The 141,832-nt window shown below is 49.4% G+C and overlaps 3 protein-coding genes, 1 long non-coding RNA gene and 2 other non-coding genes across 9 annotated transcripts; 4 read left to right on the top strand and 2 right to left on the bottom strand.

Moving 5' to 3' along the window:
* The first annotated feature begins 10,106 nt into the window (after window positions 1-10,106).
* Window positions 10,107-10,216, top strand: LOC122232228. Its single transcript, XR_006209572.1, has one exon. It is a non-coding gene; the product is annotated as a U6 spliceosomal RNA (small nuclear RNA).
* A 36,156-nt stretch (window positions 10,217-46,372) lies between these two features.
* Window positions 46,373-72,199, top strand: TMEM72 (transmembrane protein 72). Its single transcript, XM_007080088.3, has 5 exons — window positions 46,373-46,442; window positions 64,320-64,386; window positions 68,571-68,642; window positions 70,203-70,342; window positions 71,721-72,199. The coding sequence occupies exons 1-5, from the start codon at window positions 46,373-46,375 to the stop codon at window positions 72,197-72,199; spliced, it is 828 nt and encodes a 275-aa protein (XP_007080150.2).
* A 20,245-nt stretch (window positions 72,200-92,444) lies between these two features.
* Window positions 92,445-124,787, top strand: RASSF4 (Ras association domain family member 4). Of its 3 annotated transcripts, XM_042960288.1 has the most exons (11): window positions 92,445-92,520; window positions 102,132-102,227; window positions 104,658-104,733; window positions 113,992-114,134; window positions 115,439-115,530; window positions 116,213-116,370; window positions 119,909-120,010; window positions 120,296-120,347; window positions 120,863-120,984; window positions 121,833-121,930; window positions 123,203-124,787. In XM_042960288.1, the coding sequence occupies exons 2-11, from the start codon at window positions 102,166-102,168 to the stop codon at window positions 123,261-123,263; spliced, it is 966 nt and encodes a 321-aa protein (XP_042816222.1). In that variant the 5' UTR covers window positions 92,445-92,520; window positions 102,132-102,165; the 3' UTR covers window positions 123,264-124,787. The 3 variants fall into 3 exon arrangements, with proteins under 3 accessions (XP_042816222.1, XP_042816220.1, XP_042816221.1); XM_042960287.1 differs by lacking the exons at window positions 120,296-120,347; window positions 120,863-120,984; window positions 121,833-121,930; window positions 123,203-124,787 and adding exons at window positions 97,995-98,160; window positions 120,372-120,853 and having other exon boundaries at window positions 92,458-92,520; XM_042960286.1 differs by lacking the exons at window positions 120,296-120,347; window positions 120,863-120,984; window positions 121,833-121,930; window positions 123,203-124,787 and adding an exon at window positions 120,372-120,853.
* LOC122231796 lies at window positions 102,901-106,564 on the bottom strand. 2 transcript variants are annotated; one of them, XR_006209041.1, is made up of 3 exons: window positions 105,018-106,564; window positions 104,650-104,937; window positions 102,901-103,085 (listed from the first exon to the last, which is right to left on the bottom strand). It is a non-coding gene; the product is annotated as an uncharacterized LOC122231796 (long non-coding RNA). The 2 variants fall into 2 exon arrangements; XR_006209042.1 differs by having other exon boundaries at window positions 105,273-106,564.
* On the bottom strand, window positions 109,801-111,570 carry DEPP1 (DEPP1 autophagy regulator). Its single transcript, XM_007080052.3, is given in 3 exon segments — window positions 109,801-110,698; window positions 110,701-110,796; window positions 111,363-111,570. Coding segments are annotated over 2 exon segments (624 nt in total). The 5' UTR covers window positions 110,771-110,796; window positions 111,363-111,570; the 3' UTR covers window positions 109,801-110,144.
* Window positions 124,788-128,400: 3,613 nt separating the features above from the next.
* LOC102962135 lies at window positions 128,401-132,995 on the top strand. The gene is made up of 2 exons (XR_006209320.1): window positions 128,401-128,522; window positions 131,011-132,995. It is a non-coding gene; the product is annotated as an uncharacterized LOC102962135 (transcript).
* Window positions 132,996-141,832: the final 8,837 nt, after the last annotated feature.

Here is a 141,832-nt window from a genome sequence, read left to right as displayed (position 1 = left end):
CCAGCTCGTAGGAGGCTCCAGGAAAACCTCCTGCAGGAAGGAACACGTGACACCTACCATCAAGAATCTGTTGGAGCTAAGGGTTGAACCGTGAGAGCAAAGAGAAGAGGAAGATAAAAATCTAGACAAAAGACCAGTCCTAAACAAGGCTCAGTGATAAGAAACACTGTAACTAAATCAGGGAAGACTCCGCTTCCTCACTGGGCGGGAAGAGGACCACACTGTCATGTTGCCCCACACAGCGGGCTGGGGTAGATCGTCGGGGCCCGGAGAAGAGGCCATCCAGAGCAGGGAGAATGAAGCTGGGCCCCGCCTGATACACACACAAGGCAAGGGTGGGAATGTTAGTCCATGTCCCTCAGGAGGGCACCCTTGAGCACCAGGTCCCCAGGCAGAGACGGCAACAGGGGGGAAGTTCTGGGAGAGCATTGCCCTGGGCCAACCCTGCTTCCCACCTATGCTGTGAGGGCCACGGTTTACAGTGCAGGACACCCTGCTTCTCCGTGTCCACACACGATTATCAAGCACATGTTCAACCTCATTGCCCCAACCCTGCACCCTGTGTCATTACCTTCCCCAGAGCCAGGGGCTGGGATGGGTCTGGAACCTCCCGCAGCCGACCACTGCTCCTCATGACTGCTTACCATGCATGAGTGCTTGGCACGTGGGCCTCAGCCACCCAGCCCTTTCACTGGAGCTCATAAAGAGTGCGGACAGAGGGGCGGGAAGGCCTCCCAGTGGATTCTCCTTTGGTAGCGCAAAAGTCTAAAGGACTCCTGTCAGAGGATGGACTGGGATGAGGTCCTTTCCTCAGATGGGGTTTCCAATTCACAGGACTGAGCGGGCTCACTGACTCCAGTAGGACCCTGAAACCAGAAACACTGGGGATCAGTATGGTCTCTGAGAATTAGGTTTTCTTCACAGGGAGCAGAGACTACCCCCAACCACAGAGAGTGAGGGTACCACCTGGTTCTCCAGGGGGCAAGCATCCCTAATGCCTCCGGGTAATAATTAAATCAAGGTGGTGCCTTCCCAGGGAGGTATATCTCTCGTAAGAAAGCGCACAGTAACGAAATGGTGACGGGTGGCCTCATGGAATGGGGCAGTGCAAGAGCCGGACTTGGCCAACACAGGCTCCCACTCTAGGCCTCTCCAAGAGCTCATCTCCATGCCCAATGGGAGGAGCCTTGGGGGAGCCCAACCTTCTTCAGGTGTGTGCTGTGGCCTGGGGCTCTAAACTCCCCAGCGAGGCTCCCAGCCTTCCTCTACATGCACACTGGCTCCAGGAGTTTGCTGGCAGCTTAGAGCACGGGACAAAAAGCAAACTCTCTTTCCAGCATGTTGAACTTTGCACTGGTTTAGCCTACTTGGGTGGCCAGCTGGTTGGCCATACATGGCTGCCATGACTTGAGGCAACCTCCCTCATCCCAGCTCAAAGGCCCAGTTCTTCATGAATCTTCACTTTGTTTTAAAAAAAGGGTGGGAGGGCACCTGGGTGGCTCAGTCGGTTAAGCGTCCGACTTCAGCTCAGGTCACGATCTCGCAGTTTGTGAGTTTGAGCCCTGCATCAAGCTCTGTGCTGACAGCTCGGAGCCTGGAGCCTGCTTTGGATTCTGTGTCTCCTTCTCTCTCTGCCCCTCCCCAACTTGTGCTCTGTCTCTCTATGTGTCTCAAAAAATAAATAAATGTAAAAAATTTGGGGGCGCCTGGGTGGCTCAGTCGGTTAAGCGTCCGACTTCGGCTCAGGTCATGATCTCACGGTTTATGAGTTCAAGCACCGTGTCAAGCTCTGTGCTGACGGCTCAGAGCCTGGAGCCTCCTCCGGATTCTGTGTCTCCCTCTCCCTCTGTCCCTCCCCCACTCATGCTCTTTCTCTCTCTCAAAAATAAATAAACATTAAAAAAAATATTAAAAAAAAAAACATTTAAAAAAACAATCCTGCTTTATCCCTTATCACATGAATTTAAACTTAATGACACTGTAATGAAAGGCATGGAGTGTGGGGTGGAGAGGCCTGAATTGAGTATCTCCTGCATGTCCTCAGTCATTCATTTGGGCATTTGCTCCCTGATCTCCTGGAATTCCACCACCCGCAGAAATGTTAGAGGTATGAGACCCTGTTAACAGAGAAGAAAATCAAGGCCAGAGAAGAGAGGAATTTGTATGAGTCTCACACCGAAGTGAATGACTTCTCCATTCAAACCATATGACTCCAAAGTTCTATTTTATCAGGATTAGTGTCGCCCACCTGGACAATAAAAGAATAAAGAGAGAAATTCTCTCTCTCTCTTTCTCTCTTTCCATCTCTGTCTTTGATTAGAAAACCTGTAACCAAAACCACAGCACTGTTTTTCAGGTTCCACCATCTTCCCTCCAATGTGGATCCCACAAGAAAGGATCTGTACGGGCCAGAAGCTTCTGTGGAGGGTAGAAGCTGGATCCTGGTGGCTTTGAGTGTCCACCTGCTGGGGAAGCAGCTTTCCTGCCTGGCTCCCAGCTTCCACTCAGAAAAAGTGGGAGAGGGAACAGGCCACAGGTAGCTACAGGCCCAGAATGGAGATCATAGATAAGCTGGAAACCATGCAGTCAGGGTTTGGGGGTCCAGACCACAGGAAGAAGACTCTCTCCACAGGGAGGGCCCAGCTCTCCACTCACGGGGCCCAGCTTCCAAGGGGCCTGCGGGAACAGAGGAAGAGGGAGACGGAGTGAGTCAGAGCTTCAAGTGCCACAGCTGTTGCCACAATGGAGGCATTGAAGCTGGTGTGGGCAGAAGCAGGCAGGGGCAGGGGAGAAGAGCGTGGAGGGATGGGGCCACCAGGAGAGCCCCACATGAGAGGGCCCGACGTCTAAGGAGCCACAGGGAAGGAACTGCACTTTGAGGGAAGGGGCCTCCTGACCTTTAAGTCTGCCCTCGGTGCCACAAGGGGGGCAGGCCGGACCTCAAACAGCCCCCCTGGGCTCATGCCTGCATCTCATTATCTGCCCTGCCCCCAGATGCATCAAATGCCCGTTGTTCTCAGCTTCCCCACCCTGCCGCCACTCAAGTCCTTGGCCAAAGAATGCGTTGTGGGCACAGGGACAGTAGAAGAGGAAGAGACTGAGTGCGGCCTGTGCCCTCCTCTGCTCTTCCCCACCCGCCCTCAGTGCCCCAGGTCTTCAGTGCCTCTGGAGGCTGGGGACAGGCCCCCCCCCCCACAGCCTGCCCCTGAGGAGGTGCCTGGCCCACGGACGGGTATCGTCTCCAGGCCCCAGTGCGGCTCCCGTGAGTTGGCATCAGCCTCTGCATCTAATCCGCTGCAAATCTGGGTTCTCACACAAGTGCCCTCACCCTCAGACCTGCGGGTCTAGCCTTGTCCACTGAGGGCTGGCATTCGCTCCTTTTCGGTGATTATCAACAGTTGAACGGATCCTCTGGCAGGGGGAGGTTTGTGTTTTTAACCTCCCAACATCCTTCAAATGTTTCCTTCAATCCTTTCCTCTCCACCATCAGTACCTTACTCCCAGCTGCCCTCCTCCCTTGGACACCCTGGAATATTCTCCAGGCCTCTTGTCCTGACTCTCCAATTCATTCACTTGAAAAAAAAAAAAAAAAAAAAGTAAACCTGATTGTATCACTCACACCCTAAAATTCCTTCAAAATTTCCCCATTGCTTTTGACCTAGAGACCCAACTCCTTCCTGTGGCCCAGAAGGCCTGGCGTGTTCTAGCACGTCCTCCCAGCTTCTATTATTTTCTTCACTTCCCTATTCTCCCATCAGACAATAAAGCTCCCAAGGTCAGGGACCACGTCTGGTTTGCCCTTTAGACTATTTCCAGTTTGTGACTTCATCCTGGGCTCAAGCAGTAGTAACAGGTGAACAAATGAATGAATGAATGGATGAATGAGTGAATGAATGAATGATCAAAGGAGGCAGCTGTCTCTCTGGAAGGTAAAGAGGACTGCCCCCCTTGCCCAAAGCATATCCCATTAGTCTGATGTCCGAAGTGCTGTGGAAGTTGGATTAGATCCCTCCCAGGTGTCTTTCAATTCTGCAGAGGGGCACAGTTTGCTCTCTTCAGACAGAACCGTTGGACTAGAGCTATGTCCGGGCCCTTTTATTTTGCTGCTTTATGTGTCTGTGAGAAAGACCCTGGGTCGGGCCAGGACCACGTGTGAAGAGGGAGCCTGACTCTGGGCCACATGGGCACAGAAGAGCCTTTATTCTGGCGGACTCTTGATCCCTCACTCTGACTAAGCCCATTGGTGCACTGCGGGGGGAGGGGGATAAAAAGAAAAGTCTTGAGGAATGCCGGGGAAGGAAGAGAAGCCGAGTGTCTGGATGGTATGACCCCAGGCTACAACGCTACAGTGACTCTCAAAACATTCTCCCGTATCAGGAAGATACGCGCGCTCCCCCAGCGGGAGTGGGACTACAAATTGTTCAACAAATTGGGCTGCATTCTGAACTCAGCCTTAGTCCAGAGCAGGCCTCCTGCACAGGGATCCCCCAGGACAGACCTGTGGGGACTCTTGCCCCCTGTGGTCAGGAGAGTGAGCTGCTGGGCTGGGGCAGGTGCCAAGGTGAGGAAGGGGAGCTCCCAGTCACCAGCGGGGGGCTAGGAGATGATGAATAAAAGGACAACTGGTTCGGCATTGCTCAGTTCACAAAGAATTTACCATCTACAATGGTTAGATCCTTAAGCAAGATTGCCTTCTCATTGCTTTGCATGTAAAGACAATTAAGCTGAAACAGTGCCTGCGATGTTCATGGTTGCAGAGTGTGGGGCGAAGGGGGAGAGCGGAGTCAGACGGGCAGCGTCCCAGGGGGGTGATGTGATATCCCGCTACATGACACTGCTCTCTGGGGACTTATGAACTCCGCAGTAGAGGTTATGGGTAGATTGTGGGAATTCTTCATGAGGCTCTTAAAAAGCTATCATTGGTGTAAGTTGCTTTTACAGACATCCCTGGAAACCATGGGGAGAGTTGGCTAAGTCGTGGGGTAGTGGTAATTGCACTGAGTTCACACCAAAGGCCAAAGAGGAGCCAGAGAGATTAAGAGACAGAAGACAGGATCCTCAGACCTCTCAACCTACTGCCTGGGCCTCTGTGGGTTGCTGGGCAGCGACTATAAACCCACGTCCCTCAAGGCATTGGCCAGCCCAGCTAACAAACACGGACATCTTTGGTCTAAAAGGAAAAATAAGGTGACAGACAGAAATGCTATTTTTGTTGGGGCGCCTGGGTGGCTCAGTTGGTTAAGCAGCCGCCTCGGGCTCGGGTCATGATCTCGCAGTCTGTGAGTTCGAGCCCCGCATCGGGCTCTGTGCTGACAGCTCAGATCCTGGATCCTGCTTCAGATTCTGTGTCTCCCTCTGTCTGCCCCTGCCCCGCTCACGCTCTGTCCCTCTCTGTCTCTCAAAAGTGAATAAACATTAAAACGTCTTTTAAAAACAACAAGAGCCCTGCTGATATGAGATAGGGGAAGGTGTGAACCAGTCTTAACTAGTGGAAAAACATCAAGGTGCCTGTACATACACTGGACTGGGTTATCCATGGGGAAGGACACCTGGAAAGAAGTACTGGAATCTGGGAGTCCAGGGCAAGAGATGCTGAGGGAGGAAAGGGATAGCGAGCCCTGCCTGCCACACCTTGGCAGCCTCTGAATAGACACTCATCACCCCAATCTGTTCTTCCCTTCCCATCGGTGGAACCCTGGCCATGTCAGGATGGGAGACCAGGCTGGAGTCTGGGATAGAAGGGAAAGAAGGAAGAGAACCAATAATTGTCCTGATGACTGGGCATCCACCATAACCCCTTCTGAGCAGACAGGGCCAGCACAGAGATGGCGAGGGGACCGGGAAAAGGATGTTGAAAGGAAGAGCCTGGTGGTCACGCTGGGTCTCTCTCCTAAAGCCTCGGGGCACCTGTCACCTCTGTAAGAAGAGTAACACCCTGTGTTTGTCGGGCTTCTTGTAGGGTCCTGGAGAGTAACAGGCACACCGTCTGGAGCTGGGATGCGGAACCGAGGACGGTGAAGTGAGCTGACATCTGTGGCCTGCCAAGGACACGCACCCCTGACTGATGCCCTCCACGTATGCTCCTTCGCTAAACCCTCAGATGCCCTCAGAAGGACTAGGTTTCCACATGAGGAAAGAAAGCCGTCGAGTCAGGAGCCAGGAGGACAATTCAGGAAGGCACATCCGAGCTCCTTAAGATGCAAGGTCATCCGGGTCCTTTACAAGTTTGAGATTCCTTGATTCTATTGGTCTGTTGTTGTGAGTCCAAGAGCGAGGTGTGCCTGCCTGGGGACGTAGATGCGAACAGTAGTTTCCTTCAGGCTAGTAAAATCACAAAACACAGAGGCTTAATTTCTAAAAGTTCCCTCAGAGGTAGCATTGCCTTTATGAAAATGGTAAAGGATACATGAATAGACAGAAAGAACTAGTTTTGTCAGAAGGGATTCCGTAGTTTGTTTGCACGTCTAGCCTCTAGGGTTTGACATAATTAAGGAGCTTGCCTTTTCCTTGAGTGTGCACACAATGCGCACACGCGCAACATACATGTGTACACACACAACACTCTGGGTACTGTGCTAAGCTACCTCTGGCCCCGCATTAGTCACATTCTTTCCTACAGCACAATGCCCTCCTCTCTCTGGGCTGATTGTCTTTTATGATTAATGAACATTTTAAATACCCACAAATTCTGCCGACTGGCTTTGAAAAGCACTAAACAATCTCCCAGCTGTCGTCAGGACGGGCTTTGGAGTCCGCGATGAGAAAGTACCCAGGGGCATCTGTGGAGGAGGGGCCCGGTGTTGGACACAGGCTACTGAGGTCCAAGCCGTCCAACTTGCTAGCTGTGGGACCCGAAGCAGGTGCCTTAATCTCTCTGAACCGCCGTTTCTCCATTTGTAGCCGGAAATACGATAGCATCTGCTTCTGAGAGTTGGTGTGGGGATTAAATAGTTAGCCCAGAACACTGTTTAGAATAGCACCTTTGGTGTCATAAGGCAGGAACTTCAGATCCTCCTTCTGTGGGCTCAGACACCCAGGATCTGCAAACTGTCAGGAGGTTTGGAGCTTCGTGCCCACAGAAGCCACACACCAGATTGAGTCTGGGGACTCTAGTGGTCTGAGCCTTTAGTTTCTGGGCCCCTGGGTGCTGGTTCCTTTTTCAATTTCTCCAGTGAAAGTAACCTGTTGGGCCTGTGAACCTTGCTCTTGGACCCTGGCTTGTCTGGCTCAGCATTGACTCCATATCGGCCCAGTTCAAGGGTCTGTCTCATTCCCACCCTTGTTCGGGAGCTGTTTCCACAATACAGATCCTTCCAGAATTGCATTGCTACCATCTCCCAGACTAAGAGCGCTCCTGCGGCCCCAAGATGAGAAGCAGGAAGTCAGAGGAATGGTTCAAAGACTAAGCAAAGTACACCATTTGAACTCCACTGGACAGAGTTTCAGAAACAGTGGCCCCTGGAGAATGGCAAATTCTCACTGGGCCGAACGCAGGGAAATGATCCCGCCCGCCCCACAGGCATCCTGCATGTGGCCCATTTGAATGTGTTGAGATGCACAGTAACCTTGACAAAGATGCGGGAGCGTATTGGCCCAGGGGGATGTGCTCTGACTAGCGTTGCCACCCGCAGTCACTGGTGATGACTGCCCTTTGATTGCTGCCCTGGAAGTCCTGAGGGAATCTTCCTGACCTCCACTCCCCAGGCTCTCCCATGGTGGAAAAAGCCCCCAGATCCCCTATATTAAATCTCTCTGCTTCCCTACATAACCCTGAGCAAAGCCCCTCAGTGACAGCTCTCAGGGTCCAAGGCACCACCAGCTGGAAAGACCATCCACACTCCTTCCCACACACCCTCTGCAGGAGAATTCTTGCTCACACCAGGTCTCTCCCTGATGCCAAGCCCTTTCTATCTGCAGGCTGGGAGCTCATTTCTCCAGGAAGTCTTTCTTGACCCAAGGACCCAGTTAGGTCTCCTTTCTTCATGCTTGCTACACCGTATGCATCGAACATCCTGCTCGATGTCAAGATCCGTGAACAAGCAATTATGTCTGTTTTGCACCCCATTGTACCAGCACAGGGCCTATATACATAGACTTTGTATTCATGAATAAAATAGATGAAAAATGTCGGAAGGCTTTGAGATCATGATGCCTGGGATAGGGAAAGAGAATATATGCAGCTCAAATCCCCGAAGTCTGATAAGGAATGCATATTGGCACAGACTCTGAGCTGGGTGGGCCCCACGAGGTACAAAGGTGAGCCCACTAGGAGACCACATCCAGGAGGTGTGAACATGTATAAGCGTCTGGTGGTCTCTGTGCAGCTGCATTCTGTTAAGGTTTCTGGTGACTTCTGCCTCCCTTTGTCCCTCTAGGAGCCATATTTGTGCCTGGAGGAAAAGCAGTGCCAGGAAGGAGACCATTCCCAGATGTCAGGAAAGCCACCTCTGCACTCCGTGGATGGCTTATTTTAGTTCCTGAACTTTCTTTTTCTTTTTCTTTTTTTTTCTTTTTTTTAATGTTTATTTCTGAGACAGAGAGAGACAGAGCATGAGTGGGGGAGGGGCAGAGAAAGAGGGAGGCACAGAATCCGAAGCAGGCTCCAGGCTCTGAGCTGTCAGCACAGAGCCTGATGCAGGGCTTGAACTCATGAACCGCGAGATTGTGACCTGAGCAGAAGTCGGACACTTAACCGACTGAGCCACCCAGGCGCCCCAATGTTTATTTATTTTTGAGAGAGATAGAGACAGACTGAGTGCAAGCAAGGGAGGGGCAGAGAGAGAGGGAGACACAGAATCTGAAGCAGGCTCCAGGCTCCGAGCTGTCAGCACAGAGCCCGACAAGGGGCTCGAACTCACAGACTGTGAGATCATGACCTGAGCCAAAGTCAGTCGTTCAACCGACCGAGCCATCCAGGCGCCCCTAGTTCCAGAACTTTCAACAAGAGGAACCAGTTGGTATCAGTTCCTTGAACAGCGTACTTAAAGGATGAGTTTACCTCATTTAACCATTTTTATATATTTCATTAAGGTCTAGGAAAGAAATTTTTTTTTTTTTTTTTTTTTTTTAACTAAACAGAGTAACAGTCCTACCTGTTGTCACCATGAGTGGGGAGAGGGGGAGCTGGAACACCACTGGACGGCCAAGCCCTGTTGAAGCTGTGACCAGGTTTTAGCTTGTGAAAGTTCTGCAAACGTGCTTTTAAAACCCTACACGATTTTGTATAGACTGCACTGGAGAGCAGCAGAGTCCAGCTTTTCCACACCATGTGTCATCTGCGTCTGGCTTACTACCGCTGCCCCTCGGCCCCCCTGGCCCAGGGCTCCTCACCCTCTGCCCCCAGGGTACGTCTGGGGCTACATCTCACCCACCTTCCGAGAAGCAGAGCTGTGGGCAACAAAGCTTAAAGCGGAGACATCACCAGGAGTATACACACAAAAGCAGGAGACAGGAGAGGAGCCAAGAACAAGGATCAAGTGGAAGAAGCCACAGGGAGGAAAAAAAAAAAAAAAAAAAAAAAAAAGCCACCAGGTCTATCAGAACAATACTGGACCTCTGCCGCCCTCTAGCAGACGCTGGCCGCACCACCTCCTCTGCCGTGGGAGCCCAGGAACAGACAGCAGGCTCAGAAGCTGGGTTCCACCTCAGACACCGCCACTTTCTAGCAGGTGACGTGGGGAAGTTATTGAAAACAGCTGGGCAGTTATCTCATTTGTAAGGAGGGGGTAATACTAGTCTTCACCTCCTGTAAGACTGTTAGGAGGTTTAAATGGCCAAGATGGGGAAACAGGGACCAGATTTAACCTCCCCCAGCAAGAACCCCTGGGAGGTGGGGGGCAGGTCTGACCAAATAGCTGAAATAACAGCTTTCAACACACAGCAGATCAGACACGAAGTACGGGGAGCCCTGAGAGAGAGGAAACAAATGATCTCTCTCCTTGCCCATCTCACTGACCAGTTTCCACGGCCCAGGGAGGGGGCCCGGGCATGGCTTGCCGACTCCATGAGTTGAGGAGACAAAGCTGAGAGTCTGAAGCAACCAAGGCAGATACTGAGGAACTGGAACAAGAGAAAGCTGCAAAGAGACACAACCCTAGAGCACTCCAGTGCTCGCTCGGGCAGCACAGATACTCACACTGGAACGACACAGAGAAGTAACATTAGCATGGCCCCTGCACAAGGAGACGCGCAAATTCGTGAAACTCCGGAGAACTCCAGAGAAAGGGTCCCCTTTAAGTATGTAGCAGAGTACCGATCGGCACACGCGTGTGCAGAAACTACCCGAGCCCAGGAGAGGACCACCTGACTCACCGCAGGGCAGGGTACCCAGCACTCACACAGGACCGGAATAGCATCTCTTCCCTCAAGGCAGACCGAAAACTTCACAAACCACGAGGCATTTACCTGGAGTCTTGCTTGAGGACTAGGGAATGATTACCCCCAGAGTAAACACAGTTTCAGCCCCCCTAAGAAACTTAAAGGCATGACCCGAAAGGGTCAAACTCTTTCTAAGTAACTTAACGGTACCCCAGGACTGAGCTCCAAGAAACATGCAGTAAAACAAAAATATCCAGCACACAACATAAAAAGTAACAATGTTCAGCATTCCATAAAAAAATAAAATAAAATGGCCACACATGCAAAGGGGCAGGGAACATAACCCATAATGAGAAGAAAACTCCATCAATGGACTGAGTGCCAAAACAGGGCACCTCAAAACTGGTGGGAGAGGGATCAAGCAACACGTTAAGGGGAATTCACAGCACCAAACCAGGTTTGGAAGCAAGAAAACTTTCAAATCCCTGTTTATCAGCTTCCATCTTTAAAAAAAAAAAAATAGAAAAGAAGAGCAAGTTATACTGAATGTAAGCGGGAGAAAGGAAATAATAAAGCTCAGGGCATACACAATGGAACAGAAAATAGAAGAACAACAGAGAAAAATCAGTGACATTAAAAGCTAGAAGGTTGTTTTTTTTTTTTTAAGAAGACCAATAAAATTGATAAACCCCTGGTCAGATTGATCACAAAATAAGAGAAAAGATTCAAACTACTAATGTCAGGAATGGTAGTTGTGATATAATTATAGGTTCTACAGCTGTTATAAATAAATAAAGGAGAATATTGTGAAAAACTTGAGGCCAACATATTCAAGAAATAAAATGAAACAGACAAATTCCCAGAGAGCCGTTATCAATGCTCGCTAAACAGTAACAGATAACCAGACAGTGCCCTGTATCTATTTTTAAAAGTCAATGTATACCTTAAAAATCTTCTCACAAAGAAAAATTCCAGGCTTCATTACCTAACATTAAGGAAGAACTAATACTAATTCTACATAACTCTTCCAGAAAATTGTATAGGAGGAAGTATTTCTCAAGCCATTCTAGGAGGCAAGTATTGCCCTGATACCAAAACCAGACAGACTTTATAAGAAAACTACCGACCAATATCCTTAAGAAAATGAATACCAAAACAAAAAACAAAAAAAAAGCTAAATTTTAGCAAATTAAATCCAATGATATAAAAAGATAATACATCATGACCAAGTGAGATATATTCCCGGAATGCAAGGTCAATTTATGATTTGAAAATCAATCAGTGTAATTCACCGTATTTATCAATTAAAAAAGAAAAACCATATAGGCATCTCAACACAGTAAAAACATTTTCAAAAACTCCAACCTTCAGGGCACCTGCGTGACTCAGTCTTTAAGTGTGTGACTTCAGCTCAGGTCATGATCTTATGGTTCGTGGGTTTGAGCCCCATGTCAGGCTCTGTGCTGACAGCTCAGAGCCTGGAGCCTGCTTTGGATTCTGTGTCACTCTCTCTCTGCCCCTCCCCTGCTCATGCTCTCTCTGGAATCCAACCCCTTCTCACGATACTGCTGCTAGCCTGGCCCCAACATCTGATCTCCTAGCTTCCACCCTACCCTTCAATGAACTGTCCCCAGAGCAACCAGAATATCCATTCCACGTCAAATCTCACATCTCTCTTTTCTTTCCTCGCAGCATTGGCCAGAACCCCAAACACCACATCAAACAAACAGTGATAGCAGGCATCCTGATCTGGTTCCTTAAATTGGAAGAATAGGAGTCTAATGTTTCTCCATTAAATATTAGGTTTCTGGGGGATTTTTGAATATAACTTTGGCCAAGTTAAGAAAAATTTCTCCCATTCCTAGTTTGATATTTTTTAATCATAAAAGTTGAACTTTGTAAAATACTTTCCTACGTTAATTTAAATTGTTCTGTGATTTTTTTTCTCTAGAATGTTAATACAGTTAACATTTTTTTACCAAAAGTTTTAAGATAACTTCAGATGATGAGCTACCTTTGTAGGTTACACCCTATGTGAGCATGATATATTTTTTAACATGTTATTTCATTCACTTAGCTAAGATTTGAGATTTTCCTTCTACCGTAATAAGTGAAATTGGAGTACTATTTTCTTTACCTTTATTGTTCTTATCTGAATTTTGAATTAAACATTACATTAGACTCACAAAACAAGCCAGAAAGCTTTCTCTTTTTCTATTGATGGAATCACTTATAAAAATTAGGGATTAATGAATCCTTGAACGTATTCTAAAACTCGCTTAAAACTCATCTGGACCTGGGGCTTTGAAGATAGGAAATCTTTAAATACCACTTTAATTTCCTTAATAACTATTGGTTTAGGTAACTTTTATAATTTCTTCATGAACTAATTTTGGCCCTTATTCTTCTTAAACTGCATTCTTTGCATTTGTTTTTTTTTAACTTATTAGCACAATTACACATAATTTAATGTTCAGGCTATGCTGAGTTCACTTACCAACCTGTAATTATATGTACAGGCCAGTCTTCTTCCCAGTTGGAAAGAGAGAATGGGGGCCCTGGGTAGCTCAGTCGGTTAAGCATCTGACTTCTGCTCAGGTCATGATGTCGCGGTTAATGGTTTCGAGCCCTGCGTCAGGCTCTGTGCTGACAGCTCGGATCCTGGAGCCTGCTTCTGATTCTGTGTCTCCCTCTCTCTCTGCCCCTAGTCTGCTGATGCTCTCTCTCTCTGTCTCTCAAAAATAAATAAACATTTAAAAAATTAAGTATAAAAAAAACAGAGATCATTTTCTTTGATAATGTTCATACATATCTCTAGAACTGTGCACAACTGATAATGTCTCCATGAGATTGTGCGCCCGATGTCCTCCTCGGAGAGCCTGTGAAATAGCCATTTCAAGAAGCTCTGTCCTGCCTGGGTTCTTTCTTTTTTTTTTTTTTTTTTTTTTTTTCAACGTGTTTTATTTATTTTTGGGACAGAGAGAGACAGACAGAGCATGAACGGGGGAGGGGCAGAGAGAGGGAGACACAGAATCGGAAACAGGCTCCAGGCTCTGAGCCATCAGCCCAGAGCCCGACGCGGGGCTCGAACTCACGGACCGCGAGATCGTGACCTGGCTGAAGTCGGACGCTTAACCGACTGCGCCACCCAGGCGCCCCATGCCTGGGTTCTTTCTACAATAAAATATAGATGGATCCTTCACACTCTTCTTCCTTGCCTTGCAGTTTCATGCCACCAGGGACTGCTACTGTGTCTTCCACATTCTTAAGATTTATCTCTTCCCATTCAGTGCCCAGTGCATTGCCCAAACAACCATGTCGATGGACTGATTACAATTGGAAGTGTTCTCTCTGCTGCATTACAATAAATCCAGGATTAACCAGAGAATCGTTATCTACAACTTCCAGTTGTTGGAAATATCTCTCTAGTATACCTTCACTTTTAGAAGTAACCAGCTAAGGAGAGCCTGGGTGGCTCAGCCAGCTAAGCCTCTCACTTTGGCTCAGGTCATGCGTTCATGAGTTCGAGCTCCGCATCATTGGGCTCTGTGCTGACAGCTCAGAGCCTAGAGCCTTCTTTGGATTCTGTGTCTCCTTCTTTCTCTGCCCCTCCCCTGCACGCTCACTCTCTCTCTCAAAAACTGAATACATATTTTTTAAAAACTTTTTAAGTAACCAGCTAAAATAATAACTACCATTCATTCAATGCCTACTATAAACCTGACATAAATCAGCACTTTGGGTATGCTAGAAGCTTTATTAAAGCCACAGAAGGAAAAAAATCTTAGTAACTTTCTTCCACTGATTGGGAAAACATGCCTTACTTGTGTTAAGTGACTTGCCTGAAGTCATTTAGTGAGTAAATAACAATGGGGACTCAAATTGAGATCCATCTGGTTTTAAACTGCTAACTGAAAGCTGGAATTTTTCTCAATAAAGAAGCTTCCAAGGAATGACCCAAATCAAATGGTTTCTGCCAAATCAGGTATACCTACAAAATTTTAAGCTCCTGGCTAATATTTTAATTCTTGGATAGCTATTAAGTTTCATGCTTGTACTAACTCCTGCCTACTGGAAGTTAACTGTCTGCAGTCTTATACTGAGGAAGACTGTGCAACTGAGTTTGCGCTAAGAGACGAAGATTGCAAAGAGTGAATCTAATGTTTGTATCAGTCAAGACTGTCCAGAGAAATAGAGCCAGTGGGATGGATAGATTAAGAGAGAAGAGGAGAAAGAAAGAGAGAGAGAGAGGCAGGCTGGGGGTGGCTGGCTGGCAGACAGGAAATTCTAGCAGGAGTTGATGTTGGGGTCTTGAGTGCAAGGCAATTTAAAGGCAGAATTTCTTCCTCCCCAGTGGACCTCAGTCTTTTCTCTTAAGCCCTTCAACTGATTGGATGAGGACCACCCATATTATGAAGGGTACTCTCTTTACCCAAAGTCTACTGATTTAAATCTAAAAAATACCTTCACAACAACATCTAAACACGTGTTTGACCAATCAACTCAGTACCATGGCCTAGGATAGTTGACACATAAAATTAACCATCACACAGTCACAGACCAGGAAGAGCATATTCTGGACAATAATGGATCTCAAATTTTAGCATGTATGGGAATCCCCTGGAAGGCTTACGAAAACACAGGTGTGGAGCCCCAACCTCTGACTTTCCGATTCAGTAGAGGGGGGCTGTCTTATAACGAGTGCCTTGATGCTGATGATGCTGGCCCAGGGACCACACTGCGAACCCCTGCTGCATAGTTGCGACTTTGCTCTAAGTGATGACATTGAACCATCATGAGCCATCATCACAGAAATGTATGCTTCTGATCTGTATTGTATAACAACAATTTTGAGTTTTTCCAACACTTAAAGTTCTCAACAAGAAGGACTTCCTTAACCCCCAGAAAAATGTCCATCCAGCCCTGAGCCCCCCCTCATACGATTATATAAAGAAAGTTATGTGACTACTCACGTACCAGTAATCAGTTAATTCATAATTTAATTAACTTAAATTTAATTTGTTGCGAAGCTATAGAGACACGACCCTGCGGGTCAGCCTGGACGTGGCTGAAGTGCGATGGAAGGGTACCACGAGTCAGGACACCTGGGTTGGGCGAGATCACGAGGCTCACAGTTCGTACCACTGCTCAAAGCCAGAACTCCCAGTTCCTAGTGCTTCCCTCCCTCAGGCCTCGGTTTTCACATCCATGAAATGAGTGGGTTGGCTCAGGTCTCTCCAGACCTAATTAGTCTTCCACCCAGGTCTTAACACATCTTGATTCAGTTCAATACAGACACTCAGAGAGTTCGTGCTGGCCAAGGGGGATGGGCTGCTCTGTAAGGTAGGAGGTTCCTGTCAGTGGAGGAATCCAAGAGGGAGGACACTTGGTGGGAACTTCATAGAGAGAATTCAGAGGGCAGACTGGACACGTCTGTCTCCTCTCACACTGTAAAGTTCTCCGAATCCCTGAATTCCAGCCCAAATTCCTGGGATGGAGCTTAAAAGGAAGAAACAAACCTTAAAGCAATACAGGAAGGTGCCATTGTTGCTAGAATCATGACGGATGCCCATTATAAAAATATTCACGGTACTCATGCGTCTTATGTGCAGAAATCCAAAATCATGTTGTTAAAGCAGTTTCGGGGTTTCAGAAAATAAATAAGTAAATAAATAAGTGTCGGGTCTCTACACCTCCGGGAAAACTGTTCCCACTTGGATTAATCTGGAACTGAATGTCACATTTAATCCTTCCAAGGCTTGGCAGGGCCTCAGGCAGGGAATGGTTTGCATTCCATCCGGAAAAGCGGCTTGGGTGCTGAGGAACCGGTAGTCTGAGCAGGGCCCCATCTGGGTGGCCAGACCACAGTGTTCCTCTGGGAGGACTCATGCAGCACAAGTAAACTGAGGGTCACCCAGCCTGAATCCCGAAGGCAGTTCCCCACCCCCACTCTCAACCTGGCCCCGCTCATCCCTCTGCCAGTGTTACTGCTGGAAACACCACCGTGCGGTAAAAAAGCTACATTTATTCACAGCCGTGAATTCCCACCGAACCACACACAATGCTAAGACTCAGCGCCTGCGTTCTAAGACTCAATGGACACAGCTTCAAACTCGGAGCCCGAAGACCTCCAGAACACCAGGCTCCACCCTTCAAGGACCATGTGATTTAGGCAAGTCAAATCACCCCTCTGAACTTTGGTTTCCTCGTCGGTAACCAGGGGTTATTAAGACGTTTGACCAGGGGCACCTAGGTGGCTCAGTTGGTTAAGCATGTGACTTCGGCTCATAATCTCATGGTTCGAGGTTTCGAACCCCACGACAGGCTCTGTGCTGAGCTGAGAGCCTGGAGCCTGCTTCAGATTCTGTGTCTCCCTCTCTGTCTGCCCCTCCCCCACTTGCGCGCGCTCTCTCTCTTTCTCTCTCTCTCTCAAAAATAAATAAACATTAAAAAAATGAAAAATAAAATTAAAAAAGGTGTTTGACCAATAAACTCAATACCATGGCTTAAAGTTGACACATAATGCTGGATCTTCCCACCTACATGAGAAAAAGATAAAGTCTGACATCAGAGCCTGTGCTGTGGTCATGTTTGCATGGCGACATGGTCCCATATGGACATCAATGTACGTTTATCTTTGCACATAGATATACACACGCATACATTTCAATTAAGTAGATACAGCCCCATCTTGCTAGAGAGAGTGATTTTTGTCTCTGATAAGCTCTACTCTCCCAGTATGCAGGAACGATCGGTAAATGTCAATCAATGCATAGAATGGCACCGAGAAGAATGGTGGGCTTCTCCTGTGTTCCTAGAATGTGAGATGAGGGGCTCCTGGATGGCTCAGTCGGTGAAACGGCGGACTTCGGCTCAGGTCATGATCTCACGCTTTGTGAGTTCCAACCCCGCTTCGGGCTCTGTGCTGACAGCTCAGAGCCTGGAGCCTGCTTCAGATTCTGCATCTCCCTCTCTCTCTGTCCCTTCCCTGCTCTCACTCTGTCTCTCTCTCTCTCTCTCTCTCTCTCAAAAGTAAATAAAGATTAAAGAAAAAAAATTTAGACTGTGAGATGAAACCAAAAGCCAGCATCAGATTAGCTGTTATCTTCACAATGAGGTGGATGAGTTGGGGGAGGGACAGGGACCAGTGTTGCAGAAAACCAGACCTTTTATCCAGCTTTGCAGACAACACCTGATCCCACCCCGGTCCTCCGGGTCTGGACCTCGATGACTGGACTCTGGCCACACCTGCCTCCCCACTCCCCAGGGAATGAAGGTCCTCTCATTACTTGAAGGCCCTATTTTCCATCCCCCAACACACGTACTGATGATGTTCCCACATTCCAGCCCCACGCCAACCCAATTTGTCTAGAAATTGCCCTTTGGTTTCTTCATGTGACTTGAGGAAGCACAACAGCAGGAACCAGTGTTCACAAAGACAGTATATCATTACAGTAAGGGGAGGGAGGGAAAGATCTAGGGTGTGAGGGGTTGGAATCCAGCAACACAACTACAGGATGTGAGCGCTTAGAATGCAGAGGAACTCACGGTCCTGAGGACGGGCCAGGTAGGGGGAGACAGAAGCAGTGGCTGACCCACCAGGGCCCTGGCCTGGAAATGGAACCTAAAACTGCACCTGTGGGAAAAGTGACCCAGCCTTCCCTCCAGGATGGTGCCTGAAAAACATCCATTGTTTGTGGCCAGTCCTTGTCACTCCCTTAAAGTACGGGGATTGTGAAACCAAAGCAGCAGAATCAATTGGGCAGATCTTCGTGCACACATTGGGTTGAACCGTGTACAAAATGTGGATGAGTGTAAAATACAAACAACCCCCGCTGTGTCTAGGGAGATGCTGCCCCACCGTGGGCCGCGGGAACAAGCAATACTGCGAGGTCATGGCAACCCCCAGCTCCCCACGGGGGCAGAGTGCTGTTTCCTGCTGCTCCCCTCCGTGTCCTGTAACTACCCCCCACGTTGGGGCACAGTGTCCAAGGGCCCAGTCCCAGCTCTTTGCACTGCAGCTCACAGCCATCTGCCAAGTGCAAAGACTTCCGCTCCAAACTGCCACCCCCAGGGAGCCTATGACTATGAGGACCACTGCTCCTCACTCTCGTCCCTGGAGCTGCAGTACTCCTGCATGGCCGAGGGGCCCACAGGACAAGAGTCTCTGGCCAGCAGTGGGAGTGACTGTGCCGTGTGTCACAGGCATATAGAAAGTTGGCACTTCCCAGGATCCCCCCAAAAGGAAGGAAAAGCTAGCAACCATCTCATTAACCATGGCAAGAGGCAAATCAGAGGAATTGGCCAAAACGGCCAATGAAACAAAGTATCATTTGTGAGAGACCGTGTTCTATCTGACTAGAGCAAAGCAACTGCATCATTTTCAAGTGTTTATGTGCAGAGCTGGGCCAAGATCTAGAAAATATCTAAATGAAAACAAACCCGTGAACTTGGCAGTTTCCGTTGATCCGATGGCTCATTTGCCTTTGATCCACTGACTCCTATTCAGGGAGATGAACAGAGAATTCCAAGTAACAAGGTCTCTTGTCCTTCAGCGTGGTTATAGGATTTCCAGATGGCATATTGGAAGGTATGACAAATGGAAGCAGGCCTGGAAATGAGATAAAACAAGGGGGCTTGAAGGCCAAAATTAGACGCCGCACAGCACGGTCTGACTTAATAGCAGTGGCGAAAACAAAACAACCCCTTGTGACCGAGCTGGGTTGAGAAAACAGCCAGGTCACAGGACCCATTCCTGCAGGCCCTGGAGCAATGCACAGCTGGGAATGTACTAGAAACCTGGGAGGGAGCAGCCCGGTGACATTGAAAGTCCAGCTCGGAGGAGGCGGGGAGGCCCCCCCCTCCCCATACCCCGGTCCCCTCGGTGCCCCGTGCTGCCCAGCCAGCTGCAGGGATGGGACGTCCGAAGCGGAGCACCCCCGGGCCTGGCGGAAAGGTCGCCTGGACGCAGCAGCACCACTGTCCGCTGCAAATGTCCCCTTGCCCCAGAAACCCAAGCCCTCAGCCTTTCCCAGAGGCTCCCTGAGCCTAAGGTCCTGGATCCGTAAGCAGAGAGGCCACAGGCAGTGTGGAGGAGGGCACACGTGCCTTTCAAGCAGAGAGCTCTGTGCTCAGATCCAAGGGCCCCACTTTCCAGCTGTGACATCGATGAAGGCTCCCAATTCCTCTGAGTCTGACGTCCTCATCTGTGGGGGGAGACAGTGACATCCGCCTTACAGAGGACCCAGAACAACCCAGCGCTCAATAGGCTTGCCTACTTTGTCTCCTCTCCTGTCTGGTTGCCTTCAAATCTCCTCTCCTGTCTCAGGGCCCCTGCTCCCCCAGGGGCACTGAGGACAGGTCTGGGGCTCATTCCCTCTGGCTTCCCTTGTGCCCAGCATGGCTGAGATGAGTGTCCTGAGAGAATTTCTTCCTGCCCACACTGAGGCCTCAAATCCCCCACACAAAGCTCCAGAGGCCATTCCCTGCAGCTCAAGAATGTTCCTCCGGAACCACCTCCTACTCTCTGTTTCAAACCCCTGACGTCCGTCTGGGTTTCCTACATCCTAGACCCATGTCAAATCTCATGTGGCCTCCTTCCTCCCCCCGACCCATCTTTCTTTCTTTATTTCTTTTTTAAATATAATTTATTGTCAAATTGGCTAATACGCTGTGTGTAAAGTGTGCTCTTGGTTTGCAGAGTAGATTCCTGTGGTTCATCGCTTACATACGACACCCAGCATTCATCCCAACAAGTGCCCTCCTCAATGCCCATCACCCATTTTCCTCTCTCCCCCATCCCCCTACCCACCCTCAGTTTGTTTATTGAAGAGTCTCTTATGGTTTGTCTCCCTCCCTCTCTGTAACTATTTTTTCCCCTTCCCTTCCCCCATGGTCTTCTGGGATATGTGGATCCTTCTTTCCTCCTTGTGCATTTATCTTCTTTCCTTCCTTCTTTTCTCCTTTCCCAGTCTCCACCCCCTTCTCTTTCTCCCTCTTCCTTCCTGCTTCCCTATCTCCCCTTGCCTTGCTTCTCCATTGATGACTGCCTTCCTGGCCTTCCAAGCTTTGATTTCATTTTACTCCCAAAGACACGGCCTCTTGTCTCACTCCGTTTCTCCCAAATCCTTCACTCAGGGCCCTGGGAAGTCATGCCCTCAGCTAGGCTCTGCTCCCTTACCTCCCAAACACTATCACACAGTTGACAACTGTAGTGAGCATTCAATTTACAAAAGTAAAGTGTGGGGAGGTGGGTTTATTCTCTCCAATGAGACTCTCAACACCTGTCTGTTCCAGGCCTGGCTTGCCAGCCCTCTCCTCAATCCTGTGGGCAAACTCACATCCCTCCAACACATTTTCTTCTAAGTTACTAGCACAGGTCCCTGTTGCTTCCAACCAAAGAACTCTCACTGTGTGAGTGAGAGAGGACGAGGTGTTCAGGACACCAGCTGCAGGGGAACCTTGTCTGAGTCTATTCCAATTGTAGCAGTGAGAATGATTAGTGCCCAAGCTGAGCCAGGAGCAGTGTGTGTGCAGAGAAGGGGGCGGATTAAAGAGCTATTAAGAAGACGAAGACACTGGAATCTGATGTGGAGGATAAGCCCACCTCCAGTCTCCTGGTCAGGGTTTTGGATAGAAGGTAGTGCCCTTGCAAAGGGAGAAGGTAAGGGGTGGGGCGGGGGGTGACATGACCTGCTTCAGACACAGAAGGACTGATCTATCTATAGAGAACCCAAGCGGCAATGGATTGTATGGTTCTGAAAATCATCCCAAGAACAGATTATTTGCCAAGGATGTTGAGGAGATGTTCCTGCCTGGGGTCCCAGTGCCAAGCAGGTACCCAGTGGGGAACTTTGGTGCTAAGGTTGGACAAGGAGCCAGAGTGAGATGGCAGAAATCCTGGAGGAGAAGGGTGAGGGCCCAGCCCCAAGTCAGGCTCTCCACCACTCTGTGGCCTCAAAGGCAAGCCACTTACTGCTTCTGAGCATCAGTCTGCCCATCTGTAGAGTGGGGAGAAAACAGCACCCTTGCCCTCCCAGCAAGGGGAATGATGAGTGTGGGAGGGCCTCTGGGCTACAGGAATAGAAATGGTCCTGTAGGCAAGTCAGGTCATGGACAAGGACCAACAACTTTAGATCAGGGCTGGGGCTGCAGGGAGGAAGAGGAAGAAGCTGAGGGCCCTTAAACACAGAGTGCCATCACACCAATTTATTGAGTGTGGCCTACCTTGAGCAACCCAGCACAGACCACTTCTTCCTCGTCTCAACCAAATGTGAAAGCTCATCAAATTCTTGCCCTGGCCTCCAAGTCCTGGTGGATACACTGTTTTTCTCTCTAGATTTTTAGACTTGAATCCAAGCTGAGGAAAGTCTGGTTAAAGACAGGTTTTCTCTGATTCCTGAGACTGGGGACCAGAAGGGCTCCAGACAGTAGTAAAGTTTCACTGACAGCCGGGGATGTTCCCTTCTGAGACTGGCTGCCTGGGGCTGAAAGACTTCTCTGTGCTGGGGGACCGCGCAGTCCCCGGGCCCACGTGTGGCACAAGACACTCTGTGAAAGACACGGAACAACACCCGTTCTTCAGCCACTGGAAAACAGAGCCACTGAGCAGACCAAGGGGAAGCTGTGGACACTGCAGGTGAATGAAAGGCATGACTGAATGCTGTCACCTAGAACAGTAGTGTTCCACGTATGGCCTCTGCTTTTCAGAGCTACAGTAAAGACCGAAGGAAATGGAGGCACATAATTGAGGACCAGCCTGAGTATCCCCCACAGGGACGAGGGGGAGCATTCCTTGGGTGATTGGGGACCAGCCTTAGAAAGAGCAGCTGATGTGTTCTAGAATACTGAGTCTGGAAAGGCCCCAAATCGTGTCATCGCTTGGACAATGATTAGTGAGAGAGCCCTAACCAGGGGGAGGGCAGCATTTACTACACTGGGCTCCTGCATACTCGGAGCCTGTTCACATGGCAGAGGCCCACTCACTTGACCGTTGACCTTAGAGAACTCACTTCACCTTTCCCAGGCTCAGTGTCCTCTCCTTAAGCCTTGGTATCCATAAAGCATTAACAGAGCGTTGACACATGATAAGTGCTCAAAAGACTGTAGCTTTCATTTTCTTTGTTTTCTAATGTTTATTTATTTTTGAGAGAGAGAGAGAGAGACAGACAGAGCACCAGTGGGGGAGGAGCAGAGAGAGAGGGAGACACCGAATCTGAAGCAGGCTCCAGGCACTGAGTTGTCAGCACAGAGCCTGACACGGGGCTCGAACCCACTTACCATGACATCATGACCCGAGCTCAAGTCAGACGCCCAACTGACTGAGCCACCCAGGTGCCCCAATAGCTTTCATTTCCTTAAGACATTACTCTTCTCTCCTTTGTCTTTCTCTCTAGCAGCCAAAGCCCAGGGAGAGCGGGCTCTTCCCCCGCCGGTGACAAGCTAGACTTTCGTTAGTACTTTACCTCTCCAGGTCTAGCTTCTTGTCTGCCAATGAGTGGTGAAAACAGATGATGGATAGGGCCATTTGCTGCAAAAAAATGTACAGAACTGTGAGTCCAACATTGTGTGGTTCTCTGGACTACATGCTTATGTACCTGGGGAGTCTCCACCTACTAGGAGTTCCCCTCGTACTTCCGTGGGCAGGGAACAGGAGGGGTTGCATTAGCAGCTCGGGCTCATTACCTACATATCCTGGTGATAAAGTCGGCTTCAGAGTCTAAACGGCTACAGACTCCAGGCTCCACAACTCAGTCTGAGAGACAAAGTTCTAGACACTCTGGGAAAACATCATTTGTGAAAAAAAAAAAAAAAAAAAAAACTAGCAAATAGTCCAAATAACATTAATGGATATTTTTAATGAGACAAAAGTTATGAGCGTCTCTCCTTTCCTGTTATTAGTACTTTAAAATATGCAAAATATAAAAAAAAAGCTTGCAAAAACATCCCTAAGTACCACCCCATTGCTACTTAGTCTCGCTCATTGATGACATTTCCATTTCCATTAGAATATTCTTACAAGACTTCTGGACATCATCTTCCTCAACTCCTGCTGCCTGCTTCTCCTCCTTGGCTCTGTGACACATTCTGGAATTCAGCCCTTCTAAGAATCAGCCCTGAGAAGCCTGATAAATAGTATCTGGCAAATCCATGGAGATGTCCGCTTTCATCACGAGAATGGTTTTAACACAAGCATGAGTGCCTTTCACACGGCTCAAGGAGGGCTCTCTCATCACTCTTCAGTCCTAACATTGGCGGGTCCCACCCTTTAAAGGGCATCTTAGCATTACGTGCCCACAGAAAACAGAGGAACAGTCAGAGGAGTAGCTAAGGGTCAGCCTGTGGGGTCCTTACTCACGTAACGTACGTTTCAACACCACGTCTCAGACCCTCCACCCTTAGCTGGGGATCCAACAATTCAGTTCAGTTCTGACACGAACTACCCAGAGGCTAGTGCAGACCCCGCAAGTTAAGAGATCGGTCCCACAACATTATCCTTGCCTCAGATGCCAGTGGCAAACGGAGTCCCCAGGCCACCTGCACTTCTGCCCTGCCATCTATAAATTCAGGGTTTCCACAACGCCTCTTCAGCCTTGGTAATTCGCTAGAATGATTCACAAAACTCAGGAAGACTCTACTTAGAGTTACGGTTTTATTATAAAGGATACAAAGCAACAGCAAAGGAAAGAGACGCACAGGGCAAGATATGTAGATGAGGTGCACGGAGCTCACCTGCCTTCCTCAGATGTACCACCTTCCCTGCACTTGCTGTGTTCACAGACACAGAAGCTCTGTTAGCCTCATTGTTCCAGAGTTTTTAATCCAAGTTGTTTTTTTTTTTTAATGTAGGCATGATTTGATTACATCGTGGCCATTGATGATTAAAATCAGTCTGCAGCTCCTCTCTCCTCTCTGGAGGTCAGCGTGGTGGGGCTGAAAATTCTAATCCTCCTGAAAATTCACCTGGTTGGTTCGTCTGGCAAACAGCCCCCATCCTGAGGCTTTCTAGAGAACTGCCAAGAGTCACCTCATTTAGCTAAACTCAGGTAAGCTCAAAAGCAGGGACTCATTATGAATAATAAAAGACACTCCTACCACTCAGGAAACTCCAAGGATTTTAGGAGTTCCTTGCCAGGAACCAGGGACAAAGATCAAGAATCTAGTTTTTATTGTACCACACAGCTGTGGCTGGGCTGGAATGTCACCTGGCTGACTGGGCAAAGCATCAGGTTCCTGAGTGGTAAATATCCCAAGACATCCTCAAACCTTTCTAACAAGTAGGCCATGTGCATCCAGAAGGACTGTGTGAAAGGGGCCGAACCAATGCAACAAACAAGTTGAAACTCTCCACAATGAGATGCTACCTCACCACGACTAGTGTTGCTAGAATCAGAACCATCCGGAGCTTGCCTGCACATGGATGGGCACACCCACTAAAGAGACGCGTTTGTTAGTTTCTATAAAGTTAACACACATCTATGCTATGATTCAGCAATTCCACTCATTGGCATTTACCACAAGGAATAAAAACCTATGTCTACAAAGAGAACTGAACTTGAATGGTCATTATAGCTTTTTTCATAATAGTTGAAAAAACCTAGAAACAGCAGGTGAATGGATAAATGAAAAGTGGTATAACAGAAAGGAATGAACTACTGATAGAAAAGCCCAAATGGATGAATCTTAAAATGTTAAGAAGCTAAGGGTGTCTGGGTGGGGGCGGGGGGGCTCAGTCGGTTAAGCATCCAACTCTTGATTTCAGTTCAGGTCATGATCTCACATTTGTGAGATCAAGCCCTGCATGAGGCTCTGCACTGACAGCATGGAGCCTGCTTGGAATTCTCGCTCTCTCCTCTCCCCCTTCCCCGCTCATTCTCTCTCTCTCTCTCTCTCTCTCTCAAAGTAAACATTTTTTTAAAAATTAAGAATCTAGACATAAAAGGGTACGTACTTCATGATCTGATTTATATTAAATCTAGAATACTGAAAACTAATCTAGAGAAACCAAGGTAAGGACATAGCCATTGGCAGTTGATTGGAAAGGGGTATGAGCTCTCCCTCAATGGAGATTGAAAGCATTCTATATTTTGTTTTGAGTGGTAGTTACACAGGTATACATGATTATCAAAATCCTCTATACTGAAAGCTTAAATTCTTCCACTTTACTGTTAGTTTGTACCTCAGTTAAAAAAGTAAAAAAGTTTAAAGCCCTCTCAGTGAAGATCATGGTCCGAAGAACTGTATGGAGGTCTGTCTCTACATGGGAAGAAAGGACCCCGGGCTATACAGGAAAACTCCTGTCTAGCCCTACAATCCCAACCCTGAATTCCAGAATTGCATTAGTTGCTGGAGACTTGCTAAGGAAAAGTTCCAGTGTCTACGTGGACCTTGCCTTTCCCTGAATCCTCCAGAGGCACTGTTTATGAAATGTGTTCTCCGAGTCATAATCCTTGCCTGCTTCCCCCAGCCTGAGCCCCCAAACCAGAAACTCCTGGAACACAATGGGGTGTGTCACCCCCCTCTGTGTCCCTCATGCCTGGTGGCGGATAGCAGACCATAGGTGCTCTATAAATATTGAATTGCACTAAGTCGCTAAATATCACGGTTGGCTATGGACGACTCCGAAAACTCAACCTTAGATGCCAATATACCTAGTTTGTCAACATGCATTGAATAAAGTAACCATGTAAGTATACAAGTTCTTGGTGGGAGCCAGATAGCTTTCTCCTCATGCCACACACCAAAGAGACAGCAAATACAAACCACTCACTCAGAAATTATGTTCTAAGGGAAGCAGACAAATGGGGAAGTGTCTCTCTCTCTCTCTCTCTCTCTCTGCCAGAAATTCCGTAATGTTGCCATGCTGATGAGAACAAGTACATGTGTATTTCATGAAGTGATTTATTAAGGCAAAAACGAGGTCCTTCTCTTTCATCCATCTCACTTTCTTTTGCACTGAAGTGCAAGGAGGAGACAGAAGGGGGATTTATAACTCCCCTTTAAACCCCTTCACCCCAAGATAGACCCCCTCCAGATAAGTCCCTTAGGTGGGTCAGTTTGAAGTTACCAGCATCACCGTGGAAATGTCTCCACTGCTGGTAAATAACGATAATTGCCAGTATAGAGTGAACGGGATTTGAAAAACAAGGCAGAATTACATAGAGCCCTAAGAGGAGGGATAAAGAGATGATTTGGGTTAAAAAGTGGTCATACATGCACTTGGGTTATGGGGATGTACAGAAGCAACCACTTGCAAATCTAATATTGAAGTTTGACCTCAGCAGTTGGGATTACCTAGTAATGACACTCACATGACATCTTTCTACAGGGTATACATACACCGTATTTGGATTATCCAAGTTTAATCCCTCAACTACATGAGAGAGACCCTAAGAGGGACACAAGAATAGCCAATGATGCGGCATGTTTCACAGCAGTGGGAACAAGATCAGTGTGACTGCAGGTCATCTGCAAGAAATAGCTTCTGATCCTAGCAAAGGACTCCTCCAATCTCACCCCCAGAGGGAAGGAAGGAGAAGCAGGGCTGAGCTTGTGGACCTGAGGAAGTATCCTGTGGATGTATTACATTTATTACAAGAGAACAGACCTCGAGAGAAAGACCTTATTGCAAAAGACAAATGACTAAAGCCATTTTATTAGCATATTAAATAGAAATGAGGTTGATTTTGTAAAGGCCAAGGCTACAAATCAATTCATGTAAGGTCCTTTAACAAATGTTCATAGAGTACCTACTATAAATCCAGCATTGTGTTAGCCACCGGACCAAGGGGACTAAGGTGTATTCAACACGATTCCTGCCTCCCAGGAGCTCAGAGAACAAGCAGTTGGGGGACACAGACACAGAAACAACTCAGCCTGCCCAGCCCTGTGCTTGGTGCCTTGCAAGTACTCACAACTCCTAGTGGCCATGGTGATGATGACGACAATGACATGACAGTGTGATGAAGGCAGCCATTGAGGTACAGATGAGGTTTTCTGGCCACACAGAAAAGGAATGGCCAAGTCTGCCAGGATGGTCAGGGAATGGGTGCTCAACCTGGTGAGCACAGGAAGAGACTAGATCCAGGGGACCAGAAGAATGTCTGAGCCAATTGCAAAGGGCCTATGACGACTCCTGGGAGCCCAGAGTCCCTTATAGAGAACTGAAGGGATGACCCAAGAACCCAGCATCCTGGCCCAAGAATCAAGCCAGTTCACATTAGAGCTTTGCACTAACACCATTGCTATGAGCAGGCTTCAGGGAAAACTACATTAGGGTTTTTTTGCCTTCCTTGAAAGGGGCTCCTTCCCATTTCAAATCCACATCTTTGAGATGAATATCAGAGACGAAGACTGGCCGACAACGAGGAAAAATTCTTCTACAGCAATCTGTGCAATGCCAATCATAAATCTCACCAATGTTTGGGACTTCACATAGTGAAAAGCCACAGAAGGATTTCAAATGGCATTTGATCAGATTCCAGGGGCTTTCCAACACCATCTGCCCTTTGTTTTCCATAAATGAAAAGGATGCATGGATTACAGACTGAATATTGAGTATGTGATGCTTTGTATCTCAATTCCACAGATAGCTTTCTCCATCCTGACATTTCAGGATGATCTGTCCTTCAGGGTTTCAGACTCTGAAGTATGCCTCTAGCACTTACTTCTGTCTGGATCCAAGTTATAGTACAGCTTTCCCAACTGTGCACAAGCCCAGAGGAGGACAAGACCAACCAGGGAGAACTCACTCAGCAGAAACCAGGAAAAATCCAAGTGCCAGCTGATGAGGTTCAACCCCCAAGCCAATGGCCCTTGGTACAGCCCCAGTCAAGACAGACCGGCTAGGTCACAGGCAGGTGTGTGCTAAAGTTGACTCGTGTTGTCTAGTGAGAGCTAATGGTTAAATCTCCAGGTATTTAAAGGGCTAGCTGTTAAAGCCACCATTTAAAATAAAATTATATTCAAGTAAATATATAATGAAATGCAACAAATATTCAAAACTGAGTATTAGCACCCCCTGGAGCTGCACAGACAAAATACTGTATAACAGTGTCCTACGGTGCCCCTTCCCAGCTCTAGCATCATGTTGGCAGCTTGAAACCACCATGGTGGGAGTATTTGCACCACAGAAATGGGCAACTGCTACAAATAAGGGTCCTCCCCCCCACCAGATGACTGTTGTTGAGCATTTACTAGCCAGCACATTATTGCCCCCCAGCCTGGTGAAGGACCACATACTTGCCCTGCGGAAACTGTTGAGATTTTACACTGGGGACTGACACGGTTCCTTCTGTGTCTCCGAACGACCGCCCCTGGCTGTGGGGTGGCATCTGGAATGGCAAGAGGAGGTGTCAGAGGGGCCAGATCAGCTAGCAGCTGATGGCCCGCAGCAGAGGATAAACAGGCAGGCCCCTGGGCTGGCACAGCCCCAGAGAGATAAGAAGGAGGCACGTGAAAACGATCCCTGGGAAATGGGAACCACAGGGCTGAAGGAGGGCTAAAAGCAAAACTTGGCTCTGGGGTGTTAAGCCTGAGTGCTCGATAGGTGCTGATATCCTCAGCCAAGTTAGAAGTCTCAGAATGAGGTTTCGACTGAGGACCAGAATTGAGAAAAAAATGAGTCCCTTTGAGCCGTTTGAAAGCAGAAGTAATGGGTGTCGCCCTATGACCCTGAGCTCAGGTGTTGCCTAAGCAGAGATTGGAGGAAAGATGTCCGTGTCCTTGGCTAAAGATTATCCCCACCCTGCTCAGCAAGTTTTCACCTCGTTTTACAATCTCGGGGTGTCAGAGCTGGAAGGATATTTGTGACCCTCAGACCCTGTCACCTCATCATACAGATGAGATCATCACAGCCAGGGGCTTAGGGGAGGTACACGGGCCCCAAGCCCATCACCCTCAGGTTTCCCCAGAACCGTGACATGCCCCCCCACCAGGGGTGGGACCAGGGTCTGTGAGGGGCTCACCTGCCATTCAGCGGGGGGAGGGGGGTACCTGATTTGCAATCAACCTTGACGGTACAGGCATGCTGTGCTCAAGACGGGGTGGGAAGCCAAGTCTCTCTGGATGGCCGCCCCAGAGCTCCCTGGGGAGGGAAGAAGCCTGCTGCAGGGGGGCTGAGGGCACCCCACAGAGGGAGGTGAAGGCCGCCCCAGCTGTGAGTGTTCCCCGGGGTGGATAAGGTAGGGCAGGCCAGGAGACTAGCAAGAATTCCAGCCAAGAAAATGACTCCAAGGGGGGAAGCCCCGCAGCCATCAAGAGAGTGCTGGTGTTCAGAGTACAGCTCTGCGGAGGCCATTTACGCAGGAGAGGCTTCGTGTTTATGGGGTCCCCACTCGCCCATCCAGGCGGGCTGAGATGACGCGAAGAACAGGGAGCCAGAGTGAGAGGGTGAGGCGCATGCTCCCTGCCAGCCTGGGAACCAGCCTCAGGCAACTAGTATCATTTGCTTCTCCATTCACTATCAATGTCTGTCATGTGCCAAGCACTGCCCCATACTGGGGTGAGCGGCCCCACGTAGTCCCCGCCCTGAGAAATGCATATCCCCGTGGAGGGGAGACAGATCGTAAGCGGGCACGCCAATGAGAACACGTGTGCACATGTCACGTAGAAACGAAAGGAGAATAAGAGACCCTGAGCAAATTCCCTGTGCCCTGTGCCTCTGTTTACCCATCTACAAAATGGGACTGATGTGGCCACTGACTGCCCCCATCAGGTGAAGTGCAAATGGGACCTGCCGACGTCCCCCAGAGGGCCGGGCGAATGAGCCGAATGCAACCACAGGGGGCTTTCGCCCTCTTTTTTGAGTTTTTATTTATTTATTTTAAGAGAGAGAGAACACATGCGGGCATGAATGGGGAAAGGGCAGAGAGAGAGGGAGAGAGAGAGAATCCCAAGCAGGCTCTAAGCTCTCAGCGCAGAGCCTGGCACGGGGCTCGATCCCTGGGGCTCGATCCCATGAACCCTGAGATCATGAGCTGAGCCAAAATCGAGTCAGACACTTAACTGACAAAGCCACCCAGGCACCCTTAGCCTTTTTTTTTTTTTTTTTTTTTTTTACTCTGGGAAATTATGCATGAATTCACCATTTTAGCCATTTTTAAGGGGCTAAATGTTATGCAACCCTAACCACCATCCACCTCCAGGACTTTTTCATCATCCCAAACAGAAACCCTGCGCGCATTAAACCTCAGCTCCCTATTCTCCCGCCCCCAGATTCTGCTAACCCCTGTTTTAACTTTCTGTCTATGAATTTGCCTCTTCTAGGTACCTCACATAAATGGAATCACACACTGTTTGTCTTGCGTCACACTTATTTCACTTAGCTTCACCCAGAGGTGGAATTGCCAAATCATCACACGATAATTCGATGGTTAGCTTTTTGAGGGGCTGCCAGACTGTTCTCCAAAGTGCACCATTACCATTCCTACCGGCAGTGCGCAAGGGTTCTCATTTCTGCACATCCTCACCGACACCCATTATTTGCCACTTTTCGAGTAATAGACAGCCTAACGGATGTGATCTTTGGCTCTCTTTTATGTACTAACAGATAGTGTTAGATTGCATCCTGCCTGTATGCCCATTACACGCCTACATCGCTATCTACGCTATTTATTTACAGTACATGTTTTTATATAGGGTTGGATATACCAGCCTATGTCTTCTGTGCCCTATGGACAATTTGAGGCATTGTCAAAGGTAATCTCAACAAATTTATAAGTGTCTCTGTTTCTTTCCATAGCACGAGTGGTTACGGGGACTGGCACCCTGTCTAGAAAGCTTGGTGATGTGTCCCTGTCAGACCTAGGGAGTCTAAAAGTCAGTTCCAGTACTGTCCTCTCCCCTTCCACTCCACCACCGTTGTGCACGCCACAGACTCGTGCCAGGGAGGATGGCAAGTCCAAGGGCAACTCATGCAGGCTTCACATTCATGTTTATGGGCCACTGCTCAGTTTCAAAATGACCGGAACCAATGTGAATGAGTAAACAGGGGTAAATAATACAAGGTCTATAAACTGCCCCTAGCCAGACTGACCTTGCTGCCCACATCTGATCTGCCACATACCTTAACCTCCAACAATAAATAACACGTGCCTGGAGCAGAAGATACAGCAGTAGTTTAAGGTTTTGTGGGTTTTTATTTTATTTTATTTTATTTTATTTTATTATTTATGAGAGAGAGAGAGAGAGAATAAGCAGGGGAAGGGCAGAGATAGAGGCGGGACAGAGGATCCAAAGCGGGCTCTGTGTTGACAGCAGAGAGCCCGATGCGGGGCTTGAACCCACAAACTATGAGATCCTGGCCTGAGCAGAAGTCCATCCAGGCGCCCCAGTAGTTTGTATCTCAAAATCCAAACAAGCGCCAAACTGCAGCCAGTTCTATGAATATAAATCCCACCTCGTTCATATGCTGACTCTCCGTGGTCTGAAAAAGAACAACGAGCAAGAAGATGTCTTCCTGACTAAGAGTTCAACACGGTCAGGTCCTGAACTTGAGCACTTTTAGGGACTTCAGCAAGGGTTAGGCAGAGATTGGAGGAAAGAGGTCTGTGTCCTTGGCTGGAGATCATCCCACCCTGCTCAGCAAGTTTTCACCTTGTTTTACAATCTCAGGGTGTCAGAGCTGGGAGGATGTTTGTGACCCTCAGACCTCGTCACGTTATCATACAGATGAGATCATCACGGCCAGGATTTATGCGAGATAAGCAGGCCCCAAGCCTGTCCTCCCAGCCAGTTCTTGGGCCTGACTTGCCCTCCAAGTTCTATTAAGAACATTACTGCCATTCTGGCCTAGGCTGAGAAGGAATTGGGGACCCTGTGGAGAGAGCATAGGGAGGGACATAGAAAATATCTCCTGAGTCTGAGCATGAGTTGGACTTTTCATCAAATAACAGCAGCTATGTCTTGCTCTGTGCAGTCCCCGAGTGGGGCAGGCCACTCCGCCAGGTCTGGCTAATAAACACCCTACAACTAAGTCACTTAAAACACAACCACTTATTATCTTACAATTCTGCGTGTTGGTGGTTGAGCTGGGCTCAGCTACATGGTTTTCTCTTCTGTTGCTGGGTCAGCTCGGGGGCTGGCTGGTCTGGGATGGCCTCGGCTGGGACAGCTCATCTCAGCTCCTGACCTCCAGCAGACTGGCCTGGGCGTGTTCCAACAGCAACTGGGTGAGTTAGGAAAGAGGGGACGTGGAAGCATGCGAGACGCTGAGGCCCAGAGCTGGCCCACCTTCTTTTCTACTGCATTCCGTTGGCCAAAGCGAGACCCAGGCCAGCCCCGATTTGGGGGGACCAGAAGGAGCTGCAAAGGCACATTGCAAAGAGCACGGGTACAGGAAGGAGAGCAGGATTCTGCCACCACCCCCGTGATGTGATACAAGTGATTCAGAACCACTTGCCTTGGAGAAACCTGCGGGTTTGAACAGAGAGAACTTCAGGGGTGATTCGTATAGAATGAATACCAGAGAGCCTCTTCTGAATGTTTGGGCCATTTAAACCCCTGACGCTCGTGCTTAGTCCTATGGAGAGTGAGGACTTCCAACTGCACAGAATGCATCATCCCCCGGCTTAGTGGTTAGAAGCAGGTGCAGGTTATCTGCTTGGGAGCAGTGTGACAGTTCTTATACTTGAGTGTTATGGACTAACATCTGTACTCACCAAAAAAAAAAACTGAAGTGACAAAGGCCCAGAGAGACTAAGTAACTTGCTTAAGGTCACACAGCTAGTAAGTAGCTGAACCCTGAACAGCCCCCTAGCCCTGCTTTAATCAACCATACCACATGATATCCTGGGTGCCTGTGGCTGGAGGAAAATGGTCCACCGATTGGGGAAGTCATAGAATGAACCCTGGGGACTGACAGCTCCAGAGGAAAGCTTTGGGAGACTCCCAGCTGCCCGTCAGGAAGAAAGGGGCACTGGGAACTGGGCTTCCAGACACTGCGGCTTCCCCTCTTTCCCCAGACGGGGACCTGGAAGGTATGTGTGGCCTCTGTGTTGTCGTACCTGCAGTCCCGCAGGATTAGCCAACTTTTCTGTTCTTTTGTCTTATTGGTCTGTGCATTATATAGAATTGCCAGTTCTATATAATGCACAGAGCAGAAAGGCAGTGAAGGGCAAATGAGGGAAATCATTTTGCAGTCCATCAAAATGTAAGTACCGGATCTTCATTTAAGAAAAAAAAAGAGGGGCACCTGGGTGGTTCAGTCAGTTGAGCGTCCGGCTTCCACTCAGGTCATGATCCCAGGGTCTGTGGGTTCGAGCCCTGCATCAGGCTCTGTGCTGACAACTCAGAGCCTGGAGCCTGCTTCGGGTTCAGGGTCCCCCTCTCTCTCTCTGCCCCTCCCCTGCTTGTGCTCTGTTTCTCTCTCAAAAATAAATAAACATTAAAAAATATTTTTTAAAGTTTTTTTTTTTTTAACGTTTATTTATTTTTGGGACAGAGAGAGACAGAGCATGAACAGGGGAGGGGCAGAGAGAGAGGGAGACACAGAATCTGAAACAGGCTCCAGGCTCTGAGCCATCAGCCCAGAGCCCGACGCAGGGCTCGAACTCACAGACTGCGAGATCGTGACCTGAGCTGAAGTCGGATGCCCAACCGACAGCCACCCAGGTGCCCCAAAAAATATTTTTAAAAAAGAGCTTGGACTAAAACCAATCTCAGATTATATGGGTCACCTTGGGGTACCTCCCAGGTCTCACATGTGGGACCCAGGCCTTTCTTCTGCTATACGTTTCCTTGCTGAACACAAGTAAGAGCCAGTCTAATACGGGACAAAGAGACCTTCACTGAACACTGCCATGTGCCAAGGCTGGACTCAGTGCTTCATGCTTGAAATTAAACGGTGAGGACCCCACCCCACCCCCGCCCTGCAGATGGGGTAGGGAGCTAAGCTGGACCCCACGTGACCAGCAAGAGATAGCACTGCTCCCATTAGACCAGGGGTTTCATTCTGGCTGCACCCTCCTGGAACCACCTGGAGAGTTCTAACACAAACAATGCCCAAGCCGGCCTCCCCAGAGACTGGTTTATGGCACTGAGTCTCCTGCTTTTTGTTTGTTTGTTTCCCAGTTGATTTTAATGTGCAGTCAGGATTTAGAGCCCCTGTGTTCGACATGCTCTCAGCGTCACCTGCACATGGAAAGTCACATCTGTGAAAAAGGTATGGAGCCTGGGTCTCACCTGCAGACATTCTGATTAAATTGGTCTGAGGTGTGACCTGGGCATCAGGATTTTTTTAAACCTGATTCCTATGAGCAGTCAAGTTAAGACCCACTGTCTTAGGTGAACTTAGGGAAAGAGTGAGTCTGGATTTCTCCGAAAGGTCAAAAGACCCCATCACCTGGGTGCTTAACCCCCCAGGGAGCCATCCACCCCATTGTCTGGGGTCAGAGTCTCTGGTTTCCTTCCCCTCCCGAAATACCCCCCACACAGAGCAGCCCTGCAGCGACACCACAGGGCTCAGGCCCGCCTGTGGCCTGCACTGGAGACCAGAGCATCTCTGAGGCTCTTCCCCCGCAGTTCTGACTTCCTGCTTCACTGTTGGAGCCATGAGCCCAGCTGTTTTCCCCGAAGACCCAGCCGGAGGCTTTTCAGTTCTTCCTGGTCGATTTTCTGGGTCATGTTACCTTTGCAAGGGCATTGGCAGCCTGACATCTGAGGAAATCGAGTTCCCATTTCTCCAAGGAGGCCCCTGAGTGGCTGGGGAGCCCTGGCAGCCTAAGAAGAAGCCGAGCAGAGAGGGCAGAGAGGAAGGTTCAGCCTCAGATCACCCCGGAGGACCAGCTCAGCGACCACAATGAGGGCAGGGAAAGATGACTGCTCCGGAACAGCGTTCTAAACCCCAGATTGCTGGACCACCCCGCCAAGAGTGCCTGCTTTGGTAGGACTGGGTGGGACCGCTGCATTTGCGTCTCTAATGAATTCCCAGCTGACACTAATGCTGCCCAAGAGCATCCTTTGCAAACCACTGATCCAAAGGCTGCTGGTTTCTACCTTTCCCACGGTTGCAGCTTTTCCTCCCACAGGATTCTCTGCAAGGCTAAATCCGATACCCCAACTTCTTGTGCTTAGGCTCCCTGCCCCAATCTTCTGTAGAAAACAGGATTTGCAGAGGGAAGATGGCCAGTGCAGCAGGCAGAATAATGGCCCCCGATAATGTCCACATCCTAATCCCTGGGACCTGTGAGTGATGAGTTACATGGAAAAGGGAAGTAAGGCTGTAGGTGGAATTAGGCTGCTAAGGAGCTGACCCTAAGATACTATCAGTTACCAGGTGGGCCCAGTGCACAGTGCACAGTGGAGCCCCTTCCCCATCTGGGAAAGAGATGAGATGAAGGAAAACATTTGAAGGTGAGACACGGGATGCAGCCACATTTGATGGCTTTGAAGGTGGAGAAATGTGGCCACAAACTAAGGAATGTAAGTGCCCTCTCGTAGCTGACAGCCAGCAAGGAGACGGGACCCTCAGTCCTACAGCCACAAGGAACTGAACTCTGCCAATAGCCTGAATGAGCAAGGAAATGGGTCCTCCCACGGAGGCTCCAGAAAGAGGCAACACCTTGATTTTAGCCCAGATACCAGATTTAGCCCCATTGCAGACCAGAGCTCTGTGGTTCTACATCCCTGTGTGCTATCCTATGTCTGTGCCCTGGTGTAATCCCCACCATCCCAGAGTTTCCAGAATCCCCTTCCAAGACAGTCTTTGGATCAGGTAAAACAGGTGGGAATTATACAGGCAGAAACTGTAGGTGGAAGGAAGAGAGAGGTGAGGCATCACAGGAAAACAGGAAAAGTGAGACCTGTTTAATTTTTGTTAAGGTTTATTCATTTTTCAGAGACAGAGCGTGAGTGGGGGAGGGGAAGAGAGATGGGGAGACACAGAATCTGAACCAGGCTCCAGGCTCTGAGCTGTCAGCACAGAACCAGATGCGGGGCCCGAACTCACGGACAGATCATGACCTGAGCTGAAGTCGGATGCTGAACCAACTGAGCCACCCAGGCGCCCTGAGACCGGTTTAAAACCTGAGAACATACACATGAGGAGCTGACCAAGGTGGCAGTCAGAGTGGGGGACTTCGTCCCAAGCGGGAGATTCTGCAGGCGTCCCCACTGCCCTAACACAGCCTCTCTCCGGAAACGTCCCTTGATGGGACCTGACCAAGCACAGTTCAGCTCATCATTAGGCAGCTCACACAGTGGGAGAATTACTACAAGTGGTGAATATCATCGCTGAGATGGGGAAGGCCCCTGCCCCACTCACCCTCCTTCCCAGCTGGGGAGAGAGTCCCCTATAACCAAGCTGGGATCTCCATGTCCCTTGGCCTTTACGTGGGCCACAGTCATGACTGATGTGGGCCCAGGCTTCCAGCAGGTCTTAGGGATCGGCTTCGGTGCCTGTGGATGGCATGGGCTGGCATGATGGTTCTGGGACACTGTGTCTTCACCATCACTGAGGCCTCCACATCTGTGGCTTGGAGTGTTTCTAAACCATTTCCGCTAAGAAACCCCTGTGTTGTTTCTCGCCCGTGCCACTAAATTTGTGCAGCTTTTAAGGTTTTTAACTGTATACAGCTTTGTTCTCTTCTGCAGTACCAAATAGTAGGCCTTCCTTATATAAGCATTTATAATGCAGGTGCATTATTCCAGGATACTTTTAAGTTAAAAAAATCAGTTATTTAGCAACATGCATGTTATCATGTTGTGGCAAGAAAATATGGGGTTTTTTTTGTCTATGCATAATAGTATAGCTAAAAGAACACGTTCTCATATATTAACATCCAGAGAAGGGGTACTTTCTTAATTTTTAACCCTGCTTCCTTTTTCAAAATGCATTTTATTTTTTTTCTAACTAATAAAAAAGCAGCCAAGCTTAATATTTCAAGAGACAATAAGAGGCTTAAAGCAGCAAATCAACAAAAACAACAGTTACAAAAAGTTGTCCCCTATTTCTCTAATCCCTCTCCCCAGATCCACTCTCCAAAGATAAGCATTGCCATTTCTTCTAGCAAATTCTTCTGATATTCACTGTGCTATTTTTTGGTAATATATTCATGTTGCAATTTTTCATTGGTCAGCTGTATGCATTAACCTTTGACCTCCCCATCACTGTCTCTCCTTTCATCTTCCTAAAATTTAATCATTCTGGAGACTTGTTTTCTTCAGTTCTCAGAAGTTTTCTTGTGTTGCATCTTCCATACTTCGTGCCCCCCACCCCCATCAGCCTTTCTGGAAGTCCTGGAGATCAATAGACATACCCTTAGACTTTCTCCTGTATTTCCTTTTCTTTGTCTTTTTGTTGTACTGGATTTTAGCTTCTAACTGGTCTATTATTTTATTTTGTTTGGGTTTTGTTTATTTTTCATTTTGAGATTCTTTTGCTCTGGGGTTGCTATCGTGTATTCAAAATACAGTGTATTCTGTCCTTGTTTCATAGATGTGATACCTTCTCACATGTCTCTCAAGATAGTAATTATAGGGTTTATTGTTTTTAAGCTTTCTATGTGTCCTCCATTGTCTGTACCTTCTCTCTGGGTCTTTCTTTTCTGTTTGTCTGGGACTCTCTCTGTGATGTTGGACCCTTTCCTCAAATATGACCTAATACCTATGACAAGGTACTAAAAAACTGATTGGAAATGTGGAGACTGATGTGGAGACTTTGAGGACTTGGGGTTTTCACCAGAAGGCCGTGAGACTTTTTGGTCTCCTAAAGTTAATTTTCAGGTGTTCTGTGGGGCTATTCACACTTTCCAGGAAAGCTGCTCTCTAGGGTCCCAGGTCTGCCTCTGCTGTTCTAGAGTCAAGTCAGGGAAAGAGCTGGAGAGCCGACAGTTCAGCACAAGTCTGACTTTAACCCCTATCTTCTGTCCTGTGCCTCGCCTAGCCTCCCAGAGCCTGACACATTGCCATTCAGTTCATCTGGACAATAAATTTCTGGTCTCCATTGGATGGAGGAACAGGAGACGAGCAGGGCAGAGAGGAGGGATGGGGGGGGGGGTGCCCAGATGGCATGGGGGAAGGAAAGGACCTGAGACTCCAACTGCTCAGTTTCCAGACTTTCAACTATTCGCCCGTTTTTAGCTCCAAGCCTGACCCCGGCTCCCTGGTCCGTGGTGTCCCTGAGTGCTGAGCCCCTCAGGGATTTTCAGGGTGAAACACTCACTGCTCACAGGAAATACCCACTGCCGGCCAGTAGCTCGAACCGTCCCATGTTCTGCAAAATCAGTTGCCACTTCTCCATCCACCTCCACTTGAATTCTGCTGTTTGCTCTTATCTTGTGTCCATAGAGTAATCGTTTTTAAATTGTCACACTCCATTTGAGTGGGGAGGAGCCAAATGCTATTCATTAAAAAAAAAAAAAAAAAAAAGCCACATTCATCTGGAAGCCCCTGTGTTTTCAAAACTAAACCTTGGTGTTGTTGGTTTTTGGTTTTTGACTTTTTTTTTTTAGTTGTATCAGAAAAAAAAAAATTAGCAATTGGGTGATGTGAGTGAATGAAGAGACTCAAATGAATAAAACATGGTTTCAGCACTTAGAGAAGATACAAATGACCTTGCTTGACTTCTGAACAAAGTTCACCAACAGGACTCTCGTTTTTCCTGACAGAGCCTCAGACATCTTTTGAGAATTAATTTAAACCAAAAAATCAAAATTTTCAGAGACACTATCATGAAAAGCACGGACATGGAAGGGGAAATTGTAGCTTCCCCTCCTAACTTCACCCCTGCCCTCACAATTCATGGCGGGTGTGGTTTTTTGGGGAGAGCAGAGCCAGGGCCTTCATGAAGGAGCCTGTGTTCTTTCTCCTGAGCTCCCCTTGGGGTTCTGATTGATGTGGAAACCCCTTCCTTCCAGCAACAACAGAGGGGAACCTTGTCTGAGGCAACTTGGCGCCTTTGACTAAAATATTATTTCCTCCACATGTTGGAGTTCACTCCTGGGAGCGTTGGGGATTTAACCTCCTAAATGCTACAAACCTGGACAGGTATTTAGTCTCACTGTGCCCCCTGGGAGGACTGATGTCAGAGACCAATTTCCCAAACTCTGTGGTCATCAAGAGGGCCAAGCCCGTGAAATGTTTAAAACCTCTTGTGGCCTCGCACTGTAAATCTGTGTCTCGACAGACAGTCCCGGGAGAGCTGGCTGCGACGGCAGGGCCGTCTGACCACGTCCGACGAAGCTTGCTCAGCAGAGCAGGTGGTCCCCGTGTGTCAGGCCCCCATCAGGCACGGCCATCCCTCACTCTGTCAGTCTACCCTTTCAGGACAGCTTAATTGAAATGGAGTCCAGAGTTATAAAGTCCACAACCTCAGTGACTTGGAAAGATCTGAAGGGACCACCTGTTTCACTGTAAGCGTGGCAAAACCAATCCCCAAGAAGCATGACCTCTCCTAGTTCACACTGACCGTTAGAGGCAAGTTGGAATTCATCCCCGGGCAACCTGGCCTGAAGACCACCGCACCATCCCCTCTCCCAGAACGAGTGTGTTAAAATGGCAGCTGCCAAGCATGGCAGACCCGTGCCATTCAGTAGCCCCCCCCCCTCACCCCATTCCAGAGCAGGTGTCTCTTCCTGCCCTGCACAGACCAAAACATGGTGGACCCTGGGCAGCTCTGCCTCCCTGTGAACTCAGACTCACAGAGAAATTGTTAACACGACCCTGTACAGTAGCACAGGCCTCGTGCAGATCGTTGGTAGCCCCTGCACTGTGAGGAAGCATACACAGATGGCACCAAACTTAGAGAAAGAGGGAGAGGTGAAGGACAAACGTGAGTTTGCCTGAAAATGCATCCACTGCACCCTTTACACTGTCGAGTACGTGGCTTTGCCTACTTCCTGTGCTTTGGCTAAATTGATCTTAAAGAACTAAAATATAAACGAAGGGTCCCCTTGGACAAGACGTCCTCATTCATTCAAGTATCTACCATCCCCGAGTCCATAAATCTCACCAGCCAGTGGAAGAGGCCAACGTTAACTCGGCAATTGCTAATACAATGCGACCGGCTGCTGGGGTGCTGCAGGTCTGAGGATCTCTGTTGTCTTCTGCAGACACTGAGATGAGGGCCTGAAGAGGTCAAAGGTTTAGATCCGCTCCAGGGATTTGTCTCCGGGGCCAGGCACTTCCTTTGAGTTATGCCCATGAGCTTCCTACTATTTTGTGCAAGCTTCCTCATCCCCCAACAGATGAAGATTAGCACACCCCCACATTTCATCCTTTCCTGACTTCTCATGCTCCCCAGAGTCATCCTGGGCATCTAGAAGTTTCGTGCTGCTTTTAATGGCACACAATTTATGGCCATCCCATATGGCAGAGTATATCTGTAAAGCGTCCATATGTAGCAATGCACAGAAGCTCTAGACAAGGCCAGAGGCAGCTGCAACCCAGCCTCCGGGGACACTCATTCCCATGAACCATCGTGGGAAGACAGTGGAGAGCTTCAGCAAGTCCACCATCACCTCCTCCAATCTGAGAGCAGTTTCCTTTAGAAGCCCTCCTGGATGAACTGCCCCAGGGTTACTGGAATGGTCTTCTCTCACTGGGCAGCCTTATGATAAAGACACCTGTAAAACCAGAGGGCACAGCAGAGGGAGCCAAGCAGAGACCACTGGGCTCATTGTCTCCTCGTTTCTGTTTTGTATGATCTTGAGTAAATGCACTTAATCTAACATGACTGCTTCCTCATCTATAAAATGCGAATAAAAGAATAGGGTTGTATATACAGCACTTAGCACAGCACCTGGAATGCAGTTAATGTTGAACAAACACTAGTTATTATAATTGTCACTGACGTTATCACTAGTTTTCACAGCCCTGGAGGCAGGACATTTATTACCAAGCAGCTTGAATTATTATAAGCTGATTGAGTCTGACTGCCTTCCTATGGTTACAACACACAGGGACTCTGGTTAGTGTGCCGTGAAATGAAACAATATAGCAAACAAAGCTCTGGGTGAGCCCTGTCATCCCAAAGAACAGCTTTTCCCTCTATTTCCCTGAGGTCAGGGCCGGGCCATGCCCCTAATTGGGAGTGTCGTTGGTTCACTGGGTGGAATCCTATTGTTACAAAACCTACAAAAGGTTGACCACAGTGCAGAAAGTTTTCTTGGTTCACTCCTAATAGTAGATCCCGTTTCCCGGCATCTGCTGTAGACAGGTACTTTTGACACAATACTTCTATCCCAGTGAGACACCTTGTAGACCCATTTGATAGATAAGAAAGTTAGGACTGAGAGAGGATAAAGAATGTCTCAAGCCACACAGCTGTTAACTGCGGAACTGAACTGGGCACCGCTCCTCTCCCTCTCTGCACTGCTTCTCTGCCCTGGCCCGGCTGTGGACAGATGCACAGAAGAGGAACCAGGCAAGGTAGGAAATTCTGGCTGTCTTCCTTTGCATTCTAGGTGCATCCCTGGCACTTCTCAGGGCAATTGTCTGGATTCCTTTAAGAATGACAGTCATCTGGAATCACAGACTCAGGGGTCCAAATCATCTGATCAGAGCTTGAGAATTGCCCTCAGTGTCATCAATGTAAACGTGCGCGCGCGCACACACACACACACACACACACACACACGGTATTCTTGGGGGCTCCAGGGAGCTCATGACCTCCCACACCAGCCTATCCTATGAGTGGGGAACAACTGAGAGAACACCTTCCCCTACTGTGAACTGAAAGTTTCTCCCCATAACGCCCACCCATTAGGGCAAGTTTAAATCCTTCCCAACGCAGCCAGAGTGGAAAGTGTGCTTTCTCTGTGCCGTACCCATGCCACACTGTTGTCAGGAACAGTGGGGCCCCTAGCTCTCTGGTCCCTATACTGCTGTAGTCTGAGGCTCCCTTCCTGCTGTGCAGGGTACTTTTCTGCACTCTTTATACAGGTCCCTCACAGCCGTGCTCAGTCCTGCGTCCTTCCCTCCACCCTTTCACAAGCCTCTTGGAAGCCCCCCGATCTCTCAGGGAAGTGCCCCCTTCTTCTTCCTCTGAGCCCATGAAGGACTACAAAGTCAGACCTGAAGGTCTGGGAGCTTCCCCCACCTTCACAGTTAGCTTCTATTTCAGGGCCTCTGGCCCTCGGTTCCTGGAAATCTTTTCTCTGAATTCTGAGATGTCTGAGGACCTTGTCTGCCAGCCAGATTTCTCCTTTCCCCACGGAGCTCCACAAATCGGCTTAGTGACAGCAAGGCCAGAAACTCTGCCAGTCCTCTTTGCAGTTTCCTCAAGCCAGCATACACGGGGTCTCGTCCACTGCGTGCTTTCACAACGGGCCATACCCTCCTTCCTCCACCAACCCGACCTGCACTGGGCTCTTGAGCTGACAGTGTGAAGCCTGCTTGGGATTCTCTCTTTCTCCCCGTCTCTCTGCACCCCCCAACTTGTGCGCACACACCCTCTCAAAATAAATAAGTAAATGTTTTTTAAAATGTAAATAAATAAATAAATAAATAAATAAATAAATAAGGAACAGGTAAGTTTAGCAGCTCCCTAAGGACATCCAGTGCCCAGTGTTGTTGCCATAGCACTGGACAGACTCAAGTTCTTGTTTCGCCCTTTGCCTTGACCCCCCTCATCACCAAGGAGCTGCCCGTCCTGATACAGGTGCACTCACGGAGGGGGAGCCCAGCCCATCCTCAGGCCCCTTGTTAAAAGCGAGGGACACTTTCCCAGAAGTACATCAGCACATACCCCTTCCAGGCTGTTTGGCCAGAATCGGGTCACACGCTCGCTCCTAAAACAAAGGCACCAGGAAGGGAAGGCTATAATCAGGCCGGTGGAGTTCAACAGACCGTGGCAAGCAAGGCCTGGAAGGAGTCTATGTCTTCTGAGCAGGCAGATGTCAGACACCCAGCAAAACCAGCTGCTGTTAGCAAGGAGGAAGCAAAGCATGCTGCAGGGCTGGCCAGAGCTTCCCGAGGAGCTGAGAGCACAGGCCCCCACGGGGCACAGAGCCACAGGACTGCAGACCCCCCGGCTGCCCGCAACAACATCTGTGCGGTTCAATGTGTGCTACAGACACCCAGGTACCAGCATGTGGGAGAGGGGATGTGGAGCGCCAAGACCTGTGAAAAACTGGGAACTTTGTGGGGCGCCTGGGTGGCTCAGTCGGTTGAGCGTCTGACTTCGGCTCAGGTAATGATCTCACAGTTCATGGGTTCGAGCTCCTTGTCGGGCTCTGTGCTGACAGCTCAGAGCCTGGAGCCCGTTTCAGATTCTGTGTCTCCCTCTCTCTCTGCCCCTCCCCCACTCACACTCTGTCTCTCTCTCTCCTTCAAAAATAAATAAACATTAAAAAAAAATTAAAAAAAAAGAAAAACTGGGAACTTTGGAGTTGATAAACACAGCTGACCCAAGAAGTAAATATGCCAAACCATACATTTTCAATCTTTTTAAAATTGTTTTCTTTCTTTTTGAGAGAAAGAAAGAGAGCACATGTGCATGCATGAGCTGGCAGGGGGCAAGGGAGGGGAGGTGCTGGGGGGGGGAGAGCAGGGGAGGGGGGAGGGTACAGAGGATCTGAAGCAAGCCCTGCTTCATAGCAGACAGCAGAGAGCTCCATAGGAGCTTGAACTCACAAACCATGAGATCGTGACCTGAGCTGAAGTCCGACGTTCAGCTTACTGAGCCACCCAGGCGTCCCCAAACCATACATTTTTAAACTTGATCTTAAAGGTCACATGAACAACAGCGATTCTTAAACTGATTCAAATGGGGGAGATTAAAAAAAACTTGGTAATCTTTATGGAATGTTATGAAATCTTGACCAAATTAATCAATCATATTAGAATAACTTTGTTATTTTTATTTTTTTCATCATAATAAATCTTTAATCCTCATCCCCTATAACCCCCATGCCCCCACCCACCTCCGCTCTGGTAACCATCAATTTGTTCTCTATGGTTAAGAGTCTGTTTTTTGGTTTGTGTCTCTCTCTTTTTTCTTTGCGTGTTTGTTTTGTTTTTTAAATTCCACGTTTGAGTGAGATCATATGGTACTTGTCTTTCTCTATTTCACTTAACATAATACTCTCTGGCTTCGACCATGTCATTGCAAATGGCAAGATTTCATTCTTTTTATGGCTGAATAATGTTCCAATGCGTACATACACCACATCTTATTATCCGCTCAATTGATGGACACTTGGGCTGCTTCAGCAATTTGGCTACTGTAAGTGATGCTGCAATAAACATAGGGATGCATGTACCCCTCTGATTTTGTGTTTTTGTATTTTGGAGTAAAATAACCAGTAGTGTGACTCTTGAATGATAGGGTAATTCTACTTTTACTTTTTTTTGAGCAACCTTCATTCTGTTTTCCAGAGTGGTTGCCCCAGTTTGCTTTCCCACCAGCAGTGCAAGAGAGTTCCTTTTTCTCCACACCCTCATCAACACTTGTTTCTTGCGTTTTTTATTTTAACCATTCTGACAGGTGTGATGTGATATCTCCTTGTAGCTTTGATTTTAATTTCCCTGCTGGTAAGCGATGATGACGAACATCTTTTCAGGTGTCTTCTGCCCATTTTTTAAATGGATTATTTGTTTTGGGGTGTTGAGTTGTATCAGTTCTTTGCGTATTTTGGATACTAACCCTGTATCAGACATATCATTTGCAAATGTCTTCTCCTATCCTGTAGGTTGCCTTTTAGTTCTGTTGATTGTTTTCTTCACTGGAAACTTACAATAAATTTACTAGAGGGGCGCCTGGGTGGCTCAGTCGGTTAGGCCTCTGACTTTGGCTCAGGTCTGATCTCACCATTCATGAGTTCGAGCCCCGCATTAGGCCCTGTGCTGATAGCTCGGAGCCTGGAGCCTGCTTTGGATTCTGTGCCTCCCTCTCTCTCCGACCCTCTCCCTCTCACACTCCTTCTCTCTCTCTCTCTCAAAAATAAACAAATATCAAAAAATTTAAAAAAAAATTTACTAGAGAAAAATATGTATTCGTTATATGAAGGCGTATGATCCTCACCAAAGCAATAAGCAAAACAGACTATGCCTGAGCTTTTCGTTATTATTAGAATTTAGTTTGGGGATTTTTTTTTTCCTAATTTGGTTGTTCGGCTGTTTATTCCACTTGAGCAAAGGGATAAAAGATTTCAGAAAAATGCCTGGGAGGAATGCTAAAAGTTTTCATCAATGAGTAAATTGTGAATTAGTAAAAGCCCACGATTGTCAGCTTTTAGAGGCTGGGCTTCCTGGAGCAGCTCTCAGAACATACCCTGAGAATCACCGATCCAGCCAAACCCTCTCATTTATCGTCTGCAAAAGTCACTAAGGCTAACAAACATCTTTGGGTTTCCCCAAGGTCATCCAGTTAATTATTGACACAGAAAGTCCCCTCCCAAAGAATCACAGTGTTTCCCACATCACACGTCAGGGATGCCTGTCGGGGATAAAGGAGGGTCCATGTGTGCTATGGGCCTGAGCTAAGTATAACTGGTCGGAGTCCAAATCTAGCATGGCTGCAAAGCTTTCTAATCCACCTATATGCAGAAGAATAGAAGCTTGGAGCTCATTTCATGAGTTGTTTCCGCTAGTGATTTAAAGACACAGCTTTCTCTTCCACACGAAACGGTCACCTCTAGACAATGACTTCCCCGGACCCTGTGGGCCTGAGGTCCAGGTGTGACTTTCTCAGAGCTGACCAGTAAGGAAGGGCCTGGGCTGGCTCCTCGGCTCTCCCCTCCCACCCAGAAATGGTTAATTGCCAGCTCCAGGCTGCCTCCAGCCCAGCCCTAATTGGCCCGATCTCAAGCGGCCGTGCTGGAGCCGCAGCAACTCTGGGCCAGGCCGGAGCTGCGCGGAGCGAAAGGGGCACTCTTCCAAGGTAATGATTAAGCTGAGCGTCTGGCAAGGGCACAGGCAGCAGAGCCGGGAAGGTGAGCCCTGTTCACACCTCGGCCAGGCTGTGGTGGCCAGGACTGGTTTGGAAGGCAGGGCCCCGGGGCACGGGGGCCCAGAGCCGACAGCCACAGCCTCCCCCTGCACACGGGCATCCAGGAGCATCTCAGGCCGGAGCTTCTGCTGCCTGCCCTACTAGGACCCTGTCCTCGACCCTGGCACCATGAAGCTGCAGATGTTCTGGATTGGGCTGGAATACACCTGCCGGCTCCTGGGCATCACCACTGCTGCAGGTAAGACCCTACCTCCCCGCTACAGTCCCCTGAGCCCTGGACACAGCAGACATGGCTGCTCAAGGGGTGGGGGCCAGCAGGCTGGGGACAGATGGACACATCGGGCCACATCTGCTCTCACTTTTCTTCCCAATGCCTCCAGAAACACTGTTTCGCAGGGCAGCGGCAGGTGCAGTGGGGTGAGCCTGAGTGAGGGAGCCTGATGCCAAATCTCCACTTGGTAACCCACCACCCATGTGACCCTGGGAGCCCTCAGTGTCCTCATCTGGGAACTGAGTAGAGAGGGTCTGCTCTACCTCCTGGAGGGCTATTGTGTGGTGGAGGTGGGGTCTGAAGGTGAAGGTATAAAAAACCAGGCTAATGTGAGAATCAGATGCCTCCCCGTATAGTTATAAAGATGATCAACAGAGCTCAAACCACAGCCCTATTTCATAAAAAGAGAATTCCCAGCACTTGGGGCAGGCTGAACTCTAGGACTAAACATGGAGATCCCCGGCTTCCCTTGGCCCACTCCCACCTCATTAACAGAAAGTCCTGTAGAAACCCAAGCCCCCTCCCTGTGGCCTGACTACAAGAACACAGTGTGGGTCTGGAGAAGAAATGGTTCCCTACCCTGGGCTCCTCTCCCTTACCCGGCCTGATCACAGGCTGCTTGACTTTCTGGAAGCACAGACAGAGCAGAACCAGAGCACCCACTATCCTGAGTTCTGCCTGCTCACTTCCCCAGTGCAGACCCCAACCTTTAGTCCCATAGGCCCCACATGGCCAGAGTCTGTGTGAGGGAAGTGAGAAGGCATCGTTCTGAGCTCTTAGCTCTTGTCCCACTGACCCTTAGGAAAAAGAAGAGACACACATTGATCACCAGGTCCTTCCTTGCCACTGGACAAAATCCAGGATGGGTCTTGGCAAATAGGAAATGTCCCCCAGCTCAGACTCCAACAGTGCTGGTTCCAGCCCCCCACCTTGTCATCTGCTGATGTGTGACCTTGGGAGAGCCACCCAGACCCCCTCGGATGGCACTTTCTGATCTGGACCTCCTGGCCAGGTATTTTGAAGGATCAAGGATGCATAAGCTGAGCCGAGTTAAGTGGAACTGAGGGCATAAGCCTCTTGGGAGAAGCCTCTATGACATGGTTCAGAGCTTGTTGGGGAGGCTGGCCAGTGGGTTCTTCTAGCATCCAGGTCCTCAGCACAGGAAGTCAGCTGTTGGGGAAGCTCTAATGCCACCCTTCTTATTGCAAGATGGAGCACCTGAGCCCAAGTAGGGGCAGTGACCTTGCCCAAGGTCACACTGCAGATCACAGGGACAGCAAGTCTGGAGCTCAGGTGCCTCAACTTTTGTAAAGGCCAGGACTCTGGCCAAAAAAAACTCTGCTTCTCAGAGTAGGAAGCCCCGCCCAGCAGACACCAGGAAGGGTCTGGAATTGCTCTGCTGAGGGTCCTGAGTAAATGGGCTGGCAGGGTAGCCAGCTCCCACCTCCAACAGAACCACCTTGTTACCTACATATAAGGGAATGAATGCTGACGCCCGTAACTTTACATCCTGGGGAGAGAAAAGTAAACCTATAGAGTGTTTCTGTGTCTGGGGTTCGAGTCCTGGTCTACCCCTGTTGATCTTGAGCCCACCCTGCCCTCCTCCAGGCCTTGGTTTTCAGATAACTATAATGTATCCTTTTTAGCTATCAGATATCTTGGTGATATTCTGCCCAGAGCTGCCTCCTGTCAGGAAGCTGTTTTAAGACATATCTATTTTTCTAATAGCCTAGCAAAAGACAGTTTAAAAGTCTGATTTATCTCAGTCAGTGGAAGGGTCTGCAGCCACACACACACACACACACACACACACACACACCTCCTCTTAAGCACACTCTTATCTCTGTGCAGAGGGCTGCTGTTAATGCTGAAGATGGGTCTTCCTCTTGGTTTTGATAAGATCCAGGCTAAAAATAGGCCACAAGTTGCCTTTTAATGGCCAGGCTTTCCAATAATCTTGTTTGAGCTTTTTAGAGTGCTGGGAGCACGTGGGAAGCTAGAGAGAGGGGCTTTGGTGCTTTTGGGCAAATCTCAAGTTTCTTCCAACGTCACTAAACTCCTGGCCCGTTTCCAGTGTGTAAGATTTGCAAATTCTTTATTCCCTTAAGCCTCTTGTTGTTGAAATCTCCGTTGAGAAATCTGGGCCTCATTTACAGGGGCATTGCTACCAGAGAGGAAAAAAGACTTGAGACAGAGCCTGTCACTTTACAAAAACCCCAGGAGACCTAACGCAGCCCCTGGTCCTTTTGTCAGAAGGAACGTGGCATCTCCAGAAATGAGGAGAAGCATGTGGCCCAAGGTTGCCCAGTGTCACCTGAAGGTGACACCTGCCAATCCACCTGCCAATCCCCTCTGCAGATGGGATCTGGGACTATTAGAGATTCTAAGGGTACCAGACCCCAGGAGACTCCACCATGATGGCAAAGCCCAGTGGCTAAGGCCTGGTTAGCTGAGCTCATCTCTTCTTCTCCTCCCAGGCCCTTTGGATGAAGTTTCTTCAGGATGTCCAGTAGTCCCACGGGCCATTGCTGTCCCACCCCCATGCCCAGCCCCACAACACCAGTGGGCACAGACAGAGCATTGCCACTGCTGAACAGGGGCAGACAGGCCACGAGCAGACAGCACCCAGCTGGAAGTGTTTCTAAAATTAGAAAATTCTCTCCCATGAGACTTTTTTATGACTTTGAACCAGTCATAAAGTTTCCAAGTCATCACAGAGCTGCCCCCCCCCCCAAAACGTTTGTCTTACCCTTGGCCGGCCTCACTCATTTACATTACCTCCTTGGCATGGAAGGAAATACGTGTGTGAGTGTGTGTGTGTGTGTGTGTGTGCGCGCGCACGCACATGTGATGTCTGGTGCCTCTGCTGCTGAGATGTGGCTCTTGGAGTCGCTCAAAGAAGCAGACACAACTGGGAAATGCACACAGACTGTGAGCTCTCCACACCTCCCCTCGCAGATGCCCACTTGTCCAACCCTCAAAGCGGGTTCTCATTGTGTCCACATAAAGGCAGGGACGTGCCATCCTGAGTTAGAGACTCGGGCCCCAGGGGATGTTCAACCCTGGGCTTTATTCTCACTACAAACCCACCATCAGAAAAGGGAACCTGGGAAGTGGGTTGTAACTGAGATGGGAGGCCAGAGGTACAGGGCGCCCCTTCTCTGTCCCGCAGGACTGGTCCCCATCCCTGTTCTTGGAAAGCAGGATTGGCTTCCCTTTGCACTTCGGCAGTCCTCTTAGTCCCTGAGAGAGAATCTCCATGCACTTCCTCACCACTCCTCAGCCTCAGCCCCGAGTCTTTGGGGAAGAGAATGGAAAGAGCCCACTGTGTTGGCCCTTTGGTGACACCCCTGCAACTTTCCTCAGAGCAATGGTGGCTCGGGGTTGAGGCTTCTCACTGCCAGTGCTTGAGGGCTTTCATCGTTCTTCCAGCCCCGCTCGGGTGTGAGAGCCGATGATGAACATTATTATTTGAGTATTTACTGCGAGCCAAGCTCTGCGCTGCCTGTTTCAAATGTAGTGTTGCATTTCGTCCTCATAGTGACTCTTTGAACCATCATCATACTCCTCCCCATCCCCACTGTATGTGAGGGGACACTGAGGTTTGGTGGAGTGAAACACCTCATTCAGAGTCTCACAAACAGGAAGCAAAGAGGCAAGATTCTGATTGATGGTGGTCTATTCCTGAGACCCGACTCTTCCACCTAACTCCGGCTAAAGAACACGTCTTTATATGTCTTGGCTACCCCAAGATGCGGGAGGTAAAACACACAGAGGGTCCCAAAGAGGCCGGACCGAAGCCACACCATACACAGGCTCAGGCATGTGGGGTCACAGCGAGTTGGGCACAGCTACACTGAAGCCTAGTAAGCATGGCCAAACACTTCCTGAATCTAAAGACACTGACATTTCATCACTTCCTGTCTCTGAACATGCATGCTTTGACTGGCACTACCAAATCCACTCCTGGACCTCCTCTGAGGACAGACAAATCTGCTCACCTTTCCGGAGGGAACTGTCACAGCAGGACCTCCCATTTATGGGTCCAGAGATGCACAACTGATAACAACAGCAGAGTCATGATCTTGCTAAAGCCCCACCAGTGTCTATGAGGGCCAAGTGCTGACCTTAGTCCTAGTTTACAAATGAGAAAACCGAAGCTCAGAATGTTCGGGTAGCTTGGCAGAAGTCGCACAGCCAGTAGACAGCAGGTATGGTATTGGGGGTCCAGTCTGCCCATTCGCAGGGATGCAGTGGAACATCCAGGGACCATCAGTACACTGCTCCAAAGAGAGGGGTGCCACACAGCCAACTGGGAAATGGGCCGGCACTGAGACAGGGCCATTTTGAATGAGCCCTGCTTGTCAGGCTAATGTGCCCTTTCTCACAAATCAACTATTTTAGATCAACCTGGAATCACTTAAGGGTCTGTTTTGTTCCAGGTTTTTGACCTATTAACCTCTTCTGTCCTCTAAAGGACAGAGCCACATTCCCCAAAGCCCCATTCCTTGCCAATATTCGGTTCAAACTGGAGATTTGGCTTATTAATATAGCCTAAGACAAAAGAAGCATTTAAACCCAGATGTTCTCATTATTTTTTAAAGAGTACAGCAAATGCATAGTTTGACCTTAGCCCTGACAAAGCCTTCAAAAAAAAAAAAAAACAACAACAACTAATGCTTCTGAGGCAACCATCTTGGGCCCTCCATGCTAATTTCCATCCTTCTTAAATGTGTATCCCCGTGACCATTTCCTGCCATCTAAGGAAGCTTTGTGCACTTCAACATGTCCACAAGTGAATTTATTACCCAAGCGAGACCACATTGTTTTCAGATCCTCCAAATGGATGTTGACTGTTTTTCCTTTCTGATCTGATTGTTCCAATGAGCAAATGAGATATCCCTACTTCTGTTCCGCTCCCTTAGCACTGAAAGATCATATGACTTGGGTCATTTTTTTTTTTTTACCTCTTTGTGCCTGTGTCCTCCTTAGATTTAGAATCAAGGAATCTGTCACTCCATTTAGGATTCATTTATTCAGCAAACATGTGCTGAGTTCCCATTTTGTGTCGTGTAGACACATAGATTAGTATGGTCTGACCCTTACCCTTGAGAAGCACATGGTCTGACCAGGGAGACAAGCCAATAAATACACATCCCAGCACCAAGTGCTGCAGTGTGGAGTTGGAGGGGTGAATTTGTGTTCTTCTCTACCACTTACTAAGTGTGTGACTTTAGGCGTGTTACCTAACCACTTTACACATCAGTTTTTTCACCTATGAAATGGGAATAATGACTGTATTTACCCTCTAGGGCTGTGAACATTCAACAAAACGATGACTGAAGCATGAAAATGCCTGGCACATATATTCTCAATCAGGGCTGGTTAATTTTTAAAGGGATGTGTTGAACACAGGGATGGTAGAGCATAAGTGATGGGCTCTTCCTGAAGGATGGAAAAAGAAGAAAGACCAGAGGAAAGGAATAAGGCAATCTATGACCCTTGAAGCTGCAAAGGGAGGAGGAAGAGTCCTTAGAATGTGAAGAGTCTTTTACTGAATAACATTTTCCTTCACAGTTCGAGGTTGGGTCATTAGGATCAGCCCACAGAAAAACCGATCATTTCTAAACCACACGTAGTGATCAAATCAGAAGAAAGGTGGTAGCCTCGTTTTGTTTTTTACCAGCTGGCAATTCTCTTAAAATTGTCCTTAGTTCTGAACAACCATCTGAAGAGGGCTATTATCAAAAGAGATTGTCGTTAGATATAAGTGGCAGATGCCGAGGAGGAAAAGCCTTCTGCGGATTTCCCCCCAAGGCTTCCTAGATCACCAGAGGCCAGGTGAAGTCAGATGAAGAAACATGGCTTGTGTGGCATGGATAGAGTATCTGGAGGGATGGCCATTGTTTTCCGGCACCAGGAAACTGCCATATGGAAGGGTGAGCAAATGTCTTCTCTTTGAACGCAAGAATAAGAAGCAAATACCTTGGGCAAATACCATGACCTGAAATCAAGACCTAGAAGAAATTCCCCCTGTAGGTCCTTACAAGAATGCTATTCTGTGCTAGAGGTGATATCCTCAATAGTATCAGTGATCCCTGCAGAGCCATCAACAATGTCATCCCCCAAAAGTGGCGTATCAGCCTAGATGGCTTCACAAGTGAATTCTACAACATTGAAAAACTAATATCATCTATTCTACACAACCTTTCCAGAAGTCTGAAAAGGAAGGAATACTTTTCAACTCTTCTATAAACTAGCATTGCTCTAATACCAAAACCAGACAAAAACATCATGAGGAAACTACAAATAGCCCTCAAAACATAGATGTAAAAGTCCAAACAGTGGTTTAGAAAATCAAAAAATATATATGTCAAGAGGATAGTATATCATACACAAGTGGAGTTTATCCCAGGAATAGTAAGATTGCTTTAACATTTGAAAATCAATTAATATAATTGACCATATTAACAAACTGAAAAAGAAAAGCTTATATTATACAAAGCATTTGACAGAATTTAACATTCTTTCATGAGGAAACCTATCATCAAACTGGGTATAGAAGAAAACTTTCTCAGCCTAAAAAGAGCATCTACCAAAAACCTTACAGCTACTTACAAGTAAAAGATCAAATGACCTTCTCCTAAGATTAGTAACAAGACAAGAATCTTGTTACAAGAATCTCTCACCACCTGAGCCAACATGGTACTAAAGATTACAACCAGTATAATAAGGCAAGAAAAAGAAATAAAGTACATACAGGTTGGCAAGGAAGAAGAAAACTTGTTATTCACAGATGACATGATCATCTATGCAAAATCTGATGGAATCTATCAGAAAAGCTACTAGAACTAATAGAAGGTGTAGTAAGGTTGCATAAGACAAAATCAATATACAGTAACCAACCATATTTCTCTATACCAGCAACAAAAAAATAGAAAATGAAAATTTTTATTTTTTTGTTGTTTTTTTTAATGAAAAATTTTAAATACAATTTACATAACGTCAAAAATATGAAGTACTTCAGGATAAATCTGACCCAAAAAGAAACTAAAAAAAAAAAAAATGCTAGAGGTAGCAAAGAAGACCTAAATAAGTAAAGAAATCTATCCTGCTCATGGGTCAGAAAACAACATTACTCAGATGTCAATTCTTCCCAAAATTGTCATACAGTTTAAAAACAAACTCAGTCAAAATCCCAACAGTTTTTTTCCAAAACCTGAAGACTGCTTCTAAAATTCACATGCAAATACAAAGGTCCTAATATAGCCCAACAATGTTGTAATCAAAGAACAAAGTTAGAACATTAACACTCCCTGGGGCGCCTGGGTGGCTCAGTCGGTTAAGCGTCTGACTTTGGCTCAGGTCATGATCTCTTGGTCCATGGGTTCAAGCCCCGCGTCGGGCTCTGTGCTGACAGCTCAGAGCCTGGAACCTGTTTTAGATTCTGTGTCTCCCTCTCTCTGACCCTCCCCCATTCATGCTCTGTCTCTCTCTGTCTGAAAAATAAATAAATGTTAGAACATTAACACTACCTGATTTTAAGACTTATTGTAAGTCTGCAGAAGTCAAGACAATGCACTATTGACATAAAGAAAGACAAATAGGCTAATGGAACAGAATAGTGTCCAGAAATGGGCCCATAAATTTATAAACAACAGAGTTTTGACAAAAGTACAGAGGCAATTTAGTGTAGAAAGTGTAACTTTTTCAGCAAATGGTACTGAACAATTGAAAATCCATTTACCAGAAAATGAATGTCTATCTATAGCTTGTACCATACACAAAAAAAGACTAAAGTGGATTATAGACTTAAATGTGAAACCTAAGACTACAAAACTTTTATTTTTTTTAATGTTTATTTATTTTTGAGAGAGTGTGTGTGTGTGTGAGTGGGGGAGAGGCAGAGAGAGGGAGAGAGAGAGAATCCCAAGCAGGCTCCGCATTGTCAGCACAGAACCAGATGCAAGGCTGGAACCCGGGAACGGCAAGACCATGACCTGAGCCAGAGTCAGAGCTTAACTGACTGAGCCACCCGGGAATGCCTAAAACTAAAAAACTTTTATACTACGGGATAAACTCTAGGTAATGAGTTAAGCCAACGTTTCTTATTTATAATATCAAAAGTTCAATCCGTAAAAGAACAAACTGATAAATTGCATGTCATCAAAATTAAAAACTTCACTTTTCAAAACAGAATGTTAAGAGACTGAAAAATCAAGTTGACAAAAATACATGCTGGCCAATAAGCCCATGAAAAGAGGTTCCACATCATTAGTCATTAAGGAAATGCAAATCAAAACTACAATGAGATACTACTACGTAGTATTAGAATGCCTTTCTACCAAGTACTGAGTGTTGGCAAGGATGTGGAACTCTAATACAGTACTTATGGGATGTAAAATGGTACACTCACTTTGGGAACGATTTGGCGATTTCTTTAAAAAGTAAACATATAGGGGCGCCTGGGTGGCTCAGTCGGTTAAGCGTCCGACTTCAGCCCGGGTCACGATCTCGCAGTCTGTGAGTTCGAGCCCCGCGTTGGGCTCTGGGCTGATGGCTCAGAGCCTAGAGCCTGCTTCCGATTCTGTGTCTCCCTCTCTCTCTGCCCCTCCCCTGTTCATGCTCTGTCTCTCTCTGTCTCAAAAATAAATAAACGTTAAAAAAAAAAAAAAGTAAACATATAACTACCATATGATCCACCATTCCATTCCTAGCTATTGATACCCAAGAGAAAAAAAAAAAGCAATGTCCACAAAAAGATTGTACATGGATGTTCATAGCATCTTTATTTGTAACAGCCAGAAGCTAGAGACAACCCAAATGCCCGTCAACAGATGAGTTATAAACCAGCCCAAGTATATCCATACTGCTTAGCAATAGAAAGGCGTAGGGGCACCTGGGCTCCGTCAGTTAAGTGTCTGACTCTTGATTTTGGCTCAGGTCATGATCTCATGGTTTGTTGGATTGAGTCTTCTATCAGGCTCTGAGCTGACAACACGGAGCCTGCTTGGGATCTTCTCTCTCCCTCTATTTCTACCCCTCCCCCCACTCACATGCACTCTCTCTCTCTCTCAAAATAAATAAACTTAAAAAAAATAAACAATAGAAAGGCATAAGTCCTGATATGTGCTACCACATGGATAAATCTCAAAGTAATTATACTGAATGAAAGTAGACAGCCAAAATAGAGTATATATTGTATGATTCCATTTTTATAAACTTCTAAAAAATGCACACTAATCTCCAATGACAGAAAGCAGGTCAGTGGTTGTCTGGGGGTGGATGGAAGGGTGGGAGTGTTGTATTACAAGGATACAAGGGCCACTCTGGTTTCTGCGTGCCTCATGCTCCAGCAGGTTGGCTCAGGTAGCTGTGCATGATGATGGTAGAGGCAGGAGAGAGCAGACCAAGTTCACAAACCCATTTCACATCATTGCTTGCATGATGCCTGATAACATCCTCTTGCACGAAGCAAGTCACATTTCTGAGCTCAGATTTGAGGGCTTGGGGAATCAGCCTTCGCTTTAATGCGGGGGACTGCAAAGTCACAAAACAAGGGGTGTGGACACAGAGAGGGGCATTACTTACTGCAATCTACCCCAGGACTTCTACAAGGCCAAATGAAGTAGACCTCCTGGATGGTCAACTTTGGTCTATAGCTCATGTTAAAAGAATCTAGTCTAGAAAATTGAACGGGTGCAAAATCTTGCCTTTGGGAAATTCTCCCCTAACGGGCTTGTGAGAGGTATTAAGGGTACTGACTGCCACACTATACTCTAAAATCTCTTCTAATTGAATATCTAGAATTTTCTACTATAAAATCTTGGCCTTTTCTCCCAGTGTCTCTGAACCGTGGCCCATATGTGTCAGCTGACTGTCTCTCAACATACAGGTAAACCTCCCTGCCAGGCTTAGACTCTGCCAAAGCTTCTCCTGGGTTAAGAAGTCTACAGCTACTACCTCATTATCTCAGTGGATCCTTAGCAACTGGCTCCAACATCTTCATGTTCTTAGAAATGGTGCAAGTGTAGCTTTTACCTCTACAATGAGTTGTGACCTTTTCAGAACCTAAACCATCCCCAGCCATTGTCATCAGCTGGTACATCCTTACCCGAGATGTCCTTGTGTATCCTACGACCAGTAGGAGATACACCATACTTGAGGAAGAAGAGGAGAGACAATCATGACGTGGTGAGTTATGAGGCTGCCCTCAGCAGCAGTGAATATGACATTTTCATCTTGCTCCCCACGCAGCCAGAGCCAATATCACTGCCTGGCATGAAAAGCCAGGTAATGTGACCTCTAGTGACCTCTGTTGCCATCAGGGCACCGCACTGAATGTAAGACAGATATCAAAACTCCACCCAGTGATGGAGTCGGAACAGACAACCCCCAGCCAACCATGAGGTCAGTCCTGAGACAAAAGCAGCACGAGGCCAGAGGCCCCCAGGATAGCCCCTCAGCAGTCAGCACCACGGACAGGCCACGTCCTCATGAGCACACTGGTCCTAAGCCCTTGGCATCCCTAGCAAGTCACACAGAGGACGTGACACAAGAGATGTTGAAATGGATGGGGATTTGGACTACTGATATCCCAATCAGGCCTGCAGACGGGATCTCAGGCAGAAAAATCAATGAACAACATCAGTGTGCAGAGAAGAGCTCTTTAGCCACAATAACACCGCGTATTAATGGAAGGAAAGGATGAGAATAAACCCTCTCCTCCCCCTTGAGAGTGCTTGCCTCTCTCCGGCAGGAACAACCTGCCTCTCCTGATAATTCTATGAGCCATCGTCTACATTTGCACAGCACTCTGTAATGTACTAAGATTGAGCATTCAGAGCCATTTGTGCATGCTTTTATTACCCTCATTTTCCGGAAGAGGAAGCAGACGAGAGGGTTATGGTTTGCTTGAGAAGCCGGGGCTCCGCTTTCCTGATCAGGCCTCACGTTCTCTCTGCCACAGCCGAGTACCCACACAGCTCCCATCCGCCCCTGCTCTGAGACCAGCACCTCAAGACGCCTAGAAGAATGCCCAGAAAGCGGTGCACCACAGAGTCTCGGGCCAGAACCTCTGATCCCTGCTAACCTGAACTAGAACAAACCACTCAGGAAGGCAACTCAGAAGAAAGCCCTGGCCTCTGGGAGAAGAAAATACCGTGCCTCGGCCCAGACAGGAGGGACAGAGGCTAGAGGGCAGGGGACAAGGTGAGGAGGCCAGGCCTGTCCACAAATGCTTGTGGAGGAAGAACTGGCCCTAATGGGCACCAAGTAGGATGCCTCCCCCAGGGGACGGTGCAGGAGGGGGGAGACAGAAGGGTGGGGCAGATTGTACGGGGGGTGGGGGGCTCCTAATGTGGTTCTGTGGGTCTGGGAAGAGAGGTAACAGGTCCCTGAGGGACAGATAACAGGGAGTGTTGGAAGGAGTCAATGGGTCACTTGGTGGTATAAAAGTAGTTACATGGCAGTTCTGCCCAGCACCACCCTCCCACCTGCAGCACAACAACAACAACGACAACGACAACAACACATCTAGGGATCCAGGCTGTTCTTAGGGACAAGTTTTTCTTACAGAAAATTTATCGTAATGAAGCCCTGATTCTGGGGACACGTATGGTGTTTGTTTCCATGGTCGAACTGTCGGCTTCTCTGTCTCCACGCCCAGCTCTGGGAAAAGGCCTCAGGGCCATTTGTCGGAGTGAATTGCTGACACAGATTGTCCATTTCACACTGAACTAGAGCCCCGTGAAGCCAACTTTGCAGAGACACCAGCCAGGCTGCCTTGTCAGGAGGAAAGGGGACCAGGAGTACAGGCCAGATTCCAGGAGTAGCTAGAGGCTCCCAAACCCTGGGCCATGTGCGTCTCTGGATGCCAGGGCCGGAGACACCCATTGCCATGGTCACAAAAGGGCCAATGCCGCCTCCGCATCACCCTGGGAGTGAGCACCTCCTTATATTTAGGTCTTAAATTTAGAGTGAGCGCCTCTTTAAATTTTGTGCTCACCTCACATCAGTCCTGGCTTCACTGGATGCCGTAACTTCTCCGTGTCTTATAGACAGCCCTGCCTAAATTTGGAAACCTGGCAGAGTTCCTAGGTCCGATTCCACCAAGCAAGGACTATACCCATTCTCATCCACGGGGCTGACAAGAGGCTTCGGAGAGAGCAGGTGGCCCACGTGCGCACGGTCCTGGGAAGACAAATGCACAGGAGACAAGATGGCCAAACGACTTCTCACACACCCGTCCCATTTTTCACCTAACACCCCTCCTTCCAATCGAAGGCCACACATCATGCTCATTTCTTGGCTTCTGAAATACCCCAGTTCTGGAAACTAGTCCCCTGGAAAAACATTTAGGAAGCTCCAGACCCTCAGTCAAAACGGCCTTGGAGTCCTGTATCTGCATCACATGGCACTGTGGGGCCTCCCAAAGACAGTGCGTTCCCAGCACAGTTCAGTGAGAACAGCAGGCGGGGAGCTGCCATGGCAATGGCTGATGTGGCTGTCTGGGGTGAGTGCTAGATACGAGTCACAGCGTTCTCCCGCAGTAGACGGGTCTCAGTGTTTGCTTTCCTCACTTTTTCCACTGGGAACCTTTGTAAAATGAATCTGCAGAAGGGAACTGCTTTGGATGAGGCAGAGCCCCACCGATCCTGCATGAAAGCCTAAGCTATTATACCAGCGAATAGGATCCTAGAGACCCCACCCCCACTCCTAATGAGCTGCCTCGCCCGGCCCGTGCCCAAAGTTGAGCAGGGGGAGAGTTGCTACAGGACCTGGGAGCCCACAAGTTGGCTTTCTGACAACCAAGCTGAGGACCGGTGAGAAGGGCCAGAGGCCCAAGGGGCTTTGGGCGCACGCTCAACATTGAGAGTCAGAACATAGACCAGACCAGACACAGGGACTTCTGGGCCAAAAACCTCAGGTAGTTAAGAAGATAGGATAAGCTGCTTTTCCAGTTCTGTGGCTACCTAATAAAACCACTCCAAAACTTAGTCGCTTGAGGCTACAACAATTTTATTATGCTCAAAATGTTGTGGCTCGGGAATTCAGGCAGAGACAGTGGAGACGGCTCATCTTTGCTGCATGACGATGGGGTGGCTGGAATGACTCCTCAAGGGCTGAATGTCTGGAGCTTTGGTTCTGACTGTTGGGTTGGCTCGTCCATTTTTCTCCACTTGGTACCTGCTGGGGCTGGGACGTCCACGGAACTTCCTCACGGAAACTTGCCTGGTGGAGAGGGCTGAACCAGCTGGGGCTGGCTGTGTATCTGTCTGTCTCTCTCTTTCTCTGACGTTCCCTCTACATGGCTTCCTTGCACACAATGGTCCCGGGAGCATCAGACTTCTTACGTGGTGGGTGGGTGGCCCCAGAACAGGCATTTTAAGAGGCCTGGGTGGAAGCTCTTTGTGAATTAGCAGTGTAAGTCCTTGAACTGTCTACATCATTCTACTGAACTGAGTCACTAAGGCCAGACCATATTCAAAGGGAGGGGAGTTAGACTCCACCTCTTGATGGGAGGCATTGCAAAGAATTTGTGGGCAGCTTCCATTAACACATCCTACTGTAACAAAGAAACCCCAAATCACGTTGCTAAAGTTAGGGGTATCTCTCTCACCTAACTGTGTAAAGTACATGGGCGTCCACTCTCCTTTTCTGCCATAGAGCCCAGCAATTAGTTTATCAGGTGTCTGGGAGTGTGGCTGCCCCAGGGATCTGTGGGAACATCTTCACAAGACCATCCCTGGCTCACTTACCTTAGTCATGGCAACTAGTGTGACCTTCAGAGGCCCGGGAGACCTTTGGGGAGGTAAGTGCTAGGGAGAAGAGCAAGTTCTCATAGAAACAAGTCCAATCCCCAGGGTACGTGTTTGCACCCAGGCTGCAGGGACAAGGGTTTTCCCAGCACCACAAGGCACAGCTTTCTCAATGGACTTGGCTCCCTTGGAGGAACAGGAGGAAGTTGCAAAGTACAAGAGGACTTGAGGGTGTGGGCCCAGGAAGCCACACTGTCACTGCCCTAGTGTGGAACCCATGACCTTACCTGGTCCCAGGAACTGCACAGAGAAGCCCAGAGACAAGGCCCTGTCCCTTTTCAGCCACGGCGGTTCCAGGTTCTTATTCATGCTGCTCCGCGCTTCTGGCATCACCTTGCCTTCCTTCCCTGCAGAACCGTCCTTGGCTTCCAGACAGAATGGAGCCAGCACTCGTCCTGTTCCAGGGGTGCCGTGGCCTCTTCCCACCCTCCCCCGCTCTTCATTTCCTGGGTCCGCGACAGTCTGCCCAAGCCCCAGGGTATATTTCCTTTGCACCGCTGTGCTTTACCCAGGCCTGGCACAGAGGATGTGCCATAAATGAGGGTGCAGGCTGACCGCTGGGGACTTTGGACCCTGGCCTATTAGGACAACTCTTGGGTCTCTGGGGGGCACTGCCCTGGGCAAGGAGATTCAGCCGCGGCTACTTCTGACATTCAGAAGATGACTCTGCTCAGACTGACGGCCCCTTTCCAGAGGCCTGGGGAGAGGGCCAGATGGGTTACTACCACACTGAGCCAGAGTTTAGACATTCGGCAGATCATCGAGGCAGTGAGGCAGGAGTTTCCTGACTCGTTCTGTGGCAGACATTAGAGAAATCCATTCACAGCTGGGCTTGGGGGACACAGTGGTCCACTGCCCATGGCAATGAGGGTGTCATCCATGTAACACCCCCATCACCCCATGTGAGGGCCCCCAGGAAATGTCCTCCCCACCGGCACCATTGTCACCAGAGTCCTTCCTCTGCTGGGGGTTCTTGGGGCCCCTGGGAATCAGTCCTGATTCTGGCTGCCCTCTGCCCTTTACAACAGCATGCCCCGGGCAAGGTGCCGCACCTCCAGGATGCTTGCCGGGATTTTTCCATAAGTTACATGAGGGACGTTGTGCAGACTAAACAAGATGCACGTAGGGGCTTACTGGAATGTGCCGGCAGGTGCTGGGACCTCCCTGAGAGGCAGCTGGGTGGTCACGTCCAGGGAGGCTCCAAACCCAGACGCCTTCTGGTCCCACCCTTCCGCCTTCCACTACCCAGATGAAAACCAGGACGAAATGGCAAGGCACGCCCTTCTCTGTGCCTGGTCTGAGCCCCCAGACAGAACCAACCCTCCCCGCCTGGGCTCCTGTGCCTACTAGCACCCTAGCATTAAACAGGGGAGCAAGGGCACCTGGGCACGCCAGCAGGAGCCAACACCAGAGCTCGTGGCTACAAGTGTGCTGGGAGATGGGGAGGCCAGGAGCAGCCGGACCAGGGTCCTGTCTCTCGGTCACCGCCTCACGTCTGCTGCTTGATCTCGGCCAATCACCAAAGCCTCTTGCCCTGTCTGCCCGAGGTCGGGATGCTTTCTGAAATGCCAATCTGAACATGTTGCTCAACTTCTCCAAAACACTCAAGGCCCTCCCTGCCCATCCTGTGGGGGCTGATATTTAAAGACCCACCCGCCAGCCTCAGTCCACATGGACTGCCCAAGGCCCCCTCTGAGAAAAGAGAGAGCTCTCTCTTTTCTCTGATGTTCCATTGATTTGTTTTTTTAATCGCAGACCAGTGCTGCCTCTACAGCATTCCTAGAATGCCCCTCTGACTATTGACCTTCTGTTTCCATCAAAAGGCATCAAAATACCTCTCCACAGGCCTAACAAACCAGGGCAAAGGGCTCTTTCCAAGACCCTTTCCTGCCACCTGCTGGCCAGTGGCCACAAAGCATGCGAATCTACAAATGTGAACGAAGCCACCCGCCGAAAGTTAACAAGCGACTGAGCAACTGTGGTGTGCCTGGCGTCAGTTAGCTTACTGAATCCTTACAACCATTCTGTGCAAGAGGGATGACGAGGAAATGGAGGCTCAAAGAGATTGCGTGCCTCAGCTATTAACTGGCGGATGTGAGGTTGAAATGCAGGAATGACCTTGGTTGGTAGGCTGGTTTTGCTTACACTCCCTGTGCCTCAGTTTCCTTTCTGTAAAAGGACGGTAACACTAGTACCTTCACAGAACAGTTGTGATGACTTGGAAAGTTAATAAATGCTAAGTGCTGAGGACAGGGCAAGATACATACATTGAGTGAAAACTGAATAGACAGATGGGCATTTGCCTGCAGCATATACCACATCACACACACACACACACACACACACACCGACAGTGGAAACCAGGAAACCGCCCATCACCCGGAGCCAGAGTCTCAAGTTTGGTCTGCAGATCGTTTACCTTCTGACATGTGTCCTTGGGAGAACTACCCAAGATGACAGACTGAGTAGGAAGTATATACCTCCCTGTGTCTCGGGCTGCTGTTGAGGAGCCAGGACGAGCTTGACCACCGTGCAGAAAGCATTAAGCTCTCTGTAGGTTACGCCGGCCTGCTGGATGTATGTGGCCGACCAGCATCCCTGGCCCCTCACGGGGTACAAGCCAGTGAACATCTAGAACCTGGAGAGGGCATGGGGCCCTCCATGGCTCCAGACCAAGCCCAGGGGAGCACTGGAGCCCTCCATCACTACGAATCCTCAGGCACTGCCCCTCCTTTCCTGGACAGAAGCACTCTGTGCCCTGCCCCTCAAAGCACTTTCACATCCAGTCCCCCCAAGGGGGAGCGAGAGGTGCCTGTGGCCTAAGTGAGGGGCTCTGCACTGCTCTTCAGCAGACAAAAGTCTCAGGACATGGGGATGAAAGACAAAATTTCTGCAGCAGACAAAAGTGTCAGGACATGGGGATGAAAGTTTACAATGTCTCTGCCAGGGAGGAGAGGACTCATCAAGGGAAGCAGCCTCCCGACCAGCAGAGGTGAAGGGCCACACATGGACAGGCTACCAAACACGACAGCCTAGCCCTGCCATCTGTGATTTTCTGGGAGGGAGACAAGGTGAAGCCACAATTCGGCCAATAGCAGAGGGGGTCATCCGAGCCCAGAGAAGAAATAGAGGATGCAATGTAATCAATTAGGACCAGAAAGAACTCTGGTTACTGGGCCATGCGGCCCTGGAGGAAGTTTTCAGGACACCTCCGTGCTGTCTGTGGAATGTTTCCATCAGCGAGCGGATGGGGTCTGAGCCACGGCTCATTGAGTGAAGCGGTAAGAGCAAGGGAATCCCCATGAGGAGACAGCCCGGAGCCAGCAAGTCTAGAAAGGAGAGTCCGAGAAGAAATTCACGCTGGACAAATGGAAGGTCAGGTGCTTGAGCACAAACACCAACCGCCAAGTAAGAGCAGGAGGAGGGACGAGGCTAATCAGCTTCCTGTGTCCGAGCAAACCCTCAGGGGCTTAACCAGCACTGGGACCAAAGCAAGGAGCCAGGACTGTGTGATACAGGCATGAAACCAGCGAGTGAAAACGAGGCCACAGAAATAGCTAGAACAGTGAGCTAGGCAAGGGGACAGGGGTTGGGGAGGTCCCATGGCCAAGCACGGACCCAGACACATGGCATACACGGGTATGGCTTGCAGGACAGTGAGGGCCCTTAAGGCCATGCCACATGGAAGACTGCCATGGAGCAGAGGGGCTGGTGGCCCATCAGTGTGAACTGTCTCTGGGGACACTAAGGGACGGCCCATGTGGGCAGAGGACAGGCATCTGTGCCCCGGGGGCACTGCTGGGGTTCTGCCTGAAACCCCTCTGGCTTCCAGAGACCATTCCAGAAGGCTCCCTGCTCTCCTGCATCTTCCTAGCCACTAATCCCTGTGCCATGTGGAGAAGAGCCCACCCTGGCTCCCGGTCCCCAGGGAGAAGCCTCACTCCACAGCCAAGGAACCTTCCACAGGGCCATGCTCTGGCTGGAGCACATGGGCCCACTCTCCCCTCTCTTCTTCCCCTCTTAGTGTTGATCGGCGTGGGCACTGAGACCTTCCTCCAGGGACGGTTCAAAAGCCTGGCTTTCTATTTGCTGTGAGTATGCGTGAATGTGCTTTCCCTGCCCACATGTTCTGCTCGGCACATCCCAAGTCTGTCTCTTCAGACTAACACAGAGCAGCCCCCACCCCTTTCCCATGCTAACTCCGTCACATCCCACAGGTAGAAGAAGTAGAGAGGGCTTTTAGGATATTCTCTGCTTTGGGCAGGGCTTTGGTCGGACTATCCCATAAATCAAACAATTCTCCTTCCATTCATCTACCTACACACCCATCCTCCCATCCACCCATCCATCCACCCATCCGTCCAACAACCCGTCCATCTATCCATCCATTCAGCCAGCAAGCCAGCCAGCCGCCCTCTACCCACCCATCTATCTTTCCAATCATTTCTTTATTCAGCAACCACTAACTGAGCTCTTGTTTTAAAGAGAGAGGAATCAACTCAAGAGACTATATATGTGAGCCCTTGTACATGCCATGCACACACACAAAAAAGGTTTTATTTACATCATGTTCTTTAACTCTGACCGCATCACGGAAGTGCACACTGTCCTAGTTTTTCAGGTTACAAGGTTCAGAGGGAGTAAGCAGCTCAGCCACGTCACCAAACATAAGAGCAACAGGGCACAGACTCAGGCCTGGGCCCATGTAGCTCCTCCCCAGCATCCTTCCCAGCCAGCTGCCTCTGCAAATGCCTCCCAGCAGAAAGGAGATCTCTGTGCAGTGGTGACCCAGGGAGGGAGGAAAGCCTTGGGTCCCTGCCGGCTCTGACCAACCAGCTTCTCGGCAGCCCCATCCTGAGGGACACAGGGAGCCTGGGCTTGGCCTGCAGGGTGGCCAGGCTGCCTCTGCAGCTCCTCCCTCTCCTCCCCATCTACATCCACCCTCATCACTGCCCAGGGCAGGTCTTCAATCTGCTAGACAGTCACACCCACCATCTCCCATCTTCCACCCTTCCAGCCCACGTCCACACCACCACACAATTAGCCACCCATAAACACAGGGCTCTTCCAGAACCTTCAGCAGCTGCCAGGGTCTCCCGGCCATACTCTCTGCCATTTCCTGGCTTCCATTTTAGTTCTTGTCACTCAGCTTCCACCCCCAGAGCTTCTGACTCTTTCTCAAACTCACCTGCACCACCTCACCTCCTAGCCCATTGTTCATCCCGGTGAGCACCCAAGGTGATTTTCCACCCACCTCGACATTCCCAAAGCCTGATATTCCTTCCTGGCGTTCTGCCCTGGGAAGCTTGCCCGGAGCCTGAAGCTCCCACTGCCTGAAAGTGACTTCTCTTCGCTCTGAACACCCTCCATGTCCCACTGAGCCTGTCCCCGCTGCTCTGCGCTGTCTTTCCGGAATCCAGAAGCGGGCCCTGCCTTCCCCTCTCCGCACGGTTGTGCAGCTCACCCACACGGTCACTTCAAGTTAGAGGTAGGGTTATCATCCTGCTGTAACAGGTCAGGTCAGTAGCTGGTTAATGCAAACTGCTTTCTGCCCAGAACCCTGCCCCTTCCTGACCGCTCTGTCCCTTTCCTGAGAGGACGCTGTGCCCATCTGGTCACTCTGCGGCCAGTCCTCGAAGACATTATTTCCAGCCTCCGGTCCCCCTGCCCCTTGCGGTGAACTGGCTTAGGTTCTGCACCCTGCACTGCTCTATAACCCCACGGGATGGGCAGCCACCACCCTCCTGAGCTCACAGCCACCCACACCTCAAGGGCCATCTAAACACCAGCCTCCCTCTTCCTTCTTCCTCTGCCGTCCTCCTTTGCACTCACTCAGGCTCCCCTGCAGATCTCAGACTCCTGCCTCTGCATTCCCTCAGAGCGGTCCTCAGTCCTTGATGGCAGCGCATTGAGGCAGTGGCAGCACATCGATGGCAGTGGCTGTAGGACGGCCACTCCGTCCTGCATGTCCCCGGGACCCTCACACTCTCCAGGAGGAACTGAGCTGTTGTTGGCTTTCGCTTGTCCTTCACTTCTCTCTGCCCTGGCTTCCTCTCCCATCTTCCTCCTCCCTGCAAGGCCCCTCACTGTCTTCCTCACATGCACCCACAAACAGCAGCCACACCTTTAGCTGAAGGGTCTGCGTGGCTTGTGTGGCACCCTGGGCAGAGGCCTTGGTTTGTAGGATGTTGCTGCCACTGCAGGGCTCTAGCCTTGGATTCATTGCCCCACTTGAGTAAGCAGACTTCCCTGGCCTCAAGAGGCACAGCCTCTGGGGTGCCTGGGTGGCTTGGTCGGTTAAGCGTCTGACTTCGGCTCAGGTCATGATCTCACGGTCCGTGAGTTCGAGCCCCGCGTCGGGCTCTGTGCTGACAGCTCAGAGCCTGGAGCCTGTTTCAGATTCTGTGTCTCCCTCTCTGTCTGCCCCTCCCCTGTTCATGCTCTGTCTCTCTCTGTCTCAAAAATAAATAAACGTTAAAAAAATTTAAAAAAAAAAAAAAAAAAAAAAGGCACAGCCTCTATAGCACCAAACAGGACATCTGGTGAGTCACTTTATTGCCCAAGCCTCAGTTTCCTCCTTGACCCCCCCCCATCCCAGGCAATGACGCTTGTTTTACAAAGCATGCACCTTGGTGTGCTTGTTAGGAACACAGGCTCTGGAGTCTGAGTGCTGGGTTCAAATTTTGCCCCTGCTGCTGATCTGCTGTGTGACCACAGCAAGGATCTTGACCTCTCTGTGCCTCGAGGCCGCTAGCTGTAAGCTTAGGGTAATTACAGTGCCTCAACAGTAATATGGTTACAAGGACTGAATGGATTGATATTTGAAAGCCCTTAGAACATAGCTGGCGCATCGTTGTCATTATATAAATGTTAGTTACCCAATTTAAAAGCTAAGGAGTAAGAGGGAGATACTGGGAGACATAAAGAGAATAGGAGAGAATGGGGATTAATTACTAAATGGTCACAGAGAGAGAAAGAAAAAAGATAATAACTAACATGTATATAATGAGCACTATGTGCCACATTTGAAAGGCTTTGCAAATATCAATTCATTCAGTTGTTATAAGCAATGTTATTGAAGCAGTGTAATTACCCTCAGTTTACAGATGAGGATACTGACGCACTGATAGGTCAAGCCGCTTGCCTATAAGCATACAGCTGGTCAGTAGCAGGGGCAACGCCCAGGAACCTGAGGAAACCACGGCCCCCAGCCGCAGTGGGCCTGGGCTACATGGAAGAATTAGAGAGGGAACTGCCAAAAGGCGTTCACAGAGGCTCAGGTCACACAGGAAAACCGGGAGAAACAAGAGGTCACCAGACAGACAAAAGGAGGAAAGGGGAGTCTTTCCATGAGGGACCAGCCTGTGCAAAGGCCCTGTGGCACTAGTAGCTTCCCGTGTAGTCAGAGGACTATAGAAGTTCATGTAAGACTTTAAAGGCATGCTAAGAAATTTCCATGTTATGGGCCAGTAGGACCCTCCAACAAAACATTCAAGTCCATTCCCAAAGATTCTAATATATAAAGTCTGAGGCTCACCCAGGAATCTATGATTTTACATATTTCCCAGAAGATTCTGACTGGAAGGCCCCTGGACCATACTTGGAGCATAGGGAACTTTTGAAGCATTCTGGATTGGGAGGAATACCATCATGTTCAGGTGTCAGAAGGAGCCCTGGGGGCAGCCCAGTAGGGGCAGAGTGGAGAGGCAGGAAGGGGAGAGGGGAAGCAGGGAATCAGGGAGGCAGAGAAGGGGAGACTAGTGTAGGGGTTGAGAGGGCAGTGCCCAAACACAGGTCAGACAGGTGAGGCCAGAGAGAATGGGAGTGACTCTAAACCGTGGAAGGAGTACAACCAGCCCCTCCTGGAGACGGTTTGGACAGTGGGAAAAGAGGAAGAAGGGAAGGAGTCTGGAACAGATCCAGCCTTCAGGTTTCTACAGCCAAGCAGTGAATGTCCTCCTAGTGACGGTAAGTAGAAGTATGTGCCTGCCAGTGTCCACACAGGGGCCTGGATCAAGGCGGCCTCCCCTGCTGGCCCATACTCCCTCACCCATGTCTGGGCCCTGGCCCCCACCCCTCCACTGAGGCCCAGGTCCTGGCATGAAGGCAGCTCCTGGCAGATGTTGGCTTAGCGGCAGCATCAGATCGGGAGACCCCTGGTCAGTCTGCTGGCTGTGCCTGGCCAGGAGCCCCGGATGCTATGAGAAAAAAGGCTATGGGAGAGCGAAGCACGGACCAGATGGCACCAGACCTCCCTTACCTGTCTCCTCCACAGGTTTATAGGAGCTGTCATCTCTGTGTGTGAAGGGGCCTACTTTGTGGCTCAGCTGCTGACCATCTGCTTCCAGTAAGTACCCTCCAGAGCAGCCCCTCCACCACCTCCCAGCCCCAGACGCTCCCAGATACCCCCACCTGTGAGGCCACAGCCCAGGTGATGTTCTGCTTCTGCAGTCGCTGCGGATGGCTTCCCTCCCCACAGTGCGGCCAGCCCCCGCCTAGACATGGGATCAGGCCCGCACGGCTCAGTGGTCTCCTTTCCCCGCTCCCAACCAGGGGAGTAGAGTGAAGCATTCACTGAGGGCCTGTTCCCACCCAGAATTCCCCGCAGAGTCTGTCCCCACCACCAAGAACAGATCATACCTGCACCTGCCATCCAAGGCACCCACAGAGGGGTGAGGACCCTGCAGAAGGCCAGACAGTTTTGGAGTAAACAGAACTAGATTTGAGAACTGGTTCTTTTTCCTGCTGGGACCCAGGGACAAGTCAGGGGCTGCAAGGATCTTGGGAAGCCTCAGTTTGTAGAAGCTGTCATCAATGTGGCCAAGGGCTGTCCCTGGACCACAGCTCTCAGAACCTAAACAGTTGGGTTTCTAGGTAGTCAGGGAAAGAGCCAGGCCTCAAATCCAGCCGTCCCAGTACCTTGCAAGGCTATCAGCTGCCTCCCAAGGTCACCAGCCCTGAGGCCACGGGCTTCCTCCTTTCTGATGTATGTTACTGCCAAAGGATCTTTTGCAACTTCTCTGGAAGGAGGAGGGGCAGGGAAGAGGGGGCAGGGAAGAGCCCTGAAGCTGAAGGGGCATTTCTCCCTGCTCTGGACTCCCTTCTCCCAGCCCGGGTTTGGTCACAAAAGAACGTCCACCAGAGGGCACCAATGAGCCATGGCCATGGCCGTGGTGGAGGGCCTTGCTCTGGACCAGCACAGCATCCTCCAGGCCCCTCCACTGCCCCCAAACTTCCCTGGCCAGAATTCAGCTGTGCAGAGCCCTGCTCCAGACCAATTCAGAGGATGAAGGAGATAGACCTAAAGGCAAGCCCTTTCCTCCTTTGAAACCTGGAAGCAACACCCCTGAGGAAAACTGCTCAGCATCAGGCCTCTGCCAGACCCATGTGTGGTCCTTGTGTGACAGTTTTTAAAAAAGCCCCTCCGGGCTGATGCCATCTTATGCCTAGGTGACACTCCGTGAGCAAGGTATAACTGGATTCCAGCCTGTTCATACAGGTGGCCAGGCAGCTTGTGCAGTGCACAGTCAACACAACTGTCCCAGCAGGCTATCTCCCCTACTGTGTGCCTTCTCCACTCCACGGGGGACCTCCCAATGGGGCCCTGGTTTCCTTCCCAGTCTTGGCTGAGTCCTGATATCATTTGGCTCCTTTCCCCCTTGACCTAAAGGCAGGGCTAGACAGCATTTCAGAAAAATTGTGGACCCTCTGGAGGGACTCAGACAAGACCCCTAACTGTGGAACCCCTGGTGAGAACACCAGCCCCTGGGGAGTGTTCAGCCGGAGGTCACTAAAGAGAACATGGACACAGAAAGACCCAGTCCCAGCCTCCAATAGCTTCACTTGTTGCTGGGGCTTGTCTGGGTTGTTTCCTGTCTCCTATTAATCCTGGACTCCCTCCCGCCAGGTGTCGGCCAGCGTCCCTAGCCTACAAAGCAAGGGAGAAAGCCCGCTGGTTGGGCTGCTTCCAGAAGTTCCTGGCATACATGCTGTTGTCTGTGGCCTGCTTTCTCCACCCTGTCCTGGTCTGGCACGTGACCATCCCAGGTAGGACTTCTAGGAGTTAGTGGAGGCCAGCAACCCCCACCACAGACGGGCTCTGAGCAGGGAGGGCTGAATCCCCTTCTCACAGGCCTCACGGACACTGGCTCCCGGGGCCCCCACTGACCCCATTGACTTCTCCGGCCTAGATCTTGGGGATGAGGAAGTGTCAGACATCCTTCATGCTGTCAAGGGGCAAGAATGTCCCTTCATGCAGGTATCCAGAGGCTGCACCCACAGAGACTTGTCCTCCAATGCCTCTGTGTGGTCAGAGCTTTCGGAGGGCGTGAGATGGTCATTTCTCTGTACAAACCCATCCCTGTCTCCCCAGTGCCTACCCACTCAGGGGCAAACTCCTCAGCCTGGTTTGGAAGGTATCCCATGATGGGACCCAGGGCAGACCCTCAAAGCCTCCTCATCTTCTCCCACCCCAACTTCACAGAGCCTGCCAGTAGCCTAGTGTCTGATCCTAGAAGCCAGGACTCTGTGATCCCGCCCCTCGGTGTTGTCCATGACCTCTTTGGCTAATACCCTCCTCTCCCCTCCTCCCTAGCTGTGAAAACTCTGTCCCTTCTCGTGACCCACCTAAAATGCCAGGAAGCCAGCTGCCCCAGGGAAACAAAGTCGAAAGGCAGAGCTTCCTCTTCCTCCCTGTGGTTTCTTTTCATGTACCTGTCATAGCATCTCAAGGCCACTCTGCACAGCCCTCAGTGGACTCCAGAGAAGGATTCAGCATTGCCGAGGCCAGAGCGAGCCACAGCCTCCCGCTCCTCGGAGATGCCCAGAGGCTTCCTCTGGCCAGAGCAGCAATCTCTGCCTGAGACAGAGGGACCTCTGACCTGGAAGCTGGGGGTGGGGGGCCCCCAGGAGGGGGGCCCATGCTAGCCCAGCCCCACCCCATAGGATTTGCTCTTTCCTCTGTGTTCACTGGGGAGGCTGAGGAAGGAGCATGTCCCCGCTGCTGGGAACGGAAGGAACCCCAGATCAGCCGCTGGAGCCCAGCATTCAGAAGAGAGTGCAGACCCATTGAAGGTCCAGCCTGACACGCTGTCCTAGCAGGGAGGCCAAGCACGGTGATGAAAGGCCAGGCAGGCTGAACCAGGGTTGGCTGTCACTAGGCAGGGGACCTCAGGCATGGGGCCCCCCTGGCTAACGATGAGGGTGAGGACCCCAGCATAGCGCTGGCCCTGCTGACGTCCCTCAGCCGGGCATCAGGCCTGCCCCCTGAATGTGAAGTGGGTGCGTGAGGACAAGTCACATGTGCAGGCTGGAGCACAGGAGGGCCTGAGGGTGCCGCGATGGCCTTTTGGGACAGCGGGCTTGGACAGCCTCTGGCCCTTCTCCAGCACTCACCCAGCATGCTGACCTCCCACATCCCTTCCAGGCTCCATGCTCATCATCACTGGCCTGGCCTACTTCCTGCTGAGCAAGCGGAAGAAGAGCAAGGCCAAGCCCGAGGCGCCCGCTCCCCCAGAGCAGTACACGGACCCCTCCGGCAGTGCCGTGAGCACCACTGGCTCTGGGGACACCGAGCAAACGTACACCTTCCACGGGGCCTTCAAGGAGGGGACCGGCTCCCTCTTCATCCACATGAAGAGCATCCTGAAGGGGACCAAGAAGCCCGGTGCCCTCCAGTGCCCGGACACCCTGACAGAGCTGACCCTGGAGCCAGCCGACTCGCTGGTCAAGAAGAAGCAGGTGCACTTCGAAGACAGCATGGTCAGAATCATCCCGTCTCTCACCGAAGACCTGGACGGGGGGGACAGCGAGCCAGAGGAGACCACCTCTGACACCACCCCCATCATCCCTCCCCCGCAGGCCCCTGCCTTCCTGTCCTCTCTCACAGACGCCAGCCTGTTCTGAGCCGCAGGCTCCAGCCGAGGGGACACTCAGCAAGGGGTCTGCATAGATCGATGGCCCTGCCTGGAGTTTCCTGACATCTGAGGGCCCCCCCTCCCAGGGAGCTTGGGGTCTTCACAGGTTAGTGCTTCAAGGGGTGACCAGACATCCCCGTGGTAGCTGGGCTTCTGGGACCATCAAGTGGCATGGCAGATCCTGGAGACGCCTCTGGCAAGGCACAGATGAAGCTCGTGCTGTCTCAAGCCAACAGAAGCTCCTCCTTCCTGGCCAGGGGGTGGGGAAGTCCCTGTGCTTTCCCCAAGAGAGACCATCAGCCCCATTTCACACAAGGCTGCTCCAGCCCCAAGAGCCAATGAGCTTCTCTTGCTCCTGACACGGGGCCCAGCAAGGCCTCGTTGTCCATCTCGCGTCAGATGCCGCAATCCAGCTCTGAAGGCCCAAGGATGCGTGGGCTACTTAAGCATCTCAAAGGCAGGTGTGAAGGCAGCCATAGACCCCAAGCCCCAACCGAGCTGGCTCAGGATGTGCAGGGAAGGCGCGGCTGCAGGCCCTCAGGAGGGGGGCAGCTCGAGCAGTGGGCCGCATTCTCTGCGTGCTCTGGGGCTGGCCCTGTGCCGCCTGAGTTGCACAGGCGCTCGGGGACACAATGCCACACTGTGCTCCCTGCAGGGAAAACCAGGCCGGATGAGTGAGGCTCATTCCAGAAGCATCACTGAGAACTCCCTGCCTCCCCACCACATAAACTTTCCCGAGATTCCAAGTAGATGATGTAAACTGAAAGGTCCTGAAAGCCGACGACGATCCGGCGGTGAAGACCGCAGCACAGGACACAGTACCTCGGGCATGCAGGGACCACGGGGGTGGTGCCCTGGAGACGCTCAGCACAGAGAGGTGGCCCCGCCGCGCGTGGGTGAGGGTGCGTGGTGGCAGAATAGGTGACAAATGCACATTTGTTTAAAATGTAAGGGGGGGAAGAGGAAGGAAAGAGGGGGGAGATAGGAGAGGGGGCGGGCAGGCTAGCCCTCTGCCCCTGGGCCGTGGAAGTGACAGTCCGCTTAGAATGAAGGAAGGAATTCGAATCAGACCTTTCCTAAAGGATTTTCACCATGGTATTTGTTTCTAAAGAGCGTCCTCTGGTCCGTGGGATTGTGGCAAGGAGGAGCAGACCCGTTACCCTTGGGAGGCAAGCTCGATGAATGGGCAAGCTCAAAAAAATAGTTACACTGTTGACCAGTTTGTGCCACAGCAACTCCTCCAGCACTTGCTCTAGGTTCTGGGTAAGAAACACGTGTTCCTTCCACATCCCCTGGGAGTCACACGGCAAATGTGTGGGAATACAGCCGGTCCAGTCATCACTTTGGTGCCAGAATCGCATAGGTGTTGCAAACGAGCAGCCCTCTTCCTGCACGAAGCCAGGTCTCCTGTAAAACCAAGTGAGAAAAAAACAAAGAAATATGTTCCCATGAACCCTCGATGCCGGAAGCGGCAGAGCTGTTTAGCTGCCACCAAAGAAGAGCTTCAGGGTCCCAGGGTCCCCGGGGGAGAGTGAAGAACATTGGTAGACAGGGACGGCCCCCAGCTCCTACCGGGCCAGGTGTCCCAGGCAGGCCCCCGGTGCACAGAAGGAGCCCACGTGGAGAGGGGGCAGGGCTCCTGCATCCGTCACACGTGGAGGGGGACATGATGGGCACAGACACCCCCACAGTATAGGCATGGCGGTCTTCTGGGGAACCCCAAAACTTCTGCTCTGTTCTCAGAACCCAAGCCAGTAGAGTGGAATGGATGCCCAGGTCACAAGAAGCCAACCCTGAAGTGTGATATCAGAGTGTCAGATTTCAAATAAACTTCTGTAAACCCGAGGGCTAGAGCATTGCTTGGTATGGTCCCTACAGGGAGCTGCACATTGGGGGTTCCAGGTGACACGGTGTGCATACCGTCCTGTGACATCTGGGCTTCCTGGTGCCCGTCCTCAGTTAAGGGAGAGTCTGCAGGGCTCTGGAGCAAGAGGTTCGGACAGTTACGGTCCCGCCTCGCTCAGCAAAGTAAAGCTCTCACTCTTACTGCCGCCCAAAACCACAACAAAGCTGGGATGAGGTCGTTAAATAGGCTGCAGCCCGTGCCTCTGTCAGTAGACCAGACGAGAAAGTGGCACCTCGTGAGAGGCAGATGAATACCACATGTCGCCATTTGACTCTCGGCCGAGACACTCTCCACCCACGTCCTCATCCCCTGCTATCCCTGTGAAGATGGTATAATGGCCCTTATCCCTGACAGGGACAAAGACCAGAGGGACTGACCCTAGCCTGTCCTGTTCCCTTTCTCAGCAGAAAGTGGGGCAGACATTCCGTAGATGTGGAACAGGGCAACTGGCAGTAGAACAGCATTGGGCTGGGATCATTGGTTCTGCCGCTAACATGCTGATTGACCTTGGCCAGCCTTCCTCAGGTCGCTGGTCTCGGGTTCTCCCTGTACTGTGTGGGAATAACAGCTTTCTCTCAGGGTTGGTGCAATGACTCAACTGAGAAAAGTGGGGAAAATGATGTTCAGATTACACACCACCCACGTCCCACGTCCCCATCGCTGTGGGGGCCTCACACTGTGTGTGAGTGCTCTTCAAGGAGGCCCCAAAGTAAGGAAGCACTGAGGAAACACCACCAGCATATGTCTCAGCGGCAAGGCCACTCCAGAGTCCCATGCTTGAGCCTCGGAAGGGTGTAGCCACCATCCTCCGGCTTCGACAGAGAGCCACAGCGGACCCTCAATCATGAGGACCCATGCCCTGGGGACCATCCAAGATGTCCTCTCTGACTCCCATCAGTACTAAGCGTTGTTTTCCTTTTTTCTTTTTTCCATTTTTTAGTTTTTAAGATGTATTTATTGAGATATAATTCACACACCATGAAATTCACCAACTTAAAGTACACAATTAAATGGTTTTTGGTTTTTGTATAGTCATCATCAGATTCATCACAATCTAAGTTCCCAAAATTTTCATCATTTCCCCCCCCCCAAAAAACCTGGTACCCATTAGCAATTACCACCCCAGCCCCACCGAAAGCAACCACTAATCAATTTCTGTCTTTATAGATACTCCTATTCTGAACGTTTCATATAAATGGACTCATATAATATGTGAACTTTTTTACTTGCTTTGTTGACTTAACCTAATGTTTTCAGCGTTCCTCCATGTTGTAACATGTATCCTCATGTTACCCCTTTTTGTGGCTGAATACTATTCCATTATATGGATATGTCATACACACACTGTGTGTCACTGTTCATCTGTTGATGGACATCTAGGTTGTTTACACTCTGTGCCTATCATGAACAATGCTGCTATGAGCATTCATCTACAAGTTTTGAGGTGGATATATATTTTCATTTCTCTTAGATGTGTGTCTAGGGGCAGAATTGCTGGGTCAGTCACCCAACGTTTAACTTCTTGTGAAACTGCCAATCTGTTTTCCAAAGGTGCTGCACCATTTTACATTCCAACCGTGTATGAGGGTTCTGGTATCTCCACATCCTCACCAACATGTGTTACTGTTTGTCTTTTTTATTACAATCATCCATTCGTTATGGTTTTGATATGCATTTCCCTAATGACTCATGGTATTCAGCATCTTTTCATGTGATTATTGACCATTTTTGTACCTTCTCTGAGAAATGTCTATTCAAATGCTTTGCCTTTTTTAAACTGAGTTGTCTTTTAATTGTGAGTTGTAAAGGTTTCTTACCTATTCCAGATACTTGACCCTTATCAGATGTATGATTTGCAAATATTTTCTCCCTTTCTGTGGGTTGCCTTTTCACTCTCTCGGGGGTGTCCATGAAGCACAAAAGATTTAATTTGGGGGGAAGTCCAATTTACCTATTTCTTTTCTTTTGTTGCTTATTCCTTTGTGGTCAAATCTAAGGGGCCATTGCCTAACCAAAGGTCATGAAGATCTATTCCTATATTTTCTTCTAAGAGTTTTGTAGTTTGGGTTCTTAAACTTAGAAATATCAGCTTGGGAGTAATTTTGAGCATGTTGTGATGTGGAATCTAACTTAATTCTTTTACTTATGGATATCCAGTTGTCCCAGTACCGTTTGTCAAACTAAATTGTTAACGGCACCTTTGTTGAAAATTCATAGACCATATATTTCTGCACTTGTAACTCTATGCCATTGATCTGTGCATCTGCCTTTATATTGCCACAATTTTGACCACTGTAACTTTGTAGCAAGTGTGTTTTGAAACTAGGAAGTGTGAGACCACAATTCTGACCACTGTAACTTTGTAGTAAGTATACTTTGAAACTCAGAAGATTGAACCCCCCAACTTTGTTCTTTTTTAAGATGGTTTGCCGATTCAAAGTCCCTCATGTTTCCATATGAATTTTAGGATCAACTTGTCAACTTTTGCAAAAAAGCCAACTGGGGTTTTGATAGGGATTTCGTTGACTCTGTAGACCAATTTTGAGAGCATTTCTATCTTCGCAATGTTGTCTTTCCACCCAAGAATACATGGTATATTTAGATCATCTTCAGTTTCTTTCAATGTTACATGCAAGTTTTGCCTCTCTTTGTTAAAATTATTCCTAAATATTGTATTTTTTCATGCTTTTGTACACGGACTGGTTTTCCTTTTTTCTCCAGCTTTATTGAGGTACAATTGACAAAATTGTGTATATTTAAGTGTACAAAGTAATGATTTAATATGCATACACATTGTAAAATGACTTCCACAGTCAATTAACACATCTATCATCTTTTTAGGAATGTGTCCATTTCACCCAAGTTATCTACTTTGTTGGTGTAATATTTTTCATAATATTACATTATAGTCCCTTTCATTTCTGCAATTTGAGTCTTCTCCCTGTTTTTCTTGGTCCTTCTAACTATAGGACTGTCAATTTTGTTGATTTTTCATTATGGTTTTTATATTCTCTATTTCTTTTTTTTTTTTTTTTTTTTTTTTTAATGTTTATTTATTTTTGAGACAGAGAGAGACAGAGCATGAACAGGGGAGGGGCAGAGAGAGAGAGGGAGACACAGAACTGAAACAGGCTCCAGGCTCTGAGCTGTCGCCCAGAGCCCAACGCGGGGCTCGAACTCATGGACAGTGAGATCATGACCTGAGCCGAAGTCGGATGCTTAACCGACCGAGCCACCCAGGCGCCCCTATATTCTCTATTTCATGTATTTGTGCTCTAATCTTTCATTTTCTTTCCTCCTGCCTACTTTGCATTTGGTTTGCTCTTCTGGTTTCTTCAGGTAGAAGTTAGGTTGTAGATAGGAGATATTTCTTATTTTTCAATATATGCATTCACAGCTATACATCTGTCTCTGGGCACTGCTCTAGCTGCATCCATCCCATATGATTTAATATGTGGAGTTTTGTTTTGATTCATCTGAAGGTATTTTCTAGCTCCCTTTGACTTGTTCTTTGGACTCCTTGCCATTTAACAATATGTTATTTAATTTACACATATTCTTTTTTTTTTTAATTTTTTTTATGTTCATTCATTTCTGAGACAGAGCATGAACAGGGGAGGGGCAGAGAGAGAGGGAGACACAGAATCTGAAACAGGCTCCAGGCTCTGAGCTGTCAGCACAGAGACCGATGAGGGGCTCAAACCCACGGACCGCGAGATCATGACCTGAGCCGAAGTCGGTCGCTCAACCGACTGAGCCACCCAGGCGCCCCAGATTTACACATATTCTAATTCAACTCCACCGTGTTTGGAAAACACACTTGGCATGATTTCAATTTTTTTAGTTTTCCTTTGAACGTATTTATATCTGCCTTGAAGTCTTTGTCACCAAGTCCTACTTCCAGACCCCCTCAAACACTGTGTCTATTGCCTGGGTATCACACGTTCTTTCATTGTATATCTCAAGATTTTGTTCACAATTGGACATTTTCAATAATATACGATTACCTTGGATACTCGTTCTCCCCCTCCCCAGCCTGTCATCATTTTTCTACTGACTTGGCTGGACCAATTCTGTGAAGTTGGTCCGTTTCTCCCATTTGGCCTCTTATGTCTTGCTCAGATGTTTTTCCTTGTGTTTAATCTTTTTTTAAATTTTTTTTAACATTTATTTATTATTGAGAGACAGAGAGAGACAGAGCGTGAGCAGGGGAGGGGCAGAGAGAGAGGGAGACACAGAATCTGAAGCAAGTTCCAGGCTCTGAGCCAGCAGCACAGAGCCCAACGCGGGACTTGAACTCACAAATTGCAAGATCATGACCTGAGCCGAAGTCAGACATTTAACTGACTGAGCCACCCAGGCGCCCCTCCTTGTGTTTTGTATTTTAGCCTGTTTCTCTAGAAGCCTCCCCTGGGTGAGCATAAGCCCTTTATCAGTTGAAAGTTATGATTAAGTGCCTTTGACCAGTTAGATACTTACCCTTCACTGGTGTGTGTGTGTGTGTGTGTGTGTGTGTGTGTGTGAAACTTGGAGACTTCTATCACAGTTCTAGAAATTTACATTTTTCCCCACATTTAGCCAGGGACCAGTAGCTTGGATGTTGCCTCCCGTGTCACTCCTGAGAGAGTCCAAGTTTGGACACAGAAAGCTGTGTGCCAGGCTGTGTGCCTGACAGGCATATGGGTGACTTTATTTTTGAGCCTGGCTTTCTAGGAATTGCCCCTAGCCTAGTGTTTGGTCAGAAATTGTGCTTAATGAAGCCTCTTGTGCCAGTGAGGCATCTACCTTTTGCTGATGGAGCTGTGTGTGAATTGGGGAATGATTTCAAGTCTGCCCTGCCTCCAGTTGATGGCGTCTGAGTAGCTGCAGCCCAACAACAGCACACAGCCCTTCTGAGCCCTTCATCCACACTGTCTGCTTTCTCCCCAGGGTAGAACATCTGTAGCACTGTGCAGGAGCCAGAGATGGGGACAGAAATCTGCTTCCCCTGAGTGACACCCCTGTTCTACAAGCAGGTACTGAGACGGAGATACCCTCTGTGTTCTCAGCTTGCCTCTCCCAGTGTGGAGCCTCCATCCTGGGAGCGAGTGGGGTGCGGCAGTTGAGGCCCCAGATTCTCTGCCCGCTGCTCCTGGAGCAGAGCGTTTCCTGCAGGAGTGAGGGCTTCCTGGAAGAAGGGGAGCTTCGGTCATCTTGGCATGGGCCTCTTCAGAATAGAACAGAACTTCTGCAACACAGGGCTGTGAGGATGAGAAATACCAGCATTTTGCACCTTTGGAGACAAACTGTAACCTAGATGGGGAGCTAGAGGGAGAGGGAGCCCCTGTGTCATTGGCCACACCTGCCCAGAGTGGAGCACCAGCTCCACGAGATAGAGCTAAGAGGGGATGAGGGAGTGAGTCATGGTTCCAATGCCATAGACCCTCCCCATTCTCACCAAGATTTAGTGGATACTCTTAAATGAATGTTTCTCCAGTTGCCCTATGCCTTTAAGACAATTTCCAGAGATTTTAAATAATTGATATTTATAATTTTCTCCAGTTAAATAGCTGTTTTGTTGGAGAGAGTTCCCCTGAGCTCTTTAAACTGCCAGTCCAGAAGTTTATATCTTAATTTTTTTTTTGCCATGACCTTGTTGAAATTGATTGCATGGATGAAAACATTGACCATCAAGTGCACCAGACCTGAGCATGAGCCCTAGATCTGCTTTTCACCAGCTACGTGGCCAGAGTTCATAAAACCCCCTTGAGCCCCCACTTCCCCATTTGTAAAGAGGGGATAATAATAGAACCTACTTCCAAGACTTGACTGGTAGTTGGCAGAGATTCAGTAAACATCAGCCCCCTGGCCCCCTTTGAATAGTCCTTTCCTGGAACATGGGAGCCTAAAGCTGCTCTGGTATCCTCTGCTCCCTCTGTGGGGCTGTCAGTCCCACCTAATCCTTTTTTTTTTTTTTAAGTTTATTTATTTTTAGGAGAGAGAGAGAGAGACAGAGCATGAGTGGGAAAGGGGCAGAGAGAGAAGGAGACACAGAATCCAAAGCAGGCTCCAGGCTCTGAGCTATCAGCACAGAGTCTGACGCAGGGCTCCAACCCGGGAGCCACAAGATCATGACCTGAGCTGAAGTCGGAAGCTTTTACCAACTGAGCCACCCAGGCGCCCCCTTTTTTTTTTTTTTTTTTTTTTTTCCCACCTACTCCTTTCAGCTCAGTCTGGAGCCATCCCTTGCAGTGGTATGTTTATCCTAGGAACAAATTTGAGCCTCTTTTCCTTGGATTCTACGCAGTCCCACTCTTCACTAATCTCTCAGAGGAAACATACTCATTAGTAAGTCCAAATGGGAAAACTCCCTGCCTCATCCCCTGCCTGCACAAAATGTCAAGCCTTCTCTGTAAACTGCTCAGTCATCGAGCCTGCATCTTCCCCCTCGAAGCTCTGGGCTCAGCCAGAGTCTAGACAGTTGCTGGCCTGCTGGTGAAGAGTCAGTTGTTTGACCACCCGGAGACTGAAGGAAATGTAAGGCTCTTGGAAGACACAGAGGGACTGTCCCCATTGGCTGGAAAGGGGCTGCTTCCACGGGATCTGCCGGGCTGGCTATCTTATCATTGTTCTGAGAAGAAGGAAGGACAGATAAGTCAAGACCTTTGTGCAGAAGAGAAGGGGAATTTAAAGAAGCCAAGTGTCATTTAAGTGAAACTTGTTACTTCCAGTTTCACATTATGACCAGGGTGAAAACAGCTTCATAAAAAGAAGCTTCCAGGAGACCAAGAGTATATTCCCATGGGGCTCTGCTGAGATTTGGGGCCTGAGGGAATTAGGTCATCTCCAAAAAGTCCTGCCATCTGCATAAGGGAGAAGTGCACAGCTGTATGCATTAACCGGGAGCATTTGCCCAGACTTCAGAGCAGGCCCAAGGGAAATCCAATTCTGAGTCTAAAGATAGGCTGTGCGATGTTTTGTGCAGCGTGAGTTTCTGGGAAATTTGCATAATCTCTTAGGACAATGATCTGGGACAGAGGGGAGCATTAGAACCAGAGAAGTATACTGGGAATATACTGGGGCAGCTGCAACAGCCCCTCCAATGGACTGGTTACCACCTAATTGATACTGAAAGCCTCTGTGAGTCTCGAATCAAATTTCCCCTTAAAGAGAAGGTCACAAGTAAAGTGGATGGGCAATGATTGTGGTGATTCATTTGTCCCTAAACAGCCGCTTCTGTCTGAGGCCGTGAAGGGTTCTGATCGTGATGAGGGTGTGATAGCTCACTATCATTTCATTTTCCAGTTCCCAGGAAACTCGCTGAGATATTCCTAGGCCTCAGGTCTTGGGTTCCTCTTTCCAGAGTGGAACAGGTTCCTTTCTTGGAAACCAGCAGCACCAATATAAACTTAGGACATAGGTTACTAGTGATCAAAGTCAATTTAACCCAACAAATATTCATTAAGCACCTACTGGTGAACCATGCAAAGTGCCGGGCTGAAGGGGTGAGTCAGGCATGCTGTCTGATCTCATAGGATGGACCGTGAGCATGGCTGACAAGAGGCAGATATAAACGCTGCAATGAAATTGCAAAAAATATGCGGTGAGACACGAATTCAAAAGGAAATCTATGAAGGTAGATTTGTGTTGAGCTTCAGAAGTAGGACTAGAATATTATCAGGCACGTAATTGTCCATCCTGGGACAAGGGAAGCATGGCCAAGGCCATCAGAGTCCGAAGACTGCAGATGAATTTTCCATCCGTGACAAAGGAGACTTCTGTGCAGCAGAAAGAGCGTAAGGCAAAGAGCAGTATCACCAACAATGACAGTAACAACTGACGGAATTGAGACCTGAGTGTGTGCCAGGCTTCAGTGCTTTGCAGAAGGTGAGGAGGCAAGGGACAGGGAGGGATCAAGAGAGCCAGAGACTGGAGAGAACTGGCTGAGGTGCAACACGGCAGAAGGCCAGCTCCCCACTTTGGTGGTGACTGGGTTTACCTCATTTTTCACCCTTGTGCTCACATGCCCGGGCATGGTTTCTATCCCGAGCACAAAGTGCCCTCACCTCAACAGAGTGAGTCTATTCTGCCGCTGCCTTGATGAACTATCCCCACAGTTAGATTCCCTGCAGGTGGTACCAGCTTCCATTCAGAATCGATTTGCCACCTGCTTGGGTGGAAACCTTGGTGACAGTTACTGTGTCACCCAAGCAAAGTCATGGAGTTTATTTGGTTATTAATGTGATTGTTGGCACATCCTATGCAGGTACAACTATAGATAGGAACGAAGCATGTGTATTATCCATGATCCTATGTCATTAAAAAATAATATTCTTGAAAAAAGAAAAGGAAAGAGGGAGGGAAAGGGAAAAGGAAAGGAAAGGGTCAGATGGGCTCTCTACCCTGTCCCCACACCTGATCGGCATTGGCCTACTCACACTGGAGGGGTGGGGGCACCTTTTGGACTTCCCTCATTGGCTGATGGGCCAGAGCAGAGCCTGGGTGCTATGTCCAGCTCTCCTGCATGGCCTGCCTCCAAGCCCATGACAAAAATCCCAGCCTCAGCAGAGTGTCCCCCACCCCATGCAAGAAGGAATAATTAAGTCAATGTCACCTTGACACCCAGGGACAAGGTTTAAACACCTGGTCTACCCCTCCAGTTTCTTTCTTGGGGCCCAGATCTCTCGCTGCTCCTCCTTGCTGCACTCCAGTCCCTGGAGGCTCTAAAGGAGGTTAGCAGGCAGAGACCAGCCAGTACAGCTGGCTTCCCAAGGCTTCTCGCTTCTCACTCCCCTGAGCCCGGAGTTGGCTGGCAAGTGGGTGAGGGAGTGGGGAGCTTTCTGGCCTCAGGTCCCCTTGGAGCTCTTCATTTCTCCAAAGGCATTTTCAGTTCCCATTTTTCTGGCTTGGGTGGCTCCATTTCTCTAGCTAGGGTTCCTTCACAGTTAGCCAGAGCCTCCCACCCACCCACCCCTTACATGGCGCTTCACAGAGGAAACTGCTCTCCTGAGCTTCTCTCCAGACTGTTTCCCTTCTTCTCTCCCTTCAAACCCTGCTCACTTATCACAAGGCAGCAACTTCCCCCACCCCCTCCTCAGCCCCCCTCTTGTGATAGACCCGGGATTAGAGCAGGCATCGCTGGGCTTCTTCCCAGGGGCACTGTTGATCGCTTGCTTGCTGGTAAAGCCTGAATGTTCATGGTCAATCTATCTTCTTCCTCTTGGCCAGCCATGTTTTTTTTACCCAGCCAGGCACAGAGGGTCCATCCTGTATAGCAACGCTCAAACCCTAATTCTGGCCAGTGAGAACTGAGAGAGATGGTCCAGTACCTTCTGGGAAAGGTTTCCTTGCTACGAAAATGAGCTGCACTGGACCATACCTGTTTTCTTCTTCCATCGAATGTAGTCATGTCTGCCAGGAAATGTAAGAACTATTTTCAAATACCAGGTGAAATTAAACCGACCAATATGCTGAAGGTGACAGAGTACGGAAGTAGAAAGAACTTTGGTCCTTGGAGATGTCTTTCAGACCTTGACTTAACCTTGGAACCACCCATTCTTGGGCTATCTTACTATATGAGATAATAAAATCCACTTTGTTTGGGTTTTTTATGCCTCACAGCTGAAAGCATCTCAAGCCAGAGTATGGTTTTTCTCTCCCCTTTGCCAGGTTTGCTGGGGAGAAAAGGTCTGATATCACCCCAAACTCTATCTTTACCCATGGACCAAATCCACGCCCTCTGCCTGCTGTTGTAAATAAAGTTTTATTGGAACTCAGCCATACCATTCATTTCAGATTGCCTACGGCTTGATTTGTGGCAGGAGGAATGGTATGGTCAACAAATATGAAAATAGTTACTATCTGGCCCTTTACCGAAAATGCCAACTTCTAATTTAGATCCATTAGATAGAGAAGCAAAGTTCCTCAAAACTTGCCACGGATTATATAGGTACATTAAAACATGAAATCCTTGGAAAAGAAGGCACTGTTAATCCCGAAGAGTCTTGGAATGCCTAGCTTCTGCCACAGATACAAGTCCACAGAGTCTGTCCTGAGAAGGACAAGATGGGGTACAAAGTGTTGATCAATCTCACAGCTTGTGTTGGTTAATTTTATGTGTCCACTTAGCTAAGCCACGGCATCCTGTTACATGGTCAAATACCAGTCTAAAAGTTGCTGTGAAGTTTTTTGTTTGTTTGTTTTGTTTTGAGTAAAGCAGATTACCTTCCTGGAAAACATGATGGGCCTCGCGCAGTCAGTTGGCCTTTCAGAAAAGACTGAGGCTTCCCAAGGAAGAAGAAATTTTGCCTCAAGACTGTAACAGAGAACCCCTGGGTGAGGTTTCGGCGTGCTGGCCTGAAGATATTAGACTCAAGACTGCAATATCAACTCTCATCTGAGTCTCCAGCTTGCTGGCCTACCCCAAAGATTTTGCACTGATCATTCTAATTCTGTCCCAGCTGTAAGGTCCACATCTTATTTATTTTGTTGAGAGGAAGTTTCCAAAGCGAAAAGTCAGAGATGATTCCCAAATGGACACAAGAGTCAAGATGTTTATTATTATATGGCACAATCCTGCCTCCAACACACAGATCCTGAGTTCACAGTTACAAAGACTGGGAAGAAACCTTGGGTAACCCGACCCCTGTCATACCAAGAACTAAATAGAGGTGTCTCTGAGGGCAGGTTCAGAGGTGAGGTCAACCCAGCTGAAACATCTTTTTAAACACAAGGTTCACAGGTCAAGTCCGGCCAGCTTGCCACTTCTCCGTTGAGGATGTCTTACATTCCTTGGGAAACTGCACGCTTGTAAGAAGAGGTAGCGGGGCTGTACTTCCCTCCAGGACACAGCAGGAGCCACAGTCTCCAGCCGGGGAGTCTCCCCAGAGTGCCCTGAGGATGATCTGCTTTGAAATACAAAGCCCAGGAACTGGACAAATGGCCCTTGTCTAGGCAAATGCTCTGTGCTCTCTCAAGGTTCCTTTCTTTTCCATGTCGAAAGTCTCCACTTCCGTTGGCTGTTTAACATCCTGGCTTGAGGGAAGGTTCTAATCGTTGATTAGCTTGCCCCCTTGAGTCTCAGTATCTGTCTATTCATAGGAATTCTGGCTCTCAGGCAACACCAGACTCTTTGTAGAGGGAAATCCTTACTTAAGAAATTATACTTTGCAAAACTGTCCTTCTGTAAATCCTCCTGCCCTTGTACTGTTTCATGCCATGTCCAGCAAACAGTCTTGCCATTTGTTAAATGAGTCAAAATTTTGAACAGCATAAAGTCATTTATTAAAATTCTAGTTCCATTGAAAATGCAACTTATTCAGGCATCTGGCATTGCCATAGTTATTTCCATCTTATTTCTGAGATATTAGCAACTCATGGCCATTACGGAGTCCACTCATAATAACTGAGCTTCTGGCAGCCCCACATTGTCAGCATCCCCCAGATCCCCCAGGAGCATAGCCCAAGTAGAAGGTGGCAAAGTGTATGAAGTGTGGGTGCATGGGGGGGGGGCGGTCACATAGATCTACAGGAGGCTCAAGAAGACAGGGAAAGCCTAAGGAAATGGAAAGCTGTGCCTTCTAAATTTTTTTTTTTTTTACATTTATTTATTTTTTAGAGACAGAGCACTGGTCAGGGAGGGATAGAGACAGAGGGAGACAGAATCTGAACCAGGCTCCAGGCTCTGAGCTGTCAGCACAGAGCCCGATGCGGGGCTCGAACTCACAAACCGTGAGATCATGATCTGAGCTGAAGTCAGACGCTTAACTGACTGAGCCACCCAGGCGCCCCGAAAGATGTGCCTTCTAAAGAAGTACATCTTCTTATCTGTACTGTTGGATGAGCCAAAATCATATATATGTATATATATCCAATGTCAGGAACCTAGGGAGGAGAAGGTGAAGGGAAAGACCTTTAACTCATTACAAACCAGACTTATTTATGCTCTCTGACTATGGATGTTCATGCCACCCTTGTCTTCACATATGTCTTTTTTTTTTTTAAGATTTTTTAAAAATTTATTTATTCATTTTGAGAGAGAGAGCGTGCGTGTGTTCAAGCAGGGGAGGGGCAGAGAGAGAGAATCCCAAGCATTCTCCATACTGTCAGCACAGAGCCCGATGCAGTGTTGGATCTCACAATTGTGAGATCATGCCCTGAGCCGAGATCAAGAGTTGGACATCTAACGGACAGAGCCACCCAGGTGCCCCCTCTTTGGAGCAGACCTAGGGATGGTGACATCTTTTTCTCAAGACCCAGTAGAAAAAGGGCTTGAGCTAAGTAGATATTTTTCCCCAAAAGGAAGTTTCAGCAGCAATTTTTAGCTATCACCTTTAAAAAAATTTTTTTAATCTTTATTTATTTTTGAGAGAGAGACAGAGTGCTAGCAGGGGAGGAACAGAGAGAGAGGGAGACACAGAATCTGAAACACGCTCCAGGCTCCGAGCCGTCAGCACAGAGCCCCACGCGAGGCTCGAACTCACAAACCGTGAGATCATGACCTGAGCAGAAGTCAGCCGCCCAACCAACTGAGCAACCCAGGCACCCCTAGCTATCACCTTTTAAAGCAAGCTCTCTCCGGGGTTCCTTGGTGGCTCAGTCAGTTGAGCGGCTGACTTTGGCCCAAGTCGTGATCTCGCAGTTCACGAGTTGGAGCCTCAAGTCAGGCTCTTTGTTGATAGCTCAGAGCCTGAGGCCTGCTTCGGACTCTATGTCTGTCTCTCTCTGCCCCTCCATGGCTTGTGCTCTGTCTCTCTCTCAAAAAATAAAAACACTTTTTAAAAATTTAAAGTAAGCTCTCTCCATCCCAGGAAACCCTGTGCCTAAGCACTTATTAGTTCTGCAACATCGGATACAAAGTTTCTCCAAAGCATAACCATAACGGACAAACAATACGTAGTATATAAAGTGCATGCATGTGTGTGTACATGTATATGTATGTATGTGTCTGTGTAAGAAGGCAATTATGTGGCACACATTATGCAAAGTTATGTCCATTTGGAGAATAAATTCTCATTTTCAGCCTGCCTCCAGCATGGGTTAAAGAGTTCCATATATTAACCTGAAGTTGTTACTGATATGCTAACAAATGGAGTTAATGAAAACCATTTCACATAGGAAGGAAGGGTAGATGGTATGCAGATTGAGAAATCATCTGAAAACTGATGGCAAGTCCTTCTATGTGTTAAGATCATGCAATGGATGACCTCCCTGCTCAAGGATTCCATCAGACCAAGTGGTGCAAGGAGCATTCTGTAAGTGGCCTCTTCCTGCTGGTGGGTTTAATAAAATGGAGCCCATTAAAGGCAAAGAAAAGTTGCTTGGTTTAAACTGGATCTTACAGATCTCAAACAAGTGCAATCATCCAATTGTTTCCTAAAGAATATACATTTGAAATCGTGAAGACTTTGAAAAAGTGCCTTTAAAAATCACTTGTTCTGAATCTTATGTCAGGGAGAGTGAAGGGGGGGAAAAGTCATACGAAGTCATCCCTAAAAGGCCTTAGATAGTTAACTAGCAATTTTAATGCAAACTCACCTTTACTGTTTTAAGGGAATGGCCTTGAAAGTGATCCTCATTATTTTTTTTTTTTTCAACATTTATTTTTTATTTTTGGGACAGAGAGAGACAGAGCATGAACGGGGGAGGCACAGAGAGAGAGGGAGACACAGAATCGGAAACAGGCTCCAGGCTCTGAGCCATCAGCCCAGAGCCCGACGCGGGGCTCGAACTCACGGACCGTGAGATCGTGACCTGGCTGAAGTCGGACGCTTAACCGACTGCGCCACCCAGGCGCCCCAGTGATCCTCATTATTAATAGCATTTATGTCCAATTACATAAGCCTATATTTCAAGACTCAGAGAAATCTAAATTGCATCTCGACAACATGTGATTATGCCCAGGCATTTTCACAACTTGCCTCTCAAAGCACCAGAGGGAAGAAGGCAATTCCTCACTCTTCCTTGCCTTAGCTGATGCAATAAGTCACATGTGTTTTATCAGACTCGGGCTCCTGTACACTTACCCCCTCGAAAATCAAACACAAATTCGTTCTTTGTGGCTCTTTCTTGACTAAAAATGTTGGATCCATTTGTGTTTGTTTCCCTGTGGCCTTTTACGGATCTTACAAGTTAGTTTGTACTGTTCACAAAATAATGACTTCTCCAAAGACTTTCTGATGCAGGAACACTATAAAACGTGAAATTGCCCCAGGTGAACAGGATAATGCCCTGGTCCTTAATGGACTTTCAAAGACCCCCTTTCCTGGGGCCATGTGCTAGGGTAAGAAGCCTTGCAGAAACTTCTGTGTGGCCTCAGCTCCCCTGAGGCCCAATCTTCCAACAGAGTAGATGTGGCTTTACCCCCACTCCTTGGTGGCACAAACACAGTGTCCCAGACCCAGATTCTTTATTCACTTTACTCACCATGTCCCCTTGGATGGGCAATTGAGCTTCCTTGAATCTGTTTTCTAATCTGAATCTGGCAGAAAAGGGGAAAAAATCATATGCCAGATATTGATTAAACACTACCACATTCCAGAGTCAGTATCTTAGAAAACAGAATCAGTCTTCCTCCCTCAAGGAGCTCATGGTAAAGAAATGAAACATACAGCTTGCCAGAGAGTAGTACATGTGGGCCAGTGAGGAGCATTCTGGTTAGGGGACCAGGAAAGACCTCAAAGGGAAGGTGATTTGTGAGTAAAGACCTGAAGGAGGCGAAGGAACCAACCCTGTGGACCTGTGGAGGCAGAGCCTTCCAGGCTGAGGAAACAGCAAGTGCAAAGGCCCTGTGGTGGGAGTGGACCTATGCAGGAAAAAGAGTATGACCAGAGCAGAGAGAAGGAGGGGAAGTAGGAGATGAGGTCAGAGAGGCAATAAAGGGGGGAAGATCGTCTAAGAAAAGAGGTGGAAAACAACAGCCTAGGGTCACGTGACCTGCCACCTGTTTTTGTAAATAGTCTTATTTGAACCACAACCATGCCCTTTGGTTTCCACGTTGTCTATGGATGCGTTCAAACTACAACAGCAGAGTTAAGTAGTTGCAACACAGGCTATTTAGCCCACAAAGCCCAAAATATTTAATATCTGTCCTTTTACAGAAAACACTTAGGAGTCTCCAGTTTAAACAAATAGGTTTATTTGTCTCCATGACAGGTCTAGAGTGGGCAGTGCAGGCAAGGTACAGGAGCCCCATGATGTTAATAAGGCCCAGACTCTTTTTATCCTTATGGTCCACTAGTCTTAGCCTATGGATGTGTTTCATCATGTTCTCAAAATAGCTGTCAGTGCTCCAGAAATAGCACATTCTATCCACATCTGAGATAGAAAGGCAGGTGAAAGAGGTATTTGTTCCTTCTCCTAGGAAAGCAAAAGTTGACTTCACCCCCACCCCTGGAATGCTTTTCCCTGTCTCTTTGCCCAGAAGTAGGTCATATGGCCCTTGTAGCTTCAAAGGAAGTTGGGAAAGCCACGGAAAGGACCGTCAAGATTGACTTAATCACTTTCAAGCTTTTTTGACCATAACCCACAGTGAGAAACATGTCATATCATAGCCTAATGCACGTAACTGAAATATTGCAAACAAAAGTTTCGTAAGAGGCAACTTACATTTACATTGTGTGCTATAAACTGATATTTTATCTTCCAGTGTTTTAAATATGAGTCACATCATCTACTCACTTAATCTCATCACCCACTGTGGGGATGGTGCAGGTGCCTTATGAAAAATGCAGTGGTCACAATCTGTCGCTAGGGACTGGCACAGCTCTGCTCCAAACAAGTTCCTGGCTCTCCCTCTCTCTCTCTCAACTTTCTTCCTTTTCCATTCCTTTACTTCCTTCCTCTCTTTTCTCCAAAGAAGAGAATGGATAATGGATTGGCAACTAACAATAGCCACAACACCCACCATAAGTGAGCTGGAGACCAAATACAGTTTCATTGAATACTGAGTGAAAGGAAAAGGTGATCATCCTTCTGAAGGAACTGAGGACCCTGATGACGGACACTTGTCTTCCATGTAAAATCCAGGTGGGAACACCTATTCCCCAGGGGGTGTCGAGGGGATTGTGTGGGGTCCCCGATGTGTAGCACTAGCACAGTGCCTGACACACAGTGGGAATGCAAGACACATCAGGTTGCTTCCTCAAATGCAATCATCTCTCCAGACCGGTCCTGGCCCTGGACACAGAATCAACCAGATAAGAGGGAATGATTCATTCTCAAGGGCTGGAAAGTCCCAGGGAAATTGCATGTTACCCTGGTGCTGTGCTTACTTATCCTATTGGGCACAGGATGAATACTCAGAGGTTAAGGGCTATGTTGAATTTTGCCCACTGTTTTTGTCTGTTTGTTTTGTTACATAATTGTTTTCCAAGTTAGCTATCATACTGTGTGGTCTTGGTTTCAGTAGTAGAACCCAATGATTCGTCTGTTACGTATGACACCCAGTGCTCATCCCAAGTGCCCTCCTTAATGCTCATCACCCATTCAGCTCATCCCCCTACGTCCCCACCCCACCCCCATCAGCCCTCAGTTTGTTCTCTGTATTTAAGAGTCTCTTATGGTTTGCTTCCCTCTCTATTTTTATTATATTTTTCCTTCCCTTACCCTATGTTCATCTGTTAAATTTCTCAAATCCCCCATATCAGTGAAATCCTATGGTATCTGTCTTTCTCTGACTGACCTATTTCACTTAGCATAATACCCTCCAGTTCCATCCACGATATTGCAAATAACAAGATTTTATTCTTTTTCATCATCAAGTAGTATTCCATTGCGTGGTGTGGTGTGTGTGTGTGTGTGTGTGTGTGTGTGTGTACCACACCTTCTTAATCCATTCCTCAGTTGATGGACACTTGTTGCTCACTGTTTTTGAAAATTTTTCAGAAGCACCAGTTACTGGCCTTAGCTTTGATGACCAGAACTTTTGGCTATGCAGGAGTGGAAGTCCCTGACCACAGGCCCTAAGCTGGCAGAGGATGGGCCATTCTCCATGAACTCATGTAAGGGCAAAGGTGAAGTATTTCTGGTCACCTTTAGCCCCCTCATTTTTGCAAATGGGGAAATTGAGGCCCTGAGCAGTTGCAACATGGCAAGCTCATGCAGGAAATAGACAGCAGAGCCAATCTCTTGACCCCAAATCCAGCAGCAATAATTAACACAGCCCCTCTCAAGAGGAGTCCAAAGGGCCCATAAATTCAAATCCCAGGCTGAATATACCCGCATTTTTCTAGAAGGTACGTATCAGGTTCTAAAATGGACATCTGTTTCTACGAAGTTAGGAACCACAGATTGAATGACACTAAAATGATTCGTGTTGAGAGTTCAAGAGAAGAGGTCTGGAGGTCAGGACTAGGGATGGTGATATAAAACAGAAACTGCGAATGTTTCCATCAGCCTCTTCCCCACCCCACCCCCACCCCCTCCATACCCCAGAAACAATGAGCTTCTGAGTTCTCTAAAAGGCCTGTGTGCTTTTGTCCCCTCTGCCTCTGTGCAAGCAAATCCCCATCCGGTAGGCGGTGATTGGGAGAGAAGTTTATCTCCTTTTTTTTTTTTTTTAAGTTTATTTTTATTTTGAGAGAGAGGGAGACAGAGAGAGAGAGAGAGCACACAGGCACACACCAGCAGGGGAGTGGCAAAAAAAAGACAGAGAATCCCAAGCAGGCTCCCCAACGTCAGCACAGAGCCCAACGCAGGCCTCCATCACAGGAGCCATGAGAACAGGACCTGAGCAGAAATCAAGAGTGGACGATTAATTGGCTGAGCCACCCAGGGGCCCTGAGAAGTTTACCTCCTCTTTACCATCGGATCGCATTTCTTAAACTCAGAATGAGTTCTAAGAGGCCACACCAAACAGTAGGACCACACACAGGTGCCCCTTGAGCGAAAAAGATGACAACGGCCTGGCTTTAACTGATAACATCCTCCCCAGTGCACACTAGTAATTTTGGTATCCACGAAGTGGCCTTTGTTGGAAACCCAAGGGTCCCGATCACCCAAGGGTCCCAGACTCCGCCCACGCACCGGACCCTCCCGGCAGAGTCGGGACTGCTTCCTCCAAGCGTCTCCGGGCGCCCTCGTCGTGACGCGGGACCACCTCTCCGGCCAGAGTCCCCGAACCTTCTTCGCTGCCTCTCCGGCACCGCCCGAAGCCCACCCTCCCCTGTGTGCCCGGGGCGGGGCGGGACGGACGCGGCGGCGCCATTGGCCTGCGCGAGGCGAGAGGCGGGGAGAGGCGGGGAGAGGCGGGGAGGGGCGGGGCGCAGAGGGACACATGGAGCGGGCCATTGGCCGGCGCCGGGCGAGGGGCGGGCCCTACGCGCTAAGCCCCAGGGAACTGGGGCAGTAAGCGCTGCCTACACAGCTCGAGTGCCGGCGAGGGCACAGCACTGGCAGCGGCTTCTGGACGGCGCGATGAGCGGACGGTGAGTGATGCAGAGGCAGGAGAGTTTGGGGGCATCCACGGAGCACCGTCACCCCCGTCCCCGAGCCCAAGACCGCCCCCAACCATGGGCTCTGAAGCCTGGGCACCGGTGCCCCTTGGCTGCCGCGTGCAGAGTTCCCTCCCCCTGCCAGCCTGGCGCAGCCCCGGCCATTGCTGAGGGTGGGCACTGCGCCAGCCACCTTCTCCAGAGGGAAGGCACCTCAGGGGCTCAAACCTGAGCACGATGGGTGAGAGCGGCCGCAGGCTACACCTTTGCCCAGTTTGCCTCTCATCTTAGGCAATATCCTAGAAGCATTGATCTTAGTTGTGGGGAGAGGCTCCAAGAGGCTCTGGCACAACTCTCGGATTTCACAGATGGAAAACCGGTGCCGAGATAATAGCAGAAGGAGGGGCTTGCCTCACCACGCCATTTACAGAGGATTTGCCTTGTTCCCAGACCTGTGCAAAGGTCATTAGCACAATATGGCACCTACTTCTCACAGCCCTGATACTTTCATTTTCCCCATTTTCAGATGAGAAAACTGAGGCATGGAGAGTTATGGAACTGTCCATTTTCACCCAGATGAGTCAGTGGTTGAGACAGGATTTGAACTCAGACTTCGTTGGGCCAGGTCTCATTCATTTCAGCAGCTGACTTCAGAGCTCACGCTGCCCACCATCCTATTCCAACCCCCACGCCCCACCCCTCGCCGCCCCAGCTCCTGACACTCAATCAGGCACTTCTAATCCCCGAGAGATGCTTCAGTGTTTTTACAATGGGACACAGCCCTGTGGGAGGGAGAGCCTCCTCCCACACCAGGATCAGTGCAGGGTTAGTGCTGGTCAGTGCTTTCTTAAAACACTGTAAGGAAAGCTTTAGTAAACTCACTTCATAAGCAAATTAAATAAAGTCCCAGCAAGTGGGGCTAGGATTCTGGAATTTGAACCCAGGCAGGTTAGACTCCAAAGCCTCACACTTGCACTGGCAGAAGAAACCCTTCCTAGCTTCTAACTGCTCAGGGTACGGTCAAGATTTGTTGCCAGTAGTCATGATTTTAAAAAAAGATACCCGCAGTGAATTAGTAGAACTGACAGGTTAATGCAGGTCTGCTTGCCTTCTGCTCCCCAGTATAATCCCTGAGCTGCTACCACCAGGGTGAGAGGTGTGAAAGGGAAGAAGGGAGGAAGGAGAGACTGAGGGAGAGGAGAGAAAGGGGGGGAGAGAAGGGGAAGGGTGAGCAGAGAAGATGGACCGCATTAAACTTAAGTCGAAACATTTCTGGCTGGAAGTTGTAATGGGGTGTGGTTCAGCTCTCTGTCGGTGGTGAAGTGTATTTTCAGCAGTTCTTGTCATCATTCTCTGTGTGTAGTGCTGGCGGTTCGACTTGACAGCGAAAATGAGGTGGACGCTACTGATTAAACAGCCCCTATGAAAGTGGGAAGGGAGGCCATATTTCCACCCTGAGACTCCGGTGGGCGGCCTGGAGGTCGAGAACAGAGTGAAGGTCCAGGGTCCCCCTGGGTCAAGGTCACCTGGACAATGACAGAGAACAAAGGACATGAACAGAACTCAGCATGTCTCAGTTCAGATCCTGTAAGTGTGAAGCCTCACGGGGAGACCCTGACCAGGAGGTCTACCGGAAGGCACTCTGGACTGGGCCTCTGGGGACCTGGGCCCTGGTTTTGAGAGCAAACTCAGCCATATGTCCTTGCTCACAGCCACTCCAGGGGAGGACTGCCACCCTCTTTGAGTCCCTTGTCCCCATCTCCAGAGCACACCCCGTTGTGCCCTATCATGAGAGCTTCAGTTTATTATGGGTGAGCCTGATGTCAGGCCCATCTTATAGCAGTCAGTGATTCAACTAATGAGGGACCTGAAGCTGAGAGAGGGAATGGGACTTGGCCTAAGGTCACACAGCTGAAGAATCACAGAGGAGAGCTTGAAACCCGGATCCTTGTAAAGGTTGGGTTGTTATCTGGTCACAGAGTACAGTAAAGGAAGTGTTTTGGAATTGTTTTCAAGTAAATTAAAACCAAATAGAAAGCGGCTACACTTCCCAGAGCGTCTGCTCTAGTGAAAGGGGAACTTCTAGTTTGCTCGGTTTTCTTTTCTGGCTGTCTGACCTCCTTCCCCAGGAGGCACTGCTGAGGGAGAGATTTGGAACCCCTTCCCCTTGCCCTGCCTGACTTTGGGGGATGGGAGCAGGGAGGCCATGCAGCCCCATAGCTGCAGAGCTGGGAAGAGCCCTGAAGACGCTCTAGATCAGCTGCCGGTACAATCCTGCTTAAACTGAGGCCCAAGGGCTGGCACAACGTGGTGACGTCACATGCCACATTGATGCTGCAGCGAAACCCACACCCAGACTTCTGTCTGGGATGCCCCTTTGCCTCCTCCCTCTCGCTGTGACACGTTTCAGCAGAGTTCTTAACCTGGGCTCTGGAAATCCAGGGCCACATGAATAGGGACTTCCCAAGGCCCCTGCGGTAGTATGCAAATTTGGTGCACACACTTGCACACTCACGCACACATGTGCATTTTTCTGGGGAGTGTGTGTTATTTCAAGAGATTCCAAAGGGCTCTATGGCCCAGAAGATTCTGAGCCCCACTATGTGTCACAAGAAACCACCTCCAGCAACTGCCCTTGGCACACAGGCCTGGTGCAGTAGATAGCAGGGGTGGGGGAAGCCACAGAGGGCACCCGGTGTGGCCCAACAGCAGCTGGCACTGAACCCTTGGAGGGCTTGCCCCCCCCCCCCCGCACCTCTGGCCCCAGACACTCAGGCTAGCACCTGTCTGGCCCAAAAAGCATGGCTGAGGGGATTCCTGCTTCCATAGGCAAGGAAGGGTCCCACATGGCCAAGTGTGTGTGAGAGAGCAAGCAGGAGGGTCGGAAATGGCTTTCTTGCCTCAAGCTGCCGTGCCTTGAGAGCAAGAGCAGAAGCCCAAAATCCTGCCACAGGGGGCTGGGTGAGCGCTGCCTGTGCGCTCGGGTGAGAAGCCGTAAGGAAGGCCAGCCTACGTGTGGACAGAGGGCCAGGCTCTTCAGAGGAAGGGCGATGGTGTCAGGGAGACCCAGGTGCCAGAATGGGCTCAGGGAGTCCTGTTGGTGGGAGCCCAGGAGGCGGGAGGATGCAGTAAAGGCGAGTTGGGGTCCGTGAGTCAGCCCAGGAGAAGGCAGTGAGTGGAGTGGCTGCTGTCTCTGCGGCCACCTCTCCTGCCCTCTCTCAGCCACCATCACCACCATCTGGAGTGTGCACAGTGTCCTCCTGGGACCTCCTTCCCAGCTACCGTGCTGAGGCAAGGAGGGCTGTGGCTGAGCCAGCGGGCAGATGGCGGCAGAGGGAGGGGGGTGGACAGCCATGGATATGGAGGGGAGGGTAAGGACAGCAGTGTGGAGGGGCGGGGGGCAGCAGCTGCTGAGTCGCTGTCTGCTGTCTGCATCCCAACAACTGGCTTTCTCAGCAAAAATGTGTCGCTGAGGGGCAGCCCGTGTGTGGCCAGACGTCCTCTCGGAGGCAGCTGGTACCAGCAGGCACTGCAGCTTCCTTCATGGCCAAGCTCCGCCATTTGCTGGCTGACAGGTGCTGGGGGGGTTGGAGGGGGGCCCTTTAAGGCCCCTTCTTTCCAGTGCCCCCTGCTGCCCCTGGCTGGTCATGGGCTACTGAGCGGAGTACATCGGCTTCCCAGGAATGCGAGGCAGTGTCCCTGCACCTGCCCCCTCTCTCGGAGGCTGCCTCCTTCTGGCAGGAGCATCCTGGGCCCCACACCTCTGTCCTCCTTTCTTTTGCTTCCCGCGTTGCTTTATTTACACATTGGATTGTAATCATGCCTAAATAAGAGAATAATCATAACTTGATGAAGCGTTAGAACAGAGGTTACCAAGCCCCCAGATCTCACAGACATCCCCGGAGCATTTTAATTTGGATAGTGACGCATTGACCATTTTGCCAAGTGAGGACAATGACCATCTATTTTTGCCATCATTTCAGGAAAAGAGAGGGCATTGTAAGAGGGAAAAGTAGGCAGCGCGGAGTCGTGAAAGAAAAGGCTTTCAAATGTACTCAGTTGGCTTCTTGGAAACCCCACTCTCTTAGCCTTTCTTTCCCCTTCGGCCCTGGCCAGTAGGAATCGGGCTGTCATGGTGACCCGAAGGGCCACAAAGCTGCCTTCTGTGATAACCGGCTCCATGACCACAAACAAGGGAGAGATGGGCCAAGCCTAGCAGTTGTAAAGGCTTCAGTGTCCTTTGTCCCAAACCAAAGGCCAGAGACAATAGCAAGGGCAGGCTGTGGTGCCTGCTGTCCTCAGCAGCCCCTCTGTATGGCTGACGGAGCAGCCACTGAAGTGGAAAGCAAAAACAGTTCACTGCTTGTTCACTGGGGACAGGTAGGTAACCATGGCTGGCAGGTCGCCCCAGGGGCCCTTCTCTGGGGGACAAGGAGCCCTGGCTGCTGTATGAGTCTCTGGTTGGGAACCGAGCCTAGTCTGGCCTGGGGAAGAAAACCCGGAGACCTGAGCTGTGTGCCCTGGGGCCCTGGGGGAGGGGTGGAGGCCAGGACAAAGAGGGCTGGATCCCAGGGCCAGAGGGTTGGCCTGCCCAGCTGCATCTGTCACTCTGGGTTTTGGACTGTGCCAGGGTGGCAGGCCAGCCCCAGCCGGTCCTCTCCCCTGCTCCAGCTTCAACCAGAGTAACCTTGCTTTTTTTTTTTTTTTTTAAAGAGTTTTATTTTTAAAAATTTTAAATGTGTATTTATTTTTAAGAGTGAGAACAGGAGAGGGGCAGAGAGAGAAAGGGGGACAGAGGATCCAAAGCAGGCTCTGTGCTCACAGCAGAGAGCCTGATGCGGGGCTTGAACTCATGAACCACGAGATCATGAGCTGAACCCAAGTTGGATGCTTAACCAACTGAGCCACCTAGGCACCCCACAAAGTAGCTTTGCTATAATCCATTTGTGCATTGGACTTCTGCCTGTAAATATGAGATTGTGCTTTTTATTAAAGGTTGAAAAGCACTCCACTAAGAGATTCGCTAAGGCCGTGTCCAGTGCACGAAGAGAGTGAATATTTAAAAAGGGGCAGTTTCAGGTACATGTTCCAAACAGAGAGGGATCTCTGTTTGCTTTCTTCCTGTTGCTCTCTTCTCTCTCTCCCTCCCTTGCAACTCTCTCATTCGGCACTTATCTCTAGGGCACCCTAAGGTGCATGTACACCTCACTTTAGAGCTCTACAAGACACTGGGCTTATCAAAATGAATGAAAATCATCTCAACATTCAGTCTGGTAAAGGAGGCACAAAGGCACAGTGTTCAGATTTGGAATGGAGATCTTATGAGTGACCGCAAGCTCAGGTCTGGAACTCAGGGAGGTGGAGACATTGTCTCCTCCGGGTGGAAGGGTGGACATGTGAGAATCAGACAGACAGATGATGCATATCAGAAGTCCGTCATTCTCTCAAAGAAGATACTGTTTTTCTAGGGGGCAAGGTTCCCGCCACATAAGGCTCAGACGCAGCCCAGCAAGTTGGAAGAGACCCCCTTTGTTGAAGTGGGCCCTTTATTGCCTACCTCCAGCCTTGCTCACTCATTTCCTGCCCTCCCCTGGGACAGTGTACAACCCCATTCTCCATTCCTGCCGAGCTAAGGTATTTACTTTATGGGCTGCCTTCCCCCTTCCTTCTTCACTTGACCACCTATAATCCAGGACCCTTCTCCACTTTCTTCCTGACCCCATCCCCCAGCTGATGCCACCTGACTCCGGCTAGAGCCGCTCGGCCTGTTGGTCATGTCCTTTTAAAAAGCAGATTCTGGAGGGCAAAGTTCTCCCGAAAGCCAGTGCTTGGAAGGTTTCATGTGTTACTTTGTACCGTGCTTTGCAAATAATATTATACAGAGCCCTAGGCAAAGCCCTGGATGGGGGGTCCCGGCCACCCACCTCACTGTCAACCCGAGCAGCCCCTTTTAATCTGATTTGCATAAATATTCCATGTGAACAAAGTTCAGTGGAACCAGGCTTCCATTTCATCTTGGCCTAGAAAGCGTTTGGGGGAGGGGCGCCTGGGTGGCTCAGTTGGTTAAGGGTCCGACTTCATCTCAGGTCACGATCTCGCGGTTTGTGGATTCGAGCCCTGCGTCGGGCTCTGTGCTGACAGCTCAGAGCCTGGAGCCTGCTTCGGATTCTGTATTTCCGTCTCTCTCTGCCCCTCCCCCACCTGTGCTGTCTCTCTATAAAAAATAAATAAAATTAAAAAAAAAAACATCGCGGGGTGGGGCATGGTGGGGTGGGAAGGGGCAGCTGCCATCTTCGAGACAGAAAGATGCAGGACAGCATTTCATACGTAACCATTTGAATGTTTTTGCCATTTTAAGAATTCAGAACTCTTGTTGGGGAAGCCTGGGAGGTGGGGTACAAAGAGCTTCCGTTTGTCCTGTAGATGGCACAGTAGGGGTACCATGTAAACAGGTCCTTGTACCGTGCTTTGCAAATAATATTATACAGGACATGGGTCCTGTCATGAATCAGAAGTCACACGCCAGAGCCCCGCTAAAGGCATCTGTATTGCGAGTATGTTTTGTCTAGCTACATTTTATTTTTAACTATATAGTTTTAATTGAATAATTTACGGCCTTAGGATAGTGTAGATTATGCTGCAGTAACAGATCCCGGAGACACCAGCAGCTTAGATTTATTTAAATCCCTTTCCCAGTCCATATCCGCCGTGGGTTGGCAGAGAGCTCTAGTCTGCAGAGGCGCTCTGGGACCTATGCTGACCATCTGGAAGCTGCACCAATCGGGACATGTGGCTTTCTGGATCACCACGGCAAAGAACGGGGTCACAGGCTGGCTTGAGTGCACTAGTCTGAGAGTGACACACACAACACCTCTTATGTGTAGCGTGTGACATGTTAGTCACATGGCCACCCGGGGGGGGGGGGGTGGAGGAATGTGAGTTATCACAGGTCATCCCAGGGGCAATGTCTCCGCCACAGTGTCCAACTCCAAACAGTGAAATATAGCCCTTACAGATGCAGATTTCTGGCTTCTCATGAAACTCCAGAAGAGCTGCCCCTCCAGAGAAGGAATGTGTCTCCCTGTTCCCCATGGACTCCACTGACCAGTGTCTCAGCTGAGTCACTTTCCTAGCCCCTGGAGACTTTTACGTGTTTTATTCCAATTGGGGATGCACAACTCTGGGAAAGTTGACTTTGGAGGACCCCATGAGGCTTCTCAAATCCATCCAATAATTTAGTAGACATCTATGGGCCTCTTGCTGTGTGTCAGGCTCGGGCTCAGGGCTGGAAACAAGAGGTGAGCCAGAAAAGTATCATCCGTGGTGCAGAATTCTGCGGCTTCAGCCTCCCCTCCCACCTCCCCCACTTGTACTCCCCCATCGTCCTGTCAGCTCCCCACTCAATGGGTCAGGCCCTGCGGGCCCAGAACATCCAGGAGCCCAGAACAGGTGCTAGACTAGAGAGGAGCTTTTCCTGATACTAGAGGAGGGGACCACTCTGGCAAGGGTTTCCTGGCAGAGCTAGCTTGCAGAATACAGGGCAAGCAGTGGGCTGTTTTCTGGACAGAGAATAGCTCCATCAAGACCCAAAAGGAGAACAAAGCAGAGAGCACAGTAGGTGAGATGAGAGCAGCTCGGGGAAGCTAGAGCTGAGAGCAGGAAGTGAGAAGGGATGGGAGAGAAGCTGGCTACAGAGGAGGCCAGAGGGAAAACCGCCTGCTGTTACTTCTGGGTAAATCCAGCTCTTCCCTTCCAGTAATGAGCCTGTGTAAAGCAAGACACAGTTGTGCCAGGGACCCACAGAAACAGTGTTGAGTGAGAAACTCAGATACTTTTTTCTTGGGCTGAAGCCAGCTCTGCATGGAAGTGTTTGAGGAACTCCTCAGAGAGGGAGCCTTGCAGAGCAGTTTTTTCCACTGGAGACTGAGGTGCTGAGGAACTGAAACCCGATTTTGAAATCCTATTGCCCAGCAGTGAGGCCCCCCGCTCCAGAACCCCACAGTGCCCTGCCCTGTGCCCTATAGAGGTAGGGTCTGACCTCTGTCTAGATCCTGTTTTGCTTCTCTCTAGACCCAGGGAGAAGGGAGGTATTTTTAGGATGATTCTGAGGTCACTGAGAAGCCCACCTCCCTCAATTCATTCCCCTTCTCCCTGTTTCCCCTGCTTCCAGAATCAAATGCTCATTCAGGCCTGACACACCAACACAGAAAGCAAGCCTGTGTTGTTTGTGGGTGATATCAAACAAGTGGGAGGAGAGTGTGTTCAGCTAGGGAGTCAGGGCCCAAGGGGACGGAGCACCCTGTCCACTTTGAGGGCATTGACACAGCAGCAGTTGAACCTGACCCCGAACCCCCAGGAACATTTGCACACACACAGAGGTGGGAAAGACCCGACTGAGCCAGGTTTGTGTGAACAGATGTTGGGGTTTGGGGAAGGAGCCACTCTGTGATATGAAGGACAGGCTGTATGCCCTGTCTGTGCCACTTCCCAGTATGACTTAACCCCTCAGAGTCCTAGCTGCAACTTGAGAGGAAAGGTAGAGACAGGGCCATGACTGGGATAGGGAGAGAGAGAGGTACTGTGGCTCTCTGCCTGACACACGGGGGGCCTCAATGAGAAAGCTCTCAGCCAGGGTAAGTTGGAGAGGGAAAGTAGTAGAAATCTGCGTGGAAGATGCCAACAAGATAGAAAAAAACACTAGTGGATTTCCCCAGGAGGGTTTAAGAAACTCCGTGAAGCCTTCTGGGTTGTGAATACACGGTTTCATGTGTGAATCAACTAGCAATCTTATAATCTTTATAGAGATTACCCCATTGCATCGATAAGAAAAGGAAGTCTGGAGGGTCTAAGTCACTGTGCGAGATGGGTTTTAGTGACCAGGATCTAGGATCCAAATGCTTATGTTCAAACAATGACTTTGCCACCGATTCACTGGGAATCTTGGGCAAAGTTCTTAACTTCTGTCCCTGTTTTCTCGCCCATAAAATGGTATGAGGATAGTACTTACCTTATACCGTTGTTGTAAGGAGTAAAAACGATAATTCATAGAAAATGCTCAACACGGTCTCCAGCATGTAGTGACCCCAGTACCGACTAACCCATCACCAGGAGAGCCGGCCCAGGTGTGCTGGTTCCAAAGGGCCACCAGCCTGAGCTCAGTGGGAATGGAGGAGAAAGGCCCAGGGTGCTTTGGGGGGCTGGAGGAGTGATGGAGGCAGTAGCCATCATTTAGGGTGTCCCAGCTGAGGCAAGAGAGCCTGTGGTCTGAAACGTTTAGGAGACGGATCCAGATCCCTAGGGATTATGGAGAGGTTCGGGGAGGGCGGCTGTTGGGCTGGTACTGGGTGCCAGCTAGCTCAGTAGTTCTGACCTTGTCTCCTGCCGAGGGAAACGTGGCTGCCCCGTGTGGGGTGTGGGACCCCATTAAGTCCTCTGAGCCTGATCCTTCAGAGCTATGGCCACCCTGTGCCCCGGGGTGGAAGGGGGGAGGGGGGAGGTGAGGCTGGAGCCACAAGGCCTGCACAACAGGGCTCTGGGCACTGCACTGGCCAGCACTTCCTTCTCCGGCTCACCTGTCTGTATGCTCTTCCTCCTCTTCCCTGCAGGTAGCCTCCCTGATGCTACAGACAAGAGGAGAACATGAAGGAAGATTGTCCACCCAGTTCTCATGTTCCCATCAGTGACAGCAAGTCCATCCTGAAGTAAGCCTTTGTGTACAGGGAGGGGGTCTGGTGGTCACTCCCTGCCATGGGCAGCCTTTGGGTAGAGGGATTCTGGGCACTTTTCATAGATAGGACCATGTGCCTGCCCCAGGGACAGTGATGGAAGCACTTCTTTCTGAAGCCTGGCGCCCTGGAGATCAAGGATCTCTTTGGGTTGAGGGTTTGACCCCTGCCCCCTCAGGCCCCCAAAAGCAGGAAAGCATGGCCATGTCCGCTGTGACTCTGCACAGATGGCATTTAATTTATTCAAAAGCTTGGGGCGCCTGGGTGGCGCAGCCGGTTAAGCGTCCAACTTCAGCCAGGTCACGATCTCGCGGTCCGTGAGTTCGAGCCCCGCGTCAGGCTCTGGGCTGATGGCTCGGAGCCTGGAGCCTGTTTCCGATTCTGGGTCTCCCTCTCTCTCTGCCCCTCCCCCGTTCATGCTCTGTCTCTCTCTGTCCCAAAAATAAAAAAATTAAAAAAAAAAAAAAGTTGAAAAAAAAAAAAAAACAAAAGCTAGAGCAATACTACTACTCTTATTGTGTCAAACAGTTTGGGGAAAAAATAAAACTCAAAATAGGTTTAGAGTTGTTCTTGAAAAAAGCCTATTTTATTGACATGATGATTTTTTAGCTTGGCTTATTTTCAATTTTATTTACTCCGTCTTACCATAAAAAAAATGCTTGGAGTATTTATTCAAATGTATTTCTGCACTAACGTAAGTTTTCATTTTCTCTTGCTTTTTGCGTGCTGGGTCCAAATATTTTCTAGATTTGGGCAGCTCCTATTTGCCTCCTTGAAGAAAAGCCAGCCTCCTAGCTTTTGCTGAGCTGCTTCCTGGGTCCTCCAGTTAGACACCTGAGAAAACAGACAGCATCCCATTCACAGTGCTGCCCATACTCTCACATTCCCGGTTTAAATTTTATAATGAGAATAACAGTAGGTACGCCTGGGTGGCTCGGTCGGTTGAGCAGCTAACTCTTGACTTCAACTCAGGTCATGATCCCAGGGTCCTGGGATGGTAGAGCCTGCTTAGGATTCTCTCATTCTCTCTCTCTCTCTCTGCCTCTCTCCCCTGCTTGCTCGTTCTCTCTCTCTCTGTCTCTCTTTCTCTCTCTCTCAAAAAAATATAGTTTTGGGGAAAGTCATAATAATAGCCATAAAGTGATTAATTTCATGTGTATATATCCTAATAAGTTTATGTTCAGCATTGATACACCTACAAGCACAGCGAATATGCAGCATTGACTCTTGCAATGTTAATGCCATAACATTAACTGAACCACAGGTGAATCACTTCCGTCATCAGTTACCGTCATCCCCACATCAGGCAGCACACCAGGGCACCAACGGCGGGTTTTGCTTATCCACTCCCTGGAGTGCTCCAGTGTCAGTGAAGGCACCGCCCAGAGAGGTTCTAAAGCGGCCCCGGCCAGCAGGGGAGTGACTTCCACGTGTGGCCACCAAGCACATGACTTACGGGCGGAGAAGTACAGTTAATATAAAAGACAGGTGGCAAGGACATATTACGAAATACAATAATGAACAAGATCTCGTTAATAACGTTTATGTAAAACGTTCACATATTAATACGAAATACAGGTGGCAAACACTTATTACAAAATAAAATAATGAGTAAGGCCTCATTCATCATGTTCATATTGATTACATGTGGACATGAAAATATTTTAGATATATTGTGTCATAAAATAAAATGCATTATGAAAATTAATTTCACCTGTTTTGTTTTCCTTCGTGATGTGACCGCTGGAAGGGTTAAAAGCACACGTGTGCCTTGCATTTCTTATCTGTTGGACTGCACTCCCCGGCAGAGCCCAGCTTGGGCGCAGGGACCGGCTTCTATCCGCTAAGGCTTCCCTTTATTCTGGGGAGAAGGCGTTTGGGCAGAGTGGCCTCCCTCAGACCTTCGGGATCTTATCTCACAGCTGTCACCTTCACCTCTTGGTCAGACCTCCAGAAAGCCAGGATGAGGAAGAGGCAGACACCCCTCATGATGCCCCCAGAGCAGCCACACCAGGCACTCACAGGAAGTAATATTGGTGGGGGGGGAGCCGAGGGGGGAAGCAAGAGTCTTTCAAATGCCAATAATCCAATCCCGGGGGATTTATTGAGGAAATGACTCAGAAATAAAGTACAGGGAGATTTTCGGGAACTCTTATCTGTGATAGTGAAAGCATGCAAACACCATTTGCACAATTCTATGGGCCGTCTGTGAGCTCACTTCCTTCTTTTCCCAGCCCTACACCTTACACAAGGTCTGTCATGTGGAAACCTCTAGAAGACTAAAAGGCATGTGTCTGATGGCAGAGTCTAGTCTCTAAACTGATTATGTGTGGCCGGAGAGACCTGTATCATCACGTCCCAAAGCCCTGCCACACCCCAAGATTATATGTGTGTTTACCTTTTTAGGTCGGAGCTCTTAAGCTTGCTAAAAACTTACAACTGCTACCACGAGGGCAGAAGCTTTCAGCTGAGACATCGAGAGGTAAGGCCAGTTTCTCTTCTTTATTCATAGGTCACCGTTTATCTTGGATTGCTGAAGACAGTCCTGGTTTGTACCTGCTATTCCAGGGTCATTATTAAGACCTTTCCCTTCACTCTGAGAAGTGTCCCAGTTAGGATAATGAAGTATGAGGCCGCCCATCTTCTGAGTTAGAGACCAGGTTACCAGCTCTCTCTCCCGGACGTCCTGTAAGGGGTGCTGGGGGTCAGAGCGTCCCCTCCCTCTCCCTCCCCCAGCAAGAGTTCAGAGCAGATGGAAATAATCACCTGCAGTTCTTCTCCTTCCACCTGAGATTTTTGCCTACGTGAATTGCCAGGACCCTGGAGACTAAAATCTTTAAGACCGCACAGCCAGTCCCTTCAGTGCCCCTCCCACAGCACAAATAAGGAACTCAGCACAGGGCTCGGGTTTGCCCAAGTTCACAGGGCAATCAAGAAGTGGGAGCAGTCTCTGTGGTTGCCAATCAGAATAGACATCAGAGAAGGTTTGAAACGGAGGAGAGCTCCCCAAAAGATGCTCACGTAGCTGGGCAGGTCAGAACGGGAGAGACAGGGCAGGCGTGGGGAGCGGAGGACTCGAGAGCACGTGCTGTCTGCAGACGCTGTCGCCCTGCGGACCGAACCCGTTGCTGCTGTGCAGGAAGATGGGCTCCAGGGAGCCAGAGAAGTCAGACATCTGGAATTTCATGTGCAATTTCCCAAACCTCGAAACACCAAGCGGGCTAAACAAAACACGTCCGTAGGTGAAACGCAGCCCAGGCCAGGCTACTGTCACACAGCTCCGGAGCCTGGAGGGGAGGGAAGCAGCTGGCTCCCAGTCCAGGCAGCACTGGCCTGCCAGTAGTGCGACCTGGAATTGCGCCAACCTCGCACGCCACCTCCCCTGGACCCGCCGCCCTGCACAGGGCCTGGGGCCAGCCCTGACAGCTTGTCTCCCAGCCCCTCTGCACTGTTCCTTCGCTCCCGCTCTTCTTTCTGCAGAGCAGCCTCTCTGATACGCGTCTTATCGGCCACTTACCCTGCTCTGTACTGCTGCTGGAAGGGCTCTGATGCCACCGCCCTGCTATCTCTGCTTTTGCTGTTTCTTTTCTTGCCGCCCGGCTTCGTGTCCCCCGGCCAGGCACGGTGTAGCACCTGAGCACAGATGCTGGGTGACTAACCGGCAAGTGCAGGCCCAGGGCAAGCTGAGATGAGTCCCGAGCTCCAGTGTGCTGGACAGTTTAATCTATGCTAAGCGAGGAGTTGGACCCACTTCAGTCCTTGTGCTGGAGGCATGCGATGGGGTCTTCTGGCTGCACCCTGCTTCTTAGCCCTGGGCCATTCAGTGATTGATGTAAGACCCAGCAGCTCTCAACAGGTGGTTTCTGCTCAGCAGCCTCAAAGTCACCTGGGAACTGGCTAGAAATGCAAATTCTTATCACCGTCCTTCCCCCAGGCCTCCTGACTCAGAAACTCTTTATCTTCCCAGCTGTGTTTTAACAAGCCCTCCAGGGGATTGCAATGAAGGCCAAGTTTGAGAACTGCTACTCTTAGAGTTTGGTCTTGACTCTTGGGATTCCCCAAGACAGTCCCCTCTATAGGAGCAGTTGTGTGGGGAACAGGGCTGGGAAGCCCCAAACCTGTGCCCTGTGTTTGTGTGTGATGGGACAGGCCACGTGGAAAAGTGAGAGACCCAAAAAGGGGAAGAGGTATTCTCGACGGGCCCCGTGGTAAGAAGTTAACGCCCCGCAGTTGGGGATTTTCATGTTCCTAACCTACAAAAGGTATGAGGACCTGACGTGATCTCCCCGGAGCCAGAAAGCACCTTGCAGGAAACTTCCACAGCCTTAGACATCAAGGGGATGCCAGCCTGAGGGAGTATGTGTCTTCGGGAGGTGATCGCCACTATAGAGACGGGCTGTAGGCCTGGGCAGCACCGAGTTCTGATGCTGAAATGCATGACTGGTTCCTGGACACCAAGGGCCTAGCGACCCACCCACCACCCGGTGTTCAGGCCTCCGCCGTTTCTCGGAATGCAGCCCCGGGACCTCCTGGACCTCAGAGAATTCCCAGTTGCAGGCACTTGCACTGTGGGGCCACCCCAGGCCGGCTTCTCCTCAGGGGTGGGGCAGACAGGCACCAGGCACTTTGCCTCCGACTCGTTTCTCACAATACAAGAGCTTTGTGACATCAGAATGGCCATTTTCCAGACAAAGAGATTGAGGCCTTCAGAATTGAAGTCTCCAGCAAGGTAAACACTGCAGCAAGTGGAAGGTGCCAGCGTGGCTGCAAGGCGTGGGCGCCGAATTTGTAACACAGCAACAGCATTACCAGCATTAAGCTTTGAGGGGCCTCGGGGATGCAGGCAGCTGCTTGTCACCTTCAATCAGCAAGCTAAGGGGCCTTCCAGCTACCAAGGGGCTCAGCACAGGCTGCGCCCTCACAGAGCCATGTGGGGCCCAGAAGAGACCTCCCCCCCCACCCATTGTCACTAGGTTTCCCCCAGAGCAACTGTGGCCTGCCACAGTTTGGGGACACCCCCTCTGCCACCGTCTCCTCGGGGGTCCAGAGCCCTTGGAGAGATGAAGTGTGTCAGGGAGCAGGGGCCACGCCCTAGGTCAAGTGTTTCCCTGTGAACTCTCCCCCAGCTTCCAAAGGGCAAAGGAATCCCCACTCAGGAGGCCCAGGCACCCGCTTCCTCTATTGTATTATAAACTTTGCTTTTGGATACTTTTGCTTGTATTACAATGAAGAGCTTGAGCAAGCTGGAGCCATCTGTGCCTTTTGAAAGATAGCAAAGCATTTTAACCAGGCTGGGTGGCTTCTTGAGAGAAAAATGGACCACCTGGAAATACCAGTGGGTAAATATATCGCTGTGATGAAAAGCAGGACCCTTATGTCGTGCAGGGGCGTGTAGCCCCCTCAGGGAGCCCGCCTCTGATGCTCCCCCTGGTGGCCGTGAGCAGGCACAACACCCAGTCCCCATCCTTGGCGCCAGGCTCCTGGGCAGGGGAAGAAAGGGGAGGAGCATGCCTGGGCTCAGGGTCTCTGTCTCTCCCAGGGTGGGGAAAGTCAGGATCCCCTTCCCTCTTAAAATGACCCCCCCTTCCTCTAAGGCCTGGAGGCAGAAATGACAGGCAGTTGACAGACCACTGGCACCTGGGGTGAGTACTCGGCCATGGACGCGTTCCCTTGAGAGCTCCAAAGCGCTTGCCAGGCTGCCCCCTGGTCAGGTCATTGTGTCCTTTCCCACTCCACTGGTGGCTGTGGGGAAGAGACTTCTCCATAGGACCCCCATCACAGGGACTCTCTCCTAGGCTGTTGTGTCTCATGGGAAGCTTGGAATAATGCCAGAAACCCCTTCCCCCTGCCCTTTATTCTTTTTTTGGTGGGGGGGTGGGGGGACACCTTCTGAAGATATCATTAGCTTCTTTCATCTCAGTACATATTAGCAGAGGAGCCAGAGCCCTGTATGATGTCCCAAATGCAGCCACGTGGTTTTGAGCTTGGGGAGAATTGGCCAACCTCACTCATCCTTAGTTGCCTCCCTCTGACCCTGGTTCACACAGCTTCGTAGAAGGGGCTACAGCGAGGCAAGCCCAACCCCTGTGGGCACCAGCCAGCACCCACTCCCAGGTCAGCCCTCCCTGCCACCTCCTACGGATGTTCTGGCTGAAGGCTGCCCCACACTTATTTGCCAGCGAAGGTCAGGGACCAGCAGGTTGTGGCAGATGCAGGCATTCGTATATGCTGTTTCTAACTCCATCTCCAAGAGTACGTGCCCCATTTCCCAACCCTGTGGGGTGTGGAGGGCAGGGTTGGTGACCGCATCTTACAGATAAGGAAACTGAGTAAATTACTTGTCTGAAACTTTTCAATGTATGGTTTACATTCTGCCTCCCCACTCAACACACATAAAAGAGGGCAGATAGGGACGCCGGCTGGCTCAGTCGGTTGGGCATCTGACTCTTGGTTTCGGCTCAGGTCATGATCCCACGGTTTGTGAGATTGAGCCCCACGTCGAGCTCTGTGCTGATGGCAGGGAGCCTGCTTGGGATTCTCTCTCTCTCTCTCTCTCTCTCTCTCTCTCCCTCTCTCTCCGCTCCTCCCCTGCTCCTGATTGCTCAGTGGCTCTCCCTGGCTCTCTCGCTCTCAAAATAAATAAACTTTTTAAAATGTTTCAAAAAGAGGGCAGATAAACATTTTTAAAGTGAAAAGCAATTTTAAAACAGAAAAAAAAAAGTAGGAAGGGAAGAGGAAAGGAAGAAAATAGTTTGATAGCCCACAGAAGAGACAGAGGACACTGAAGCAGGCTGTGAACTTGAATGTGGCCCCAGCTCTGCCCTCCTCCTCTCCCCTCTGTCCCTTGAGCACTGACCAGGGTCAGCCAGCTCTGACCTGGCCGAAGGGAGCAGGGTAATAGGTCCTCAGGCCTGATTCTTTTGAGTTCTCTGATGCCTCACCTGCCTCTCTGAGGAAGGAGACCCTTCCTCTCCCCTATTCTTCACCCTCACCTCCTTCCTTGCCAGACGCCTCCAGGCTGGAGGACCCAGGGCTGGCCCAGATCTTAGGTCATGTGAAGCGAGGCCCTGGCCGCTGGACCTGCCAGAGAGCAGGGCTCTGGACAACAGCCTACACTTTGGCCCCACAGCTGAGAAGCCCCCTGGGTGGAGGGATGGATGGGGACAGTGAGGACAGAGCCACCTGGTCTGCAAGCTGAGCTGGTGCAGGTTCTGTCTCAGCCCTCAGCATGGACAACACACCCCCAATGACACAACAGGACTTGTGAGCTGGAGCCACTGAGATACCCCCAGGTACCCTGGTGATAAGTTCCCCCCAAACCCGAGCGGGCACATTTGGGGAAATGCTGTTTTTTCTTGGGCCACATGGAGCACAGGCTCTGAGGGTGGGAGCCAGGAGGCTGACTCTGGAGTGCCCAGGGCTTCACTCTGAAATCACCGTGGGGCTGAGACCTTTGCTTCTTACCTGCCACCGACCTCATTTCCCCACCCTGAAGCCACCACATAGACCGTAGCTGCTCCGAGTATGGGCTTACAACACACCCCCCATGATGCATGTGGGTTTTTTCCCACTTACTCATCAGAAACAGGTCCCTTTAATTACCCCATTTTACCCATGAGAAAACCAATGAACAGAAACATTAAGTCACTTGCCCAAGGTGATCATCCAGCAAGGAACAGTGCGAGCGGGGTCAGTAATACCACATCATGCCAGATAGGCTGTTCTCACTCTTCAGAGGAGGGGGTCTCGCTATGAAATGCCAAGGCGGACAGCCCCTGCAGAAAGGTGTCTCCCTCTCAGAGACCTGCCGGGGACAGCGCCCACCGCAGGGGAAGAGGGCCAGAAGGTGACACAGACCAGCGTGCTCTATACAGAAGCCTTTATTGGGAGGGATCAGAGTTCATGGATCACCGGGAGGTGCAAATAGAGAGTTCTGAGGGTGCTGCCGTGGCGGGGGGGTGGCGGGGAGGCTGCAGTCCCACAGAGTGGCTTGGAAGGCCAGGAGCCCTGGTGCCGGTCCCTTGAGGGCCTTGCCAGAGAGTGCCCCTGCACCCTGGCGTCACAGAGTCTCCCTCCGGGGGTCCCTCGGGCCTTGCCACCATCCATCTGTCTCTGTGGACCCCAGGGGTCAGCAGAGGAGCCAGTCCGCCTCGGTGGGTCCCTCCTACTTGGCTGCTTTTCCTGGGACTCCCCATACAGCCAGTCCAGGGGGTCAGCAGCACCATCCCTGGGCAGTGCAGGCTGCTGGCCACTGAAGCGGGTAGTAATGTCCCGTAGGGACTCAGTAGGGCAGCTCGTCTCGAAGGCCTGGGCTGGCTGGGGCGGTCTGCCGAGTTGGGCCCTGGCTGTGGCCGCGTCCAGCACTGAAGTGGGCTGTGCCAGCTGACAAATGGACTTCACATAGTCATCCAGGCTGGGGGAGGCCAGGGGTTCCTGCCCAGGCCCCCGGGCGGCATCTCCTCCGAGGTCTCCCGAATCGTGGGCAGGTGGGCCACAGGAACCAGTAGCCGGGACCTCATGGCTGCCGGCGATGGGGAGCAGTAACCTGTTGGTGGACAGAGCGGTGAGCGTCTGCCATCCTGTCACCCCTCCTGTGTCCCCTCCCTCACCTGAGAGGCTGCCTAGGTGAATCATGGGCCTGAGAGCAGAGTGAAGTCTGCAGCCCCAAGCCCAGGCTCGGATCTCCTGGACTCTCCCTTTCCTACTAACCCTGGACACCGTGTGCTTAAGAATCTGTCATCCCTGTAGTTTAAGAACCTATACAAATAAGAGAAGCCGGCCTAACGGACTGGAGTCAGAGGGAACCTGGGAGTAAAGCCAGTCTCTGCCAGTTCCTGACCTGGGGACCTATGGCAGGGTCACCTCTCCAAGCCCCCCCTTACCCGTCCATAAAACAGGGTTATAAATACCCGCTGGAAAGGATGTAAGAAACACATGGAATGACCCTACACGTGAAATCTCTTTTCGAATGGGACGCCCTCTGCAGCTATTAGCCGCTAACTGCATCCCCTGGTCTCTTGTAGCCAGTGAGGCTGTGTAGGTCCCTGCCCTTGAAGAGAAACAAAACCTTTCCATTTTATCTCAAACCAGAAGGAAGCTGCTCCCTCTTACCTGTAGCTGAGGGAATGTGGGGAGAGCAGGGATGCCGGATGAGCAAGGACAGTCCTTGGGAAGACCCACAGAGCTCAGGGTGGAGGGCTGGGGGGCCCAGCCGGCTGAGTCCCGCGTCCCGCGTGGAATGTGGGGACAACTGGCCCCTGTCCGGAGCGCTGGCCTCCGGGAGCCGTCTGGTGAACCTGGAGGTGTGGCAGTTGCTTTTATACTTTTCCACCAACCATCAATTACTGTCACGAGGGCCAAAAATAGCAGTGCACAGGAAGGCTTTGGGAGGAAAACAGCCGGGTGGGGCGGGGTTTGGCCCAGCAGCCAGCCTGGAGCTACAGGAGGCCCTGGGGGATGTTTACTCTACAGGGCAGGGGAGGGAGGGGCACTATTCCTGTGGAAGAGTGGAGTAGGGGCGAGTGGAATAAGGGTGAGGGAGTGGAGGGCAGAGGGAGGAGTAGGGGGCTCCAGTAAGGAGGAAGGTGTTCGCTAACACCCAGAACTGAGGGTACACAATGACTTCCTGACTTACGGAAACATAAGGCCTTGGAACAGCACATTCTAGTCCTGCCTCTGTCTGCATGCACTTCCCCACCTGTGTGGCGAGGGCTGCCCAGAAGCCCGGAGGTCCTCCTCTGACCTCGGTTTCCTCTGATTTGACCAGAGACAGCTGCAGACTGACAGGGCCTCCCCTCCATTCCATAGGGGGCAGGCTGAGGGACAGTGGAGTCGTGGCTGGGGGGACAGCGTGGGGGCTCATACGCGGCCCATGCAGGGACATAGGGCCAGCAGTCCCCAGCACAGCTGACCCCTGACCTGGGAGGCTCTGCTCTGCTTTAGCTCCTTGCTTCCAGCCCCAGGGCAATTCCCCCTGCCTCCTTCCCTGCCAGCTCTCCAGAGCCTTCCAATGGCATATCTGAAGCTTCAGCCTCAGCGTGTCCGGCCCCACTGCCCTGCCCCAGCCGTGCTCTCTTTTCCTCCTGACTCTCATACCCAGCACCTGACTGGTTTGATCTCCCTCCACCTGGGTCAGCCGGGCCGGCAGGCACAGGTCTCTGTGAACAGACATGCTGAGGTGTTTTAGGTGGGGCAGCAGCTCGGAGGAACCCCACTTTGGGTTTCCTTACTGCCCCCTCTAACTCCAGTGAATCAATCCAGTCTCTCCTTTGTTGGGAGGGTTAGTTACCTATCTGTGACTGTGAAACATCAGTGGTTATCAAAAATCACTCTGGTTTGTTGTTGTTGTTGTTTTCTTTTTTTAACAAGTAGTGCAAGGCCATTCCAGAAAGCTGTGTGTACTTTTGATAACCTTGAACAAAGTGGAACTGTTTTCTCTGTGGATGGCGGAGTGTTTTAAGCGATGACTAACTTAGTATGAAGTCAACACTGCAGGGCACATCCCCCGTAAGGCCTTCCGGGGATATGAAGAAGTTTCTACAAGGTCCCTTCTTCTTGCAAGGCTTCCCATGCCTATAAGGAGAAAGAAATGGAATTTGTGAATCTAGAGTGATGTTCAAGATAGCAATGGGAGAATGATGTTCAAAGTTCACTGCCCAAAGGCTAGTATCAAAGCAGATTAGGAGCCTGGAGCTGGGAGGACCACACCTCTGGGGAAAATGAGGCCGAGAAGAGTTCAGACAGATGCTCTGAAGCAGCCTGGCCAGGCACACGCGTGGGGGCCGTTAGGCTGGGCACAAGGAGCCTGGAGGTGGTCGCGCATACATAGGAGCCTGAACTAGGTCGGAAACAGAATAAAAAAGACCTGAGGGGTGTGAGTGGCACCCCTGAGACCTGAGGGCACTCGCTGAGGGTGCCTCTGGAGGGTTCTGACAATGAGGACCTCAGAGTCTGGCGGAAGGGCAGTAGGTAGCTGTGCCATCTGCAGACCTTAGGAAATCAAGTCTGGTTGGGGACACAGAATGAGAGCTCTTGTAGATCTTCTGAGTGTTCATGCCAATGGTGAACCATGGGACTGGTTGTGTCCAGGTGGTGAGGAAAGCAAGACTGGCCCTCGGGAAAGAAAGCAGCTTGGAAATATGGGGGTGGGTCCGGCCCACTCGAGTGGTTACTGTGGCAAATGGCGGCAGTGTGGGGAGAAGGGTGAGGCTGAGACCCAGCACCGAGGACCAGCAGGGAAAAGAATCCAGCGCCCTGCACATGTTCGCAGCAGGACCTGGTGACCGTGGGGCCTCCTTCCCAGGTGCAGTGTGGGGGGAGGGGTGTGGGAAGGCTCTCTGCTTGGCACTGGTGTCACTGTGGCCATGCTTCTCTGGAACATGTTTCCTTACTCCTGTGTGGACGTGCTTGCTGGATAGCAGCTGGGTTCCTGTGGGACGCCTGACTCAGCTGCTCTGTCCCAGGCCGTGCCCCTGGCCAGACGAGAGCTGAGCAGTGAAAGGGCACGCCCCAGGTTTCCTCTGGTCAGTCACATGGCCTTACGCCTTGGAGCATGTAGAGGCTTGTGTACCTTCCCCCTGGGGAGAACCCCAAGGAGGAGAGGATGTGTTTGCGGCCAAGAGTGTGCAGGGCGTCCTGTGGATGACAGGCTGGCCCTTACGGGGGCTTGGGGGAGGGTGGGCAGTGACCCCCGAGGAGGGCCGCCCTGGGGACTGAGGCTAACCTGTGTGGGTCCCCACAGGAGGAAGGCGCTTTGATCATTGAGGGACTTCTCAACATTGCCTGGGGACTGAGGCGGCCAATCCGGCTCCAGATCCAGGATGACAGGGAGCGAGTGCATCTCTCGGCAGCCTCCTGGACGCCTGGACAGCCCAGCTGCCACCTGTGAGTGCCGGGATGGCTGAGGCAGGGCCAGGGGGCCTCCCTGACAACTGTTCAACCCCGCTTACTTTTCGAGAGGTTCGGGGGCTGGGGTCCTCAGTCTCAGGGCAGAAGCCCTGCTCCATCATGGGGCACATGAGAGCACAAGCCAGCCTTAATCCTTGTCACCCCGCGACTGCCTGAGCCCATGGCCTCACCTGCCAACAAGTGATCTTTCTAGATGATGACCAAGTCACCTCACTCTTGGAGAATTTTCCAGACTCCCATCACCTCCAGTTGTGTTTTTCATACATTCACGGGAACCACCTTATCTGCAAGGAGGCAAGCTACAGCTAGGGGGCTCCCCCCATCCTGGACAAAGTGAATGTTTTTTGGCATCTGTTCTAGCTCAAAAATTCACACAGATTTCACCTCTCACTGCTCTGCTTTTATTTTAATATCAGAATTTGTTTTTATAAATGTACTTGGACTCGATACCAGATTTATCTTAATATCAGAAATACGTTGTAATCGTGACAAAACAGGTCCCTATTTTATTGCTTAGTGGACATTTGCCTCCTCTTGCCCTGTCACCCCCAATAAAGGGCAGTTGGCTGCTGTGTTTTGCTTGCTCTTGCCTATAATGAATCCTTCTGAGAGGCAGAAATTCAAAACTTTCTCCCCTTCGAAAATTCAAGTACAGGTGCTGTTCTGAGGGCACTGAACACCCCCCCCCCCACCGCCGCCCCGTTGCACCCCATGCAGACTTAGAGTATAGCATTTGGATGGACTTCTTAGAAAGGCTGCTAGTACGATTCATGCGTCCCACTCCCTGGGGTAAAGCAGCCACGTGAGCAGACAGACAGCAGGACCCTCAGAGGCCCTTCTCCAGCCTGGCACCAGCTACCCTCGCTTGGAGTCCACCCTGCCCAGAGGCCCAGAGGTTAGCCCCTCAAGGTTGCCCTTGCCCAACACTCCATCAGGCCTGAGGGAAGCCCAGAAGGCCTGCTCAGCGTTTGGCCACAGACAGCGCCTCCCCAGTCTATGCCTAGGAGTGCATGGGCACCGCCTGTGTCCCTGTGTCTATGCAACAGGGACAAGCTCACTCGGGTCAACGGGCCCGACTCCCTCTCCCTCCAGCAGACACCATGGCAATTCTTTGCTCTTCTTTTAATATTTTGCATTAACTCGGTGTGAAATCCAGCCTTACCTCAGCCTGCCCTGCTTCTCACCTTTGTCCCATCCACAGAGGCATCCATCCTTGTCTCTCTAACTTGAGCTACTTCTCTCCGTCAGCAGCTCTGTGAGCACCATGATTGTCTTTTCAGAAAGGAGCCGCTTCTTCAGGATGGCAAGGTCGCTGCCCAGGAGCCAAACGCTCAGACGGCGCACAGCACCGAGAGTTCCAGAGACAGCTCAGGTAAGTGGGGCCTCAAGCTACCCGGGACCGTGTCTCAGCCCGGGTAGGAGCGGAAGGGCTTGGGTCAGGACTGTCTCCGAAGGACAGCTTTGTGGAGGGGCACAGAGTGGCTTCACTTGTCTTCAGGAACAACACTTGGCTGAATCCCTCCTCAGTATGAGGTAGTCTCATCAGCTCCTCATAGCAAAGGAAGCAGAGGCTTGCAGAGGTGACATTATTTGACATAATTTGCCTGAGTCCCCTGGACCATGCTGCATTACAGAAAGGAGACATCAGTAGCGGGCATGGTGCCCTCCTGGCCCTGCGAACCTCTGGGACATCTTCACACTCTGGGGTCCAGACTGCTCTTCTGTCCCTCTCGCACTCAGTCGGGGCTCAGAGGGTTGGGACAGGACCGCCAAAGACCTGCCCTGAGTGCCCATAGACAGAGGCCCACACCACGGCCATGTGGTATGGTGACATAGGTCATCCTGCCTGGGGGTCACCTTTCCGGTCTGCAAAGTGGGCATCACCCGAGCTGGACCCCAGCCTCTGTCACAGCAGCAGCATTCACATTACTGTCTGCTGTAGCGTGGTGCCACCACAAAGCCCCAGGAAGCCAGATCCCATGCACGGCAGCACAGCAGGTCTCTGGACCTGTGCACCACCTGGGACCAACTTTCTCATTCATTCCTCCCTGCAGAGCCCGTGGAGGAGGATGAGGAGACCCCACAGCTGATGCGGACCAAGAGCGACGCAGCCTGTGTGATCCAGAGGAGGCCCCGGTCCCGCACGCCCGGCGAGGCCCAGAGGATCCGGCGACATCGGTTCTCCATCAACGGGCACTTTTACAACCACAAGGTGATGTCCCAGCCCGGCCTCTCCCCTGGGCCCTGAAGCTGAGGCCACGGGGAACCAGCCCCCAGCCTGCACGGGTGCAACTGTTGGGCTTTCGCTAGGCCAGGCCGCACCGAAGTCTTGTCAGAGTTCACCGTCACCCTGGCCCTGTGGACTGGGGTGGTCGTATCTGTGTCCTCATGGGGGGGATGGGCTCAGGGGGAGAAAAAACTTGCCCAAAGTCACATCAAAGTAGCATTCAAAAAAACAAAACAAAACAAAGCAAAGCATTCCACCTGGTGACCCCAAAGCCTGTGTTGTTTTGTTTTGTTTACCACATGCTTACTCACTGTCCATCCATTTTCATAAGTTGCATGGATTTTTGGAAAGCAATGCCATGTTTACGTCTGATGAGGCAGTTTTCTATGAGGTTTCCACCAGAGCTCAGTTGATGGTTTTGTGGGAACATGACGTGCTACTGGCATTCTTACAGGGCAGATTAGCCCCCTCGGTTGAGGTGCGCCCAGGGGCATGTGCTCCTGTGTCCCAGAGAACCTGCCCTGCTCCTGGTTCCCAGCACTTAGCCTTTTGTCCGAGTGCGCATTGTACTGACCCTAGGAAGAGATCTCCTTCCCCAGATGACATCAGTCCCTAAACAAACCGAAGTGTAAAAGGAGAAGTTGATTGTTGCTATAAATGGCATGAGTGGCAGTGTGGGTGAGGCCCCGGATGGAGTGTCCCGTAACGGGGCCACATCCTGCAGCGCTGGGAAATGGAAGCAGGGGTTTCCAGCTGAGGCAGCTGCCCGTCTTGATAGGCAATGACTCATGGGAGGGGGAGGGGGCCTGGCAAAGGCAGGTCTCAGGGTCAGATCTCAAGAACGGTTACACAGTTGAGGCCTGCCAGGAGCCACTCGAGTGCTCTGGGGGCACCCTGGACTTCGGGGTGAAGAATTCAGCAAGGCAAGCTTGTTGTCAGGACCCGCCTTCCACTCTGTGCTGGGTTGGCGGTGAGTGTTCAGGGGTGACAATAGGTTATCTTTGCTAAGTGCAGGAAAACCCAGGACTATTTGAGAGTCAAGTTTCCTGAAAGGGCACAGGGGAGGTAGGGCTGAGGTTAAGCAGAGATTAAGAATGGTTTGGATTAGCCAGAGGACTCACAATCTGGCTTGGATATTCTTTAAATCTGGTTCCAAAGGGGGTTGGTCTGTAAGGCGTTATGTAAGCATATTAGATATTTATATGCTAGTTTAAGGAATTAGTCAAAAATTTTAAAAGAATATTTGCATGGGATTAGGCTCTTTGTATTTCTATGTTCCTAAAAAAGGAACCTTTTGATCTGTGACTCGAGGTACCAAAGAGTGGGGTTTATCTCCAGTACGTTTACCCCCCTCTTCTGAGAGAGTGACTCATCTCTAAGATGTGTGTCTGGCACATTAAGCCTTATTTTAGTCATTACAAATATCCCAGAGACACGGAGATCTGAGCACTCTGTATCCTTTAAAATGCACAGCAATGACCAGCGAGAGCTTTTGTCTCGGCCCATTGGAGCTGCTCTGGCGAGAAGGGCTCCTCAGCCAGCCCAACACTGAACCCACTAGCCTGTAATCCAGTCAGGGTGGTTCTTTCTCCCAGTGACAGATTTACCTACAGAAGGTGGGTTCCTTCTTCCAGGCAAACTGACTAAACCCCAGGACGTGAGCTAGTGTCTTTAGGCATGTTGGACAGTGGATTCCCATCTCCTGGCTGAGTAAGGGGCTCCCCCTCTCTCACCTTACTTACGATCCATTCAGAATCCGTGTCCTTAGAAATCAGGTGACACAGTATTTGAGTCACAGGCAGCAATGGGAGAAAAGAAATTCCTAGAATTGACTTCCTGAGGCTGTTAGTCTGGATTTTCTTTCTGAGGACTGCACGCTATTACTTCAAGACTCCATCATTTTTCAAAACTCCTGTGATTCGCAGTGATGTTGACATGATTTCCAGACCGGGTTAAACTTGGTACCTGTCCCAGTGCTTTGCCCTGGGCTGTTGGATTCCAATGTGTTTTACCCGAGAGAAACCCTTGTGGTTAGAGATGGCAAAGATGGGAGCTTCGTTCCTACGTGGAGCTGGTCAGTATCATCGTGAGAGAAGGCACCAGGCAGAAGCACTGACAACGTCTTGTTGACAAGACCTTTCTTCTCCTTGAAATGGCCTAACTCCTCCAGTCCGTATTTCTTGGGGACTGAAAGCCTATTCCGGCGTTCTGTATCTCCCAGAGTCATTCTACGTCTCAACTTTGGAGGAGGCAGGTCTGGATTTGAGTCTGACCCTGGTGCTTGGGGACACTGAGCAGGTCCTTCATACACCCGAGCTCCAGTTACTTCCTGGGGACAGCGGGGCTGGGACCACAGAGGAGGAACGTGCAAATTTGAATTTGGTGTTGGCAAGTGAGGAAGAGCTCACCTGGGGGGGGGGGGGCGGGGAGTGAGTCTCACAGGGAGGATCCAAAGCAAGGGCTTTCCAGTGGCCCTGTCCTTTCTAGATGGGTGACCCTGACGGGCTACTTAACCTCTCCGAGCTTCGGCGTCCTTTCTTAAAAGGAGGACTAGTGACAGGTACTTCGAAAAGCTGTTGCAGGAGCCAATCAAAGATTTGGGATGAAATGCTAAGCAGGTCTATAACCTGGCTAGTGTTCATTGAGGACTATGAAGCCTCAGGCGATGCCCTGGTTGGCTGGATATATGGTGTCTCATAGGCAAAGGCAAGGAACATAATGTGAAGAGTCTGTGTGGCTGGACCACAGGGAGACGGGGAGAGAATCGTCGTACCACATGTGTAAACAGTGAGAGGAGCTGTGGATGGTGCCGTTTGGGCCATGGGAAGCCTTCAGAGACTTTCAACAAGAACCGTGCTAAAAGACAGTGCTTCTCAAGTTGTCCTGTATGGAAAGCATCACCTGGCGGTTTCCTCAAAATGCGGGTTCTGATTCAGGAGGCTGGGGCTGGGAGCCAAGACTCTGTGCTAACGCAGCTGGTCCAGAACACACAGAGCTGCAAGGTGCTTGAAAGGTTGTTCCTTTGGGCAGCAGGGTGGAGAATGGATGGAAAGTGCTGAGATTGGACAGGAGAAAGGTGGGACACTTAGGCAGTGTAGACGGACAGCCTCTTCTCGGGCACTGCTGGGAGAATGGGGAGGAGCGGACGGATTCGAAAACTTTCCGTCTTAGAATCAACAGACACTTGGCAATTTGACTCAGAGACAGAGTGAGAAGGAGACTGGTCCCCCCCCCCCCCCCCCCGTGAAGTACTTCCATGGGACTGGCTCCTAGGATCAGAGAGCTGGCCCTGACAGCTTTGGAGGCATCTTTCTTTCAGTCCTCTGTTACTACAGTTTCCCCAAGTGCACCCAGATGTGGGCACAGCTGTGTGTAGACCTGTGACCGGACAAGCACAGGTGTTCCCACAGCCCAGGTTCACCTGTCTCTCTGGACCACTTGGCTGACAGTGTGCCCAGACCCTGCCTGATGTCACTTCCATGTCCCTCTGGCCCTGCCCTGAACTCTCCGCCTCCCTCCACAGACCTCAGTGTTTACTCCTGCCTATGGGTCTGTGACCAACGTGAGGGTCAACAGCACCATGACAACCCTGCACGTGCTCACCCTGCTGCTGAACAAGTTCCGAGTAAGTCTGGCCATGAGCGGCCTTGCCCCGGGAGGCTGATGGTTTGCTGTTTTGTTGGAGGAGGGGGCTGGCAAAGGCTGGGGAAGGTGCCCGTGGTTCTTGGGTAGAAGGTCTAGCAAGGTTTCCTGGACTGAAGCAGCATCTCTGGGATTTAGAGCAGGGAGAGGGGAGGATCCTTGGGGACTTGTGTGTGTAGCACTGGGGGTGTGGTTACTGCCAGGGATCCCTTTCTGTCCGTCTTGTCCCAGAAAGCCGTGGTCTGACTGCCTATCACTGCCTGTACAGGTGGAAAATGGCCCCAGTGAATTTGCACTCTACATTGTTCACGAGTCTGGGGGTAAGTGTCTGCCTGTGCTTCCAGATCATGAAAACAAAAGCCGCTGTCCATTTGGCAGGCTCAATGGCCGTGCTGCTTGGGCAGGGGGCCACGACGAATGCCTCTGCCAGACTGAAACCCAGCCACCCTCGCTATGCCTCTCAGAATCCCAAGGGAAGTCACCATCTCCAGCCTCGCTCAGTTGGGAGGGGTTGGGGGATATGTGTCGGGGTCCGGGAGTTGGAGCTGAAGGTTCCCCCCCAAGTTCATTTGCCGAACCCGCACGGCCCTCTGTACAGCACTGGCCTCCCCATGGCCACTCTGCCCTCTCTGCTTCTCCCTCGGCTCCTGTTCCTCTGTGACCTGGGTCTTTGCTTTGTGCCACAATCACATGTCATTCTGGGCAGCCTTCTCTTCCAAGCCTGGAGAAGATTCCTGGGCCCCCCGGACATCCATTTTCTACCAGATTCCCGGCCTGGAACAATGAGGGGCAGTACTAATGCCCCATGAATTTTGTAAATTGCCTTCTTTTTCAGAGCGAACAAAATTAAAAGACTGTGAGTACCCGCTGATTTCCAGGATCCTGCACGGGCCGTGTGAGAAGATTGCCAGGATGTTCCTGATGGAAGCCGACCTGGGCGAGGAAGTCCCCCACGACGTGAGTTGGGGCTGAGGCTCTGGGAAGCCTGCTCTTGAAGGAAGAGCCGGATGACAGCATGGGGGCCCCAAGGGCTCTGAAGGGCACCTTGGCCAGGCCCTGTCTCCAGGGGCCACACAGCTGTCCTCAAGGGCCCCAAGCCTGGCAGAGTGAGGGCTCCAGCCCTCCCTCCTCCTGTCAGTGACCACCAGCTCTAACAGCAGGCCTAGGGGAAAAAAGAAGTTGGGTCCTAGAAAACCATAGCCTGTGCTTTTCCCCTCGGCAGGTAGAAACTTTTCCTTTGTTAGAGTGTGTTTAGTTATTACCTTAAAGACCTACACAAGGGCTCCTTAACTAGGACCTACCCAGGGCCTGTGGAAGGGAGCCAGCTGGCTAAGTCTTACCACAGCCTGAGTCCTGGGCTAGGAGTGAGCACATTGCCAAACTCCCCTACACAGGAAAGGCCCATAGGGTTTGAACCCAAGGCAAAGGCCGGTGACCCTGTATCCCTCAGACCATTCACAGACTAGTGCAGATTCGTTCCACTGATAGAAACAGTGGTGTTCCCAGTCCCCCTCACCCCCACCCCAGAGAATACCCAGTGTGGTCCTGCTCTCTCTTGAATAATTTTCCTCACATCCAGCTTAACCTTTCGTCCCAGGGATGATAGTGGCCTGTGAGGTAAAAATGAGCCGATCTGTCCTCCATCCCAGAGCAGACAGAGTGCTGGGGTTGGCTGGGGAGGAGGGCAGCCACTTCCTTGGCTATAAGACATTGCCGGATTTGGCTGCCGTGGAAGCCACGAGGAAAAGAAAACACATGTCTGGCCTCTAATTGAAAGCACACTCAAATGTTCTTGGATTTTCTAGGTCGCTCAGTACATTAAATTTGAAATGCCGGTGCTGGACAGTTTTGTTGAAAAATTAAAAGAAGAGGAGGAAAGAGAAATAATCAAACTGACCATGAAGTAAGCAGCACAGAAGGAGCCAGTCGTGGGTCCTGAACACCAGGGCAAGCGTGCAGGGCAGAGCACCCAGGCTGGGGCCGGGACAGCTCTCCCCTCGCCTTCCAGCCCTGGCTCCCCAGCACCTCCCTCTGGCCCCCTGCTCAGTATTGACACCAAGATGGGGTGACAGTCTGCCAGAATGGCAGGCTGCGGTGCAAGCCGCCCATCTGGCCCCAGCACCTCACCAGCACGGGAAGGGCACAGCAGTTGAAACTGAGTGGGAGAGTCAGGCAGGAGTGTGGCTGGGTGCTGGGCCAGGGTAACGAGTTCTTCTGGTGACACAGCTCTGTAGGGGCAAGTGAGGAGAGGGCCTGCTCAGGGCGGTTTCAGCCTGGTCTGCACCTTTTGTGCTAGTGGGCTCTCTGAGCCTGCCCCAAAGCGGTGGCTGTTGGAGCTTTCTGTAACAGCCGATGTTTCCGGGCGCAGGGGACCCGGCCAATGGAAAGGTGAGCCGGCTCCTGGGGAAGATACATCAAGGCCCGGCTGGGCGAGGTTAGCCAAGATGCACAGCCCAGTGACTGGTCTGTCCCCCTGCAGGGTGGAGGGTGGGGCAGGGAGAGCACCTGGGGCATCAGCCAGGGCCAGGGCTGGAGTCCCCCTCCTTAGGAAGGGAAGGAAGGAGTCTGCTCACAGCCAGGGCCTGCGGTGGGGAGACTGCTTTGGATTCCGGTTTCTGGCTGAGTGATTTTTGGAAAGCCACGGCCCTCCCCACGCCCCGCGGGCTTCCGTCCATGCGGCGAGGCCTCTTCCAGCAGTCAGCAGAGACCCCCAGTCAGAGAGGACGGTCCACCGTGCAGTCTGCAGTGTCACCGTAGGGTTTTGGAGCTGGAAGGGGACCTGGGGGGCACCTGGTCAGTCTATTCAGTGCACGGAGAGGAAGCCGAGACCTGAGGTGAGGAAGGTCGCAGCACAGGTCACTGACGAGGCTGGGCTTGAGCGCAGGCTTCCCGATCCCTGCCCTGCCACCTGTCCACTCCAGCACGCCCCTTTCGGAAAGGAACAGCGCGCTCTGCTTTTGAAGCCCAGCAGGGTGTGAGGCCCCGTCTGTCCGCTCTTCTAAGCCAGCCGTCTTGCAGGGTGTGGGCCTGGCTCCTCCCTCTCCTTGGTGGAGGAGAGATGACGGCTGCCAGCCGCGGGTCTACTGGCCCAGGCACCTGTGTGCTCCTTCGTTCTTCTCCCCTCTCCCTGTGTCCTCCCGTGTCAGCGAGTCCCCTTGACTGTGTCTCCCTCCAGGTTCCAAGCCCTGCGTCTGACGATGCTGCAGCGCCTGGAGCAGCTGGTGGAGGCCGAGTAGCCAGCCGGCACCAGCCTCTTCCGAAGCCCCCCACGGCCGGTGCGCACCGAGCGCCGGTGGCCAGGCCCTGATCGGTCACATTGACCGAGAGCCACCGGCTGAGGAGTCTAGCACACGTGCTTCTACATGTCTACCTGCCCGAGCACCATAAGTCCTGTGCCCCTGGCTCCTGGCTCCCTCACAGGGCCCAGAGCCAGGCCTGAGGAGCCAGAAATTTGCCGGGTGGGGCGTCTGTGTGAGGCCTGCCTGTGCGGCAAGTAGCCCCGAAGCCGTGGCACTGGCCAGAGTATGGGGCTGGATGTCGCGGCCGGTCCTGTTCACGCCGTACCTCTCTGGCTCAGGAGAGCAGTACCCGATCGAGCCCGTGAGGTGTGCGCTCTGTCTGCTCTCCCAGGGCCTGGCCCAGAGCTTCTGCACAGCCACAAGCCCCCCACCGCCTCATCCACGTGACCCACAAGATCCCCGTCTGCCCTCACCTCATGCAGCAGCTCCGGACTCTGCTGGGAAAAGCAGGGGCTGCTAGCAGACACGGGATGTGCCCTGTGTCCGGCCATCACTTCTCCACGGCATCCCTGGCCGCCCACCCCACGAGCCCCATGCAGCCTAGCACCCTGGCAGCAGAGGTCAGACCAGGAGTAAGACCATGAGCGCACCATTTTCCCTCTGCAGCACTCACTCTTAACATCCTCAGTGAGACCTGAAGGAATTCTTATAAGGAGCTTGCTGCAGGAAACATGGCACTTTGATCACATGGAGGAGGTGGCCCACGTGGCGTTGGAAGGGTGCCAGCCTGTGTGGAGCAGAGTCCAGGGGGCTGTGCGGGGGGCAGCCATGTGGCGGGCTCGGGAAGGCAATGGTCCGTCCCCGTCGCGCTGTCCCATGGATACCTGTGTGCCTCTTGCCCTTTCTGGTCTCTTTCTTCCACTCTCTACGCTTCCCGTCAAAGGGGCACAATGAGAAGAAATGTGTAGTTGAGGAGAAAGCGCTTTGAACCCCCCTGGGGCCAGAAAAATTTGGGTTTGTCAGCTGTTGGAGAATTTCTGGAATGAACAAGAAGGCCTTTGCACAACTGTGCAACAGTTTACGTTGGTCATGTGAAGTGTTTGTCCAAACCAGAGCAAATTAAAGACAAAATTCTTTTCCCACTGGGGCCTGTGGATAGTGGATTTAAAGAGAAGAACTAGAGAGTCTTCCAGATATAAGAGAGATCCCAATTCTGCTCCGTGCAGTGGCTCCTTACTGGCCCCCATAAAGAGCAGAGCTTGGGAGCAGCCCTGTCCTGTGGATCCACTGTTCAGGGTGAACTTCGTGCCGGGGGTGCCCTGACCTAGTTCTGCCGTCACAGAGACATGCAGAGATGCCCCAGGGAGATCCCCTGCAGTTTCTGTCGTCTCTGTTCTCCTTTGGCAACGTAATTTCACAGGTGCTCAATAAAGGTGTGCTGAAGTGAAGGAGTTAGGACCAAGCCTTCTTTTTGTTGTGTGTGTCCACCCTAACTCCCTGCTCGAACCTCTCAAATTTTATCCTACGATACGTGTGGCCAAAGTTGGCAAAAGAGCCAATGCTGGGGGCAGCCCGCTGCTCTAGACCCCAACGTGACTCCTTCATTTCAGTGCACATCCTTGGGACTGGTGTGGGGCCTGAGGACAGAGGCAGCCAAAGGGCACAGAGAAAGAATCACTGATGGGGGTCTGTGGGCAGCCCGAATGATAAGCAATAGGGCCACCGTGATTTACAAAATCTTGGCATCAGGACCATAGGAATCTTCCAGGCAGGAGCTCAGATGGGATGGCAGCATCTCTACGTAAGAGAGGGTAGAAAACAAATCAAACAGGCTCCCCCAGGTCGCTCTACTCCCCAACCCGTTATTGACAAGCTCAGGTCTAGGACAACCGCCAATCCATTGTTCAGCGGTAACTATGCCAGGCTTGTGCTCAGCCCTGGAGGGACAAAGACAGAGCCACGGTTCACCTCACCGGGAGGTGTTCAGGGGTACCCTCAATTGGAGAAGCAAGCTGGATACCCAGGAGGGCCAGGGGAACAGCAGAGCTGGACCAGAGAGGATAGAGCTGATCTAAGTCCCTGGAAGGAGGCCTGAGCCTGAGCCCGGGTTGGAGTATGTGGCACTCCAGCCTGAGAAACACGTGCCAGCTTAGGAGAAAGACAAAGCCCAGGGGAAAGCCATTGGATCAGGAGACCTTCTGAAAGCAGTCCCTGGTTTAATTTTATAGTTTTTTCGGTGTTCGGGATTTTTTTTTCTTTTTTTGCAGTTGCTACAATATTATTGTTCAAGACATCTCTAGATAAGGATCACTTTTGAAATAGACATTATCAAAATTAACTTGTGACTATCATAGCAAAGAAAAATCACTAGCAAGTTGTATAGGAAAGGGGGGAATGTACACTTCTACAGTCATCTAAGGGGTTAGCAAATCTTTTCATCAACAGCATATTTGCTTTTCAGAGGCAATTTGAAAAGCTGCTAATTCAGCTCACAGTGACCCCACACTTGCAGACTTTCTCTGCTGGGCTCTGTGGTTTCCTGCTGGTTTGTGTGGGAGCTCTATTTTCCTCTTTCCATAGAGCTTACGATATTTCTCACGTGCTCCCTCACTAACTAGTATCTCAGGTAATAAAAGTATCCAAAAACAAAGTACAGACTCCTGTGAGTGAGTGTCCTCTCCTAGAACAAGCCTGCCTTCCCAGGCCAGGTCTCAACCAGAGAAAATAATAAACACAGGATGAAATCAACATGATTGCAAAAGATGGCCTGGACTCAGGAAAAACAGGGTGATTTGCCCAGAACAAATTATCAGAAGGAACCAAAAAACAGCTTGTTTTTCTCATGTGATAACCATATGCCACCTGCTTGGAATGTTTACCAGAAAACGGATTAAAGACCTTCCTACTTTCACAATAAAGCTCTGTGTTCACCCAGGATACATCTGGGCCTTTAGTCGCAGGGAAACAAAGCACAAGGCTTATTCAGTCTGACCAGGTGATTTGTGGAGGAGCCAGGAGTGCGCAATGTGCCCCAAGGTGGGCAGGACTCAGGCACCCTGCAGCTGTGGAGAAGGAGCGGGACATCCTTCTTAGGTGCCCAGGTGGGCAGCGGCCCCTTTGCCTCAGTCCCTCAGCGGTGATCAGGCAGGAAGTGCAGTCATAGCCAAGCCATTCTAAGCGTAAAAACAGCATATGTACACGTGCTGTATTTAGGCCCCACAAGCTGAGATTGTCTGAAAGAAAGTCAGCTGTTGACCTGCGCCTGGACTCAGAACATGCAGGGTGGGGCTCTGCTTATCCCGGCCCCCCTCACCCGCCCCCCCCCCCCCGCCAGGATTTTAATAGAATGTTTTCTCCAAACCCAGGAATGGGAATTCCCACAGTTTCCTTTCCCAGGGAACCCAAAGGAAACAGAAAGCAAAGTTTCAGGCTTGGTAGACAGAACTATTGTCCAGGGGTCCCTGTGTGTGGACCACTCCTGTTACTGTGCTTGGGTCACACGTGTGACCAGGCTCCCTTGCATTGTTGCCAAATGCAGCGGCACTCCCTGCTGAGACGGGGCTTCTGTGTCACGTGTGTAGGCGCTTCTTCCTAGAATGAGCTTGTCAAATACCACCAGGCTCAAGGGCACACTGGTCCCTGCTGGGTGGTTTCCCAGAAAAGCCCCAGCCTTCAAGGAGATGACAGCAGCTTGGGGCAGGTTATAGTCGTGAAGGTGTTGAAAGTGGCTCGATTCTGGGTAGATTTTGAAGATAGAGACACCAGAATTGAGGATTGGATTGGGTTTGGGTTTGGGGTGGATAAAGAGACAACAATGACATCAAGATTTTTGACCTGAGCAACTAGGAAGATGGAGTTGCCATCAATTGCTGGGACGGAGACCACTGAAGGAACAGGTTGGGTGAATGTCATAAGTTCCTTTGTGGTGTATGTTAGGTTTGGGGTGTCCCATCACGCATGCAAATGGCAGCTGAGTAATCAATTGCAGATACAGGCCTGGAGTTCAATAATATTTGCGTCCCAGGATCAGGCTGGAGTTACCAAGTCGGCAGTCTCCAGCTTTAACAGATGGTATTTGAAGCCATCAGACTGGAGTAGCTCAACAGGGGAATGAGGGCACAGAGAGGAAGAAAGGTCAGATGACCCAGCACCTGCCAGGCTGGAGAAGGAGGAGGAGCTTGTAAGAGAGAATAATCAGGAGAGATCATTATTAAAGTCAAACAGGGGACTATGCTGAAAATCAGGAGACTTGCTGAAAAGGCCACTCCCAATCCTTGGTCTTCCACTTCACACACTGTATAAACCTGAGCAAACTTCTCTAGGTCTTGGTTTCCTGAACTAGAGAGTATGATCATTTCCACTTTGCAAAGGCTTTTTGGTGATAATTAAGGAGTTAAAGAAGCCCAAAATGGGGTCATTTGTGCCGCTTCCCCACAACAGGAACTCAAGACTTAGTTTCAATCTGTCCCAGGACTGTGGCCTTTTAATACCTGAAATTTCCTGATGGGCACTAGTGAGGTCATCTGCATGACAAAAACCCTGCTTTTCCTTCCCTCCCCCCAAAAATGTAACAACACTTTTTTTCTTTTGCGGGTAATTTATTGTCCCTCCTTCCTATAAAAATCTTCCATTTTGTTACAACTCCTTGGAGCGTCTCTACTTCCCAGATAGGATGCTGCCCATTCATGAATTGCTTAACAAAGCCAAATCAAGATCTTAAAATTTACCTGAAACTAATATAAGACAGTAAATTACCCTGAAATTAAAAAAAAAAAATCTTGACATTTACTTGGTAAAAAAAAAAAAAAAATTTAACACAGGTGACTCATGAAAAACTATCGGTAACAGTTTCGGCTCTCCAGAAGTACCTCTTATAATTCATAAGTGCTCAATACTTGTAGGAAGAATGAGGTCTAGGGGGTCGGGCAGGCCGGCGCTGCCTTAAGAAAGCCCTGACTGATCGGGCTTCGGTTTGCTGGCCCCGTAGGCCGCTGGGCGCCCACAAAGGGGCCCCGCCACAGGTCTTGCTGTCCCGGCGGCCTCCGGATGCCATCAGAGGGGCGAGAGCGGGAAACAAACAAGGAGAAGCATAGGGTTCCTTCTTTCCGGTGGGCCCAGCACCATAGAGGGTCGCCCCCACCGCGTTCCTAGAGCGGCAGCTCGGCGCCGACTGACGGCGCGGCCCTCACTTCCGGCGGCGCGAGGGGCGCCCAGCGAGTGAGCGAGGCAGGGTGGCGGCCGGCGGCCCGCGGCGCGGTGAGTGGGCCGGGGGCGCGAGGCCCGGTGCTCGGTGCTCGGAGGCCGCTCTGGCGCCAGCTGGCCGCCGCGGGGCGGCGCGGACCCGGGCCCCCGCTCCCGGAGCCACGGGGCGGGGGCGGGGGCGGAGGGAGCTGGGCGGGCCGGGCCTGCGAGGAGCGGCCGGCGGAGGCCTCGGGAGGGCGGAGGCCTGCGCGGGAGTCCCTGCGAGTCGGGCCGCATCCCCTACGCCGGCCATCGCCGTTTCAGGACTAACTAGTTTGAACAAACGCTTGGGTAGCACAGGGCTGTTAGGGGCGACCCGCAGAGACTGACTCATTTACACCTCTAACACCCTGATGATGTAGCAGCCTTATTGTCTTCCCAGTTCTATGCGAGAGAAAGCAAGGCCCGCTCCGGTACGCGTGTTCGCACGACTACAGTTCCCATCGCTCGGGTTTACCTTAATACCTCCACCCGCCGAGGAATTATGCTGAGCACCGGGGCGGAGCGCTGGACTTGGGTGTTAGAAGTTGTGGCTGCACTCGGGTCTTCCACTGAAGAGCATGAGCTCTGGGGCCTGGCTGCTAGGGGTTGGGAGCCTGGCCGAAGTATGCCTGCCTTTCCTTAGCTGTAAAATAGAGATCGTCGCGTGAAGCTGCTACGAGAATGAAATATCATAGCACAGTCTCTGGCATCACAGGCTACCTCTCAGCATGATTTTCTCATCTGTAGTGTTCTGGGTGGATTGCACAGTCTAAAAGTTTCCTACCAGATCTGACTTCTAGAGTATGAAAAATGATTTCTTTTTTCAATGTGTAAGTCCCATTATAGCTGTTGTTTGAACACAAGACCACGTGCCTAACAAATGTTTCCTTGTAATAGATATTCTGTAAGTAGATACATATTCTGTAATAGATACTCCGTAAATATTCACTAAAGGAATGAGTGGTGCCCTCTCAGTAATTGATAGTGTGTGCAGTTTGCTCTTTCTGATACTTACCATAATTACAACAGAGCTAATTATTAAATATCCAAATAAAGCCCTCAGCACTACCAGGCCTAGAGTCTCAATTATACAATATGAGATGAAGGAAAAGCAAGAACAGTGATGTAATTTGTATTTTCAGTTATTCGCTTCATAAGCTTGTATGCAGAGACCCAGAGTAATTATTCTGATTTTAAAGTCTACTTTCTGACACAAGATGTGGAAAATAGTTCCAATAATTTTATTACCTTTGTAGCCCATCTTATCCCACATTGTCACCTATTTGGAGTTAGTGACTTACTTGTTTATGGCCATGATTTCAATAAATAGCTAAATAGATGAAATTCATTTATTTGAATTTTCCTAGCATTTGGGTATTTACAAAATTCTGTCCTACTTTTGCATGTAAACTTGCCGCCCTTCCTTTTCTTGTGCCCTGCTCACCCCGCTTTTTTCCTACTCCGTTTTATTCCACTGTCCACTAAAAGTTCTTCTGAAATTTTTTTTTTCCTCTCTCCAAAAACAGTTCCCTTGTTTCAAATTTTCAAAGAATTGTCCTCTTTCTTGGATCATTCGAATCTAGAAAAAATACTAAAGCGTCTCTTCATTTATATTTTTCTCATCCAGTGTTATTGAATTGATTCACAAACTTGCCACTCCCTAGAGAGGAGCTCCTACTGTCAAAGCAATTTATGCTACAAAGTTAAAGCCAAGTAGTATTCACGCAGTGAAAGTAGAATGGCTAACCAAGTAAGGATAAACAAAAATATTTAATAAAGTAGTATGATTTGTCATTTCATTTTCATTTGGATGCCTTATGTAGTCACCAGTAAGAAAGTAGAATTTTAACATGGGAGTAAATACTAAAATGTAATGATAGTCTATTACCCAAATTTTGATTGTCTTTTGGAGTTATTTCTTCTGTTCCCATGAAGATATTATTTTGTCTCAGCCTTTTCATCCTTCAGAATTCTATATCCATTTGATAATGCCTAATAAAAACATATATTTCACATTATCACTTTTATTTTGTCATGTCTCAACAGACAAAAACTCCATGGGTAAATTGGGTCAAAATTTGGGGATATTTATTAAGTTGAAACCCTGGGAATTATTAGAATTATTTTTCAAGTATTTTTCCCCCAGAATTGTCTTTCATATGTATTGGATACACTAAAAAAAAAAAAAACTTTTTTTAATGTTTATTTATGAGAGAGAGAGAGAGAGAGAGAGACCGAGTGTGAGGGGGTGAGGGGCAGAGACAGGGAGACACAGAGTCCAAAACCGGGTCCAGGCTCTGAGCTGTCAGCACAGAGCCCGACATGGGACTCGAACTCACAAACAGCAAGATCATGACCTGAGCCGAAGTCCAGCGCTTAACCAACTGAGCCACCCAGGCACCCCTGTACTGGATACGTTGTTAATTTAAGCATGGATACAATTTTAGTGGGTTGAAGAGGTATTAAAGTTGAATAATTAACAAATGATCTAAGTTGGCTTTTATTTTTTTCTTCTATGCAGAAAATTCTGAGCTGAGGAGCTCTAGGAGGTGAAACTTCAGAAGAAGAGAGCAGAGTGTTAAGAGTACATCTGGCTCATCACCATGAGGTTAGGAAAACCTAAGGGAGGTATTTCTCGGAGCTCAAGCCAAGGAAAAGCTTATGAGAACCCACGCAAAACAGGCCGGCAGCGGCAAAAATGGGGAATGACTGTTCGATTTGACTCAAGCTTGAGTAGACTGAGAAGAAGGTTGGATGAGAAGCCCTATAAATGTACTGAATGTGAAAAGAGTTTCAGTCAGAGCTCAACTCTTTTTCAACACCAGAAGATTCACACCGGAAAGAAATCCCATAAATGTGCCGATTGCGGGAAAAGTTTCTTTCAGAGCTCTAACCTCATTCAGCATCGGCGGATCCATACTGGGGAAAAGCCCTATAAATGTGATGAGTGTGGAGAAAGGTTTAAACAGAGTTCAAATCTCATTCAACACCAGAGAATTCATACTGGAGAGAAACCCTATCAGTGTGATGAGTGTGGCCGATGTTTCAGCCAGAGTTCCCACCTTATTCAACATCAGAGAACCCACACAGGGGAGAAGCCCTACCAGTGCAGTGAATGTGGCAAATGCTTCAGCCAGAGCTCTCATCTTAGGCAGCACATGAAGGTGCACAAAGAAGAGAAACCTCGCAAAACCCGGGGCAAAAATATTAGGGCAAAAACTCACTTAGTGTCATCTTGGAAAGCTGGTACAGGTAGGAAGTCAGTGGCTGGTCTCCGCTAAGTAAAGGGCACTGCTTCAGCCTTCTTTTAAATACAAAAATAAAAGCTGTCCCTTTTAGAACTGGAGATATTTTGTAATAGAGCACTTAAATACTGTATCCTTTCCTAGCATGGAGACATTGGGAGTTTAATGACCTTGGGCTGAGAAAGACTACAAGTCCAGCTGGTCTCGTTTCTTTTTATGTAACTTGGAAGACAAAAACCCGAAACTATGTTTTGAGAGAATATAAGATCCTTGACCTCATGTGATAATTGCTTCCTGCATCATTTTGACAAAAATAACTATGTTTTAATGGCACGTGTGAAAGTGCAGGTATTCTAGTGACTCCTCAGTTTTAGGACTTTCTGTGGAAGTAATTAAAAGGGAGAAGGAATTAATTCCGTTAGTGTGGAAGTTCTGCAGCCGATGAGGAGATTTTATGTTTGTAAAGTTTTGTAGTATATTAACCATTTGGTATGTAAGTATGACTCAAGACTCAACATATTAAAATGTACTCCTGTTCACTTAGCTTTTGTTTTTCCCTCCTGCTTATGGACACTTATTAATAAAAGGAATTGAATTTCCCTGTCTTTCACCCAGTGCTTAATAAGAGATCCTCTAGAAGCCAAAGTGAGAACTGAAGTAGACCACAAGTCTCCTATTCCCACTAGCACAGTTCTTTGAGATGGTGTTACACTGTGCCACTTGTTTCTGAGAAGTTGGGGTGGCTTCGTGTTCACCCGTCCCCATGCCTTTGTCTTTCGGCATTCGCTTACCCTCTGACAAACTGAGCCAGCCTGTTAGATCTACATGAATAAATAATTAAACCATATCCTACCAGCACATCTCAACTTGTTAATTAGAAATCTACAATTTACACGCTTCCCTGCTTTCCCCCTTGGAGAGTTTTAGGTAACACTGGTTATCTTAAACAAATGCTTGTCGACAGTGAAAGTCATCTGACTCCAGTGTCCGTGCATCTGTAGCTCAATGTGTAGATTTTGAAATGTAAGTTAACTTCCTCTGAGTCGATACGAATTATTTATGAAGTTGAGCAAACCTGTTTCTTAACTTTCGTCAGGACAGTGCCAAGTGTCAGACATTCTGATCAGCCTTCAGCTCAGGTTTTAATTTCTATTGAAAGCTAACATTCTTCTGATTTTTTTGTATCTTTTGTAATCATACCAGTTCCTGCTGTATTAATGACATCCATAAAAATAAAGAAAATGAAATATTTTGCATACGACCACCTTCTGTTTATTTTGCTCCTGGGAAATTGTTTCAGTGATTTAGGCAACATGTAGAAATCAGAGCTTTTGGAAGAATCCCTGTTTTGCCTGTTTCTTATTTCCTCAAGCTTGAACTTGGCTTCCCTCCTGGCCTTGCATTTGAGTGCAAGTCATAGAAGATGCCTTACTGACAACAGTTTCATTCAACAGAATATCCACAGAGTGTTTGGTGAGTACCAGGTGATTGTAGTTATCTTCTACAAAAGACTCGATCCCTGATCATTTGCTTAGCAAGTGTCCCCTGAATCACAGCCAAGTCACTTTGTAGTAGGGGCATGGCTCTGGGGCCATTCTGAGGAGTGTTATTTATAGCAGTTTTGTGTCTGGAGTAACTTCTGTCTGGGACCAACACCACTTTCTTTAATGAATTTGCCAATTTTGACAGCAACCTGCAATAGAAAGACCTCTGTATATTGTTAGATTTCATAGTTTATATTTTTACCCTGAATAGACTTCCATATTCTGTAGAAAAGTAAAGCAAATCCTCTTCAGACTTTTGTGTATTCCCAGTTTGTGGTATGCATGTCTTCTCAGAGCCCTAAAACTGGAAGCAAATAGGTCAATAACATGGTGGCCTTTCGTAGGACCTAACGTACAGGCGGCAGCCTTCATCTGCTTTTGTGACATCTTACCAGAGAAGTATCACAGCTGCTTTAAATTGATTAAAGGATATGTTCCCCTGCTAGAAATTGAGTTACGGGAGAATGTAAATCTGACAGGCACTGCCTCTTTAAACACCGTCTCATGTGAAAATATGCTGCCCCTCAATATTCTGCTGAATCTCTACCTTCACACTCACGTTTACTAAACCGAATCCTTTTATCCTTCTGGCAGGCTCTTTTCTTATACAGTCTCTGGATGTTGTATTGGAGAAGAGGGGGAAAAAAAGCTCCAAGGTGTTTTTTTAAAGTATTGTTGAAATTTCATTCGCCCTACACTAGTGAGTAAGCGGTGTTGTTCAATGTCTTTGCCTTCCACATTCATTTATTCAGTCATTTCATAACTGTGGTAGAAATAAAGCCGGTCAAGACACCCTTAGTTTACAGGAACTTTGGTTAAATGAGTAGTTGGGTAGAGGAACTGGGAAACTAAACTAGGAGCGCAAGCATAGGGTGCTGTTTGAGCATAAGGGCAGTTCCTCTGGCCCAGTGGTTCTCAGTTTCAAGGTGCATCAGAGTCACTTGGAGGGCTTGTTAAAACATTCCTCAGTCTGTTCTCAGAATTGCTTATCCAGTAGGTCTGGGTTGTAGCCAGATAATTTACATTTCTAACAGACTACCAGGTGATGCTGATATACTGGTCTAGGACACTTTTTTTTTTAATGTTTACAATTATTTTATTTTTGAGAGAGAATGAGCCAGGGAGGTGCAGAGAGGGGGACACAGAATCTGAAGCAGGCTCCACGCTGTCAGCACAGATGGGGGGCTCGAACCTATGAACCATGAGATCATGACCTGAGCCGAAGTCCTACAGACACTCAACCGACTGAGCCACCCAGGCACCCCAGTCTAGGACACACTTTGAGAACTACTATAACCCATTACTGGAGGGTAGTGATGTGCTCACATAAAATCCTAAGATACATAGTACTATTCATTGATAAGGATGGGCAGGATTTAATGATGAAGATGGCCCTGGGGTCTACCTACTTAGGTTTACATCTTAGTTACCTAGCAACTGGGCAGTTTGAATAATTGCCCTTGCCTAAATTGGAGAAGATGCCTATGGTTGACTTGTGGATGGAATTAAATGAACAAATGCAGGCAGAGAGCTTAGCATGGTGCCTGGGACATTGTTTAGAATTTACTGATTAGCTTATTAGACTGCCAGAGACAGAGAAGCTATTCTATCAATCTGAAATTGTCAGTGGCAAAAGTATTACTCCCATAAATTTGAAGGTGAGTTCTCTTTTACTTTGATTGAGGCAAGACCCTGGGAGAGAAAGAGATGCCTAAAAAGGGCAAGGACCATCTAAGTTTCTAAGAGAAATTTTAGAATCCATTAATTTTTTGACAAGTAATGGGAGTACCTGTTCAAAATAGAAGTACATGGCCACAAACACAATGATTATACTCCATATCGGGGAAGGAGAAGCTTTCATTTTGTTGAGGAAACAAAAATTTGTTGAGTACTGGCCATGTATAAAAGTAGGTACTGGCCATGTATAAAAGACTGGGAGTAAAGGGAGGTTACATTTTTTTTTTTTTAAGTAATATGAAAACAGGTGATGAATATACAGTGTGATGCTATTCAAGTTGGGAGAATTTACATCTAGTACAAGAAGGAAGGAAATAATCATGAAAGGAATGACATTTATATTAGGGAATGGAACCGAAAAGGCTGTGGAGGCCAGGCAGCTAATGTAATGAGTGAAGCCAAAGACATGTGTCCTGTAAATGGGTGCCTGTCCCCTCCAAAAGATAACCCGACTCAGGTTCAACCCCTTGTTGCCATATAGAGATTCAGGCCCAGACTTACCAGCTCTTGACTTTCCAAGAGAAATCCAGATTTTAAAAGTCACAACCCTTCTTGTCAGTTTGCCACACTTGGACTAGAATTTTAAGAATATGAAGCCTCTGTGTGTATGGAGAGCATGGAGGGGAAAGTCCCAGCTGCATGATGGTATCGAAGCTGCAAAACACAGAAGAATGCCCAGCGAACAGCGAGCAGCTGCTTTATTAACAAACAGTCCAGTTTTATCCAAGAGATGTGGGAGATAAGGCTGGGGCCTCCAGAAGAACCTTAAATATTACTTTAAGAGTGAAACAGTTTGAGACGAAATGCACAAAGGTTTTTAGAGTGTAGGTTGGAAGGTGATGAACCCACGAAGGAGAACAACCCTGTTGGTGAGAAGAAAAACTCCCCTGGAAGAGACCCAATTGACTAGTTGGATCTACAGGGCTTCCCTTCCTGCCTCAGGCCTCAAATCTTCTCTCCTTCCATTCCCTGCCCCACACTGACAGCAACTCCAAACTGCTCTGTAGCTTTGCTTATCCTGCAAATATCCTGCAGTACCTACTCTGAGAGGTAGACCACCCAGGATGTCAGCCTTGGACCTTCTTTAGATGCTCTTCCTTTAAACTGAATTGTAGTGACCCATGTTTCAATCTCTCTCATTGTTCCTCTCTCCTACCAGACTGTGAGCTCCTGGCTTACAGTAGTCAATCAAGTCAAAGTTTTAGTGAAGAATGGTAAGAGGGAAGTACAGAAAGAAGGTTAGAGAAAGAGGTAAGAAGTTAGTTCTGGAAAGTTGCTAGCCTACTTGTCAGCTATCATACCTACCTAGCTGAAGAGTCCCCCATAGAACTTTTCTTCCCCTATCTGCCATCCTTATCCCTCTTCTTCAAACTTTCTATCCTCTTGGAGGTCCTGGCTCATTGTGTAGTTCATTCTTTAGCCTGGCACAAAGTACACACTTATATTTGTTGAATGAATGAATGAATGAATGTGTATAAAATGGCATCAACCTTTAAGGAAAAAGATTCTCATGGTCTTAAGGGACCTGAAAGGCCACTTACTTCACCTTCCCCTAATTGGACGATTATTTTTTAATGACCCAAATTCTTCTTTTATGCTCTTTGGAGTTATAAAATACATATACATAGAGTCTATATCATTTTATGAAACCACCATTTCCAACTTTTAAATGACCCAACACTCTGCGTTTTTCACCTTAAAGCCGGATCTGGAGCATTTTAAGGACTTTGCAGACTTTAACACACACACACACACACACACACACACACATACACACACACACACTTAATATTGGTTTTGTGACCAAGAAATACCAGATCTCCAAAATTGGAAAGTCTGACGTTTTTGGAAGAGTTTTAAGTCTGTAATTTGGACAGAATGTTATCTAGATGATTTGAAAGGTAGAGACGTGGATCAAGTAGACCATTTGCTGGCACTGAGAGTCAAGAGGACTCTTAGAGTAGTCCACGCAGGAAGAAATTAAAGAGGGGATCTGGAGTGGGGAAGTCTTGGAAGGAGATACCGTGGTGATAGAATGGACAGGCCTGAGACACAACAGATTTGAGGTGCAAGCAAGAGAGGAAACATCACAGTGGTTTCCAGTCCAAATGACTAGGAGGTTTGGGGAGAAGACGATGAATTTGTTTTAAGAGATACTGATTTTGAGATGTTTATGGTAGTATCTGGGTAAACAACTGTAATAGAAAATTGAATATCTGTGTCTAAGCATGGAAGATATTGAGGAATGAAATTCATCTTTGCACCACCCTGTGCTAGATGCTTTACATACATTAGATTCTGTATTAATCTGCTTGGGTTGCCATAACAATACCACAGGCTGGGTGTCTTAAATAACAGGCATTGTCTTCTTATTTTAGAGGCTGGAAGCCCATGATCAAGGTCCTGGCAGGGTTGTTTTCTGTTTTCCCTTCCTTGCTTCCTGGCAGCCATCTTCTCACTGTGTTCTCTCATGGCCTCTCCTCTGTGCATGCAGGGAAGGGGGTGAGAGAGAGAAGAGAGCTCCCTGGGTCTCTTCTTATAAGGACACTAGTCCTGTTGGATTAGGGCCTCACACTCATGACCTCATTTAACTTTAATTCCCTCCTTAAAAGCCCTATCTACTAATACATTCACATTGGGGGTTAAGGCTTCAACATATGAATTTTGGGAGGACACAATTCAGCTCGCAAGGGATACTATTCCCATTGTCTAGATAAAGGAACAGACTCTGAGAGTTCAAGTAACTTATTCAACATCAAACCGGACCAAAAGGTCCATGGTCTTTTGGATGTCTCTTAAACATCTCATTATCCCATCCTAGATCATGTGAAATGAATACACCTTTATGGCTATCAAAAATAAAAGTAACAGTCCCAACCTCCTTGACCTCAAAGAGAGAGGAGACTTGCCAGAATAGAGTATAACAGGAATGAGTGTTGACTCTATACACAGCCTCCAGCTCTTCGGGTTCTCTGGCTGGATCTACCTTAGTTGCATAGACACCCATAAGTATGGATTTATTTGCCCTTTGAAAACCAAACGGATCCAAAACTAGGTTCTGTTTTACCTTGGTTCTGTGGACCTTTTGGCTGTTCAACTCTGCTACTCCAAGGACAATTTTACAAGTCTTGTCTATGGTTTTTCTTGCAGACTTTGATAAAAGGTGAATGGTGGTTTGGGGAGAGGCAAAGGGCTGCACTCTGATGGCTCCCAAGTATGGAGAGCATGGTGAAGTCTCCTGTAGGAAAGTCTTTCAGTGGGACCAAAGGTCTAATCAGCTTTGGTGTCGACTATGGTCTCCTTCTTGGCAGTAGACACAGCATTCACCCTGGAAGTGAGCATGAAACAAAATGCTGCTGCTGCCCCCTATTGGCTGGGCCTCCTCACAAGCCAACAGGAGACCAGCCAGCAAAAGGACAGGATTACACATATCAATCCTCTTTCCTCATTTCATTCATTAAACACTCCCTTGTTTTCTTTGATGTTGAAAGTTATATAGCATATTAATGCAGGTTAAAGACTGTATTCCATGGAAAGTGTTCCAGAAAAAAAGAGGGAAAGGCTATTATTTATAATAGCTATGATATGGAAGCAACCAAAGTATTCATTCATGGGCTTATTTTTCATGATGTCCTCATGGATTTTGTTTGAGCTGGAGATGGACCCCATGTCATTTTCAGGGGTCTGCTTGCCTCACTTCGTACAGAAACATGTTTAGTAAGTGCTCTTGAGGAGATTTTCACCACTGAAGAAAACCAACAAATTAAATCCCTAGACTCAGAAATATGTCCACCCAATGAAGGCACCATGTGGGCAAAGGAAACAGAAGATACTCCATCACAAAAGTCTTCACTGTTCTAAGACACTGGGATTCTTTTTTTTTTTTTCTAATGTTTATTTATTTTTGAGAGAGAGAGAGAGAGGCAGAATCCATAGCAGGCTCCAGGCTCCCAGCTGTCAGCACACAGCCTGACGCAGGACTTGAACTCATGAACTGTGAGATCATGACTGAGCCAAAGTCAGATGCTTAACCGACTGGGTCACCCAGGAGCCCCTAGGACACTGGGATTCTTGTACTTCCTTGAACTGTCACTGCATGGGAGCAAAGGAGACATAATGGAAACCAGACTATAGCTGATCCACATTCAATTTGTATTTTCCTTTGAAAATACCATACTCAAAATGTTGAAAACTTGAGGCCACTCTTTGCAGTCATCTGGGATTCAGTAAAGTGTCCTTGAGAATACAAACATAATTTTTAAGATTAAGCACATTTCAGTCAAATTACCTGACTGTCATTCCATTTCTTCAGTAACTTGGATATTAAATTACTTCTAAGGCACAGAGGGATAAGTAGGTACCTTTCTTGTCCTGGCAGAAGAGGAAAAGAAATCACCTGAAGTGATTGCTAACCAAACCATAGCTGTTTTCTCTGCTCCCCTCTTCTTTGCTTTCCTTGAAATATCTGCCTGTGCTTGTTTTCCCCTTTCCTTACTTGGCATTCTCCCTTCAGTCACCATGCTTCCATCCACCCCTCTGCTCAGAAAAACTCTTCTCAAGGAATTTGTGCAGCACAGGCCACTGACAGGAAGGTTCAAAGGCAAGGCTAGACCCCATGGAGAATTGAATGCAGTTGTAGAGACTGATGCCAGAGCTTTAGAGCTGGAAGAACAGTTTGCTTTCCAGAGTTTGGACTTTTGAGCATGTACATGCATTATATTTACAACTAAAATATAAATGTAAAGCCAATTACATTTCTGTAGCAAGACTAGGACAGTCTGGGGAAACAGGAAATCGGGGGGGGGGGGGGGTTTCCCGAGCAATGCCTTTGTCACCTTTGCCTGGTGGGCAAGAAGTCCTAAGGAGCATTGCATTTCATAAACATACCATCTCATCTAGTACTCGTTCCTCCAATCCTTCTCCCTGTGCTTTTCTTTCCCCAACTTCTAAAGGGCTGAATTCTATCACAGAGTCCATGTATGGGAACTTATTTGTGTTCAGCGGTTGGGTACACCTGGGGTGGGTATGGAGGGAAAGGGGGTGTTGAATATAAGGGGCAGTATGGTATAAGAGAAATTATGTCTGAATTGGAGTGATTAGTCCTGAGTTCCAGATCCTGTTCTGTTGTGGAATATTCACATGCCCTTAGGCAATTCATTTTTCCTCTCGGACCCTAAGTTTTCCCATCCATCAAATGAAGTCAAGTCTGACAAGTAAATCGGTTGGTTGTCTCAGTTATGACTCTATAGCTGCAGGCTGCCAAAGCCAACTTTGGCTAACCACAACAAAACAAAGAGATGTAAGGAATGATGGCTAAAGAAAGAATTGAACCACTAGGTCGTAGGAAGGATGGTCAGCCAGGGCAACCCCAGGGATCTCAGGGTCACAGATGGATCTTTAAGAGGCTGCCATCGGAAGTTCTCAGCTCGAGCCACCATCTGCCTGCTAACTGTGATGACAGTGCTCGTTCCCATCTTTAATGGATGTGTTTTGCAAGGGGAAGGAGGAACACCATTTATAATGAAGGGATGGGGGGTGGGGAGGGTAGTTGAGAAGAGAGAAGAGACAGAAAAGACACAAGAAAAGAAAAAAAATAAAAGAATAGGACTTATATTCTTAAAACTTATAAATTAGCTCTGAAAACAATTGCTAAATTTCCAAATGAATAATCTAACAATAGTTTAGGTAATGGAAACATTGCAGTGAGCACATACTTTCTGATGTGACTACTCTAAAAGAAAAAATAATTCATCTCTCTGTATATGTTTTCGTATTATGTTTGTATCCATTCTCACAGAAAAATGCTACTAAATGTTCACATTTATCACATCAAGTCTTCTGAGGACTTCCAGTAAGTAATATCTATGCAGAAGTAATAAGAGCAAATTTATTTAAATTTGTTTTTAACCTCACACTTAAATTGAGAAAAGTTCATAGTCCATTTTCCCTTAAACTTCTTAAGCTAACTCAAACACTAGTTTTAACTTTACTCTTTGTGGCAGAATTATTAAAGATATACTTTGTAACTTGCCCTTCAGACTGCATATTACTATTATGAACACATTATTTTGTTCTTTCCTGTTTATTTAGATAAAAAATACATATTTGTATATTCTTACATATAAATACATGTATACACATAAAACCATTTTACTAACATATAATTAGGAGAAAAATTCCTTATATTAATATTCTGAGGCTTATTAAAATAAAAAAATTTGTTTTCATCCGATTACACTCCTCTGTTTTGAGATCACGACTACTCTTTTATCACACAATATGAACTCTTCAATATTTTATTAACTCATGGCCTTACACTGGATTAACTAGTTCTTTTTTCTAAAATTATTTATTTATTTTGAGAGAGAGAGAGAGAGCAGGAGGGGCAGAGAGAGAGAATCCCAAGCAGGCTCCACACTGTCAACACGGCACCCAATTCAGGGCTCACCGTCACAAATCATGAGATCATGACCTGAGCCAAGATCAAGAGTTGGATGCTTAACTGACTGAGCCACCCAGGTGCCCCCTGGCTTAACTTGTTCTAATTCATCCTAAGTTTTATTCTGAGTTTTCATCCTCCCTACTGGGAACACCTCCCCCTGACTTCTTGAAAGCATCCTCACCTCATGTTATCGGTAAGTCCAGACCCACTGTGATTTTTTTCTGAGCCATAGAATCCGTTTTCCTCCAAGGGATCTTGGTTCCTTTTACTGGGAAATAATAACAGAGATAAAATCTGGTTACTGTGGTACATGAGTCACGAAAATGGGAAAGGTACGCCTTTAAAGGATGTGTGCTCTTTCGACTTAAAAAGTTA

The sequence above is a fragment of the Panthera tigris genome, chromosome D2 (genome assembly GCF_018350195.1).
Source record: "Panthera tigris isolate Pti1 chromosome D2, P.tigris_Pti1_mat1.1, whole genome shotgun sequence".
NCBI classification, from domain to species: Eukaryota; Metazoa; Chordata; class Mammalia; order Carnivora; family Felidae; genus Panthera; species Panthera tigris.
Note: the sequence above shows the minus strand (reverse complement) of the source record. Positions and strands in the feature narration are given on the sequence as shown.

Bases quoted from the DNA above. Each gene is read 5' to 3' on its own strand.
- TMEM72 (XM_007080088.3), top strand. From the start codon at position 46,373: ATGAAGCTGCAGATGTTCTGGATTGGGCTGGAATACACCTGCCGGCTC. The intron at 46,443-64,319 runs GTAAGACCCTAC...TTCCCCTCTTAG, and splicing joins GGGCATCACCACTGCTGCAG to TGTTGATCGGCGTGGGCACT. The intron at 68,643-70,202 runs GTAAGTACCCTC...CCCTCCCGCCAG, and splicing joins CTGCTGACCATCTGCTTCCA to GTGTCGGCCAGCGTCCCTAG.
- RASSF4 (XM_042960286.1), top strand. From the start codon at position 102,166: ATGAAGGAAGATTGTCCACCCAGTTCTCATGTTCCCATCAGTGACAGC. The intron at 102,228-104,657 runs GTAAGCCTTTGT...TTACCTTTTTAG, and splicing joins GACAGCAAGTCCATCCTGAA to GTCGGAGCTCTTAAGCTTGC. The intron at 114,135-115,438 runs GTGAGTGCCGGG...TTGTCTTTTCAG, and splicing joins GGACAGCCCAGCTGCCACCT to AAAGGAGCCGCTTCTTCAGG.